A 120,231-nucleotide genomic window follows, 5' to 3' on the forward strand; every position below is an offset into this window, starting at 1 on the left:
TCTCTAATGTTTTAATAACAATAAGAGAGATTATTCTCTCCATATAGTACAGAATAAATATATTTTATTGTGTCTAACTCACCTACATATCCAGATGAGTTTTTGGCTATAGTACTCTATAAAATTTGATCAAAGGGATTTAATAGTATTAAATTAAAATTTGAATATCTTTATAATTTCTCTCAATATGATAAAAGGAGAAATATTTTTTATTGTTCCTAATTCACCTAAATATATTTATATCGGTTTTTTATTAGAATACTTAATAAAATTTAATTAAAGAGACTTTAGATGGTATTAAATTAAAATTTAAATATTTTGATAATATAAATTAAAATTAAGCTTAAGTGATAAAACAATTTCAGCTGAGCCTCCAGTCTCTCATATTAGTTGTGGATGTGTGTGTGGGTTTATAAGCGTTGTCAAGGTTACTTTCATTCAGCAATTACCTAGAAATGAGTGTTGATACAATAAGTATTATGTTTCTATGTGTATCTTGACAAAGAAAAAAAAAAAAAGTTGAGATTAGGGTACTTCTTCTACATCGTTTCCAAGTCAATCACGGCCAGAAATGGGTGTAGCGCCCCAAATGAGCAATTAATTGGCATTTTTTTTAAAAGTTACTCAGATATATATAAATTAATTACTCATAAATTTAATTAATTAATTTTATTTTCTAATAATAAATACATTGCTGCAAATGAACCATCATGGAACAATTTTTTTTTCTTTTCCTTTCAAAAAAAAAAAAAAAATAAAAGTGCAAGTTTGTTTGATTTTCTTATGTGAGGACTGATTATTTTCTGGGAAAATCATGGTCTCGTTTATACATGGTGACAATGACGATTTTGTTTGTTTGATGAAAATTGTAGGATTCTGATCGAATTGAATTGTTCTTGAGAGGAAAGAAGAATCAAAAGAGAGAATCGAAAACATAGAATTGAGAGAGGGAGTTAAGAGACAAACTGGTTATATATTGGAAGAAGTATTTTATTGTGCCATAAATTGTGTAGTAAATTAATATTGAAAAATTTTTATATTACAAATTAAAATTTAAAAACTGCTGATTATTACAAATTTCTAATTCAGGGATAACAAACAAAAATTTACCAAATTTTCAGTATATTAATTTTATTATTCTTTATACAATTGTTATAATTATTTTTTATTATTTCTCATTTTTTTAATATAATTAAATAATTTTTGGACAATAAATATTTCATTTCACTCAGTAATATTTTTTTGAAATAATTTATCATAATTAATTTCAAAATAAATTGTCTTTATTAAACTTATCGTGTAATAAGTTTTTTTATATATATAAATATCTTTATTTATATTTCAGATATAAATAATAATAATTAAAAAACTAGATACAGTATAAAAAGCAATTAATTATTTCTGATTGGAGGAGGAGAGGAAGAAATTCTTGGAAATTATATAAATGTGAAATGATCTGCCAATGCATGGTCTTCGGTAGTGTCATATGCCACATGCGGTATTTGGTTTAGAATTTGAACGGGTAATACGATAAGTTTTTGAGCCGTGTCTCCACGTATTATTATCACTCTATATCTCCTTTTTTTCCCTTTTTTTTTCTTTTTTTTTTTAAACATATGCATATCCTAAAACAAATCCAACTTTCAATAATCTTCTTTACCTGCTATTTTAATCACTACGATATGCACTCCGTTTGCAGTCAGTATTCCAAATCATTCATGGATTATTCTTGTTAAATGCCTTTTCTTTTGATTTGGTAGTGATTCTATTGGCATTGATGGTTTTCTTTTTATCTAGAACACAGCTGTCCATTAGAGTGTTTGATCTGAAAAAAGGGTTCACATCAAGTCTAGATATTGTTTATCATATATAAAATTCTCTTTCAGGGAATAGCAGGATTTTGTAGATTCCTGAAAAGATGAGGGGAGCTGTTCTTGTAGCACTTGTTGCTGCGGTGGGGAATATGTTACAAGGATGGGACAATGCAACCATTGCAGGTATGTGCGATTCATGATTCAAGATTCAAGATTTGAGTCTTTTAGAATACTGTTGTGACCAAGATTCAGGAAAAATAAGAAATCCAATGAGTGCTACGAATCAATTAAGCCTTTTGCCTTTCTTTTTCAGGTTCCCTTCTTTACATCAAGAAGGAATTCGATTTGCAGACTCAACCTACCATGGAAGGGCTAATTGCAGCCATATCACTTATTGGAGCCACTATTATTACAACATTCTCTGGACCTGTATCAGATATATTTGGACGGCGCCCCATGCTGACAATTTCTGCAATTATGTATTTTTTTAGTGGTTTAGTGATGCTGTGGTCTCCCAATGTTTATGTCCTTCTTATAGGAAGGGCATTGAATGGGTTTGGGATCGGTCTTGCTGTTACTCTCGTTCCAGTCTATATTTCTGAAACTGCCCCTTCAGAAATTAGGGGACTATTGAATACCTTCCCACAGTTCCTGGGTTCAGGTGGAATGTTTCTATCTTATTGCATGGTATTTGGAATTTCATTGATGGACTCACCAAAATGGAGGCTCATGCTTGGGGTTCTTTCAATTCCTTCTATCGCTTATCTTGCATTGACAATTTTTTACTTGCCTGAATCTCCAAGGTGGCTTGTGAGTAAAGGAAAGATGCGCGAGGCAGAACACGTTTTGCAGAGACTTCGTGGCAGGGAAGATGTTTCAGGTTTGTCTGTTCATAGGTACAACTGTTAATTGTTATCGTTATCTGCGGGTTGAAATTTTGATGCTAATGCTAAAGTTTCTTGATTTTGAACCGTAGGTGAGTTGGCTTTGCTAGTTGAGGGTCTTGGTGTTGGGCGTGAAGGATCTATAGAAGAGTACATAATTGGCCCTGCCAGTGATGGCGAGACCATTGAGAAAGGGCAAGTTAAATTATATGGGCTTGAGGAGGGTGTCTCATGGGTAGCCAAACCTGTAACTGGACAGAGTAATCTTGGCATTGTGTCTCGCCATGGAAGCATGGCAAACCAAAGCGTGCCTTTTATGGATCCTCTTGTCACTCTTTTTGGAAGTGTGCATGAGAACCTTCCTGCAATGGGAAGCATGCGAAGCATGCTTCTTCCAAGCACAGGAAGCATGTTCAGCATGATAGGAAATCAAGGTAGAACCGAAAATTGGGATGAAGAGAACCCAAGGGATGAGGAGGGCTCTGCTTCAGAAAATTCTGATTCCGATGACAATTTGCAAAGCCCATTGTTGTCTCGGCAAGAGTCTAGTGCAGAAAAGGATGCTGCCCGTCCGGCCAATCTCAGCATGTTAGGCATTAGGCGTAATAGCAGCCTCTTCAATCCTGGGGAAGAAGGTTCTATGGGTATCGGTGGTGGTTGGCAATTGGCATATAAATATTCTGAAAGGACAGGTAAAAATGGCAGGAAGGAAGGAGGGCTACAGAGGATGTATTTGAAACAGGAAGGCACCGTTGGTTCTCAGAAAGGGTCGCTTGTTTCAGTTACAGCTGCTGCTGAATTTCCTGAAGAAGGTGAATATGTACAAGCTTCTGCTTTGGTCAGCCAAACTGCTATTCGCTCTAGGCAAGTACTTGGTCAGATTCCAGATGGACCAGCAAAGATTCAACCACCAGAAACAGCTGATAAAGGGATAAGCACTGGCACTCTTTTCGAACCTGGAGTTAAGCGTGCATTGATTGTTGGTGTAAGCCTTCAGATACTTCAACAGGTAAATAAGAGGATGACATCATCTCTACCAATGTTTGCGTGGGCCTTGAAGCATTGTGCCATAGTCTAAACTTATGCTTGTTATCCCATATTATTAATTGGTTATAGTTTTGAATGGACCTTGTAATATTAAAAGATCTTTCCCCCTTTTCCATGACTCTAATGTGTAAAATTCTCTCGTGTAGGTGTCTGGTATAAATGGGGTTTTGTACTACACTCCTCAGATTCTTGAGCAAGCAGGTGTGGCAGTTCTTTTATCAAATATGGGTTTGAGATCAGACTCTGCATCTCTCTTCGTAAGTCTCCTCACGGCACTCTCAATGCTTCCATGCATCGTGATTGCCATGAGGCTAATGGATGTAGCTGGCAGAAGGTTGGTTTCTCCAAAATTTTCTTTTAAATACAAGTTTTCAATATTTGAAGTTGCATGCTCTAAAGGCTTTATAAATATTTACTTCTTCTTGCAGGTCAATAATGCTGTACACAATCCCAGTGTTAGTAGTGTCGCTCTTTGCATTAGTCCTAAGCAATGTTGTGAATGTTGGGTCAGTTTTGCATGCAATAATTTCTACAGGAGGTGTTATGACCTACATAAGCTTCTTTGTGATGGGGTTTGGGGCAGTTCCCAACATCATCTGTGCTGAGATATTCCCAACCAGCGTCCGCGGACTCTGCATCACAATATGTGCTCTCACCTATTGGATTGGTGACATAGCCATAACTTACTTGCTTCCTGTACTGCTCAACTCCATTGGCCTTTCTGGTGTCTTCGCAATCTTTTCCTTCTGGTGCATTGTATCCTGGATATTTGTTTTCTTGAAGGTTCCTGAGACAAAGGGCATGCCCCTAGAAGTCATTTCCGAGTTCTTTGCTGTGGGTGCAACTGCCATCCCCAAAAATGACTGATTGATTTAGAAATAACAGAAAAACAATGTGATTAATCTAGCACAGAAGGATTGCTTCACATTCTTTTATTTTCATCATCTAATGTTAGGAGTTTTTGGATTATAAGTACATTTTTTTTTATTAAATGTTTAGTAGCAAGATTAACTAAATTATTTAATAAGATTCTAAACTCAAAGAAAATGTCTGATGAATGGAGGAGGAGTATTTTAGTACCTATTTTTAAAAATAAGGGAGATATACAGAGTTGCTCGAACTATAGGGGAATTAAACTCATGAGCCATACTATGAAGTTGTAGGAGAGAGTTGTGGAGTATCGACTACGTCGTGATACTTTTATCTCTCTCAATCAATTTGGCTTCATGCCCGGTCGTTCAACTATGGAAGCGATCTTTGAAGCTTGATGGAGAAATATAGAGATGTGAAGAAAGATCTACACATGGTTTTTATTGATTTGGAGAAGACTTATAATAGTGTTTCAAGAGATGTCCTATGGAGGGTATCCATTAGGTACATACAAGTGTTGAAAGATATATATGAAGGAGCAACTACTATTGTGCGCACAGTGGGAGGGGACACAAGAAATTTTTCGATCTCAATTGGATTAAACCAAGGATCAGCCTTACCTTTTTACATTAGTTTTAGATGAATTGATGAAACATATACAAGAGATTATTCCTTGGTGCATGATGTTTGCGGATGATATTGTTCTGATAGATGAGACACGAGAAGGAGTCAGTAGAAAGCTAGAGCTTTGGAGAAGTACTCTAGAGTCAAAGGGCTTTAAGTTAAGTAGAACGAAGACAGAATTTAAGCATTGCAAGTTCAGTGAAGGCCAAACTGGTGATAGGGAAATAGTTAGTTTGGATAGAGTGGTACTGTCCCAAAGTAATCAATTTAAATATCTCGGCTCAGTCCTTCAAGTAGATGGGGGATGTGAGGAGTATGTTAGTCATAGGATTAAAGCCGGATGGTTGAAGTGGAGACGTGACACGGGAGTTTTATGTGATTGCAAGATTCCCAATAAGTTGAAAGGAAAATTTTACCGTACAGCCATACGACCGACTATGTTATATGGTAGTGAGTGTTGGGAATTGAAGGAGTCGTATGCGTTTAAGATAAGAGTTGCAGATATGAGAATGTTAAGGTGGATGAGTAGCCATACTAGACTAGATAAAGTCCGTAATGAGAGTATTAGAGAAAAGGTAGAACTGGTACCAATTGAAGATAAGTTGAGAGAATGGAGATTGAGGTGGTTTGGTCATGTAAAGCGTAGACATACGGATGCTCCAGTTAGACAAGTAGAGCATATTAGATTAGATGATAGAAAGAAAAAAAGAGGTAGACCTAAATTGACTTGGAGGAGTAGTACAACATGACCTATAAATATTATAAATTTTTGAGGATTTAACTCAAAATCGTTTAAAGTGGAGAAAACGAATCCATATAGTCGACCCCAAATTTTTGGGATAAATATTTAGTTGAGTTGAGTTAAATGTTTAGTAGCAGATATTTTATTTCTGCATATATGGAAATATGTTCAGATAGGAAGAGTGATCAGCTTCTTAGAATTGCTATTGCAGTAAACAAAGGATCCTAGTTTCATATTTATTAAGAAAATAATTTTTGGAGGTTAGTGATTGTTTTACTAAAGTTTCTGTTGTGGGCTATAATTGTTTTTCCTGAAGATGTGTTCTTGGCAATTGCTTCCAAAGTTTATCATAAATCAAGTTGGCTTAATCTATCGTTTATTTACATAAAAAATAATTTATGATTATTTATTTACCTGCTATATTTAAAATAAAAAAATTCAATATCTTTTATCATTGAAAAATAATTTAAAAAAAAATTAAATATGATTATATTAAAATTTAATTAAATTTTTTTAATGTAAATGATTTATTTAAAAAAAAACTATGTAATTATAAGTCAACCACCAAATTATCTTAGCTCAATAATGAAAGTCCTGCCCAAACTAATTTTGTTAAATAAAAAACGTTTCAAAAATATCAATAGTCGTTAGGGCGAGCATTCGGCTCAAACCAAACCGAACCGAATAGAATTAAATCATAAAAATCGAATTATATATTTTAGAAATCGAACCGAATCAAAATGGATGAAAAATTGAATCAAATTGAATTGAATTGCTCTATTTTTGTTTGATTCAGCTCAAATCGATCAGTTTTAATTTTTAATTTATTTTTTAATTTAGACTTGATTTTTAAGTTATTTGATCTAATTTTGACTTTAATTTAAATCTAATAATTATTAATTAATAAAATTAAATAATTAATATATATAATTAAATATAATTCATAAATTCCTCATAAAAATGAATCAATTTAAAAATTAATTTAGTTTAATTTGAATATATAAAATTATTATTCGATTCAATTTAATTAAATTTTTTTTAAATTAAATTAAATAAAAATTAATAATTTTTATAATATAAAATTAAATTAAATCAAATTAATTAAATTTTAAAATTAAATTAATTATATTAAATTAATTCAATCCCATTTAATTTTTCAAATTTAGATTGAAATTTTCCCCCTTCGTTGTTGTATATGAGAAATTGAACAAACTTGACGAATATGGCAAAAAGAAAAAAATGGTTAACTGAAAGAGGCTTTACGGTGATATGGCAAAATACGATTGGTTGAAGAATGAAGTCGTGGGTAGACAGGCCAACATCGATCCCTGCTGCGTCTTAACATTTCTCTTTCACACTCTTCCTCAAGGCTCTAGGTCTAGGGTTTAGAAATTCTCAGAGATCGATATCTTTTACTGATTTTACGACTCAATTTTAGAAAATTTTGGGGAGAAAAAATAAGTAAACAAATAAGCGAAAAAAATGGAATCTTCGGATCGCACAGCTCTGGAGAACCGTCCCGGCATCTTCATGATCGGATCCTCCAACGTGGGCAAACGCACTCTTCTGTCCCGTAACATACTCTCTCCCTTGATTGTTTGATACATCCAAAGCAAGCTCCTTTCATTGGAGCTTTAAGAAATTTTTATCATTTACGCCAAATTACACTTCTTTCTTTTTAATTACAAGCTTTAAGTGATATCATTTGCTGTTGCGGATAGTAATCCCAAAAATTCATTTGGAATTATGTTTAATGTGGGATACAATTTAAACTTATTCTTAGTCGAGTGGCTAAATTGTGATATAATTGCTAAAGAACTTAATCATCTGCAAGAAATCCTGTAACTTTTGCTGTTTAAACTGTGTTCTGGTTGTAGGATTACTATCAGTGGATTTTGAAGATGCTTCTGATTCATCGTCTGAAGTACTTGCCCATGGGTGCGTTGACTATGCCTTGTTTCTCCACAAATGATTGTAGATCATTTGTTTCATTGGAGTTCTTTCGTTCTTGATCATGGTAAATTATTCGTGTTCCTTTTCTTTTTTTAACAGGTGGACTATCAATACAAAGTACTACACAGCTGATGTTTCTGTATGGATGGTTCATCTTCATGACGAATTCTCCGTCAGGACCCTCCCAATTTATAGCCGCCTGGCTGCCTTAGTGATGGTCTTTGACATGAGTGATGTTGGTTTCTTCCTATTGATACTTGCATTGCTTTACTAATTGTGAATGCTTGAATCTCTATTTGGGGCTAGCTCTGAATCTGGAATGGTATCATTTGCTTTCCAGCATGATATTGATGCAATATATCCTTCTTTTAATGGATTTTGTGCAGTTATCATCTCTCGTTGCACTTCAGGATTGGGTATCTCGAACTGATATGCAGAAGTTTGAGATATTATTATGCATTGGAAACAAAGTGGATCTCATTCCAGGTCATCCAGTTCATGCTGAGTACAGAAGACGCCTACTGAAACTTGAAGATTCTTATGCTGATCCTCATTCAGAGTTCTATGAGTTTGGGATTTCTGAAACTGAAGGAAGTAGTCTTTTGGCTGGTGAGGATCCTGCTGTGGAAATCAAGAGATCATGTCTTGAATGGTGCACTGAGCACAACATTGAGTACATTGAAGCCTGTGCCTCCAATGCTGATTTTGACAAATGTAAGATCTTCTTCTTCTTCTTCTTTTTTTTTTTTTTTTTTTTTTTTTTGCATTTAGCTCAATTAACTAGTATGTAATTTGGCAACTTGACTAATATATGCAAAATTGATGAGTGGAAATGAATTAGATTATCATTTCACCTTCTTTTCTATATATGTACCTTTTGGATGAGAAATATTTTGTTGCTTTATACTCCAGACTAGCCAGCTTAACCAGCATGTAAAGTTATCAAATGATTCTTTTTCTTTTCCTTCCACAACTTGACTAGTATATGCAAAATTAACAAATGGAAATAAATTTTATTATCGTTATACCTAACTTTGTATGTATCTGTCTTTAGAATGAGAAATATTTTGATTAGTGGTTTATACTTTCTGAGGCTAGTAATCATGTACAATTTATGAATGACACAAAGGTGATTAGAGGGACATTGTGCAGTGAAGAAACTATTCCAGCTGGTAGATTGAGATTTGAGATTAAGAAATAATAAGATCTTGAATGTTATAAACAGAAGTAGAAAACGATCATGACAAGGTGTTGAGTTAGATTATTGTATGATTAAATCGCATAATGAACAATGAAAATATACAAGGAAAAAAAAAAGGCATTTTTAATCAATATATAATTTAAATAATTAGTCTCTTTTGGTATCCATAAGATAGTGAGGCTGCTTTTACAGGTTTATCAGCTGATGGTGATTTGCAAGGAGTTGAACGTCTCTTTGGTGCTCTTTCTGCGTATATGTGGCCTGGAATGATCCTAAAATCTGGCAATAACATAACTCAGCCAGCGTTACCTAATAAAGAAGGTTTTATATGATATCATTTAGTTTATTTTCTAATTCATCAATTGATATGCTAAACAATTCACATGCCCTGCACAGACTTATCTGAAGAAGAATCTGATTATGAAGTCGAGTATGAAGTGCTGTCTGCTGGTTCAGCCGAACCATGGGATGACACACATGGGGGATGGGTTTCTGCAAATGGTACTAGTTCCGTATCAGATAAAAAGGGATCAGTTGATCTCAATAATCATATTACAGAACATGACCAAGAGAATTGGAAAAAGTTTGACAATGAAGAGCTACAGCCCTCAACATCGATGGTAGCATTGCAGGATGACAAGGAAGTGGTGCCCAAAGTAGCAGATCCTAACAAAGACACAGAAACAAATGAGGTTACACCTTTTGACTTCGAGGATTTAGAGCAGTTGATGTCTGAGATTGGAAATATGCGTGACAACATGAGGTTTATGCCTGATTTCCAAAGGAGAGAAATGGCTGCCGAACTGGCCATGAAAATGGCTGCCATGTTTGGTGGTGGCACTGACGATGAAGAGGAGTTTGATTAAACAAATGGAAATCTTTGGAGTAATTAGTTTGATCTCATAAACTTGACTACCCATTATCAACAGTTTTTTATGGTAATGATCAGTTCAATCTTCGGCCAGGGTAAAAGAGATGACATGCTTTTGGAAATTGTATGATTGCATTGCTCTTTTGTTTAGTTTTAGTACGAGTGGCGGATGAGGAATGAGCGCACGTTTTTTGTATAAAGCTCTGCAGAACTACTTGATTTCTGGTATACTGGGGATTTACATTTGCATATATCATACCTAGAGTAGGCAGGATTATATTAGAGACTGTACTGTAGTCTGACAGTTGCTCTTTTTAATTGAAACGAGCGCTTGGCACACAAACTAGCAAGTTGCATTAAGAGAAAATATCTTCTGGTGGGTTAAATTAAGGTAAAGTTGGGGAAGGTTGGCAAAAAGCACTCAATCGAGTCGTCAATGTTAAAAAGCCCTGCCCTACATGCTGAAGGGGACTGGCACGAACTCTGGCATTCTCTATAGACGCTTATATTCAGTCATATTTTTTCAGGCAGGTGTATGTCGTTTTAGTGCTCTTCTAATCATGCTCGCTTGGAACCAAGAAAGGGGCAAATTATCGGCTGATAAATAAGATATTTAGATTTTTTTAAAATTTTTTTTTCTCAGGATAACCTCGGAGTTGTGGTGGACCCCGTCTTGAGCTTTTGAACAAAAGCTAAAATATTAGCTGCTAAGCTTTCTGGAGGATAAAGAACAATCAGTGTTCCGTGAGGCCATCTGGAAGATCGCTACTTTGTAAACCTGTTGGATTCATTCATTAGATTGGATAAATGTAACAGGCGGCGGCGAAGCATCTACTTTTCCTACAGGTTTTCTTTTTTACTTTAACGCCATGTTTGGATATAAAATGAGGATGAGGAAAATAAAAAAAAGAAAAATATTTTTTTTTTATTTTTTTATTTAATAATAAGAGAAAAATATTAAAGAGGAGGAAAATAAAATTTATTTCTTTATATTTAAAAAAAAAGAGGAGAAAAAATATAATAGCATTTTTTTCTTTAAATTATAATTTTGTTTCAAATTTTATAAATTATTTAAAAAGTTAAAATTAAAAAATAAGAGTATATATGTAATTTTATTAATTAAAGTATAATTTTTCTTTTGATTACTTTATTTTCTCTTTAAATTAAAAAAAATAATAAGAGCAAAATAATTTTTATTTTTATTTTTTTTTATTTTTATTTTTCTTTTATTTCTAAATAAAGAAAGTAACAATATCTATTTATTTTTTCTTGTTTTTTTTTTCTCTCTTTTCTCTGTATCCAAACAGAGTGTGAGTTTCTATTTAGTGTACTCGTGAGGCACCTTGCACATGCGTACAAAAATTCCCATTCATCACTAAAGCCATAAAACATGGAGAAAAATGAATAGCAAGTGAAGAGGACAAAATTTTGTCAAGTTAAATTGCTGAGTTCTTTGCTGAATATGAAAAGTGAATGATAAGTTTCAGCAATTATATTGTGTAAAATGGGGAATCAACCGTAACGTACACTGAAAAACTTGAAAAGTAGGAATTGTGTGAATCATCCTGCAACTGCCTTTTTCCTTCTTTCTCCTTGACTTTGTTCCTCGGGTCACACTAGGACTCAATAACCCTTAATATTTACCCTTTTTTTTTCCTACATATTCATTTTCCAATTATCATATTTAATTCAAATTATGCTGCATAATTTAAAGAAAGCTGAAAAAGCTATTTTCTCTTGTTCAAGAAAAAGAAAAGAAAAATCGTAGCTCATGTTCATACTCTGCAACCTGCAAATTACAATTAGCTGCGGCCTCTAGCTAGGAAAATGCATACCGAATCTCGAATGAACTATACAATAGAGAAATAGGAAAACCTAGCTATAATTGTTTTGTGGTTTTTCGCCTTTGTCAAGGCAAGAACCCACCGGCACCGCCAATATTATGCCTTTGATCGTTGTTATTATTATAGTTAACGTTACAATTATCTACCCTGGATTTGGAATCTGCCTCCGCCGCACCTCCACCGCTCGACGTAGATATAGCAGGAGGAAACTGGCCGCATTTCTGACACCTTGCCAACCCCAGGATCTGACGGCAGGAAGGACACGACGAATGGGACCCTAGCCACGTGTCGATACACCCAATATGGAACCCATGCCCACACTGTGGTAAAATCCTGATCTCATCTTCCTCTCCAAACTCACCTAAGCAGATTGCGCACTCCGTCGATGCAAACTTACAAGAACCAGCAGCCGCGACGGCGCCGTACGTGAATTTGGGGAGTGACTGAATGATCTTCTTCTTCAACCCCTTATTGGCGGCGGCCTGCGACGGAGAACGAGAAGCACTGCCACCACTGCGACGGAGCCAAGCACAACGAGCCACAGCAATGAGTCCCACAACGCATATCAATGCGCATAAAAGAGCTGCGAGTATGACAACGAAGTCTGACTCAACATTGACGGCCTCCGGTGGGTCAGCGGCCAGGGAAGAGTCGAAGCCAGTGAGCATTCTTGCATAGCGAGTCATGGCTAATGGTTGGATAGCATAAATTGGGGGAATTTAGCAAAGAAAGAGAGAAAAGGAGAGGAGAGAGTAGGAGAAAAAGTGGGTAATTGGAGTCTGCGGAGGTTCTTGAAGTGGGTATATATAATAGAGAAATGAAGATTTATGGAAGGTTTGGTAGGCAGTTCCAGGATAGTTGATGGGTTAAAAAGTATCAATAGGAAATGAGAGAGAAGATGGTGACAAGGAAAGAAAGGCAGCAAAGTAGCATGTACTGATAGGAGACAGGTTCCTCTCCTCTTTATCATGGATAAACATAAAGGGACCACTCACTCTCTCTTCTTTGTTTACAAGTTGGGCCATTTTGTCATTTTTCACTTTCACCGTTTCCATTTTCACATTCTATTTCTTACTATTTGATCATTGGGATTGGGTGACCAACTCGCTTCAGTTCAGTCTCTCTCTACTGCCTGTGCATGAGATCAAGTGATACATAATATATTTCTTGCATGCTAAAGAAATTCTTGGAGTTGTTTAGATTTAAAACTTTAATCTTTTATATTATAAGATTGAATTATCCATCCATTAATATTAATATGTACTATTAAAAATTAATTTCTTTTAATTGTCAAAAAAAAATCTTTAAATTAAGGTATGAGACTTGATATATAATTATATAAGGGTTGCAATAATTAGGTTAATCCAAATAGCGCTTTTAAAGGAAGCTCAATCAATCACATCCGCAATGTGCTTGCTTAAAAGAAAAGGAAAAAATATACAAAGGAGGGGATAAATGATTGTGAGATTACTTTCACAATCCTCCAATCATATTCTCATTCCTATTAATCTCCAATCCCATCTACTTTTGCTGGCTTCAAAGCTACAAATATGTTTTCAATTTTATACTACAATTTAATAAAAAGAACTTTAAATTTCAAGAGATTAATCTATTTATAGCTTAAGGATTAAAAATTAAATAAAATTTTTAAATATAATTAATACATAGAGTTAAAATTATCATATCATAAATTTATTCATCTTTAATAATACAAAAGAATTAATATTAAATTTAAATTTGATATTTTATAGTTTTAAAATTAATTTTAATATTATTAATAATTTTTTTTAATGATGTGAAGTCACAATGGTTAACCTAAACAAGTTGTGTATCTTAGGCTTGAACAAGTGGAGTTTAGCAGGTTGTCCCTAGTGAATTCTGATAGGATTTCAAATCCTGACTTTTTCTTTCAACTTGAAAAAAATTAATTTCCCCAAAAACAAGTTGAGTTCAACATTAATGCCATTTGATTCGTTAATTGGATCAATCCTAAAATTGTCAACATTGTTTCCCAATTATATAACAAAAAAAAATTAACTTCTAAATTTCTATAACAACGCTCATAAAAGGATAAATTTTTAAATTATCAAATATATCTCCCATTGTAAAAATATTAACCTTATAATATTATTATTTTTTATAAGACCTTATAAATACTCAAGTATAATTAAAATTACCTAATCTGATTTAATTTAATGATTAAAGGAATATAACTCATTTAGCAGATTTTTATTTGAGTCTCTATAAGAACAGAACTCAGCGGCTTTTATTTCTCAAAAGTTTTTAAAATTAAATTTTTAATCATAAATTTTAATATAAATATATAAATATAGTTTTTTTAGTATTTATTTGTTAACCCTCTAATTATAAACTTTTAATTATGATATCTTTCAATCTCCCTATTCATTAAAAAAAATTAAAAAAAAATCAAATACATATATTAACTCCAATCAAATAGGCTACACACCACCAACTAGGAAATACAAAACAAGTTGGAAACGAAATCGAATTCCTTGAAGTTCATTGTTGTAATCAAGGTAGAAAAAGACATGGGTATATTTTGGTTTCATATGGGTTTTGGATGAAACGAGTGAATCCGACTCTCTCCCCTCAGTATATAAATTCAATTTTGGATACTTAATATTCTATAGGAAGATTAAGACACAGCATACCCTAATCAAAATTAGTAAACGACACCCTGGCTGCTGCAGGCAGGCACTGCCAGGGTACCCTTCTCTCCATGGGTTTCACAATTCGTATTTAATTGTTCTTAAACACGTGCATTGTCTCCCTCGCAGGGTCCCCATCCCACCTTCACTCGCATGACATTATTTTCTTTTTCTGTGTTAACCCTTTATTAGAGTCTTTAACTTATCTATAAATTGAGCTTATCCCACCATTCTATTCATTAGTGGATATAATAATGCAGTATTTAGTTTATAATTAGCTTAGTTTAGTATGGATAAATATGGTATTAAAAGGTTAGCTAGGAAAACAAGTTGATGAAAATTAAGAGTACTGTGGGATGTGCGATTAAGGGCTGGATTTAGTTTTTATATGATATTTAATATTCAATAGTAGAAGGGGACCAATGCCAAGTTCGAGAGTTCAGAAACAAACAAAAAGTTGCGTATGTCAAAGGGAAATACTGAAAGACCCTGTTCATTGCTTGTATTTAATTTAGTAATTTAAGTGTTGAAGCTGACAGAGGGATAATTATAAAAAAATATATATTCCACTTTTTTTTTTCTCTGTATGTTTCTTTAAAAAAAAAAAAATCTGTTTTTAATATAATTTATTTATTTTTAATTATTTCTTTTTTTTATTTTTATTTATTACTTAAAATTTTTTATGATAATTTAAAAAATAATTAAATTATTTAAATTATAATAAAATATTTTTTAATTTTACTAGAAAAGAAAGTCATAAGATGAATTTTAAAAAATTATAAAATTCGTTCTTGTGTTTATACAGGGAGGTAAAGGTAAAATTGATAAAATTTAATTAATATCTTTTAATTTTTTTAAAAATAATAATAGTTTTTAAAAATAATAGATAAAATTGTATTAATATTATATATAAAAATTAATCTTACAACTAATCAAACAAAAGTAATAAATATGGCAAAAAAAAAAAAAGAAAAAAAAAGAGGGCGAATGGCCTTCCGAGCCGGAAAACTTTTATAAAGTCATAGAATAATTACCAAACATTTAAAAGATCGAATTTATTTTATTTCTCCAACTCAAAGGAATAAAATAGACAACCCTTTATGACACTTGCTATTTATAAAGGGCAATGGTAGAGTTATTATAAGTTTGTTTTTATAAAAAAAAATAATGAGATATGAAGTTTGAGTTTGAGTAATGAGCTAAACTTAGTGATTCTCAAGTTTAAAGTCGTTGGTGTAACAATGAGATATGGAGTTTGAATTTCATTATAAGCCAAAAAAAAAAAAAAAAAACCTATATTGATGTGTTATCAGACCCAAATGTACAAAGGGGTGGCATGGCATAAAGCCCAGTGAACTTTGCCTCTATGGTAATTTTGTTACAGCAGCCTTGACAAAAGAGAAGTCATCTTCATGGCTTGTTTCTTCTTCGTCGTGGGGTTCGCTTAATTCGGCTGCTTCATCATCCTGACTGGTTCTTACAATCAAGTTGGTGGTTGAAGACGTGGGTGACAATGTCTCAGCTTCCATATCAGATATTTCCTGGTCCTCATAGGTGTAGGAGCGAGTTGAGTGTCCAGTGGTTTTGAAACGGTGAAGTTTGTTACCAGGAGAGTGTACTGTTGAGGCTGGGCTTGCACTTCCAGTTCCACCAAAGGTCCTAGTTGGAGACTTCCCTTCTTTCTTGTGCCTCTTTTTCACAGCCATATGCCACTTCTTAAGGGCCTTACTTGTTTGTTCATCAAAGATTGATTTCTTCATATGTGAACCCATCTGAAAGTGTTCGTCAATAGTGGTCAGCAACCATCATTCAGTGTGGGAATCATCTAGGTTTGTGGGGGCAAAAATTTTTTAAGCTTGTTAACATATGGGCCATTTGAACTTAACAGTATTTTAATAACATTGGATCTGTTCAATCCACTAGCAGAGAAGAAAAATTTTTAGTAGATTTGAAGTACCTGAGTTACTAGGGCATATAGTGGAAGTGTGATGTAGCTGCAGAGAAATAAGACCCCAGCCCTGCAAGGCCCCGGCAAAAATTCAATCCAGCAATTCAAATTAAAACAAAGATTAAATGCCTAAAACTAATAAACTTTTCCATCGAGGGTTGTAGACATGCTGCGTCCATAGTTGAGTGGAGGGCCAGTTTCGATCCTATGGCAAGTTCTTGGTGGGTTTCAAGTTCATTACTAGAGTGACCATTCTCACTGGAGGTGCAAAACAAGAAATGCAGAGGAAAATGCTTACCCTAAAGCAACCTTTACTATAGCAAGCTTGAAATTGGAATGAAAGCAAGATTTTAACCCAAATGAATACTGCAAATATATGAATTTGTTAGCAAGAACCACAGGAGTGAAACATGGGAGAACAGAGGATTCAACAAGGTTGGTGAGAATAGTCCATTACCCATATCCACAGGAAATATGTTATTTGAAAAGCATTCTGCACATGCCATGAAATAAGTTGCAGAAAATTATTAGATTCTCTTTGCATAAAATAATCAAAAGATTACACAGAGAACAAAGGTGCTAGAATTACACAGCCAAATTCCTAAAGCAATAAAATAAACATATCACACTAAATCAGAATGATTAAGGGTGAGGTGTATTTAGTATCTGCAAAAGAGAAGGGCATCCAATACCTGAAATAAAGCAAAATGGATAAGAAAAAGAACCAAGTGAGGACGACCAAACCAAAAATATTTGTCTGAGCCTTGGACAAGAGGCATCCCTTGCACCACTGCGTGTCTTTCTGCAATTTCAAGAGCCATCTTTGTCAGAATGGCTTGAAGCTCTGTCCCAACAGCAAAGATTATCTGTAACAAATTAACTGGTTAGAAAATTGATTCTTCCCCTTAATCTGTTTAAGAAATATAGCAGCAGGGTACTTACAATCACAGGGGTCATAGAAGCCCAAAATAATGCTTGCCATCCTAAAAAGAACAACAGATTTTTAGACTGTACGTATAATCTCTCAAATTCAACTTAATATTTCTAAAAAATAAGCAGTATTACCTTTAACATTTAGGAGCAGGAAAATTACAAAGGATGCCCACAAAACAGGACTGTCAACAATATGGAATAAGTTAGGTGTAATTTATTCAAGAACTTGATTATGGATTATAAATTGTAAATACTGATGAGTATAACATGATGAGAGATTTTAAATGTCAACTTTTACCTTACTCCCACAACGAGCTTGAAATCATCTTCCAATGATCTTTTTATGTATTTTTGGAAATTAAACTTACTTCCAGGAGCTAAATGAACCTACAAACATTGCAATGTCAAAATGAGAGTGGCCTATCCAAGCATCCAACACCAGAAAATGAAACTTTGCATTTGAAAACTCACTGTGATAAATCCATTGCGCAATGTCAAGTAATCAGCCTTGCTAACAGACCTAAAAAATTGTCGGAAGAAGCATCCCTGCAACGGGTTGAAACATAAATTTATAGAACAAAAATAGCATCAAACTGAAAAACATCAAATGTAACCCTGCTCTAAATTCTAATGAGTACCAAACTGAACTAACCAAATATTAACCTTCCGCACTTGAAATTGTCAGCAGGAGTCCATCCCAGTTAAATTTATATAATTCAAAGCAATGTATTTTAAAATATGATTTGTTATGTGTTCTCCTTTTGCATCATCAATGTTAGCTGCTGTTATCTGATTATTTCAGTCAAAATGTTCTCTAATGTTATTTAGGGGGTGCAATTTCTTTTCAAAATCTAGATGTGCTAAGTTTTTCATTCAACGATCAAGGCTTCTCCGCTTATGTGAACATTTGAGGTAAGAGTTGAAAGTTTAAATCAGATTTAAGTCACTTGCATCTCCACATTATGTTCTATGTTACTTTTCCAAATAAAAATTAGAAAAAAAAAAGGGAAATTAACACATGCTGCTTTAGTGAAATATATCTTACAATATAAAAAAAGAAAGGAATTCTAGTCCAGAAGCTAGTATGTGCTCTCACGAAAGATGTCTCATGAGTCAGCCTGAATCTTGAAGGATCTGCACATAAAAGTATATCTAATTTAGCATCTGAGATGACATCTAGACTCAGTTACAATGAACAAATCATTCAAATCAAGTTCGAGAGAAAAGCTGAAAAATCCGGGCTATAACATGGAGGGTGACAATATACCATTTGAAAACTCATAATCATGGGATGAAGTCTCCTGCTCCCATTCCTTCCAACCACGAATCTACACAAAGAAACTTCATTAAGTAGCTAAATATCAAGAGTTTATGAGTCTTCAAATAAAAAATTAACTCGGTACACAAATCAATTAGCAGGATGCAGCATGCAGGTTTGTCAACAGACCGGTCTACTTGGATTTCAACCAAATGACTGTTTCTAGCTAATTCGCTCTAAGCCTTAATAGAGAGGATTTCTTTTCAAGAAAGGAACATCACAATAGCATAGGCTGTATGATAAAGCAAACATTTCCTTACCTTTAGTCTTCCAAGCATCATGGTAGTTAAACTATATAAGACATGAAAGACTGCTAAGAAGAATATGAGGATGTGTAATTGATGCAGTCCATCAACTGATATAAGTGGTTCATACCCCTGTAAAATAAAACAAAATTAGCTATCACTTAAGCAAGATAGGATTCCAGGTTATTAGCTCATATACTGATGAAGAAAACTGCCAAGACCACACTAAAGTGAGGTGGCTAATACACTTGCCTATAAAATCAATTCCCATAATGTAGGAAGTCATATCTCAAATAGCAGTAAGGTCAATTTCTATGAAACTGAAGAAGTCTACATCTAATGGCAAACTTGCAGACTGAAAAAAAAAATTATAAAGAATTGTTGGTCTATGATTTTTAATTCCATTAGCATGTCACAATATGTGATCTGCAATAGCTAAAGCAGTAAATCCTTATTTTAACATATATGAAACATCAATTCTTTATGAAATTTTCATTACAACTATATATGATAAAACAATTAAAGTTCATTTCATCTCTTGTCATTTAATGAGAAAATTAAGGTTAAAATTGGTGCACCGAAAAGATATACTGATCATAGCATGCCTGTATTGAGTTAGTTTTGGCTTGTCTGGAACGCACTTACCTTCCACTAACCGAAAGAAATATAAAGAAAAATCCTATTTGCTTTGTTTCCAGTAAAACAGTCCTTAGATGCCATCTCTGGTAGTAAGTTTATTGCATACAAATTGCAATACAGGCTAGCAATGTCATTGATATTTACTATAAGAAGACGCTTGAGAACTTCTCAAGTGCCAATCAAAAAGCTTTAACTTAATTAACAATAAACATATACACTCACCGATTTGCATTTACTAGTGGTTTCAGCACCTGCTAGAAATCTACGTTCAAACCACAACAGCCTCCGGCGATGTTGTTCTTCAGTTTGGTCATTTTCACCATCAGCTCGACATGGCAACATAGTGTCTGCAACATTCTGGGGAATACATATTTTTGTAATGTATGTCTGCCCAAAAGTTAGGAGCAGTGAAATGAATCCTAGAATCATTAGCTCTGCAATAATAATTTCAGAGTCAGATTTTCCACTCCCACAAATAAAAATTTAAAAGAGCATATCAACTTTCAAAATTTTTTGTTGTGTTTCAAAATTTATCAGCCTGAGTATCAAAAACATTTCCTTTGAATGATAATCTTTGTCAAATGCTGATTATAATTATTAAACTCCTTGGTCTTGGCTTCATAGTTTTGATAGCCAAGTATCATACACATTGTTCTTACCAGATTTAACCTTCTCCAAGGCTTCAAATAGAGCTCTCTTGTGCCTTTCTGTCAACCACTGAATTGAAAATTCAAAAAATTTAGACCAAAGACAATTAAAATGAGCTAACAGAGCAAGATCACAATTTGAACCAAGTAAAGCCAAAAATATTTGATTTTCCAGCAGCAACAACAACAAGGTCTTACTTGCACAAAGATTGACGAAGAAAAAGAATAAGATTTCCAATTACTTTAGCCCGACATGATAAGTTCAATTGAAAGCGACAGTTAGCAACGAGCGGCAGGAGAAAGTAAGAACACGTTAATCCCATTGCAAGATAGTGAAATATTGATCAATGAAAAAGTGTAATCAAAATTAAAGGCGGGGGAGAGAGAGAGAGAGAGGGGGGGGGGGGGTGGGGTTGGGGGAGGGGGAATTTTCAGTTCTTTAAATCCGCCTTTAAGTGTCGTCTACAGTTCAGAATTGAAGAAGCAGATTGCATTGATGGTTTAGACCACCCAACAACCAAAAAGAACGAAGAATTGTAACACATATTGGAAAGGCGGCTGTTATTTTGCATTTATTTAGGGTATTTATTTACAAATTTTTGTGTGCATATCTATTTTTACTGATAAAATTTTGATAGTTTAGCTTGATTAGAAACGCATTTGTTAGCTGTAATTTTTTATATATATCTTTCATTTCTGGAGCAATAAAGATCAGAATTCTTATTTCAAAATTTCTTAGTTCTTTTACATGGTATCGGAGCCATGACTGATGAAAAGAAAAAATGAGAGTTCTGGATCAGGGAAGAAAACTTCTAGTTCTTACACACTAAATTCAAATGACAACCTAGATAACTTGATTACCCAAGTTCAGTTGAAGGGCGAGAATTACAAAAAATGGGCGCGAACTATGCGAACTGCATTGCGGGCCAAAAAGAAATATAGTTTTATTGATGGATCTGTCAAGCAACCAGCAGATGACTCACCGGAACTCGAAGATTGGTGAACGGTTAACTCTATGCTGGTTTCTTGGGTGTTTAACACCATTGAACCGACGCTTCGCTCGACCATCTCTCACATGGAGAACGTAAAAGATCTGTGGGAGGATATTAAACAGAGGTTCTCAATTGGAAATGGTCCACAAATGCAGCAACTAAGATCGGATCTGGCAAATTGTAGGCAGGAAGGTCAACCGATCATGTCCTATTTCGGAAGAGTCAAAACGTTATGGGATGAAATAAACAACTATGATCAGATACCAGTGTGTATCTATGCAAGCTGTAGATGCAATCTTACCATTAAATTGGAAAGAAAGCGTGAAGAAGAGAGAGTTCATCAGTTTTTGATGGGCTTGGATGAAGAAGGATACGGAACGGTGCGCTCTAATATTTTGAGCACTAAACCCTTACCCAATTTGAATCGTGCCTATGCTATGGTTGTTCAGCAAGAGCGGGTGCGAACTATGACACGAACCAAGGAAGAAAGAGGCAATTCTATGAGTTTTGCAATTCGAGCAAGTAGTCGAAATTCAGGGGGGGATAAAGACAAATCCTCAATTTGTTCTAATTGCAATCGAGAGGGACATGATGCTGAAAGTTGTTTCCAGCTGATAGGTTATCCAGAATGGTGGGGTAATAGACCACGTGGAACTTCTGCTGGACGAGGAGGTGGTCAAAAGCATGGCAATGGAGCAGGACATAGCAAGGGAGGAGTTGCTTGTGCCAACGCCACACAAGCAACTGGAGTTGATGGTGGGCGTGGAATTGTGACAGATTCAGATCGAAATGGTCTTAGTGGATTAAATGAAAAGCAGTGGCTGCTTTGCTGGGCATGTTGAATTCTTGTCAGAATGGTGGCAATGAGAGGCTGACAGGTACGCAGAGGATATTTCCTTGGATTATTGACACAGGAGCTTCCCATCATATGATAGGAACATTGGCATTTTTGAGTGAATTGCGTGACATTATGCCATGCTCAATCGGGTTACCTAATGGAGAAAAGACCTTGGCGGTGAAAGAAGGAACTGTATTGCTTGGAGGAGACTTGAAATTGCAGCGAGTCCTTTATGTGTCAAATTTGAATTGCAATCTGATCTCTGTATCACAACTACTTAATGATTCAAATTTGGTTATTCAACTTACTAACAAAATTTGTGCTATACAGGACCTAAATTCGAGGAACCTGATTGGAGTGGGTGAGCATGGCGAGGGGCTGTACTTTCTCAAGGGAGTGACATCGGTACATGCTTGCAAGGTAGCTAATGTGGGGTCTTTTGAGCTTTGGCATAAGAGAATGGGTCATCCTTCTTATAAGGTGGTAGAGTTAATTCCAGAAGCTGGTAGCATAGTTAGGAAAACTAATAAAACTTGTGAAGTTTGTTTTAGAGCAAAGCAAACGAGAGAGATTTTCTTTTCTAGTGACAATAAAGCTGATGGTTGTTTTGAATTGATACATTATGATTTGTAGGGACCTTATAGAGTCCCAACTTCTTGTGGAGCAATTTACTTCTTAACAATTGTTGATGATTACTCTCATGCTATTTGGATATATTTGCTGAATGGAAAACAAGAAGTAGCTTGTGTTCTTAAGAAATTTGTTCTGATGGTTAAACGCCAATTTGAAAAAAATGTGAAAATTGTCAGAAGTGATAACGGAAGTGAATTTATGTGCTTGAAAGAATATTTTGATGAACAAGGGATGTTGCATCAGACTTCCTATGTAGGAACACCTCAACAAAATGGCCGAGTGGAAAGAAAACATCGCCATATTCTTAATGTGGCAAGAGCCTTGAATTTCCAAGAAAATTTACCCATAGAATTTTGGGGAGAATGTGTACTTGCAGCCGGGTATTTGATTACTAGGACTCCATCTATGTTATTAAATGGTAAAACCCCATATGAGATGCTCTTTGGGAAAGTACCTTCTTACAAACACATTCGGGTTTTCGGTTGTATGTGCTATGCACATAATCTGAATCGGGATAAAGATAAATTTGGTAGTAGAAGTCATAGGTGTGTTTTTGTTGGGTATCCATTTGAAAAGAAGGTATGGAGATTGTATGATTTGGAAACTAAAGAATACTTTGTATCAAGAGATGTGGTATTCGCTGAAACAGAATTTCCATATGCAAATGAGAAAACAATGGGTGATGAACTCATTAAAAATGGAGTTGAGGAGTTGAGTGATGAAGTTGATGGTTTAGAGAACAACTTGTGAAAGGAGCACGATGAAAGTGTGGGTAGAGAAAGTGAGGTGAATCCTGAAATAGAATAATTGATCCATGAAAACAGTGAGAGAGTGGATAGAGGTGAAGTTGTTAAAGAGCAACCAGGTAGGAGATAAAAGGCCAAGCAACCTAGTGTTCATTTGAAGGATTATGTGACAAACGCCATCAAAACAAGCCCCTCGGTATGCTCACCTTCCCAATCTGATTCCTCAGGTACGCCTTACTCTATAACACATTATGTGGGTTATGATAAATTCTCTGCACAACATCGATGTTTTTTGGCAGCCATTACTACAGGACATAAACCAAGCTCTTATGCAGAAGAAGTTAAGGATGAACGGTTGAGAGCGGCTATGAGAAAAGAAATACAGGCTTTAAAGGATAATGGTACATGGACAGTTGAAAATCTACCATTTGGGAAAAAAGCAGTAGGAAGCAAGTGGGTATACAAAATTAAATACAATTCTGATGGAAGTGTTAAACGATACAAGGCGCGGTTAGTGATATTGGGAAATAATCAAGTTGAAGGCATAGATTATCAGGAGACTTTTGCTCCTACAGTAAAAATGGTTATTGTACGCACCTTTCTTGCCGTTGAGGCTGTAAAGAATTGGGAACTCCATCAGATGGATGTCCAAAATGCTTTCTTACACGGTGATTTGGAGGAAGAGGTTTACATGAAGATGCCGCCTGGATTTGCTTCTCAATCACTAGGGAAGGTTTATAAACTCCGGAAATCTCTATATAGTTTGCGGTAAGCACCTAGATGTTGGTTTGTGAAATTGGCTGCATCTCTGAAAGCTTATGGATTTCAGCAATCATATTCAGATTACTCTTTGTTCACTTTTCAAGCTAGGACTGCTCAATTGAATGTGCTTATTTATGTGGATGACCTTATTATCTCCAGCAATGATGTTTCCGCTATACAAAAATTCAAGAACTATTTGAGTCGTTGCTTTCATATGAAAGACTTGGGGAAGCTGAAATTTTTCTTAGGGATTGAAGTAGCCAGAAACTCGAATGGTATTTTCTTGTGTTAACGTAAGTATGCGTTGGATGTAATTTCAGAAGTTGGATTACTGGGTTGCAAGCAGGCTAAAACTCCTCTTGAACGAAATCACAAACTGGTCCTTACCGAGAGTGATGATGTGGATGACCCTGCTCAATATAGGTGTTTGGTGGGTCGGCTTATTTATCTAACAATAACTCGGCCCGAGTTGTCTTATTGTGTGCATATTCTTGCTCAGTTCATGCAACAACCGAAGAAAGCTCATTGGGAGGCAGCTGTTAGAGTTGTGCATTATTTGAAAGAAAATCCAAGTCAGGGTATACTACTGCATGCCAATTGTGATCTCAAATTGTCTGCTTACTGTGATTCTGATTGGGCTAGCTGTCCTTTGACGAGACAGTATTTGACCGGTTATTTTTTTCTTTTGGGTGAATCCCCTATCTCGTGGAAGACTAAAAAGCAATAGACAGTGTCTCGCTCATCGCTGAAGCTGAATATCGATCTATGAGTACTACAACTTGTGAACTTAAATGGTTGAAAGGATTATTGAATTCTCTTGGTGTGGTGCATACTGAACCTATGAATTTGTATTGTGATAGTCAGGCAGCTCTGCATATAGTTGCTAATCCTATCTATCATGAACGTACCAAGCATATTGAAGTGGACTATCATTTTATCCGTGATGAGATATTGAATGGTAACATTCGAACAGATTATGTACGTAGTTCAATACAACCTGCGAATATCTTCACAAAGGCGTTGGGAAAGGATCAATTTGACTTTCTTCTTCGCAAGTTGGGCATTCGAGATCTCCATGCTCCAACTTTAGGGGGGTTATTGAAAAGGCAGCTGTTAGCTGCCACTTATTTTGCATTTATTTAGGGCATTTGTTTAGGAGTTTTTGTGTGCATATCTGTTCTTACCTTTTATTGTATGGTTCTAATATAATTTTGGTAGTTTAGCTTGATTAGGAACTCATTTGTTAGCTGTAATTTTTTATATATATCTTTGATTTCTGGGGCAATAAAGATCAGAATTCTTATTCCAAAATTTCTTAGTTCTTTTACGTTGTATGATTATGATACAATTGTAGTAGTTTAGCTTGATTAGGAACCTATTTGTTAGCTGTAATTTTTTATATATATCTTTGATTTCTAGGGCCATAAACATCAGAATTCTTATTCTAAAATTTCTTAGTTCTTTTGCATGGTATCAGAGCCATGGTTGATGAAAAGAAAAATGAGAGTTCTGGATCCGGGAAGAAAACTTCTAGTTCTTACACACTGAATTCGAATGACAACCCAGGTAATTTGATTACCCAAGTTCAGTTGAACGGCGAGAATTACGAAGAATGGGCGCGAGCTATGCGGACTGTATTGCGGGCCAAAAAGAAATATGGTTTTATTGATGGATCTGTCAAGCAACCAGCAGATGACTCACTGAAACTCGAAGATTAGTGGACGGTTAACTCTATGCTGGTTTCTTGGGTGTTTAACACCATTGAACCGACGCTTCGCTCGACCATCTCTCACATGGAGAACGTAAAGGATCTGTGGGAGGATATTAAACAGAGGTTCTCGATTAGGAATGGTCCACGAATGCAGCAACTGAGATCGGATCTGGCAAATTGTAAGCAAGGAAGGTCAATCGATCGTGTCCTATTTCGGAAAACTCAAAACGTTATGGGATGAAATAAACAACTATGATCAGATACCAGTGTGTATTTGTGCAGGCTGCAGATGCAATCTTACCATTGAATTGGAAAGAAAGCGTGAAGAAGAGAGAGTTCATCAGTTTTTGATGGGCTTAGATGAAGAAGGATACGGAACAGTGCGCTCTAATATTTTGAGCACTGAACCCTTGCCCAATTTGAATTGTGCCTATGCTATGGTTGTTCAGCAAGAGCGGGTGCGAACTATGACACGAACCAAGGAAGAAAGAGGTAATCCTATGTGTTTTGCAATTCGAGCAGGTAGTCAAAATTCAGGGGGGGATAAAGACAAATCCTCAATTTGTTCTAATTGCAACTGAGAGGGACATGATGCTGAAAGTTGTTTCCAGCTGATAGGTTATCCAGAATGGTGGGGTAATAGACAACATGGAGCTTCTGTTGGACGAGGAGGTGGTCAAAAGCATGGCAATGGAGCAGGACGTAGCAAGGGAGGAGTTGCTCGTGCCAACGCCACACAAGCAACTGGAGGTGATGGTGGGCGTGGAATTATGACAGATTCAGATCGAAATGGTCTTAGTGGATTAAATGAAGATCAGTGGGGTGCTTTGCTGGGCATGTTGAATTCTTGGCAATGAGAGGCTGACAGGTATGCAGAGGATATTTCCTTGGATTATTGACACAAGAGCTTCCCATCATATGACAAGAACGTTGGCATTTTTGAGAGAATTGCGTGACATTGTGCCATGCTCAGTCGGGTTACCTAATGGAGAAAAGACCTTGGCGGTGAAAGAAGGAACTATGTTGCTTGGAGGAGACTTGAAATTGCAACGAGTCCTTTATGTGCCAAATTTGAATTGTAATCTGATCTCTGTGTCACAACTACTTAATGATTCAAATTTAGTTATTCAACTCACTAACAAAATTTGTGCTATACAGGACCTAAATTCAAGGAACCTGATTGGAGCGTGTGAGCAACACGAGGGGCTGTACTTTCTCAAGAGAGTGACATCAGTACATGCTTGCAAGGGGCTGTCTTTTGAGCTTTGGCATAAGAGAATGGGTCATCTTTCTTATAAGGTGGTAGAGTTAATTCCAGAAGCTGGTAGCATAGTTAGAAAAACTAATAAAACTTGTGAAGTTTGTTTTAGAGCAAAGGAAACAAGAGAGATTTTCTTTTCTAGTGACAATAAAGCTGATGGTTGTTTTGAATTGATACATTGTGATTTGTGGGGACCTTATAGAGTCCCAACTTCTTGTGGAGCAATTTACTTCTTAACAATTGTTGATGATTACTCTCGTGCTATTTGGATAAATTTGCTAAATGGAAAACAAGAAGTAGCTTGTTTTCTTAAGAAATTTGTTGTGATGGTTAAACGCCAATTTGAAAAAAATGTGAAAATTGTTAGAAGTAATAACGGAAGTGAATTTATATGCTTGAAAGAATATTTAGATGAACAAGGGATGTTGCATCAGACTTCCTGTGTAGGAACACCTTAACAAAATAGCTAAGTGGAAAGAAAACATCGTCATATTCTTAATGTGGCAAGAGCCTTGCATTTCCAAGCAAATTTACCCATAGAATTTTGGGGAGAATGTGTACTTGCAGCCGGGTATTTGATTAATAGGACTCCATCTATGTTATTAAATGGTAAAACCCCATATAAGATACTCTTTGGGAAAGTACCTTCTTACAAACACGTTCGGGTTTTCGGTTATTTGTGCTATGCGCATAATCTGAATCGGGATAAAGATAAATTTGGTAGTAGAAGTCGTAGGTGTGTTTTAGTTGGGTATCCATTTGAAAAGAAGGGATGGAGATTATATGATTTGGAAACTAAAGAATACTTTGTATCAAGAGACGTGGTATTCGCTGAAACAGAATTTCCACAATGCAAATGAGAAAACAATGGGTGATGAACTCATTAAAAATGGAGTTGAGGAGTTGGGTGATGAAGTTGATGGTTTAGAGAACAACTTGGGAAAGGAGCACGATGAAAGTGTAGGTAGAGAAAGTGAGGTGAATCCTAAAACGGAAGAATTGATCGATAAAAACAGTGAGGGAGTGGATAAAGGTGAAGTTGTTGAAGAGCAACTTGGTAGGGAACAAAGGGCCAAGCAACCTAGTGTTCGTTTGAAGGATTATGTGACAAACGCCATCAAAACAAGCCCCTCGGTATGGTCACCTTTCCAATCTGATTCCTCAGGTGTGCCTTACTCTATAGCACATTATGTGGGTTATGATAAATTCTCTACACAACACCGATGTTTTTTGGCAGCCATTACTACAGGACATGAACCAAGCTCTTATGCAAAAGCAGTTAAGGATGAACGGTGGAGAGCGGCTATGAGAAAAGAAATACAAGATTTGGAGGATAATGGTATATGGACAGTTGAAAATCTGTCATTTGGGAAGAAAGCAATAAAAAGCAAGTGGGTATACAAAATTAAATACAATTCTGATGGAAGTGTTGAAAGATACAAGGCGCGGTTAGTGATATTGAGAAATAATCAAGTTGAAGGCATAGATTATCAGGAGACTTTTGCTCCTACAGCAAAAATGGTTACTGTGCGCACCTTTTTTGCTATTGCAGCTGTAAAGAATTGGGAACTCCATCAGATGGATGTCCAAAATGCTTTCTTACACGGTGATTTGGAGGAAGAGGTTTACATGAAGATGCCGCCTGGATTTGCTTCTCAATCACCAGGGAAGGTTTGTAAACTCCAGAAATCTCTATACAGTTTGCGGCAAGCACCTAGATGTTGGTTTGTGAAATTGGCTGCATCTCTGAAAGCTTATGGATTTCAGCAATCATATTCAGATTACTCTTTGTTCACTTTTCGAGCCGGGACTGTTCAATTGAATGTGCTTATTTATGTGGATGACCTTATTATCTCCAGCAATGATGTTTCCGTTGTACAAAAATTCAAGAACTATGTGAGTCGTTGCTTTCATATGAAAGACTTGGGGAAGCTAAAATTTTTCTTAGGGATTGAAGTAGCCAGAAACTCAAATGGTATTTTCTTGTGTCAACGGAAGTATGCGTTGGATGTAATTTCAGAAGTTGGATTACTGGGTTGCAAGCTGGCTAAAACTCCTCTTGAACGAAATCACAAGCTGGCCCTTACCGAGAGTGATGATGTGGATGACCCTGCTCAGTATAGGCGTCTGGTGGGACGGCTTATTTATCTAACAATAACTCGGCCCGAGTTGTCTTATTGTGTGCATATTCTTGCTCAGTTCATGCAACAACCGAATAAAGCTCATTGGGAGGCAGCTATTAGAGTTGTGCATTATTTGAAAGAAAATCCAGGTCAGGGTATACTACTGCATGCCAATTGTGATCTCAAATTGTCTGCTTACTGTGATTCTGATTGGGCTAGCTGTCCTTTGACGAGACGGTCTTTGACCGGTTATTTTGTTCTTTTGGGTGAATCCCCTATCTCGTGGAAGACTAAAAAGCAACAGACAGTGTCTCACTCATCCGCTGAAGCTGAATATCGGTCTATGCGTACTACAACTTGTGAACTTAAATGGTTGAAAGGATTATTGAATTCTCTTGGTGTGACGCATACTGAAACTATGAATTTGTATTGTGATAGTTAGGCAGCTCTGCATATAGTTGCTAATACTGTCTATCATGAATGTACCAAGCATATTGAAGTGGACTGTCATTTTATCCGTGATGAGATATTAAATGGTAACATTCGAACAGATTATGTACGTAGTTCAATGCAACCTGCGGATATCTTCACAAAGGCGTTGGGAAAGGATCAGTTTGACAGGGGGTATTGGAAAGGCAGCTGTTAGCTGCCACTTATTTTGCATTTATTTAGGACATTTGTTTGGAAATTTTTATGTGCATATATGTTCTTACCTTTTGTTGTATGATTCTGATACAATTTTGATAATTTTGCTTGATGATAAACCTATTTGTTAGCTGTAATTTTTTATATATATATTTGATTTCTGAGGTAATAAACATCAGAATTCTTATTCCAAAATTTCTCAATCCTTTTATAGCCAAGGAAAAGGACTGAAGAATTAAAGAGAAGCAAAAACAAAATCCATGTGGGCAAAACATCAAGATTATCAAGAACACGAAAAAAGAAGGCAGAAAATCAAATAAAGACTATTTGAATGGAATATTTTGCACATACCGTTCCAAATTTGTGAAGACCTTTTTCTAAGAGAATAGAGATGATGATCATAACAGCGCAAACACCAGCCACAGCCCATGTGGGTGTTTGATCAAGCTTCCTCTGCGTGCTGCTACTGTCATTACTTGCAGCCATAACCCGCAGTCCTCGGCCACACACCACCCACAAACACAAACAAAAAAGCAACTTCATTTCCACTACAAAGAGAAGATTAGAGAGCAGAGGAACAGGAAAAGAAAGAAGGGAACGTTTTGCAGGAGAAAAGAACGATGAAAGAAGGATTTATTCTTGATAAGCTAACAGTAGCAGGAGTAAGTAAGTGACGAGTCGGCCTCGTAGCCGCAGGTGAACTAGTCTTCAGCAGTAGAAACACGGTTTCAGCTGAAAAATATATATAATAATCGAAGAAAATAGCCCTCTTCATAGAATTCTTTATTCTTGATTTGTTTTCATAAGAGCAATGGGCAACTTCTGATTTGGTGTCAGTACGAGCAATGGTCAATGGGCAACTTCTGATCTGGTGTCAGCTACGCCCAAGTCAATGGTTTTTATTATAACGGTGGAGGATAAACCAATAACTGATATGAAGGCTGCGTGGGATGCTTTAATACAATTGGAGTCAGGCTACGATACGGCCATTAATTGAGGAGGAAAGTGGAACCTGCAAACAGAAGAAGCTTTTGTTTTCGCCTGAAAACTTATTTGTTTTAGACCAATTGAAGGAAAAAGTTAGAAGTTTTTAATAATTGTTTGATCATATGTTCCCACATTTTAGAGTAGAGAATAATTATATCTATATCCTGAATATAATGTTGAGATTAATTTTATTAATCTCAGTAAAATATATGATTATAAATTGTTTTTTTTATTAATAATTATTTTAAGTGAACAAAATTTAAAATTCTTCAAATTAATTAATTATTTTTAATGTTAAAAATTAAAATATACAATTCAAAGAACATTTAAATATAATTACCGATTACAAAAATATTTGACATTATCTATACAATAAACCATTGTTTTATTTTGATTGTTTTGTTTGATTGGAAATTAGAATTCCCAATCAGACCCATCATAACACTACCATTCAATTTATTTATTTTTTTTAATTTTTCAAGAATTCGAATCTAATTAAATTGAATGAATAAAAAAAATTACATATGAGATGTCAATGGAGTTAATTAAAAAATTTTTCAAATTTTATGTTAAAATACACTTTAATTTCTAACAATTTTAGTATATGTTAAATTGTTAATTACTCTATGATCGTTGGTAGGATATTGAAGAAACAACAACAAAATATAATCCATAATAGAGCATACAAATTCATTTCTTATAGTGGACAATAAAAATCAAGATATGGTAAAGTAAAATATAGAGAGAAAAGAGAATATATAAATACAATGATTGGGTAGGGTTGCTGATCTATTTGATGAAGAAAAGTTATTTATTATTTAGTGAGTAGCATAAATTTGTTCAACATTGTTACAATTATAATGAAGAAAAAATATGTTTTTTAAATATAATATATTTTATTTATATAAATTTAAAAATTATTAATTTTTTAAATACTATTTTTTTAACGCGGACAAAGTTGTGGGTTGGGTCTCCAGAAGCTCGTTATATATATATATATATATATATATATTTTTTATTATATGAACTATATATAATAATGACATGGATTTCCTATATCAGTTTTTAGTTTTTTATGGTGATTTCAAGATTTTATCTCCGAATTATTCTAATTGATTTTTTTTTTTCAGATTTTCCAAAATTTAATTGGTACGAACGCGTCTTGAAGTTGAAGAAATCGCAGAAAACTTCAAACCCAATACATACAAGTTTCTTGTCAATCACAACTCAATATAATTTTGTATTCATTTTCACACTTTGTATCTAACCAAAGCCATTTTCAATTCAATAGTTTTGCCTACTCGGGAATAATATATAAAAAGCAAGAACCAACTTGTACGCTCCATCGTGGTGGAAATGACCCTACTTGGCTCCTCAATATTATTTTTTTAATACAAGAGGCATGAACACCCATAATAATTAAATTTTATTTGAAATCGACTTTTCTAAATAATTTTTTTTTTATTTGAAACTAAATGTTGTTTTTCATTTACCATCAAATTTCTTAGTATGATTAGATTCAAATTTATTGATAATATAAATCTCATCATTAATATTAAGAATGATATAACTTGATTGGAATTAATGAACCTTTAATTGCGATTTGAGGCTTACCTATCTTGTGTAATTGAATGATCAGCAAAACAAACAGAAGGGGATTTTCTCTTCCTGGTTCATGGCCAATTGGCCATCCCTGCAGTTGGAGGATGGCGAAGGACCTTCAGTCTGACAATTCTGTTTTAGAATACTAAGCTCTCTAGGAGAACTAAGAACACTTTCTAGGTCTACATAGTTGTTATTTTTGTACTTGTGAAGCAAATGCATAGGTGAAGTTCCTCTGCTTTTGGTACTTGCCTGATCTGGACTCGTGAACCCAGATGAAGCTTCAGCTTCTGCTGTTGCAGGCTTCCTCAGCTTGCTTTTCTCCCTTGCTGCCTTCTTCCATATTTTCAAAGCTTTTGCTGTTTGCACTTCAAAGATTGCCTTTTTCATGTGAGACATGCAATTGTAATATTCTGTATCATTAGTTAGGTTCTTCTCTGCTGTATCTTGTTAGTTTGTCCTGGAAAATGTTGTACATCTTCACCTCAGTGACTAGGGCATACAGAGGGAACGTGATATTGCAACCCAAGAATTGAAGGGCTACACCAAGAGTGACCCTTGTCAAAATTTCTTGCAAGTTTTTATGGCAGCATGATTTCAATCCGGACTCATATTACATCAAGAAATTCTGCTTCATCAGACAAAAAGAATATTCTTCCATATATGATAGACTGTTGTTTGAGAAGTAAAATAAGACATTTAGGGATTATTTTCACAAATTGTTATGAACTTAGATGTCAGATGCTAATCACATAACAAAATTAAACTTGCATTGTTAAATAATCAATCTTTGTTATAGAAGCACAGATTGCCTGAAAAATGCCACCTGCATAACATTTGATTTTTTTTATATATAATTTTCCTAAGAAAGAATTAAAAGGAGAGATGATATGCGAAGGTTGACAAGTCAAATCATATATTTTTAAAAAGTTAATAATCAGGAGTCATATTAGATGAGATGATGATAAAAAATAAATCAAATGACTTGCGATCAAGATGATCAAGTTAAATGAAACATCATTTGAAATTATTAAGTTGAGTGGAGACCAACCAACTTTGCTAGCTCAATGCAACATACCCGATCTAAATAAAAAATTTCATATTATGTTTGATAAGTATAAGGAATCAACCAATCTCCTTCCCTTATGACAGATATATTTATTGAAAGTGTGTTAGACCACGCTTGTTTCAATGATACTAAATAATCGTATTGTAGCACACAAATAGCTTATCATGACAATCTATACAAATAGCACACAAATAGCTTATTGAAAGTAAAATTCATTTTCACTCACTGTATAAAGAAAATTCCTTGAAGATATTTTACATTTTCTTGGCTTCCTCTTTTAATTTTTTTTATTGTCTCTATTGAAATAAGAATTAACTTAAATATCTGAGCGTATCCAGCAAATTTCACTTTGAATTATTCTCTTACCTTTTCATTGTCTTATTCCAAACAACCCATAGCAAAAGTTTTCATCATAACGAATCTAACAATCCATCTAAGACTTTGTGTTGTGGACAAGCCTGTATGCCTCAAAAGAAAAGATGTTTGTCTCATAAACCTCAACCTGGAAAGATCTGCAGAAACCAACCAAATTTGAAAAAATATCTAAACTTCTTTACTCAATTTATCAAATATAGAGGTTGAAATTGTAAATTGCCATTAGTAAATTGATACTCCAAAGAAGTCTCCAATTCCCCTTTTTTCTATTTCTTCCTCTGTTTGTTTCATTCTCTGAACCTTAGAGCCACAAAATTAACATCCTTCCCTTGAAATTGATTTTTACATAACATAATTGTGCATCATGAAGTAATTATAGAATACCTTAGCCTTTGCCAGTGCAATGGGACTACACTATAGAAACAATGCAAGCACAAATATGAAGATGTATAATTGGTGCACCCCAGATCATTAAATCAATGGTACTTCACGCTGCATCCACAAAATATAATTCGTGGTGAATTAATTTGAAGTTGATTCCAACTAGATTGCTATTAAGACAGAGTTGAATTGAATACTACTTGCGTGTTTGTAACAGTAATCACCTCCAGTTGCTGAAGCTAGAACTCGGTGCCACATGGCATCTCCGGCATAACATATAATTTTCTTCTATCATTGGCTTGAGTTAGAATCTTAGATTTGGTTTTTCATTTCCCAGGAAGCATACAGCAATTCCATGATAGCTTGCTGTCCCTCAAGCAGTGTAAGTGTAAACCAATAATTGGTGGCCAAAACTAAGCCCTGAGAGGCCACTCACTATTCAGCAATAAACTTGAAGAGACCGCAACAAATACGTGGGCCTAGCCCAACGTAACACTTAGGTTGGGCTGACTCAATCCACAAGCTCTCAGTATCACCGAAGAAGAAGAAGAAGAAGAAGAAGAAGAGATTACTTGCACACGGTAATCAAGGAATCAACCAAGCATTTGGTGAGCCATTTTTCCTTACTCCGCAGGATGACTGCTCTTTCGAGTCCCTTCCTTTCATTCACACCTCCTCAATCTCACCTCTTATCATCTGGTAGTTTTCTTTCTAAATTTTTGTTTATTCTTGTTTTATTTGTACTGGGTCTTAGCTCTCTTGTTTGATCATCATAAAATTTGTAAGAAATCAAAACTCAGTTTTTCTTATTTGTTCTCATTCAATGTGTGTAATTTTTTTTTGGCATAGTGTTGTTGGTCTTGGGAACTGGGTTCTGAACTAGCGAGCGTCAAGAATCCTCAATTTTGTTGATTCTTTTCTCTTCTTTTTTAATTTATTTATCAACCTGCCTCAATCAGATGATACTGTATAAGACTTGAGATAATTAATTTATAAGAGTTAGGATAATTAACTTCTGAATGTTGCTAATGTTATGCTGGAGTCTGGAGATTGCTAAGAGTACAATTTTATGGTCTTGTTTAGGAATTTACTTTATGATTGATTATGACTTGTATTGTTATAGCCATTCGTATTCTGCTTATAAATGCTTTTACCACCTTAATGTGATTCTGCCTTTCTAATTTTGCTAAAATATTCAATGCTAGGTGGTTCTTTGAAGCCAATTGACCAGAGTCTTTTATCTATTAGCCCCTCTAAATCTTTCAGTAAAGCAAAGCTTACTGCCTATAAAAGGTCCCTTACTGTTCAGGCAAGGTACAATGTCATTGCCTCAGATATATAATTTGCTTTAGTCACTATCATATTGCGGTGAATAGAATTATCAGTAGCAATGAATTTGGGCAATTTTTCTGTCTCACCCCGCCTATGTTGAGTTAAAACATGAAAGCAGTGATGTTTCTTTATGAAAATCTCATAAGCTTTAATCGTCTCTGTTTTCCTTTTCTTTTCTGACTAGAATTTTTTCTCCTATTGCACATTGTAGCTTGAATTGTGTTCCGTTCCAGTATTTTCCTTTCTTACAAATATTTAAAAGACGTTGCCTTGTGCATTCTTTCAATCTGCCACTTTTCTTTTCATATTTTTCCCAATAGACACATATTGCATTTGGATCAGTCGGATTGTCAATAAATTGTTTTTCACTTTCATTATTCTTCTATTTTTGGCATTATAGATTTTACATGCTTCTCATATCATCCTATTAATATCTTTTCTTCTCATGCCTAAGTCATATCAATATTTTTCTGCTATCTCAACCACATTCCTTTCTTGTTTTCTTTTGTTTTTCCTTATGCAAGTACAGTGGCAATCGGGGAAGACCAAATAGTGCAGGTATCTTCATCGGTGGCTTCGTACTGGGAGGAATAGTAGTTGGAACATTGGGATGTGTCTATGCTCCACAGGTACTGCTTGATCATCCACCAGATGAATTTTAGTTGAATTTCTGTTTTAAGGGTTTTCTTTTGCTAAATTATTCATTGATATTGATGGTGTATGTTTTCTTCGAGACAATTGATGATAATCTTTAATATAATGTGACTTATTGCTTGACTACTTCCATACAGCTATTTTTCTTTCTTTCACTCTTTCTGAATTCCACTTCTGCCTTTCACAGTCTTTGCATTTTAGGTGGTCTTGGTCTTAACTTGGATATTAATAACTGATCTTTTTGCCCATATGATTTAACATTTTTGTTGAGGTTTAAGTTTAGGAAAAAGGTTATAATTATGGACTTTTGGCCTATAGCTCTCTTTTGTTCCATAGAAGAGGTTATGCACTAAAGTCAACTTAACCCATCTGATTGATGTGTCATTGATATTGCAGATCAGCAAGGCACTAACTGGAGCAGACAGAAAAGATTTAATGAGGAAGCTGCCAAAGTTTATCTATGATGAGGAAAAGGCATTGGAGGTTAGAACTTGTTTCTGTATTTATCACCCATTTCAATCATGTTCATTATCATTGAAGTTGGGTTTGGGTTTAATCTCAATAATAATCATAATCCAAAGCTACTGGATAATAGAAAATTAGCTCTATTTATAAAATTTACAACTCTAATCAATTTAGGATTAGAAAACCTAATCAATTCTAATTAGAAATACTAAATAAGATAAACTATGAAATAATAGATCTAGTAATAATAGAATTTTTAAATAATAAATACTCTTTAAATTTCTTAATTCTATAATAATTAAAACTTCTAAATAAAACTCTAAGCTTCCTATAGTGCATCACTACTTCTTGCAAAAGGTGAGTTACTTGCTTTTCTTTTTGCTATTTCTTTTCATTACATGTTTTTTTTTTTTTTTGCATATTTGTTGAGAAAATTATTATTGCTATTAAATTTGTGGTTAAATTTATAGTTTAAAGCATTAGTTCGCTCGAAATACAGTGAGTTTTCTATTATATCTACATAATTATTTTAGCTATAAATTATTTAATGTTTATGATATCTAAAAATGATAGATTTAATATCTTTATTTGATATATTTATACTTATTATATAGTTGTCTATCTTAGTTTAACTTGTATTTATCAATATTTATCATTTTATGAACTTTGCAATTTTTTTTTTTTGAAAAAATTGCATAAAGCCGTTATGTTAGGACTGTTATGGGCTTGTTTCCATTACCCGTGACCGCAATTTAAAGCCATGGTTGCACTGGCCATAACCGGCTCAATGCCAGGACTAGCTTTCCCATTTAGATTTTCTCAGGCGTTAAAGATCACATCCTGTACGTGCAGATGTGCACACATTCGTATGGCAGGTTTTCTGGTCATATAAGTGGACATGGCTTTTAAAAGCAGAATTTTTAATTTTGGGTCTTTGATTGATAAAGAAATAAAATGATAACAAATTTAAATTGCTCATGTTATCTATCCTTATGATTCATTGTACAATTTGCACTAAAACTTCTTTGGTTATGATGTTATAACAACAGAAGACTCGCAAAGTACTGTCTGAAAAGATCCAACAATTGAATTCTGCAATAGATGAGGTTTCTGCTCAACTGCACACAGATGACAGCTCAAATGGAACTGCAGTGAATTCAGATGAGATCCAGGCTTCTACGTGAGAAAATACTTGTTGAGATCTCAACACAAGTTAATCAGCACTAGAATACAATGTCCAAAAATTTTTCTTTTTTATTATAATTTGTTGTAAACCACATAAGCGTGAAAATTATAAAAAAAAAATAAAATAAACATATAAAATATTAATATTTACGTGGTTCACTTTCTCTAATAGGTTACATCCACAGGCATGTTATTTTCTATTCAATAAAATAAATCATAATTACAAGTTTTAAACTATATTACTCATTATACCAATTACACCCAAGAGAATTCTTATTACATAACTATTCATAGTAAATAAATTAATTAGTCATCTCAATCTTCTCTAAACATAATTCAAAATAGTTGCTACTTTAATTACAATACTACAAATAGTGTTTTTAACTACATACATTCACATTGAATTCTATATCCTTTCTCCACTTTAAAATCTCTTTTGCTCCATATGGCTGTAACGAGTAAAAACTTTTTATCAATAGGTAAAGTCAAATTTTTAGCAATTAGCAAATTTAAACTATAGGCTGAAAGCTGCTCTCTTTAATAGGTGAAGTCACTAACTTTTTCATAATATTTCTATTTATAGTATTAGTCACCTCAATTTTAATCCAATTAGAAATCCAATTCAATTTATAAATAATACTAAAATAAGAGTTTTACATATATGAAAAATATTCTTTCATATTGAGGAATATTTCTCCTACTCAAATTAAAAAATAATATCTTTACATCTAACTAGGATTTTAATTCATAATTCAAATATAATTGTTCTTTTGTTTTTTTTTTTTTCCTTGATTCTTGCTTTGAGGAAGTGTTAATTTTGGCTATTGTAGTGCTTATTGCTTCTGTTCTGTTCTTCACATGCGGAATGATTAATTTTCATCAACAATTGAAGCGGTAGGCCATTTTTGCATTGCAATTGGTGAGCTGAGGCCACAATGTCTCAATATCATGAACTCCGTTAAATATGCTCGGTCACGGATTTGGGAATCATACAACAAGCTTCCTCCTCTGGCCTCTGACCCCCCCAAAAAAAATATCTCTCGTGAATTTTTTTTAATATATATATTTTTCATTAATATGATTAGGAACTATCGTCACATCAATTGGGTTGGATTCTAATTGTGATAAGATCATGAGTCATTTCCCCATATTTTATAGGTCATAATAATTTTTTTTAATTTTTAAAATCTAGTTATAAAGAATAAAACAAGAAAATAAAAAAGTAACAAAATAAAAAAAATAGAACGAAAGACTTAGGTAATAATTAAATTAGAATGCAGAAAAATATAAATTCAATTATTAATAAAAAATTAAAAAAATTACGTTATCTTTTTTTTTTTTTTAATTTTTCAATTTATTATAATTTAATAAATAAATTTATAATTAATTAAAAATATACAGAAACAATATTTTATTTTTAATTTAAATAATAAATTATAATAATTTTATATTTTTACCCTCATTTTCTCACATTATTATTATTTTTTTTAATAAATAGAACAGGCAGAATTTAAACTTCCAAAATCATAAACTATGAGAAAAACAATTATAACTGAACTAAGAATTCAATGACCTTCAATCTCAGAAGTCATATGGTTGTTTGGAAGATTGTGGGAAAAGCCTCCATTAAAGATGCAGGAAAGTTGGATATGACATTTAATGATGATAATAATAATTGATAATATGAAACGTACGATACTCATGTTTTGACTTGTCTATTAAAAGCAACTGACCCCATCCTTAATATATATATGAAGTTCAAAGTCAAAAAATTAATATAAATAATTTAATTGAATTGATAAATTCGATTGATTATTAATATTGCAACTATATTACATATAATTGTACAACATTGTTGACAGCATGATTTTCTTTCTAAGAGTTTTGTTAATTATGATTTGATTATGATTTGATGTTAAGAGATGCTCAATGCCCTAATTGGGACACGTTTTCCACATCATAAATGGTCATGCATTAATATTTTATCAATTCAAAATGGGGCAGCTGGGGTGGGCCAATCCCTTTTTTTTTCATAATTAGAAAAAAAAAATGCCCATTTAATTATTAGTTTTCTCCACTATTAAATTATTATAATAAAAAATAATATTTTTTATTATTTAAATTTTATTTTTATTATATTTTAATTGAGTATTTACTCAGTTAAAAAAAAAGTATGGAAATAAATATTTTTATTTTAGAATTTTATTTTAATTTAATTTGTTTTATTTTTATAGTGAAAAGTTTACAACCATTTAATTTGGAGGAGAAGATAAGCTGATGTGGGTTGGGAATGGTGAGGTTCAATTCCAATCAAAGGTTGCTTTCATTTCATAAAGCTCTCCATTAATATTTTAAAATTTAATTTCTTATACTATAAAACATAAAGTAGTTTTCTTCTCTATTTATTTTGTGAAAAAATAATTTATATATAAAAAATATTTTTTATAAAAAATATTTTGTAAAATAATATTTTTTATAATAATATTTTTTATTATTTAATTATAATGTTAAACTAATAATAATATTTATATCATATATTTATAAGTATTTTTACATTTCAATAAGATTATCAAAGTCTAAATAATGAAAATAATTTTTATTTTTAAAAAAGAAAATTATTTTTTTAAATAATTTAATTTTTTATTTAATTAAAAAAATATTTTTCGTTAATATATTTTTCTAAGTACTACAAATACTAAAAAATATAAATATGAAACATACAGGTCTAAGTCTAACATGAAAATCCTTTAATATAATTAATTAAAAAAAAATACACACATTATCAAATTCAAATTTCATATTGCAAATTTCTTCATCCAAGCACAAGTTAAATTAATTTTAAATTTTTACTAAAGTATAGGCCCAAAATTTTTATTAATAATTGTGTTAAAAATATTTGTATCACGCTACAAATATATCTTATGTCTGCTTTTATAATTTAGAATAAACTCATTATATGTGAGTGTAATAAAATATACATAAAATTTAGAGAATTAAAATAATTTAATCTTAATTTTCATGATTTAAATTTATAATCAATAATATTCACATGAAAAGTTATATATATTATCTAAAGGTGATAAAATTTAAAAATTTTATATATTAGTTAAAAAATATAATTATTTATAGTGAGTAATAAAAAGGAAAATAGATGTATAATTGGATATTTTGATTATTTAATTGTAATAGAGAGAGGACATATTGACAAAGACTTATAATTTTATGTTATGTAAAATTCAGAAGAGCTGTCCTCCTTAAATTCTGTATTATTTGAACTTGATCAATGAAATTTTATTCAAAAAATAAAATAAAATAAATACTTCAAAATTACTCAAATAGAAAGGAAGAGATACAGACACGGTGTGATAGGCTCCCCGGCCCCATTTGAAGAGTAAATTGCGGATTTGGGTGGGGGTTGGGGACGGTGCGTCTAACAGTCTATTGCCTTCCGGCATTATTAATGCCAAGTTGGACCCACGCTTGTTGTTTTCTAATCGCTTTGTTGTATTCTTGAAGTGATTGATAATTATCTATTATTTTATATTTTTTACGCAAAATCAATTAATTAAAAAAAAATGAAATTCCCATTCAATATGAGATTGCATGGAGCGTACTAATATGATATTATAAATCTCATGGGTTGAAATATAAAATGGAGGGGTATATATGGGAAGGAAAAAGAAAACTGGAAATTGAATGATGTATAAAAAGCCAAAGACGGCTCAATCATCATTGATGATTCAATGGAGACCCGACTCTCTGTCCTTAGTGGGTTGATAGAGGCAAAATTCAATTTGACATTTTTAGTTTCATTATTTGTTTTTAAAATACGATGTTTATTTTTCTATTTTAATACTTTTAACACAATTTTTTCTTTTCTTTCACTTGGATGCTAACGTGCTATTATATATACATGTATAATTTGTTTAATTATTAAAAAAAATTAATAAATATGTTATTAATACCTTTTAATTTAATTATAATATTAAAATATATGATTTTGACAAACAAAAGTTAATAAAAAAATAAGTAGTTAAACAAGTATTAATTTGATTAATTAATTAGGGGATATTGATTGGGGCATATAATTAATTACATGAGAAATGAAGGTTGATTATTGATCAAAGCAAGCAAACCTCTTCGACTTTGGCTGGCTGATCTCTTATTGGATATGTTGGGCCATGCTGCCGCCCTACAGTTGTTTTTTTTTTTTTTAAACACAATTTTCAACTCTAATTCAGCTAGTCAACATTGCAATGCTAAGATGTAATCATCAAATAATATTCTGGAAAAAAAAACACTGCGTTAATTAAAGCTCTGTAAATTAGCTAGTAATTAAGACAAAATTATACTGCCTAATTAAAATTTAGGTATCTAATAATTTTTTACTATATATATATATAGTTACAATAAGATATAATTTTTATTTAATTAAGATCAAATGAATTAAATAATAATTAACGAGTATAATAATAAAAAATTTATTATATAAGTGACAAATCTCGTAACGGTAATCAAGTTAGAAAAATAAATTATTATTTTTAAAGTATTAATTATTTTATTAAATTATTATAAAATTATAATATACTTTTAAAATATAATAAAGTCAGAAATTTATAAATAAAACTTTTAAATATTTTCCTTAAGAACATTTTATAAATTGGATTTAGAGAGACAATAAGAGAAAATGAAGAAATAAAAGAAGCGTATGTGATTTGAATAATTCATTCATATTCATAGATAAATTATGGTATATTTTTTAGACATATATATTTATTTATTTTTAATAGAAATAACGATTTATTTTAAGTTGACACCTCTTCTAATAAATATAACTGTTTATGTATGATAGACATACCTATCTATTAACAAACACCTACATCTCCTAATAATTATATCTATTTATTTGTAATAAATATATTTATTTATTAACACATATAATTATTAATAAACACATATATTAATGATTTATTTATAAAAATTAAATAAAATAATTATTTTATTTTATAAATATATATTAAATATTATCATAAATAATATATATTTATTTAAATATATATAAATTTATATATTTCACTCTCTTTTCAATCTTTTCTTTTCTTATATTTTAATAATACAAAAATTTTTCTTTCTTTTACGGTCTAACATGCAAGCTTATCCGAATGTGCCAAAAGAATTTAACGGCTGAACAGCGAAGATAAAAACACCCATATGCAAGTTTAGTAACCTAGCAATAGAAGAAGACCCCACAACCACAGTAGCTGTTTCTTTCTTGTCTTCACTATCTTCAACGAGTTGTAGCATCCGTTAATTCTGGAATCACCGTTCCCTAACTACCCTATCTATTTATTTTACTACTTTTTTTTAGATAAATAAATAAATTTATTTATTTTGGTGGCTAAACCTAAAGCCAGGTCATGCTGAGTTGATATACGATGGAAAGTTAGGTCCCTTTCCTTCTTCCTTCCTAATTCTTTCTTGCATTGCATAGCTATATAAGGCTTAAAGATAAGCGATTCTGACATGGGATATTGCCATCTCTCTCTCCTCCGAGTTTCTCTCACACCCTTCTTCTCTTTCACCAACTTTTCTCTCATCACCGGCCGACTTCATTCCTGCAGGTTCGATATCTTCTGCTTTCCTTCCTTTTTTTTTTTTTGTTTTAAATTTTGTTAATGATATAAAATTTCACACTTCTTTGTTTGTGGGATATTTAATTAAAAAAATTTTGGTTACTGAGTTTTTTTTTTGTTGGTCGGAAGATAGGGTTACTGAGGTTTATTTCTGTGCTCTGTAATGGGGATATTATGGTTTTCTCTGGGATGTGGCCATGATGTTCAGATGAAAGATGATGTGGTGGCTCATGCTTATCCATGGCCTCTTCTTCTTTATCCATCAACTTGTAATACAAAAATAAAAATCCTAGTCTATATTAAACTTTGTTTCATCATGTAGAATTACGTAATGAATCAAATACAGGGCCTCCTTTTTTCTTGCTTGACCAATCTTGGAGTAGTAGTAATGGTTTTGGCTTTTTCTTAATTATTATTAAACCCTTTTTTATTTTATTTTTTTAAATATTTTTGGTGAGAAAAAAAACAAAACCTCCTTGCTTCATTCCCATATTCATTAAAATTACCATATATTAATATTTTCCTTGTATTTGCCCTTTTCATCTCTCTTTTTTTTTTAATTAATAAAAAAAAAAGAAAGGAACGACAATAATTTATTATCTTAATTAGATACAACATATATTCTCACAATTATTGGATTCCAACATAGTTTTAACAAGCAAGGATATTCAAATTAAATATGATCTGACAACAAAAGAGAAAAAAAAAATTATTAGAATACATTATTATGTAATATTTAAGTCAGCATGTGATGACGGTTTTCTGAACAAACAAGTTTATGTAGAATTAAAGAATTAAAAGAAGAATTTATTGCATATTAAGAGCTTATTTGTTATTCATATTGAAATTTATTTTTTTGTAAAATTATATTTTTAAATATAAAAAATAGTTTAAAAAAATTATTTAATTATTTTAAATATTTTAATTTAGGCTCCACTTGTTTTGTATTTTTATAATTTTTTAACATATGAAGCACTTAAAAAAATAATTCAATGGAAAATCTTTTCATAATTGAAGCACTTAAAAGTATTTTCTTGTATATGCTATTAATAATTAACCTCTAATTAATTATCTTACATATATTAATTTACACTGCTATTTGGGTTTGAACTCTTAAAATTAAATTTACTGAATTATAAAAATTAAGTACTAAATTAATCTGTTTCCCCTTGTTGTTCATGGATTTGATTGATAAAAACAGCTTCTTTCTAATTTCAAGAAATGTTGACTTGCATTACAAGTAAATCTCATCCATTGAGATGTCCATTTTTTTTTTTTCTGTTTTGCAGTTAATGGCAGCTTTTTGAATTTTATTTGGTTGTTCTAACTTTGTTTCTCTTTTGTTTTCCTGTATGTCTGTTCTGTGATGCTCCTTCCCAGGATTTTCCTTCCGTTCTATTGAGGACATTAGTACATATTGTAAGGGTTCAAGAAGAAAGAAAGACAGGCACAGGAAAAAAAAAAAAAAAAAAGGAAATAGCAACAAACAAAGGAATTCAGAGCAGAAAATAATATACATTTCTGAAACAGAAATAAAACGACAAGATGGGTTTCTGGACACTGTTTGAGGTGGCATCTATGCCAATTCTACAAGTCCTACTAATCAGTAGTTTGGGAGCTTTCATGGCAACTAATTACTGCAGTCTTCTTACAACTGATGCTCGAAGATCCTTAAACAAGGTATCATCATCTCCACTGAACCTGCTTCAATTATATTTGTTGCTTTTTTTATTTTTCCTCTTCAAATATGAAATTTCCTTTTGCCAATGCAGATTGTGTTCATGGTGTTTACACCCTCTCTTATGTTCGCTAGTTTGGCCAAAACTGTGACACTCCAGGACATTATCTCATGGTAGGCATGCATCAAGTCTCGTGCATTGAACAGCCTATGAAACAATAAAAACTTAATAGAATGCATCCATTTAGCAATGGCATTCTATTAAGGTAGACAGCATATTTAAATTTAATCATATTGTTTATAATTTTCAGGTGGTTTATGCCTGTTAATATTGGACTTACCTTCTTAATTGGAGGAATTCTTGGGTGGATAGTTGTTAAGATTCTGAAACCCCAGCCTCATCTTGAAGGGCTTGTTATCGCTACGTGTTCGTCAGGTAACTCAATTGGAGAGGCTTTTTTTTTTTTTTTTTTTTTTTTTTTCTGGTATCTATTCCATTTCTAATACATGTAGATTCAAATCCTCATGGCTCTATGTGCTTTGATGCTTTTCTAAATCAGGAAACTTGGGAAATCTTCTCCTGATCGTTGTCCCTGCAATCTGTAGCGAGGATGGAAGTCCATTTGATAGTGCCACTTGCAACTCTGTTGGACTCTCATATGCATCTTTTTCTATGGCGGTAAGGCAATAATTTCACTATCATACAAAATAAATTGATTGATTGGCTAAACAAATCCTTTCTCTGAGATATCCTCTCTGAATGTATTATGATCTCATTATTTCTTATCTGTTTTTGTCGACTGCAGCTTGGTGGTTTCTACGTCTGGACTTATACTTATCATCTGATACGGTCTTCAGCTGCGAAATTGCAAGCAATCAAAGCATTTGATGAGGTCTCAAAAGCACCCAACAATGATTTAGAAGCTAGTCAGGAAACTCACCTTCTCAAGGGAGAAGATCAGGAGCATGTTGCAATAGCTGTGGCATCAACCAAGTCCATTGATGATGATAAAGAGAGCCAAGCTGTAAGTGCCTTGTCCTCTGTAGACTGCAGTTCGCATTCTCCTTGTATATGCACAAGTGTCAATGGCCCTTATAACAGACTTCTATTACAGATTGTTTCGCAAGCGTCACACCATGAACATGGAAAAGAGGCATCCTTCTGGAAAAAATTGGTAGGATTTCTTCATCAGATTTTGGAGGAGATCTTGGCACCTCCCACAATTGCTGCTGTGAGTTTCCTTAACAATTTATTGATTGACAGGACCTGAAATGGTTGCTACAAAAGATAATTAATGAATTTAGCATCTTCCCTCTTATATCAGATTTTCGGATTCATCTTTGGAGCAGTGACATTCCTGAGAAAGCTGATAATTGGTAGTGGTGCTCCCCTGCATGTGATCCAAGACTCCATCACATTACTTGGGTATGCATCATAAATTTATAATCTTTTTAGCGCGTAATTGGTCCATTTAAATTAAATTGTGGCAGGTCATCTGAAAATGTGGAAATATTTCTCTGTAGGGAAGGAACACTGCCTTGTATTACTCTTATCCTTGGAGGCAACCTCATTCAAGGTAAAAGGACCTTTTATATTTCACTGTTCAGTTCTAAAGAAATAGAAGAGAATGAAATCTAACTCTGTGTTTATAAATTGAGAAAAAAAAAGGTTTCAAGTCATCAAAAATCAAGCCATGGATCATCGTTGCTGTGGTTTTTGTTCGATATGTGGTACTTCCTGTAATTGGTCTTTGGCTTGTTAAAGCAGCTGGGAGTCTTGGCTTCCTTCCATCAGACCCTCTCTATCACTATGTGCTGATGATTCAATATACCATGCCACCTGCGATGAATATTGGTAAGGAATTATCAAATGAATCTTTACATAAATAATTAAAGATCAGAACTGACTTTTGGAAATGAAATGCAGGTACAATGACCCAGCTGTTTAATGTGGGCCAAGAAGAGTGTTCAGTCCTCTTCATGTGGACATACTTGGGTGCAGCCTTAGCACTGACAGCCTGGTCAACTGTCTTCATGTGGATTTTGTCCTGAGCAAACCCAATTTGTCCCCAAACAACAACTATCAGCATAGGAGGATCATTATAGAATAGAAATAGCCTAGAAAATGCCCATTAATTGGGATGTGATTGGTTTGAGAAAAGCTCAAGTAAATAGCTATATATGTCACAGGGTTTGCTTTAATTTCTTGCTGTGACAGTTCTTGTACCTATTAGAGAAGAAGAGGAAAAAAAAAAAAATGAACTTCACCTTCTTGATAAATGGGCGTGACATCAAATCTTAGAACCCCATAACTCATCCCCTTTGCACAAAAATGGTGGCTCCTCGTATATCTTGAATTCTAATGGTGGCTCTCATCATGACCCTTCTTCACAAAAATAACAGATGAAACAAAGCCATAGCAAACCATTATCTCAAGATTTGCATTTGGAGGAACAACACTTCTCCTAGTGTGATTAAAGGATGCAATTACCATGGTGATAAGTGACATTAAAGGCATTGTAATTGAATTTATTTTATTAAAAACGTTGATCCTATATTGTTAAAAATATATTAGACACCTCAAGATCATTATTGTACAAAAAACTGCAAGATTGAAGCGAGATTTAAGGAATCAAATCATGATGATGACAAACAGAAAAATGGTGTAATGGAAAGCAAAGCAAAGTTGAAAATGTTCAACTAGGAAAGAACCGATTGAGCAATTTGAGCACGCTTTTCATAAGGGCATGGATGTAGACTTCAGAACGCAACACTCTCGTGGTTTTTTTTTTTTTTTTTTTGTCTCCTCCCATTATACTTTATCAGAGCTACAATCCCTGCAATTTTCTAGAAGCAGAGAGAGAGAGATGAGGCTGATGCAGATGGACTTCTTCACCGGCATGGAGGAGCAAGGAATCACGGTGGCGATGGACATAGACGACGTAGACCCACTAGAGATCTTCAATGAGGGTATTATTAACGTCAACAATAAGATCGCCAACGTTGATTTTTTCAACAATATCAATGATTGTAGTCTGAGAATAGAGAGTACAACTTATTAACAATGATAATACCCAGAAATCTAAGTCTAATTCAATTTTTTTTTTAGCTATTCTAATAAAATGATCAAGGGGATAAATCATATCCTAACCCGTGATTTCATGTATGTTTGTCTATGTGAAATGACAAACTAGTGATAGTGATAAAATATCAAATAATGGATTTTACAAAACTTAATTAGATTGACATTTAAGATTAAAAAAAATAGTTATTATTTTTTTGTAAAAAAATTGTTTTTAATGTATAATAACTATTTTTTTAATCTTAATTGTCATTCTTTAATTGGATTGCTATTCCATATAATCTGCTTGCATGAAAGCAAACCGTTATTCCATGCAATTTTATAGGTTTCTGTCTCTTTTGCTCTGCTCATTCTAATTTCTAGTCAGTGAAACCTAACTGTTCTTTGGTCGTTTTACCGGCTGTAGACATCCATTTGGTGACCGTCTTGAACGTGATATGAATATTGTCAAAAGACAAAAAATGGATCTTTTCTAGTTGAATACATTCCAGAAGCTGAGGATCTTAAATCAGGTGAAGTAGTTACCTTTTTTTTTTCAAATTGTCTCTATCAAGCATGAGAAGCTAGATCCTCTATCTCTCTTTAACATGTTGTTAGGCCAAAGGCATTGCAAGTGCTGCACCACCCAATGTTTTGGAGTTCTCAAATGAGAGTCATTTCTTCGTGACACTAGTGACAGAGTAGAATCGGAACATGGGGAGTCTGATTCTGATCCTTTGAAAGCATTAGAGAGTAATGCACTTGGTGGAAAATGGAATGAAAAGTGAATTGCATCTCAAGAACAAAAAATATAATTAATCCTTCGTCATTTGCAGATGAAAGGGGAAAAGTCATTGAAAACAGAGTTAGTAGTAACTAACATACTCCTTTACTTGAGACAGGAGAAACGAATTTAGTACATATATAGTGTTTTTTCCCCCTCTTTTAGAATGCAAAGCAAAGGTTTCCAAGGACGTGTTTTCCAGCGTCCTGGAAAATATGACTAAAAACCGAAAAGGTCCAGCTATCTATTGCATTGCTGTTATAATTAAGAACCAAAAACTGCTGCCAAATGTTATCTATTTTCACTTGTGTATACCAGAAGGCCTCTTTGGAACTTGCTGAGAACCAACTGAGAAGAGTTATTCTAATCCTATAGGAAACTGTTGGTCCAAGATGAATATCATGCTTCACTACCAGCACCAAGACCTGTGTCTGAAGGTGAGTCAACACGTATTCTCTTGGAACTGGAACTGTACACAGATTTTTCTTGACTTCTGTTAGACACCCCTTCCAGTTGTCGTCTCTTGGAGCGGTGTTTCACTTCCTCTTCCTTTTCATCAACAAATGTAAGGAATGTCTGGAGACGTGCAGACCTTGAGCTTTGACCAGAAGATGCCAACTCCTCAGAGTGGTGCCTGCTGAACTGCCGCATCATTTTCAAGAAATGTAAAAGGAGAGCAAGGAAACAAGCTAATCCGCATATCATAAAGAGACCCCAGAAGCTTCTGAGTTGAAGCCGATCTACTTCAAACTTTGTGCCTGCTGAACTACAAGCACTTCTCATAAGCCATTTGTCGTGAATCCTCTGGAGATCCCCATTTTCTGACAGTTGCAAAATGGCAGTCGATATGTCAACTGCTAAAGGTGAGTCCCTTGGAAAAGCCTGATGAATGAAGAAAAATAACATAAGTTCTGTGGTGGCTCACAGAAGGAACAACATATGAAAGGGAAAACAGTTACTTACAAAGCCCCATCCATTCTTGGTGAACTCTTGACCTACAATACTGAACTCACATCTGGTTGAGAGGAAGAGCTCTACATATGGACGCTCATCAACCACTGCAGCAACTCCACCTTTATGGGGACCATCTTTCAAGGCTTTAGAATATTCTTCTGGGGTGATAAGCGGAACCAGTCTGGACTCATCAATGCCCAATTCATCAATTAGATATTCACGGGCAAATGAACCCTGCTGGTAGCCTATAGGGTCCCTTATTGACCTTAAGTATTCAATGCCTGTAATGGGAGAATAAAGCTGCTGCACTGTAAGGATCGAGGTTAGGCTTGCAGTGTAGCTTGAGTTAATTATAAGCACCACAAACAGCCATATAAGTAGGACAAAGCGACCAAGGGTGCTAACAGTATTTTCTCCTGCATAAAATTAGAAATGCCATCTTAGGAAGCTATATGTGTCTAATACAAAACAAGTATAGACTTTCATTTGAACTTACTATGAGCAAAGAACCATGTTGAAAAGCTAAACCTGCAGAAGGGAAACACGATTGTAAGATTGGGGAACTCAGGCAAAATGATCCAGTGCTTTATGTAATGAGCTCAAGCAATAGACATGCTTTGACAGCAGTAAACAGAAATTCAAAAAGAAACATTCTTGAAATAATCTGCAAGATTTTGCTCTTGGGACTAGAGCATTTGTGTTTTTCTACCAAAAAATTTCTGAGATGTTTCTTAGTCACTCACCATAAAACAGTGATGCATTGTCTTCTGGGAGGGCCTCTAAAATCATCGTTCAACCTATGCTCCAAAATCCAAACAACTATACCCACAATTATGAAAAAGCAAGCAGTGACAACCCACATCTTGCGAGTAAATGGCCTCAAAAAGGCCCAAGCATCAGAATTCACCTTCTTAACTGGAACCACTACTACTAACCCAGACTCAATATAGGGTTGCGTAAAGTCTGCCATCCTAGTTCGGTTAGTAGTGATTGCAATGTCACCTACTGCTGCATCATAGACCTACAAAGAAGATGGAAAAAAAAAAAAAACCTGAATAAATGATAAATGAAGCATTTCATTTTCCAAAACCTTCAAATTCTCTGCTTTGCAACTACTTACACCAGCTGTGATCATGCGAACAAGTTCAGTGCCACTTGGATTTGTTATTCCCTCCCCAAATGGTTCTAATTTATAAGGGACAGCATATGGCAACAAGTTGGCAGCAGCAGTAAAAACATCAATGCAGTACCCAGAAAACACTTCAGTGCCTGGCACTTGGGAAACAAATTCAGGGTAGACAGCACGATTTGGGATTCCAATTCTCAAATGTCTTCCGTTGTTTGGAAACACCCACCCACGAGGCTTCTGTGTTGCTTGTCCTGGCCAAATGACAGGGTATAATTTCTGACTTGAACTGGACTGATTAGGAGGCATTGAGTAAAGTGTTTCAGGAGGCACAACTGATAAACCAGAGTAATTAGACCAATAACCAATCTTCCTATACCCCGTGCCAACAACATTGATTATTTCATATGCAGGTTGAATGAGGTTCCCATCAGCATTGAACTTGATTTGACCTGTTACACCTGTCATATTAACCTGCAAAATGTTTTTAAGCAACATTCTACCTCCATTAAAGATGCTCAAGGCATCAAGATGCAAATCCCCACCATTTAGCTCAATTAGCCTTGAATCATTGGAAAAGGAAATATTTCCCTCCTGATCAAAAAATGCATCAATTGCACGCGCAAGTAGCCATACTGTATCATAGGCATATAGACCATAAGTACTCAGCCCAGTAGGGCCATTAGCTTTTATTCCACTAGTCAAGTTGCTCCACCTAGAAACAAATTTTCTTTTGGGTTCTGAATTTGGTGTGTACATTCTCAATGTAATAACTCCTTGAATATTATGAACTGTGTCTTCAGGGAGAGGAGAACTAGTGTCCAACAGAGTGGAAAGCCAATTAGTAGCTATCCATACATATCCAGTTCCCATCATGCCTAGATATTGAGCCACACTAAACACAAATGGAGCCCAAGTGGCCAAAGTATGAACAACTAGAATCCTGGACTCAGTTAGAGCCACTTCAACTAGTGCATCAGTGATCTCATCCCTGGTTGCTTCTGGGCTCAAAGGCACATTGTATGAGATTTGACACCGTTTCTCTGCAAGCTTATCACCTAGTGCAGCTATCCCATTTCTCCCATAGTCATCATCCCCATAGATGGCTATCACGTCTCTCCATCCATAATAATGAACAAGTTCAGCTACAGCAGTCATTTGAAACAGGTCATTCAGAGATGTCCTAACAAAGAATGGGAACTGAAGTGAAGAAAGAGTTGGGTCCGTAGCAGAATATGATAATAGAGGCACTTGAAGCTCAGCGGCAATAAAGGATACTACATGGGCTGTCACGGAGGACTGAGGGCCAACTATAGCCACAGTATCAGTTTCCATGAACCTTAAAGCTGCAATCAGCAATAAAATGGAAGGATAAAGAATCATAATCCATCTGCAAATCTAAGTCATTGTTCAAAGCAAGCAACAAACAAAAATACTAAGACAAAGCATATACCCTCTATAATGCCCAGAAATCCACTGTCATTTGTGTCCTGCATTTTCATTCTTAGCTTAGTTCCACCAAGAATAGATGGATCAGAATTCACATCATCAATGGCTGCTTGTACTGCAACTCTAGCAACTTTCCCAATTGTAGAATTGAAAGCCAAAATAGCTCCAATGTTGACAAATTCTGGTCTTTTATTAGCCCCACTTACCCCAAGCCCATTACTAAAAATCATCAACACCAGAATCCAAAGTACTCTCATGGTGACTGCCGAATAAACACACCCTTTCTTAAACTTGCTCTGAGAAGAAACACAAAAAAAGTGAACACTTACTTATCATAATAAAAAGGGGAACTAGTTGGTGATAAATTTTATATTTAAACGCTAACAGATTCCAGAGTATGTGCTAGAATTCACTCTTTGGACGGAGTGGGTTAAATTTTACCAACAAAAGAGAGCAATAAACAAATAATCAGTGTAAAATAACCAAAAAGTCATGAGTGATAAATAATATTCCAACAGACGGATAAATTAAACAATAGACTATGAGGTACGAAAAACCGTGAGCATTTAGATCTACACCAATTAAATCCAGGCAAAAAAACAGAAACACCCATGAAAGCCTCGGCTCAAAACGGGAACTTTGTACCCAGAAAATTGAACCTACCGAAACCCATAAAAGATAAAGGAGGAAAAGAACTGTTAAGCACAAAAAAAGGCAATTGCCTTAACACATGTAGTATATCCATTTAAAGCAAGTTGCAGTTGGTTGGGAGAGCTAAAAGTGGCTATATTCGGGTAGCAAACAAAGTTCACATTCACATTCGAAGTGAAAAAGAAACAAAGGAAAGATGTTGGATCTAAATGAAAAAGTAGAAGGAGAAAAAAAATAAGCTCAAGCAGATTATGATTTCACATGTGAGGATAGATAGGACTCACAGATGTAGCTGCAGAGACCAGTAGGTGAGGTAAGCAAGCTCAGCAAGAACCAAACTAAAACGAAACACTGGGTTTTGGCTTCTGGGGCTCAGGGGTGCCTTGGATTGGAGGGAAAAAAAGGAAACTATGAAAATAAATAACTAATGTTAAACAAAAGATAATGAACTTAAAATATATATATATATATATATATATATATATATATATATATATATATAGAAATTTGTCATTCTCACCCGAGATACTAGAATTCATCCATTTATTTCATGAATGGTGCAGAGAATTCCTTTCTTCCTTTTCTTGGGTCCCTGCGGGTTTGTGCTTGTGTTGCGCGTGTGCGCGTGTGTATAGGGACAGTGGCGGACCTCTATTTTATATTTTATTCCCTTTAAGTGCACAATTAGCATGCGCAACAAAAGAAAATAAAAAAAAAAAAGAAAAAGAAAATTGTTATTGTGGAATTCATTCACTTCCCAATCCCATGTTTTCCCATCAAGTGGGACACCCTTCAACTTGCATAGCAAAGGTATGACCTAAGCAATCCTGAGCGAGTACAATTCTGTCCCATAAAATGCCTTTTGAAATGAATCTAAAATCAATTTATTTTATCAATAAATAGAATAAAAATTTTTACAGCAATAAATTTTATTAAAATTAAACACTCATCTGCTCAAATATTTTTGCCTTTTAAAATTATTAATAGAATAATTTATAAAAAATATAATATCTATATTTAGAAAAAGTAGTAAAAGCAAAAAAGCTTAAATGTTAAGAATATATATTATAAATATTTGTAAAAACTCTTATTCACTGTCCCCACATACTTTTTTTACTACAAAATTTTTAAGATTTGATGGAAAAAATATGTGATTGTTATGTTCTTTTATTTTACTTATCATTATTTTATTTATCTTTCTATCATAATCCAGTTTTATATTATGTTATTATTTCATAATTTATTTTTATAATATTTATATAGATATAGATTTATATAAATATTATATTAAGAATTAGGAAATTGCAAAGTCACATCAATAAGTGATTAGTAGTAATAATTATATATAATTATATATATATATATATAATTATATATATATATATAAAAGATGCGTTAAAATTATGGACAATCACTTAATTATTCGATTGTATTTTTAATTATTTATACATATTAGTTAAAAAATTAAGAACTTTTTGCAATTATGATTCACAAATATAGATATTTATTTAAATTTTTATATTAGGCATTAATAAATTAAAAAGTCACATATTGGTATGAACAAGACTAATGAACTTTATTTAATATATACATATTAATTACTATTAATGATAAAAATGTGTATATTTTTTTACAATTGTAATTCATAAATATAGATATATATTAATTTTATTTAAATTTTTATGTTAAGTATTGAGATAAGACTGATAAATTTTATTTAATATACACAAATTAATTATTAATAATAATAAAAATATATATTTTTTGCAATTATACATATATTATATTTTTATTTAAATTTTTATATTAAATATTAAAAAAAATAAAAAATTACATATTAAATAATAAAATAAGGGAATAGGATGAAATTATTTTAAAGATTAGGTTTATTATATTCTATATAAAATTTTCATATATGAAATCAGAGTTTTGTGGGTATCTTGTAAATGGCAAGCCACATGGAAATAAAACATGTCTGGGGGAATCTAGAGCAACCACTAAGAGGAAGGTCCAGTTGGGTAAGCGATGAGCATGAAATGGTCCTTACAGGTAGTGAGAGCCTTTTATTTATATGTCCAAAAAGACAAGCTATTTTTTCCAGATTCTCATCTCCTTTTAGTCTTTTCTGCTTCTTTTTTGTCCAAAAATATTATGTGATTCTTTTGCTTTTCTTCAACTTTCATGAAGTTTCCAATCATGATATATCCATGTTTGACAATTGCTGTAATGAAGACAAAAATTTTGAATTTGAGTTATAATTAAAGTTAAATTACTTTATTACTCCCGTGCAGAATAATTTATCAAACTACTCATATTAAATACTTATCCATATAAAAAGTTATAAGACATTTTATAATATTAAATTTTTTATTAAATAAATTCAATAAAAAAATTAAAAATCAAATATATAACATTTTTTTTTTCATGTTTAAGATTCTCTTTGACATTGTGGCAACTTCAAAGTTGCACAGTTAAAAAAATATTATCCAAAGATGGCTTCTATTATTCTATTTGTATAAGGATATCACTTAATATTTAAGTGTTGATGGGGTTGTTCAGGTCTAATCACAATGGCTGATCTTGTTAGTGGCTTTGAATGGAATTACGGAGAATACCTGCGAAAATTCCTGTCCTTTCCTTTATTAATGGTGGGGTCTCATGTCAAATTACATCCTCCACATGACCACATCGCTAAACCTAGGCGAGCAATTATTTTTTTTTTTCCCTGTTGTGTTGCTGGGGTTAATTGTTCTTAATGAAAAAGAAGTGGATTTCACACAAGTCACAGAACCCCATCTTCCTTCATTGACATTGCTTTTCTCTTCTTCACCTTTTAGAAACTATATATATATATATTTAGACTTCCAAGGCAGCAATTGCACTTTTGGAAGAACCACTATTTCTTGATGCACATCCGGTTCCATCTATGATTCTGTTTGAGGTTCTCCTATCTGTTCGCCTTCTCTTTGGCCTGCTTTTCACATCCTCTTCCATTTTATCAAGAAATGAAAGAAATGCCTGAAAAAGTACAGATGGTGAACTTCTTGATGAAGACCCCTCGAGTTCCTCTGAACGGTGCTTGGCAAATTTTCTGACTGTCTTTATTATATATAAAAGGAGGGCTAGTACGAAGGCTAAACCGCAAATGAGAAAGAGGACCCAAAAGCTTGTAAGATGAAGCCGGTTTGCATCTTCTTTTGTACCTTCTGATCTGCAAGCGCTACCCAGAAGCCATTTGTCGTGCATTCTTTGCAGTTCTCCACCTTCTGATAGTTTCAGGATCGCAGTTGACATTTCTAGTGCCAGTTGAGAATTTCTTGGAAAGGCCTGATGACAATTGAACAACACAAAGATTCGTGTCATAAAATGCTTGGCATATGAATTGAGGTAAGAATGTATAAAGGTTCTTCTCAGATGACAAATAGTAATTCATCTAAAAAGCTATTCTAGAAAACTAGTAAAATCTCTCTTGGAACTTGGAAGAGTTTCAGGTAAAAGGATGTGCTAAAGGCTGGACACACGTACAAATCCCCACCCATTTTTGCTGAATTCTTGACCGACAATACTGAATTCACAATTGGATGAGAGAAGGAGTTCTATGTATGCTTTTTCATCAACCACAGCAGCAACGCCACCTTTCTGGGGACCATCTTGCAAGGCTTTAATACAATCCTCTGCAGAGTTGAGAGGAAAGAGTCTAGACTTGTCTATTTTATATTCATTGATCAAGTAATTTCCAGCAAATGACCCTCGCTGGTAGCCAATAGGTTCATTGCTAGTTACCAAACTTTCAATCCCTTTAATAGACGAAGTAAGCTGCTCTACTGTGAGAATTGAGGTCAAACTTGCAATGTAGCTTGAATTGAGAACTAGAACTACAAATAGCCAGATAATTAGCACCAGGCGACCAAGGGTGCTCATCGTCTTTTCTTCTGTATATACCAGGAAAAGAAATGCTCAATTAGTTATCAAGAATCTGCTTTCGTTCCTATGAAAAGCAGAGAGGACTACTAAACCACAATGTTACTTACTATGGGCAAAAAACAAGGTAGAAAAGCTAAACCTGCAGTACATGTTCACAAATGTTAGCTGCTGGAATATTTGGATATCGAGCATGTTTGAAACTTAATTAAAATCACTTACAAAGGAGTGGAGTCTGGAAACTTCAGATGGTAAAACATGATTGATCTACCTACTAATTGTATGCTAATATGCAAAGATGAGGTATGAACTATTCACAAGTTAAACTGCACTAGTACACCATCAATGAATAGACACTTACCACAGAATAGTTACAATTTGTCTTCTAGGAGGGCCTCGGAAATCACCATTGATCCTGTGCTCCAAAATCCACACCACCAAACCCGTAACAAGGAAGAAAATTGCTGTTACAAGCCACATCATTGGAGTGAATGGCCTCAGGAATGCCCAAGCGCTAGAGTTTAACTTCCTGACTGGGGCCACTACGACTAGGCCAGACTCTATAAATGGCTGTGTGAAATCCACCATCCTTGCTCGATCAGTCGTGATGGAAATGTCACCTATTGCTGCATCATACCTCTATATAAAGCAAGAAAAATCAAACAATTAGGAAAGAAAGCATACAACTTACAACAAAAGTTTGAAGGGAACTCATTGTTTTGATACTCACACCCACTGAGATCAATCGCAGAAGCTCAGTGGTATTTGGGTTACTATGACCGTCCCCAAATGCTTCAAAGTCATATGGCACAACATAAGGCAGTAATTTCATGGCAGCGGTAAACACATCAATGCAGTAGCCACTGAACACATTAGTGCCTTGTACTGAGACAAACTCGTGATAAAAGACTCGATTTGGGACACCAATTCTCAAACGCTTGCCTTGTACTGTTTGTCCAGGCCAGATTACACTGCTTAGCTGTTGACTTGAATTACTAGGTGGTTTTGTATAAAGCTTTTCTGGAGGTTCTACTGATAACCCTGAATAATTAGACCAATACCCAACCCGCTTAAATCCTGTCTCAATCACATTGATCACTTCATATGCAGGATGAACGAGGTTCCCATCAGAAAAGTAGATTGAGCCTGTTAAACCAGTGAAATTAACCTGTGAAATGCTGTGAAGCAACCAATTTCCTTCTCTAAAGATTTTAAAAGCATCTGCATGTAGGTTCTCTCTCTGTAGTTCTGATAACCCCGGATGATATGAAAATGAAAGGTTTCCCTTCTGATTTAAAAATGCATCAATTGCATAAGCAAGCAGCCAGACAGTGTCATAAGCATATAGACCATAAGTATTTAACCCAAAAGCGCCACCAGTTGCATTTCTGCTAGTCAAATTGCTCCACCCAAAAGCAAATTTGGTTTTTTGTTGTGAATCTGGTGCATACATTCTCAAAGTAATAACTCCTTGAATATCATCCATGGCTTCTGTAAGGTGGGGAGAATAAGTGTCTATTTTGGTAGAAAGCCAATCAGTAACTATCCACACATACCCAGCTCCCATCATCCTTAGATGCCTAGCCTCTTTAAGCACCTCCAGACCCGTATCTGGGTAAGCATGAAGAACAATAATCCTAGACTCCATTAAGGCTACCTCGTACAATACATCTGATATCTCATTGGGCTGGTCCATATTGGGACTGAAAGGAGCTTTATATGAGATCTTGCATCGTTTCTGAGCTAGCTTGTCTCCCAATGCTGCAATTCCATTCCTCCCATGATCATCATCCACATATATTGCAATGACTGCCCTCCACCCATAGTAGTCTACAATATCTGCAATTGCAGCCATCTGGAATGCATCACTGTGTGTTGTCCTGACAAAGAATGGATACTGAGGTGAAGATAGCGTGGGGTCTGTTGCTGCAAACGACAACAAGGGCACTTGAAGCTCATTGGCAATAAGGGATAGGAAATGAGCAGTGACAGAAAACTGGGGGCCAATTATGGCCACTACCTCACTCCCCATCAAGCTTAAAGCTGTTGCAAGTAATGAAATTTCCAAATCAGAATTCATTCATGCATACAAGAATCTTAGAAACTTTTGCTAACCGAAAAAAACTAAAAATTTATAAGAAGTGATGCAATTTACCCCCAAGCATGCTCATATACCCACTATAATTTGTGTCCCTCATATTAAGTTGCAGCTTAGTTGCACCAAGAACAGATTGGTCTCTATTCACATCGTCCACTGCAGCTTCTACTGCAACCTTTGCAACTTTGCCAATGGAAGAATCAAAAGACAGAAGAGCCCCAATGTTCACAACTTTTGGTCTTGCTTCAACACTGCTGCTAGCAGCATTTGAAGACAACCCATTGTAGAAAATCATTAAAACCAAAAGAAAAGCCTTGTGCATAGTGTATTGTTTAAACACGAACCTCATAATATTACTGCTCTGCAGAGAAAATTATTAAAAAAAAAAAAAGGCGATAAGAAATTATATAGGAAAGAACTTCAAATTTATGCTCTTCTGAATAGCAAGTGAAATGTTAAGATCAAATTAGCAATAGACAGGGAAAAGAAAATTGAGAACATGAAGCCAAGGTGAGTTCAAAATTAGATGAGCTGTGCTCAAAGAATCAAAAACCTATTTGCAAATATTTAAGGCCTTATACACATCCACCCAAACACAGGATAGAAATGCAACTAACAATCTTGCCATTTGCTCTGGCCCCACCATCACATGTATATAATTCTAAAACAAAGTGTATTGCTAAATGTTTTTTTATTTATTATTAAATGGAGGTGTAATGGCCTGTATAATACACTGTGAGGAAAGGTGAATAATCTTAAAATAGTTGGGATAAAAGATTTCAACTTAAATTCTAGTTTGGTTTAAATGTCTTGCTTCTGGGAAGTTTAATTTTTAGGAAGCACACTTTTAAGGTAATTTCAAAAAATATGAGTTGAATGTGTTTATTTGTTAAATTACGAAATAAAAGTGCATTAATAGAAACTAATAAGTGAGATGATATAAATACCCCTATTCTCAAATATTTAAAACACATAATAATAAATAAAATATAATAAAAATTATTAAATTAAATTTAATTAATTTTTTTTATGTGAATGCATATATCCAAACACATTATAATAAAGCAAGAGAAGGATAAAATGGAAAGAAATAATTTTTATATCTAGTAACTTCAATTTCTTTGGGTTAAACTCAGTAAGCTGCTCTCCCTAGTAAAGAAGTATTTGTACTCTCTGATTCACAAAAACACATAGGATCCACCATCTTAATTAAGGAATTATTAATGCTCCCATATATTTTAAAATTTTTTAAAGGAAATTACTTTAAAAAAATAATTGACTCCTCAAATTCTTGAAAAAGTTAAAAAAAATAATGATAATCAAACAAGTTAGATTTTTCATACATCCTTAAACTTAAATGACTTATCAAGCTATCCTAATTAAAATATTGCTATGTGTTTTGCATTTAAGCTATAACTGATTGCATTGTAAAATTGGAAAATAATTAAACTTAGGGGTGACAAGTAGCAAAAAAAAAAAAATCATTTTATTTAAATTTAAATCTGGTTAATATTTTAAATATTAAAATTTATTTCAAATTTAATTAAAATACATTGTAAATTATTTGTATTCTTCTTAAATTCAATTATTTTACTTAATATTATCCAAATCAATTCAAATTCATTTAGCTTTTACATATTTTAATTTATAATTTACATCAAAACATACTTTTGTTAATGATTTATATTCCAAAAGTCAATAAAAATTTAAATTTTATTTTAAAAATATAACATTTAAATAAATATAAATGAAATTATAAAAGTGAATTTTTAATAAATAATACTTAAAATTAATTAAAATACAAATAATTAAACCTAAATTCAGTTTAAATCTCAATAATATACTACCTAAAAAACTCATTACATTAGAGTTGGATGATATAAAATATCTAACAGTATTTGGACCATTAATGCACCTTATTACATTTGTGAATACATATTCAGATTTTCATATGGAGGTGGGACTTACCATGAGTCCCACTTGGGTGTACACTAGGAGAGTAATTATTGGTTATAATTGAAAAATTAAATTAATTTATTTAATTAAGATTTGACTAGTTATTTTTAGAAAGTTTAGTTTTTAATTTAATTCAGTTATCTTTTCAAATTAATTAAAAAACTAAACTGAACAGACTTTTCTATTATGTAACTCACTAGTCAAACTGAGAGTTTAATATTTGAAGGCCCAAGCTCTCTAACAGGTCTATGTTCAACCTAAACCAATAAACTTACACTTAGAATTAAATTAAAAAATCAAAATTAATAATTTTGATTTAGTTCAATTTGATTCTATGTCACAAGTAGATTCAGTTCAATTATAATCATAATGAACCGATTAAAATCAAATCAAAATCAAATCGACCAAATGCTCTTCTTTGCTTTGAACTATAATTCCACATTAAATTATCAAAAGATGGCTTTATTTTTAAGGTTTCAAACAAAGGAAGGCAAGATAGATATAAAATTAATTAATATAAATGAAAAGAACCTTTTGATTTCACACATATAATTTGAGCAAAGAAAGAACTCACACTCACAGGAGCAGAAGAAGCAGTAGGAGCTAGCTGTGTATGGGGGCTCTAAGCTGTGGAGCTCAGCTGGTTACAAATAAACAATTCACTGTTTAATATAATAACTAAGATGTTCAAGTGTCTCTCACCCAACAGAGATTACCAGAATTCTGCAACCTTATTTCATTTCATGTGTTGTGAAGATAGATGAATTCCATGGGATAATTTTCTCTTTATAGGGAGAGACAGACAGGGATGAAACGGTGATGCGCGTTGGCAGTGGTAGACCCTCGAGGTCTTCAAGTGCCGCACTAAAAGCAATGAATCCTCGTGTTTTCCCAAACAACTCACTGGATCAGTTAAAAAAATGTGTACAAGTGAGTGAATTGCGTGGGTTGTTACAGGACACCCATTTTTCGTGGGAGCCATTACCATTTGCCTTATAATAAAGTTCTTTGTAGTCATCCATCATCCATATGTATAATTGTTAAATAAATAATGCCATTACCATTTACCTTATTAAAAAAAAAGGGTCTTTGTAGTCTTCCATCATCAAAGTATTTAATTGTTTATGAAGTATTTATTCTTAATACGTAATCTATGAGGATTTAACACACTCTTTTCAATTTAAAATTAAACATGTATAGTGTAAAATTATTCAGAATTAGACATTTAAAGTATGAAATTTATAGAATTAATCATTTATATAAGAGTGGGATTGACTTTAATCGTATCTATATAAATATTATAAAGCTGAGTTTTAAAACAGGTTAATACAATATTACCTACTGTTTATCCTATTTTTTGCTAAATGACATGACTTATATTTTTTATCTTCCACCCTATTTAAATATTATATTATAAATATTGTCAAATGCTTAGAGGGAAGAGCTTTAATTTTTACAGGCCACCGATACGTTATCAGTGCATAATTAAAAACACACAGACACTTAGTATAAAGGTAAAGCAAAATGAAACTATCATTATTAATGATGGCCGATACTTCATTGATTACGGTGAAGTAGACATGTTGTAATTTCTGTAATCATCATTAAAGACATGTCGTAATTTTAAACTTATAAAAAGATATTTTAGTAATTAAGATATTAGAAGAAAATGAAAAATAATTTATATAAATATCATTAAAGTAATTTTCATCTTATAAAAATTCATTTATATACAGATATTTTATTTTTTTATTCATTTCCAATGTATTATTTATTCTTTGTGGGTATATATTTTCATGGTTCTTTTTATAAAAAATTTTAAAATATTTTAAATAAATTAAATATAAATAAAAAATATGGTATAATTTTTTTTATTTAATTAAATAATATATTAATAATGATTATATCATATAACGAGCAAACAAAAATTGAGTATTAATAGATTGAACCAATTTTAACTTAACAGAAAAAGAATTAACCAAATTATATGCAAAATATTTTTTCCCCATGCCAAAGATGTGTAGGACTTGACAGTAACAATGGGTCCAAACTTTAGAAAAGCATATGATTCTTGATTTTTTTTTATGTAACTATGACGATTTTATTCATCATGGGCTGATCATGTAATTAATATGGCAATTTTTAATAATTATAATTTATACAATATAAAAAATTCATAATTTATAAATCAATGAAAAAATAGCTGTTTTGGTTATAATTTCTCAGAAATATTTTTAATTATATATATATATATATATATATATATATATATATTAATTGAAAATTTTCATCAATGTTCAAAAATATTTTTAATTGATCGTACTTAATTTTTTTATTTAAACATAATTTTTTAAAATATTTTAAGTATTTTATATATAATTTATATATTTACTGTTGAATTTTAATGTGACCTTGATGGCAGCCTAAGAAAAAGATTTTCTTGTTATTATATTTTAATTATCCTTTACTTTAATTAACTATATTAGAAAATTTTATTCCCAAAAATAAATGTAAGAATTTAGAAAAAAAAAAGGGTAATTACTTGAATGATTAAAATCAAAATAAGTGATTAAACATATATATGAATTTGGATTACACATTCGTGGAGAAGCCTGAACTGCTAATAAACCTGCGCAGAACACAAGGCCACCTCTGCCTCTGAAAAACCACATACGTGTCAGTACCTCATCTCCTGTTCGATCGCTACAATGGCGACCGGAAAACCTGCAACCCGCACTCACCCAACCACATGCAATAAACGTTCTCTTTCCTCTCAACGGTCCTCCGTTCCCTACTTCTGTGCTATGGTTTTAACCTTTAATCCTCTTCTCTATCCTTCTGATTCTTTCACATGGATTGAACAACACTTCTCTAATCTTTCATTTCTTTTCCTTTTGGTATGTTTTTTATGTGGGTTCTCTTCTGAATTTTGATTTGAGAGGGAATTTTCAAGAATGTGTTTGGTTTCTTTCAGAATACAAGAAATGGGGAGCTGCAATTTTCCTGGTTGGAAAAGAGCTGGTTATGTCTTCCAAATTCTTGATTAGGGTTCATCTGAATCTTCGATCGTGTGCTTGGCTTGCAACAGTTGGTGACAGCTATCTTTTGCTGTCTGGGACCTTGGGATTCATGTCTTTAAGCTATGGGTGTGTCCAGCTTAGTGTAGTTTTTTTTAATCATTTTAGTTTATTTTTGTGCTTTTGGGATTGAAAATGGATTAAGGTTGGACAATGGCTTCAGCGACTGATGTTTCACATCAGATATCAACATGGGATGTTGGATGTACTAACAGTAATAGCAGTTTGCCTGCCATGGACAATGAAAACGATGATGCTTCTGAGAATTTGAGCCAATCGAAAGCTGGCAAACCTCCAAGAAACCTCTCTTGCATGAGGCATTGCAGCAACACAGCATTTTTGACAGATCCTGTGAGTTCATCCCTTTTTGGTGTTAGCCACCCATCCTTTGTTTTCCTCTCATCTTTTTGAATGAGGTTTTCTTTTTGTACCTTGTTCTTCACTAATAAAGATCTGAAACTTACTCAAGTAAATATCCAATGAGTTAATGTGAGTGAGGTGAAAGAGGAAAGAAGAAAAATATTGTCTTCATCCATATAAATTTGAATATAATTTCTGCAGTTTTATTGTAATTCCATCCCCCCTTATAATGTATATCTGTTTTCATACTTCTAGGATGCCAATTTCCAAAAAAGGCATCATAGTTCTGCCCATGAACCTAACTTTTATTGTATTCCTTAAGGCCCAATTGTGTTTGGTATTTCATTTTCCATTGAAGCAATTGTTGGAAGCATTTCCTGAGAATAAGGAATTAAAACAGAACAAATCTCTTAATACATACAGAAGAACAGCGTGCTGTAATTAATTTTGAGGAGCTTTTGCATTTATCTTAAGCCTCTCATTGACCTGTTTTGCATGTTTGCATGTTTGTCTGTGTTAAAGCTTGCACATGGGTATGTTTTAGCGTGGGTAGAATGTATAATGCCCAGTGCCTGATAGGCACAAATTTTTGATCTGTTGATTGATTGTTGTTGTGTAATCCATAACAGAAAAGAGTCAGATTTCATCTAATTATCCACTAATGTCATTTGTATAGGAATTAGATATTGGAGTTATCTGCTTGAAGTCGCCATCAACTGAGAATTCTGGATTTCTACCTATATTTCGCTCAGGAAGCTCTTCTGAGAAAGGACCAAAGCAATACATGGAGGACGAGTACATATGCGTGGACAATCTACATCAATATTTTTCTAGGGCTATAAACTGCCCTTCTCCTGTAGCATTTTATGGGGTGTGTAAGTTGCAGAGGGTTTAGTATACTTAATTGTTCAGAAATTATTTTTATTTAAAAGTTTCATAATCGAAGTTCATCGCATGAATGAAGTGCATACATCCTTGGGATAGTCTAATGAATTTTCCCATGTATGACATTAGCCATTTTCTTGTTTAAGTACTTTGTTTGCTTCACTCTGCTTTACCCAGATTTAAGTTCCTACCAGCAATCTGAAGACAAAAACCATCAATATATAATTCCTCATGGCTTTGTCTTGTGAATCATTCATTCATCGAGGTGGTGTGGTGAATTTCAGTTTACTTGTCCAGGTGTTTGATGGGCATGGTGGCGTTGATGCAGCGTCATTTACCAGAAAGAACATTCTTAATTTTATCGTTGAAGATTCACAATTTCCATCTGGTATGAAAAAAGCAATTAAGAGTGCCTTTGTGAAGGCTGATCATGCACTTGCTGATACTAAAGCTGTTGATAGTTCCTGTGGCACTACTGCTTTGACTGCTCTTATCTTGGGAAGGTGAGAAATTTTGGTTGTAGAGCTATTCTTGGATTTTGGTGTTGGTGATTATTGAATCTCAACTAGTATCGTTCTTTATTTAGTTTAGTGGTACTTTGTTGCAATTATTTGTTTGATCTGCACTCTTGTAGGACCATGCTCATCGCCAATGCTGGTGATTCTAGAGCTGTGTTGGGCAAACGAGGAAGAGCAATTGAACTGTCGAAAGACCACAAACCTAACTGCACCTCTGAGAGAATAAGAATTGAGAGACTAGGAGGTGTAATTTATGATGGCTACCTTAATGGTCAATTATCCGTGGCACGTGCTCTTGGTGATTGGCATATTAAGGGTGCTAAAGGTTCAAAAAGCCCCTTGAGTGCTGAGCCAGAGTTGGAAGAGATTAACCTGACTGAAGAAGATGAGTTTTTGATAATTGGTTGTGATGGTCTGTGGGATGTGATGAGCAGCCAGTGTGCAGTCACAATTGTGAGGAAGGAACTCATGATCCATAATGATCCTGAGAGGTGCTCAAAAGCACTTGTCAAGGAGGCACTCCAGCGCAACACATGCGACAATCTGACTGTCGTCGTGGTCTGTTTCTCTCCTGATCCACCTCCTAAGATTGAAATGCCTAGATCTCATAAAAGGAGGAGTATATCAGCCGAGGGGCTGGATCGTCTCAAAGGCGTGTTGAATGCCGATTGAACAAAAACTGGTTGCATCTTGTATAAAAGAGTTCCACAGTTGGTGAGGGATTTTTACAAGTAAATTCTGCTAGTTCAACCTGCTGCCGCTGGAAAATGCTGATTTCTTGAACCTAAACATCCTGTATATTTGAGATTCTTATTTTGAAGAGTTAATTAGTATCCTTTTTTTTTTAAAAAAGAAAAAAATTTGTAGTGCTGATTAAGTTGTTGCAGTCATGTTGGTGCCATTTGAGCTGAGCTCCTGATTTGGCCCTGCAGTCTGCACACGAGAATAAGAAAAATGTGTTCTATTGCAAATAATGCATTAGAATAGCAATGACACATCAATTTTGAATGTAGAATAAGTTTATAGAAAAGCTTTAATGAGCAAATGTACTTTTTCTTTTTTGTATTTTGAAAATGTTTAAAGGGCAAATGGTTTTTAGAATTTAAATCCCTCAACTCTTGTATTATGAAATAGACACTCGGTCATTGAGTTACGAGTTCAATGGCAAGTGTATTTACGATATTCCGTAGGCATCTAAGCAATGTTCTTGTGATTCCATGGGGGTTAAAAGCTCCGTTTGGCTTGATTCAATAATTAATATATGATAGACTCCTACTTAAAAAAAAAAAATTAAAAATTCCTTTATTTAATTACACCATCCATATGATGATGTGTGGGAATCTGGGATGATGAGGCTAGAGTAATAAATGGTAATAACTCGCTCGGCAAACTCTCCCTTCCATTGAAACGACAGCTCCTTCTATTGGACTATGTTTAGAATGATAGAGTTGGGCTCAAATCAGAGTCCAGAAGTCGGTCCAAACTCCACACGCATAAACCCTTCTCGAGTTGGGCTCAAATCAGAGTCCAGAAGTCGGTCCAAACTCCACACGCATAAACCCTTCTCACTTCTCTCCTAGAAACCCTCAGCTCTCAACGAAACCCTTTCCGACTTCACTAGACCCACCAATGGCAACTCTTAAGGAAATATTAACCCGGCGACCGGTGGCGGCGACAATTCGCCTCACCGTCCCAGCCGGCGCCGCCCGCCCGGCGCCGCCTGTGGGTCCTGCACTTGGGCAGTACCGTCTCAACTTAATGGCATTCTGCAAGGACTTCAACGCACGGACCCAGAAATACAAGCCGGACACTCCCATGGCCGTCACCATAACGGCGTTCAAGGACAACACCTTCGAGTTCACTGTGAAGTCACCATCGGTTACCTGGTACTTGAAGAAAGCAGCCGGGATCGAGTCCGGTAGCAGCCGGCCGGGACACGTGGTGGCGTCGACGTTAACTTTGAAGCATATATACGAGATTGCGAAGGTGAAGCAGTCTGATCCTTATTGTCAATACATGTCTCTTGAGTCTATTTCTAAGTCTATTATTGGGACTGCAACTAGCATGGGAATTAAGGTTGTGAAGGACTTGGATTAGTGGGAAAATGCAAATTTTTATGATATGGATTTGATGATATTGTGTTCTTGTCTGGTTGCAATGTTAAAATAAGCTAAAACAGTTGCATTGTTGATGGAGAATTTCTTGAAATTTGTTATTTAATGCTAAATTGTGTATCCAGTTGCTGTCACTCTACCGAGCTTATGATTTTAAGAAGCCTTCCATGAACTTGCCTTGCTGTTAAGATTGTGCATATTGGACTCAAAGTAATCAAATTAAATAAAAATTTATGAAAAAACAGAAATTTCTTTTGATTACAGTATTATAGTTGTGTTATGGTTTGCCAAGCATGCACTTCTAATGCTTGGGAGTTTAAAGTTTTGGTTTCATTACCATTTTGTTCAAGATCTTTGGCATAGTGACTTGGAAGGTTCAGTCTTTTGGCACTCAGTATTTTCAAAACAAATTCATTGGCAATTAAATCATCTGTGTCTTTAGCCTATCCATTGCAGGCATTCTCCTTCAAGGTAAATCAAATACATTTGTTGAGTTTGCTTGTGCCTCTAACAGACCATAGCTACAATGATTTTCATGTTATTATATCTATTCAATGTAGTGTAAATAAGCAAGGTATTGGCAGTGATGCTATCACGGGAATCTACAAGTGTATGGATCTGCAAAACAGGAAAATACTTGATATGAACCTGCCTAACTCCACCTCAAGGGGAGGTTTGCAAACCCATATATATAACACCCAAGACCTCCCTGCAGAACCGATGTGGGACGCATCATTCCCGACCCCTTTAGACTGAACGTCATCGTGAATTAACCGGAGTCATGATTCGTTCACCCCGACCTCTCCCGAATAATGTCAGGGAACCTTTGTACATGGCCCACCGACCCATGCAGAGTGAGGCTCTGATACCAAATGATCTGAAACTGCTTAACTCCACATCGGTTCTGCAGGAAGGCCTTGGGTGTTATATATATGGGTTTGCAAATCTCCCCTTGTGAGCTAGCTTTTGAGGTGGAGTTAAGCAGGTTCATATCATTTGGTATCAGAGCCTCACTCTGCATGGGTCGGTGAGTCATTTACAAAGGTTCCCCGACGTTCTTCGGGAGAAGTCGGGGTGAATAAGTCATGACCCCTGTTGCTTCACGAGGATGTTCAGTCTAAAGGGGTCGGGAATGATGCGTCCCACATCGGTTCTGCAGGGAGGTCTTGAGGTGGAGTTAGGCAGGTTCATATCATTTGGTATCAGAGCCTCACTCTGTATGGGTCGGTGGGCCATGTACAAAGGTTCACTGACGTTATTCGGGAGAGGTCGGGGTGAACGAGTCATGACTCCGGTTATTTCACGAGGACGTTCAGTCTAAAGGGGTCGGGAATGATGCGTCCCACATCGGTTCTGCAGGGAGGTCTTGGGTGTTATATATATGAGTTTGCAAACCTCCCCTTGTGAGCTAGCTTTTGAGGTGGAGTTAGGCAGGTTCATATCAATACTGGGTGGTTTAGATGGCCACCGCTCTGATCCGTAAGTCCGTATTGAGAATTTGGAGAATGAGAGTAGAGTTGAGAGTAAAGGTTAGAACTTGTGTACCTGTCAATTCACACACACACACACACACACACACACACACACACACATATATATATATATATATATATATATATAGTTAGACTCCCATTGGGATTAATAGTGTTAAGTCATGGTAGGAGTTAATCTCCGAATATCTCAGATCATCATGGTGATAGAGTTCTTATTGGTGTAGGAGTTATTCTCCTATCGGGATTCTAACTCGTGATGCAAGTATCTCGAAATCCTGTCTTGGGAGAGGAAAATGGAGATCTCCTATGTCCGAGTGTCCCTAATGCATGATGGGCAAACATGGTTCACGAGTGAGTGTTCTTATACCAACTAGATGGGCGAGCGTACCATGGGCATGACCTCATGGGCGAACGTCCTTTACCCTGGCCCGAGGGGCGAACACCCTGTGGTATTCGGGCGAGTAGCATCAGGTAGACATGGTAAAGGAGACAGATGTGAAATGATCAAGTGAGGTCGAAAATTTTGGTCTTTAGTCGGATTGGATTTAAGCTTTACCCTCTTTCAAAACTCAACAACTTATCCCATAGTACTTCTCATCTTCCAATCCAGAGTTCCCGACACATATCCTCCACCTCATCAATTCCATCCCTTTTAGTCCCATCTCACCAATGCATATCCTATCTAATTTTAGACCATATGTCTGCATCGTAAGCTCTCCAAATCTTCAAATGGGCCTCAAACCTCCTCAACTTCACCCATTCCAACTCTACCTACGGAGCTCTGATTCACAAGCTCTGTACTTTCCATCGTTTTGACGTCTTTAAGCAACTACTCAACGAAATGCCCCTGTCATTTGGCTCTGCCGCAGGTGAAGACATTTTCATCGCTATTGAAGGCCTTGGCCAGGCTCGTATGATTGGTGACACTATCTAAGTACTTGATTTGGTTTCTAAGTTTGGCAAGAACTCATCTTTTAAAATCTTTAATTCCATACTTGATGTCCTTGTGAAGGAAGACATTGATTTGGCTAAAGGTTTCATAGGAAGAAAATGATGGGAGTAGCGTTCAAGGAAACGATTATACTGTTGGGATTTTAATGAAGGGTCTTTGCTTGACTAATAGAATTGCTGATGGCTTTAAGCTATTGCAGATTATGAAGTCCAGCAGCATGAAGCCGAATGATGTTGTTTATAATACTCTGCTTCATGCGCTCTGCAAGAATGGGGAAATTGGGAGAGCAAGGAGCTTGATGAATGAGATAAAGGAGCCTAATGATGTGATTTTCAATGTTTTGGTATCTGGGTAGTGGGTACTGTAAAGAAGACAATCTAGTTCAATCTCTGATGTTGCTAGAAAAGAGTTTCAGTTTGGGTTTTGTGCCTGATGTTGTTACACTGATGAAGGTGGTGGAAATTCTTTGCAGAGCAGCTGTACGATGGAAGCAGTTGAGATATTAGAGAGAGTCGAGAGCAAGAGAGGTGTGGTTGATGTTGTGGCTTATAATACCCTGATAAAGGGCTTCTGTAGATTAGGGAACGTGAAAGTGTGGCATCGATTCTTGAAGGAGATGGAGAGAAAAGGATGCCTTCCTAATGTAGACACATACAATATATTGATCTCTGGTTTCTGCGAGTCTGGGATCTGGATGTGGTTCTTGACATTTTGAATGATATGAAAACAGACGAGATCAGTTTGAATTTTGATACATGTGATACATTAATCGAGGGTTTAAGATCCTATAACGGATGGAAGAGTCTAAAGGTGGTTCTGGAGGTCGTTTTAGTTATGATAGTGTGTTATGTGGTCTGTACTAGAAAAATATGTGAGATGAGGCACTTGAGTGACCTGGAAAAATTATTTCCAAGAGCTGTTGATGGGAGCTGGAGGAATGCGAATATGATTCTTTTCAGATGAGTAATGAAAGTGGAATCGCAAATGTTCTTGTTTATGACTGCTTAATTCATGGATTCTGTCATGAAGGTTTCTGCAGGAAGCATTTGAGCTCATGAATAAGATGGTTGGTCATAGTTATTTTCCTGTTGTATCAAACATTTAATGCTCTCACTATTGGATTTTTCTGGGCAAGGAAAAGAAGGGAGTGCTTTGAAGCTCCTTGGTGACATGGTTGGAAGAGGCTGCCTGCCTGATGTAGGAAACTATAGTCCTCTAATTGATACTTTTTTAGGAAGGCTGCTTTCACAAGGCTTTAAGTCCGTTCTTGCAAATGGTAGAAAACAAGTTTTCAGCTCTGGTTATTTGACATGGAACTCGTGGCTTCTTTTTTCTAGTTCCGTTTGTTTCGTAGAAAATATATATAAAAAATATTTTTTTATGAAAAATTTTTTCTAAAAAAATATTTTGTATAGAAATATTTTCAGTTATTTAGTTGCAGTATTAAACTGACTCGAGTGCTCCAATCATTGAAAGATACAAAAATTGTTTTCTAGGAAAATATTTTTCGTGAAATAAATAGAGCCATAGTCAAAGAAACTATCTGGTTAGAAAGCAAGAATATATTCCATGTCATTGACCAATAGAAGACATGATTTATTAACTAATAGTAATAAAAAGATGTTTGAATTTCCCTAATTGACAATCGCATCATAATTCACTTTGATGGCTTTAAGTTTCTTGTAAGGCTCTAAAAGCCTGAATTTTTATGCTTGATATTTAATTCAAGCAGGTAATAGGAAAATTTGCTGCATTGATTAAGCTAATGGATACTCAGTTCACTAGGTAAAATCATAGGTTTGGCGGTTGAAATCACAAAATTAGATGGCGGTGTCCACTTATTGACCCTGATTCGCATAAATTGTTGAACTTTACAAGAGCAAATACTGAAAAGCACTTCTATGAGATCTGTAGATAAGGAGCTAAAAGTGCAGATAGATGGGACCAGGTATTGTTTGTTATCAATACTTATCATCTTTGTTTGTTGCTGATAACAAAGAATTTCGATGTAAATAGGGTATGCAGTTGATTTTTTTTTTTTTTTCCGTTTCTTTATTTGTTTCTTGTCTGTGATAAGGAGAATTCTTGAGACAAACAGTGCATTTTAATGGACAAAAAAAAAAAAATCTCTAGTTTCTTTTCTTGGTGGTATTCTTTGTTGGTTGATTGTTGATTGGACACGCACCAGAGTCGTAAATGATAAGGAGAATGAAAAATCAAAATCCTTGGCCAAAACCAGAGAAGGAAGGTCAGCGATGATGGGCAAACTTCAATTATGGGCATACCGACATTTTCATGAATGTATCTTTACTGGAATTGCCCCTTTTCTTTAAGATAGGTGGGGTTGGATGATCTCATCCTCTGCTTAGAGATATTGACATGTGAATGCATTTTTTTAATGTTCGGAGCAGACCCGAGTCTCCTATCCCAGGCTGTTCTTTCTATAAGGTTTTCTGTAAAATTATGTCTTATACAATGGGAAGATTACACAATCCAAAGTTAATCTTATCTTTGCACTTTTAGAATTAACATTAATCTTTCTCAAGTTTTCTTTGAAGGCAAGAACGCACAGTTGTTATGCCTGGAATTTGATTAAAGCAGGGAACTGGTAGCGGATATACAGAGATTGATTTAAATTAAGAATTGATTCAGGTAGACAGTTTTAAGGGTTTGAATCGGAATCAAATAGCTATAAGTGGTTGGTTTCAATTTGTCTTTTCAAACATTGAATCGAGATCGAATTGAAATTGATAATTTAGCTTGCCATTTTTATTACACGTGGCTGTTTTAGAGGATGTGAACCAACCATTTTCAAAATCAACAAAAATCAAACTTAAAATTGAGAATGAATCATATAAAATTGATTAAAAACTAAAATCAATTAGAACAATGATCAGTCAATTCGATTTAAATTCATTTCTTGGCTACGCCTAAATAAACTATCATTTTAATTCGAAATTAACTCAAATCAAATCAATGACTAGGCCTAGGTTGATTGCTAACAAAACATGTCTTTCTTTTATATATATATATATATATATATATATACTTTTTTCTTACTTGAAATATAATATTTAATTAATTTTAAAAGAGAAAATACAAGAGGTGGATTGTTAAAACGCCCAAGCCCATCTCAAACAAGAAACGAAACAAACTCAAAGCTCGGATATGAACCCCACCACTAGATGGCTTCTAGTAAGAAACTCTAGAAGCTTCCCTAAGGAGTGTAAGGATCTTCACCGCAATTCCTTACAGAGCACCATCGGCGAACGAGATGAAAACACCCTATAGGCGTAAATCCACAACCACCAACACCACCTCTTAGTAGAACAAGAGTCAAAACAACCAACTCCAGTGAACGCCAAAAACATAAAAGGAATAGTACAGTAAAACTCAAGAGACGCCAGAGAAGTACTCTAATAGCTTCATCGTCGCCTCCTTTACCACATGAGAAAGTAATAAGTCCAACCCTAGTCGGAGCAAGCAACACTGAGCCAAATACAGAGACATCACCAAACGAATACAATAAAGCCAAACTCTGAGCGAGGGGCTCTAATAGCATTTTTAACCCCCAACTGAAGGCCATCTTTGGATACTGCATAAACATCCATTCTTTGCTTCGGCTATGACCAAACTCAATACCAAAGCACAGCATAGATCTACAAAAGCCCTCACCAAAAGCACAAGGTCTAGAGGCTAAATCCAAATGATATATACACCCCACTCAGAGGTGAAGAGGAGCGACCCCACACTCTCTAGGTCTAGAAAGGGCCTTTCTTTCCTTGGAGGGAGAGAAGAAGGTCTAACAAGGGTTTTATCTTGCCCCATCTCTCCCAAAAAAACTCAAACAGCTCGGAGGAACCTTGAAAATTCATGAAAAATAAAAAGAGGCGTGAAGAGTAGGGACTAGAAAGTGGGTATGAAGAAAAAATTAAAAATCCTGATCACATGATGAATGTGTGATTTTGGATTTTGGTAGACGTCAAAGATAGATTTTAATGGGCATACCGACAATTTTCCTATACACGTGAACCCATTTTTTGATGCTTGTGAGCAGCCCTCTAAACCCCATAAAATAGTGACCAAGTTAGAAAATTCTTTGACGGGGTCCAGATATTTTGAATGAGTCAAATGTATATTAAAAAAATTTCAAACAGAGTGTAGCTAAGCTTTTTAAGCGTCAATTCTATAAAAATTAATTGAATATACAAAAAAAAAAAAAAAAACTTGTGGTATTTTATGTCACCTGTGCCATGGCCCCAGTGCCCTCTTCCCCAGCCCCTGCCATAAAATCCCTTTTTATTTATTTATTTATTTATTTTTAAAAATGATAATTTTTTAGACTTATTATCTTCATTAATTATTTTTACATATTATTTGTTTAAAAATAAAATATAATATTTCTTTAAATAATAAAAGGGCTAAACATGTTACGAAATGAAGAAGACTCAATACAATGTGCCTACTCTTTCATAATAATTAAGGAAAAGTGGTCATAGTCACCCTCCAATTCTGATTTGATTATCATTTGTTATTTAATCTAACTTGAACTAAATTGAGGAGATTCATTATTTTATGATTTTAATTTCTTATAATTTTTATTTTAATTTAAATTAAAATAATTTAATAATTGAAATAATTAAAAAAAAAATGGATCAACTGAAAGGATAATAAAGACTTGATTTATTAACCAATAGTAATCGCGTTGATGACAAGTTGTTTGAATTTCTTAATTGAAACCTCTGAAAGACTGAATTTTTATGCTTGATATTTAATAGGCAAATTTGCTGCATTGATTAAGCTAATGGATACTCAGTTCAGTAGGTAAAATCATAGCTTTGGAGGATGAAATCACAGGATTAGATGGCGCTGTCCACTTGCTGATCACTCTTTGATTCATGTTAATCGTTCAACTTTACCAGAGCAAATATTGAAAAGCACTTCTATATAAGATCGATTGATAAGGAACTAAAAGCACAGATAGATAGGACTAGGCACTGGATGTCTTATCATCTTTGTTTGTTGCTGATAACAAAGAATTTCGATGTAGATACCGTGTGGAATCGATGGTTTTCTTTGTTTATTTGTTTCTTGTCTGGAATAAGGAGAATTCTTGAACAGTAATAAAAGAAAATCTCTAGTTCCTTTTCTTGGTGGGATTGTTTGTTGTTTGGACATGCAGCAGAGTCGTAAATGATAAGTAAGGAGAAAGAAAATTCAAAGTCTTTCGCCAAATGGACAGAGATGATCGATGGGCAAACTACCGTCATGGGCATACCAACATTTTCATGAATGTATGTTTTCTTTTAAAGACAGGTGGGGTTGAGCGATCTCATCCACTACCAGAGATATTGACACGTGAATGTATTCTTCTATCCCAGGCTGTTCTTTCTATAAGGTTATCAGTAAAATCATTTTTTAAATAATGGTAAGATTTGGCAATCCAACGTGAATCTAATCTTTGCAGTTTACGCCAGCAAATATATAGTCAGATATTTGGGCTTATATCTGGCAGCCACTACGTCAGCCAGTTATCATTATTATTTTGGTATTGATAGATTTTATTTATTTAATTATAGGGCTTTATCTGCTCCGTCTCTCCCAAAGAAAATTAAGGGCTTAGAGGAACCCTGAAAATTCTTTGAAAGAAATAATACAGAGAGACGTGAAGAGCAGGGAATAGGGATTTAAAACCATAAATAAAACTACCCGTTTTTTTTTTTAATTATAATTTTTTAAATTTAAAAAATATTTACCTCAACTTATAAATTAATTAAGTTATAAAAATATATTGATATGTTTATTTATAATAATTTTTAAATTTATAAATTTAGTTTATAAATTAAAAAAAAATTAAGAAATTTAATTTTTATTTTAATATTTATAATTTTTTTTATAAATTAATTTGATTAAATATTTTATAATATTATTTTTATTTAATTTTTAAAATTTTATTATAAATCTCTTTTAATATTTTTTTAATTATTTTAATAATAAATATGTATATAAATTAATTTTTACCAAATACGTTAACTTTATATCAATTACTTATAAGCATTTTAATTAAATATATAACTGCTTAAAATTTTAAATATTTATAAATTTAAATTAGCTTATAAATTTTAAATGTTTATAATTTGATTTTGTTTAAACACATTCTTATATTAGAACATGACCTATAAATATTATGTATTTATGAGAATTTAACCCAAAATCATTTAGAGTGGAGAAAGCGAATTCATATAGCCGATCTCAAATTTTTTGGATAAAAACTTAGTTGAGTTGAGTTAAACACATTCTTAATATTTTTATTTTTTTATTATTATTAATTTAAAATGAAATATTATATTCCTTTAAATATTAAAGGGACTGTCTTAAATATAATCATATTTTATAATTAAAGTAAAGTAGAAGAACATATTTAATTTGTCTTTTTATAAGTAAATTACATTTATTTATAAATAAAATATTACAAATAAAATTTTAGTAAAAAATTTATTAATAAAATAATATTTAATTTAATTTAAAAATTAAAATATTATTTAAAAAATAATTATTTATAACATTTAAATTATTTTAAAATTAATTCTTTTTTTGCAAGTAAAATATTGTATAATTTGCCTAACTTGACTTAATCAAGTGACTAAAACATATGAATAATTTGATAGATTTAGATTTGAATCTCCACTCTCTCAATTTATATACTAAAAAAAAAAATTATTATCATAATAATTTTAAAATGCCGCATTGCTTTTTTTAACTAACTATCACCTACTTAAAAATAACATATATTATTTTTTTATCATTTTAATATACTAATTGATTTTAAACACATATTAATCAAACTTTTAAATTACTCAAAAGTAACTTTTAAATAGTTTTAGTAATATTTAACTTCTTATTTTTAAATTAACTAATAAATTTAAAAAAAATATTTAAGTTAAATATTAAAAGTAAGTAGTCAAATTAAATATACTCATAGTTATCCTCCTATTATAGTTTGGTTTTAATTTATAATTTATTAAACATAAATTAGATTGAGGGACAATTTTGATTTGATTAAAAATAATTTTAAAATCTATTTAAAAATAATCCTGTTTAATTTAATATTAAAAAAATTATAAATTTAAAATATAATATATATAATAAATTTCATTTATTATATATATAAATCTTACGTATTTATATCTTAATTTTTCTTAAATTGTTAACTTTAATCAAGTTTATATATATATATATATATATATATATATATATATATATATATATATATATATATATATATATATATATATATTTATTTATTTAAAGTGAAGGACATTTACATCTTTAATTAAAACACATTTTGTTTTTTTAAGAGGAAATTGAAAAAAAAAATTACATTTTAAAAATTTTTATAATTACACTCATGCTAAAAAAATTATCAATTGAATTTTATACTTTTTAATTTTTTTTAATTTTACTCTACCATCAAACTATGTCGTTAATTCACTAATGGAGACGCTATATTAGCTGTTATATCATATGCTATGCCACATTAACAATAAGGTGTAATTGGTAAAGTTGAAAAGTATAAGGATTAATTTGTAATTAATTAATATAGATATAATTGAAAAAAAAAAAGAAAGTTCAAGATTTTTTGTTTCTAGCAAATTTCCAATCCATTTTAATTTATATAAAATTTTAAATTACTTTTAAAAGTTTTAAAATTGTGAGTTAATTAACCTTTCAATTTGAATTAATTTGAATAACTTGAAAGTGTTTCAACACAAATTAGTAGTGAAAAAAAAAAAATTGTAACACCCCGAAATTTTAATTTTTATGAGCATTTTGGTATTTTAATTTTATTTAAATTTTAGGAATTTTTTTGAGATTTTTCGGATTTTAAAAATCGGGTTCGATTTTCCGAAAATATAAACTTTGATGATTTTTAAAAATTAATTTAAAGACCACGTGGCAAAACTAAAAATATATTGGGAGTCCACGTATTTTTCTGAGTTTTCTGGAATTTTTTCGGAATTTTTGGACCTCGTTTTCGGTCCCGAGGCAGAGTAAAAATTCAAAATTTTGTATTTTAAATCGAACCGGCCGAATCGAACCGGACCGGATCGGACCGATCGAATCGGACCGGCCCTTTTCCTTCTTCCTTTTTCTTTCCCCGCGCGCGCGTCCCTCTCCTCTTCTCTCTCTCTTTTCTCTCTCCTCCTCCTGCCGGCCACCGCCTCCTCGCCTCCTCGCCGGGCCGCCTAGCCTGCCCCAGGCCCGGCACGCCTGCACACCAAAACGCGCGCGATTCTCTGGCGCGCGCCGCGCCGCTTCGACTTCCCCGGCCAAATCCGGCCGATCCGGCCACCAATTGGACCGGGTCTTGTGTCCAAAATCATCTACTCGGCGAGAGCTTTCCATAGACACCAAGAACGCCGAAATCCATCGAGCGGATTGTCCGATTTTTGCTCGGGAAGATTTTAGCCCATTTCGACTTTTGGGCTAGATTTCTCGAAAACCGTGAATCCCACGAGAAAACCGAGGCCACCAGCACGCTCCATTCGTCGAGAGCTTCGCAACGACATAAATTTCGAATTTTTCCGACACCGTTTTTCGGTGGGTCCCACGGAACTTCGCAGTGTTTTTCCGAGCATTTAATGAGCTTAGAAAATTCTGAAAAATTTATGTACTAACCCCCGTGTTATGGGCTTCATGTAGGTATCCTCGATTCGCGGAAATTCGACAGTTGACCGGGTCTGCAAATTTCAGGCCAGACAGACCCGTTACCGGAAAAGTCCCCGAATTGGACCGAGGTTTTGGCTAGCCCCCCATTGTCAGACGTCCCGAGCGCGTTCCCGAAGTCGGAATCGGCAAAGGTAAACCCGAACCTTGCTTTTTCGTAATTTTCTAGTGCTTAAATAGGATTAAAAATCCATAAAATATTCGTGGTAGCTTAGAAAATTACGATTCTTTTTGCAATAGCTTAGTAATATTGCTAAGGACCGCGGGGCTAAGTTTTATAATTTTTAGAACTTGTTTGGGCAGTTTTTGCAAAAATGATCAATAATAAGGACTAAATTGAAATTTTGCGTATTGTGATGGATGACTGATTTGATGGGCCCAGGAGGGGCTGTGTGATATGATTGAACTGTTGATATATGGATTGTGAGTATAGAAGTGTGTTTTGAACCCTTTGCGGGTTGGGTAGGTCTAGGTATAGGGGAGACTCTGCCGGATTTTCGGCACGACTTAGGACGTAATTGGTCTTTTTCTTTGTTTGTATTGAGTCAGATTGTATTAAATAATTGTAATATAATTGTCAGGTGAGCCGGGACAGCCTTCTTCCTCCGCCCAGCCGCCACAGTAATTTGTCGTCCAGTTTGTGAGTAAAATATTAATTTTAATTGTAATTTCGATATTATTATATGTTCAGCATGCCCATGCATCACTTATATGCATATATTTATTTAGTTAAACTCTAGGCACGAATTATGTTGCATTCATAATCATTAATGTGCCATGAATGTTGTTGTGGTAATTTGGAGCGGTGTCGTGCGTTGGCGTGCGTGTGATGTGGTGTGGACTATGGATAGGGCCAGGCGATCACGCTTGAGTAATTGGGACCCGATCCTTCGAGGGGTAGTCACGGCTTGAGTAATTCTGGGACCTCGATTTGGTTATTAAGTGGAAGTCCGAGCTTGAGTAATTACCGGCACCAGTTGGATTTAAGAGAGTCAGATAGGGATCACCCCATATGTTATGATTGATACTACAGATGTGTGAGTGCTCCAAATTACCTTTTGATGTTATGATGTGAAAATGTTGTTGATGTTGCATTTCACTCTACAGGTGCATTAGTTCTAGATAGTTATAGAGATTATGGTTAAAATTGATATTTTACTCTGAGTCGAACGCCACTCCTGTTCAAAAATTTTTACAGCCACAGGAGGATATTTATTCGGTTAACTCGCTTATACTTCGCAGTTGTTTATCGATAATTGTGTAATTTTATTTACTCTAGAATTTCCGCATGTGTTAGCGAGAATTATTTGAATTTGGTCCGTAATATTATATTCATGTTGGACCAGAAACTTAATATTTTAAGTCTGCTTTGATGGATTGCATGAGTGAGCAGAGCTCCAAATTATTATTATGTTGATGAGTATGTGGAGGGTGAGCTGAGCTCCCCAATGGATGGTTTATTGTGTTTACAGGTCGGGTGAGTCGAAAACTCCCCGTTGGAAAGTCCATTTTATGGCCGGACTCTGTCCGTTTGTTTTCTTGAATTTGGGCCCAATGGGCCTTAGAGTTGGGTTAATGAACAGTTAGGCTTACTACGGGCCTCGGGGGCTTTAGGCTGGCCTAGGTCCTAGTGCCGGTCCGGCCCATGGGTTGAGTCGTGACAAAAATGAAAAGAGGCAGGCATAGAATGACCTGAAATGAAGTAATATAAAAAAAATTTATAATTTTTAAATATTAATAAAAAATTAATTTTGAACATAACTAAAATGGTAAAAAATAATATATGTAGTTAACTTTAATTAGTTTAAGAGACTTAATTATTATTATTATATATATTTTAATTAATTATATATAACTTTTATAATAAATATTTAAGAAAATTTATTTTTTAATTTTTAAATTATATTAAGAATAATTGCATATAAAGTACCGGTAAAAAATTATTCAATTTAAATATAATTAGTATTTTAAATATATAAATCTATTTCAAATCTTATTATACATAAATAATGCATAAATTCATTTAATTTATATATTTTAATTAATATTTTATATAAAATATATTTATAATTAATAATTTATATTTAAAATTTGGATAAATTTTAAAAAAATTATTAAAAAAATCTGCACTTCCAATTTTTTTGCCATTATATTTTACATTGATCAAATTATCAATTAAATTTTATATTTTTTAATTTTTATTAATTATATCCGATTATCGGTGTGCTGTGATAATTGAGGTAATATCGAATTCAAATCACATTGAACTTAGGCAAAATATCACAAAATTTTTAAAAATTCATATTTCAACCGCAATTTTTTTTTTTTTATATATAAAAAAAACCACCGTCCTTGGTCAATTTGCATTTAGATCGTTGCTGGGAGTGGAACTCTTCGCCTCAACTTGTCCCATTTCTTCCCCCCTTTCTATTTCATCCATCTATAAAAACTGGAAGACACATATATCTTCTTTTGATCTCTTCATTTCCAGTTGTCTTTCCTGCAAAATATCTCTCTCTGAAAGGCTGAAACTTTCCACACCGATCTCTAAATCCTCTCTGCTCAACACAACTTTCCAATCAGAAGCATGGGATTTGATAAAGAGGCAAGCTCGTCCTCTCGTGTGCTTCATGTACCATCCTTTCCTAGAGAAGACACGCCACTTCTAGGCAAGAAAACCCCACTTTCCTCTACGTTCAAGACCTTTGCCAATGTCTTCATAGCCATAGTTGGAGCAGGTGTTCTTGGCCTCCCTTACACCTTCAAGAAAACAGGATGGCTAATGGGTTCTCTCATGCTCTTCTCTATTGCTTTCCTTACCTACTATTGTATGATGCTCCTCGTCCACACTCGCCGCAAGCTCGAATCTATTCAAGGCTTCTCAAAGATAGCTTCTTTTGGTGATCTGGGCTATACTGTTTGTGGTCCCGTTGGTCGTTTTGCTGTGGATGCCATGATCGTCCTTGCACAAGCTGGGTTTTGTGTTAGCTACCTCATTTTCATCGCAAACACTTTAGCCTATGTTTTTAATCGTCAATCAAATGAAAAAATTCTGGGTTTTTTAAGTCCCAAGTCTTTGTATATATGGGGTTGTTTTCCTTTCCAGTTGGGCTTGAATTCGATTCCAACACTGACCCATTTGGCTCCTCTGAGTATTTTTGCTGATGTGGTTGATCTTGGAGCTATGGGTGTGGTGATGGTGGAGGATGTGATTGCCTTCTTAAAAAATAAGCCTGTTTTGGAGGCTTTTGGTGGGTTTTCTGTTTTCTTTTATGGTTTGGGTGTGGCTGTCTATGCCTTTGAAGGGATTGGCATGGTATTGCCATTAGAATCTGAGGCAAAGGACAAGGACAAGTTTGGAAAAGTGTTGGGATTATGTATGGCATTCATTTCTCTGTTGTATGGAGGATTTGGGGTTCTGGGTTACTTTGCCTTTGGTGAAGCAACCAAAGATATAATCACCACTAACTTGGGGCCGGGGTTGGTGAGCAATCTTGTTCAGTTTGGTCTGTGTGTGAACCTGTTCTTCACATTTCCATTGATGATGAACCCCGTTTATGAGGTGGTGGAGAGGCGGTTTTGCGATTCTAGGTACTGCTTGTGGCTGAGATGGGTGGTGGTTTTTGCAGTAAGCATGGTGGCTCTGTTAGTACCCAATTTTGCAGATTTCTTGTCTCTTGTGGGGAGCAGTGTGTGCTGCGCTCTTGGATTTGTGCTGCCTGCTCTGTTTCACTTGATGGTATTCAAGGAAGAGTTTGGTTGGAGTGGTTTGGTTATTGATTCGACCATTCTAGTTTTTGGGGTCGTCGTTGCAGTTACCGGAACCTGGTCTTCTTTATTGGAGATATTCGGGTCTAGTTCTTCCTAAGTGACAAGATTTTAATCTTCCTTGTCCTTTCTTGTTTTGCCATCTTGAGAGCCTTATTCGTCGTTGAAAAACATGGAAAATTCTTAGCTGAGTATAGGATGAAGTCCTTAGCTGTTAACTGGACTTCATTTCTCCCAATCCAGTTATCCTTTCTGTTATCTGAGAATAAGATGTACTTTTCTCAGTCTTGAATAAAATTTTTTCTTCCGATATAAAAAAAAAAAAAGAAGAAAATTCTTACTTACCTCGGGGTAGCAAAAAATATGAATTTGCATTTATCTGCTAGATCTATCATAAGTTTAGCGAATGTATCAGACTATCTTGAAAAATATTAGTAGACCATGTAATATAGAAACAGGTGTAAGCATTGGGCAAATATTATGTTGTATCCTTGATAAACAAAAAAATTTGGTATCTTTTCTATGCGTAACTTAAAGCATGTTTTTCCTCCTTTTTTTTTTTTTTTTTTTTTTTTTGAACCCTTGAAACACGTTTAACTCGCACAGCCTATGGTTTACACCCTCTCCTGTATAGTAGGACTGTGCAGAGATGAGCGAATATTAACGGTGATACATTTGTGCCATCTGATCATGCGCAAGGCCAAGTATTTGATTGTTTGAAGCGTACTTTCTTAGAAATTGCTTTCTTTTCTTAAACTCAAGGTCTCCGATCTTGGGTTTGCTCTCCCCACCGACATTATAGATAACTTTTGTCCTCATCTTTTGGCATTCGTCTTTTAGCAGGTCTGAATTCCAAATAAAGCACCTTTGATCTGTGTTTTTCTGATTTATTGTGTTTATGAGGCCTGCGTGTTTGCTTTCATCTTGTTTTTCTTGGTTCTTTTGATCTGAATCCCATAGTCGCATTTTCTCAGGGCGAGAAACAGAATAATTTCAATTCTTCTTATCATCAAATGATATTTTACAGCATTTCTTTTACAAATTACACAATCTAATTTGTCCCCACCAAGTGACCATTAAGAATTTAGTTTCAGATAATCTTTTTAAATGAAAAAAAAAAAAGAAAATAATTCAATTTGACTTTCATATCACAAGTAGTGTTTAAGAGTATCTGTTTGAAAAAATTACATATAATTCATGTGTCCTGATCAAAAATTACAACAACAAAAAACTAAAAAGTAAATTCAATTTAACAAAAGAAAAGACCTGCAAAATCCAACAAGGCTAACATCACAAGGTACAGCCAATAATTCACCACCACACGCTATGTACTCATGGAAGAACCAGGCCGCCACACCTACACAGGACCAAATCTCATCGACCATAAAAAATAAACAAGAAAAAGCTTCATATGGAGGAAAGCACGAGTAGTATCATATCCACTTCCTGATTAAAAAGCTTTCCAGTCATCAGAACTTTTTTTTGGAGTTTCCCTCTCTACTGATGTCTTAAATAGCCCAGTAGAGCCAAATGGATCAGAGTCGTCAAATGATGAGAATTGACTATTATCAGTCTCTCTAGAGCCACGTACAGAATCAAATCTGGCAAAGGAATTGCCATAGGACTGGAAGAATCCACTGTCATTGGCATTAAATGAATCAAATCTTGAGAACCCATGACCCTGATCCGAGTCTCTAGTGTCTCTAAATGAATCAAAACTTGATGGGAACCCATGACTGTTATCAGTCTCTCGAAACGAATCAAACCTTGATGGGAGACTCTGACTGTTATCAGTGTCCCTAAACGAATCAAACCGTGAGAAACCATGACTCTGATCAGAATCTCTGAAAGAATCAAACCTTCCATGACCTTGATCAGAATCTCTGGATTCTCTAAATGAATCAAACCTTGATGGGAAGCCATAACTTTGATCAGAGTCCCTAGCGCTGTTCATGGAATCAAATCTTCCAAGAGAGTGGCGTGGGGATTGAAATAGTCCACTGTCATGCATACTGAACGAATCAAACCTAGATAAGCTGTCAAAGGAGTGGTCCTCCGACCCTTCACTAAACTTCCGTGGAGAGCTCCCAAACTTATAGGCAGGGGTGCCAGGAACAGAATCTGAAAATCCAAATGACCCCTGGTTATGGGCTGAGGTGCTGGGAACAGAATCCACAATCCCAAAGGAGCTCTTCCCCTTGTTATAGGCTGGGGTGCTGGGAACAGAATCCGCAAAACCAAAGGAGCTCTTTCCCTGGTTGTAGGCCGGGGTGCTGGGGACAGAATCTGCAAACATAAATGTGTTCTTCCCCTGGTTATATGCAGGGGTACTTGGAACAGAATCTGCAAACAAGCTTCTCCCCTGATCATATGCAGGGGTGCCTGGAACAGAATCTGCAAAAACAGATGTGCTCTTCCCCGGGTACATATTATCTGCACGTGAGGATCCTGTCTTTATTGGATTTAGAGCAAATTCACCCATACCAAATAGACTTTCACTGTGAGAATCATGATCCAAGTCCTGCAAGAGAAAATTTAGACTAATTCAGCCTATAAATGCAAAGGCAAGGCCAAATAGAAGAAATGTTGAAAACCGCTCCAAAAATAAATAATAAATAAATTCCAAATTTTTGGCAATGGTGACAACCATAAAAATAAAGGATCATAACATGACACGTGCTTGAATGTGCATTAAGACAGATTCCGATCTCTAACTTTGACGTAAAACAGCATTTTGGAAATTCATTCTTGATGTCAATGTCAAATTAAAGGGAGAAGACTTCTTGTGTTCACATACCTTGCCATTAACAGAATCAAAGCCCCAAACAGATTCTGTATCATAATGAGTGTCAAATGTACCCCAGTCATGTTCATCACCATTTTTATCCCCAGAAATTTCAGTGCTACCCATGTCACTGCATAATTATGATGCCGGTAAGGTCAGACATCCCAATGAAGCACTCAAAGTAGAAAGATGAAAATAGGAAATAGATACTTTAGCTTAACTGCTAAGCAATGCCATAAAATTGTTTGGAAATTGACACTTGAAATCAAATAGCAGTGAAGTAAAAGAAAATCAAGTAAGAATCCACAAATGCAAACAAACCTTTGGATTTCTTTAGTGTGGGGTGAACTATCAGCACCAGTACTCTCTTTGAATGGAGAATCTCGGAATTCATGCAATTGGCTCTCTGTTGGACTTCTTCCAGCACCAGCAGGACTGTCTGGCAGACTCCTTGCCGTGCCATTCTCACTATGGTAGTGAGTTGATTCTTTCTCTTGAGCTGCTTCACCTAGTCTTGCATCGTTCTCTGACATTGCTGCAGCCTTTGAGGGTGAAGCACTTAAATCCTCATTTGTGGGAGTGGTTACTTTTTGAACTAAATATTTCTGTTTTGGAGGGGCTACAACATTTTGCACATCCAGAGTGAGCTCTTTGACAAACATGAAACCTGCATTAGAAGACGAATTCTTAATGAAGGGATAAAGGGTCCATCTCTGGATAAAATTTACCAAGATAATTGAAAATGAACAAAAACATTCAGCAGGCTAATTGTTCAAGGTACCTTCATCTTCAAATTTATCCCAATCTTCATCCCAGTCAGCTGCCCCTTCTTGAATTCCAGGTTGCCAGCCTTAAGAAAGATAACACAAAATAAAATAAGAAATAAACTGAGAACCAAAAAAAATGTAAGGATGAGTTCTTGTATTCCAAAATATCAAATTAAAACACAATTATAAAATGAATCTAATAGAACGTAAGTACAAATGAGAAAAAAGAAACATAATTATATAGAGTAGTTTACAGAAAATAAAAACTGAAACATAATTATATAAAGCGTTATACAGATAATAAAAAAATGAACTGTGTACAGCTTTTCAAGTGCTCAGAGGAAAGCTATACGATAGGCATTACAATCAAATTCTTCAATTAGCATGAAAGGAAAATTAGCACCAAATAAACAGCCAGATAAAATCTATCAACAGATTCTGACCAGTATTCTAGATTCATCAACTACAAAAATAATCTAATAACACACATGACTTCCTAATTTTGTTTCTTTATTTAAAAACAATTGATTTTCATTCTCAAGGCCACAATCACATGCATAGAATCATTCCTTGAAGCAGCAGCAAAATATTACAACAACAGGCAACAAAAAAGAATCAGACATGTTTCCTTCTTAAATTGCATCGGAATGTACTATTTTGATTCTACATTAAAACCATAGACCTTTTTGACCTTCCATCTAAAGAGAAAACGGTCCCCTTCACCTAGGCTAGGTACTCATTTTGCATAGGTTTTTAGCTTAATATACTGAATCCATTATTTGGACTCATTATAAGTTGAAAATTTGCTCCTTTTACTTTTACTTTTTTATTTTTTATTGAAAGCTCCTTTTACTATTTTTTTAATAATTTGTTCCTTTTACTTGGCTTGAAGCCTTGAGTGCAATACCAGGAACAGCATATTATCTTCTTGGTGGAATTGCCAAATTTCAGGCATCTTCTTACGGGGAATTATTCCATTAAGATAATGGCTTGGATGATTTGCAAGACATTTATGAATCATACACCAGATAAATCAATAGCTTACCAGAATTTCCCTATTAAATTTGAGATCAAGTCATTGCAATATTCCAATTTCTTATGTCTTTCCAAACATGATCAAATACATTATGAAATTGTGCAGAGAAATGAAAGCAAATTTAGAGAAATAGTTTAATGGCAGTTTCATCATATGTTGTCTGTTTGAAGAGTGCCAAAGTGATACAAAGATGGCAAAATCGTGTTTCACTAGAGATACCAAATGGCATATTTTGCCAAGTGAGACACAAAATGATAAATGGCCAAACTCAATATACACTATGATTTTCTAGATGAGATGTGTGACAGCTAAGCCAGAGGATTAATAAGTTCATGGACATACCAAAGGGAAGCTCAACCAGTAAGATTGGCTTAGCACGCAATCCATATTGTTTACAGCGTTCATTGACACTTTTTACAAGTTCTTCAAGACGGGACAGTATATTCTCAGATCTCTCCTGCAAAGGCGAGAAAAATTGGTCTTACAGCCAAGTTACATATTTTCTCTAAAAATCAAATATATTATAATGTACCTTGAAAGTATCATCAGTAGTGCTTTCTTGTTCCATTTTAACAATTGCCCGATATAATTCCATTTTCTTCTCCTGCAAGTGGTCCATTTCTATTTAGTTCAACTGAAATTTGTGAGAAAAAAAATCTTATGCAAAAGGTTAACAGAAACTTTGAATTTGATAGAAAGCCCAAAGAAACCAGAGATGACATTCAAAACAGTGCACCAAAAAAGGAAAAAGGGTTTGACAATGGGCAGCCAAAGTTGATAAATACCTGAATATCACGAAACGTGGCCTCTTCAATTGTTAATTTAGACGCTACATCCCCAGTCTGCTTGTATTTCTCCTCATATTTCTTGGCTAATGCCTCAACCTGATATTCAAGTTGCTCAAGTTAATCTCCCAAACAGCAAACTCTGAAATGGAAAATATAAGCAAATCTGCATAAGAGATGGAGATACCTCGCGTTTATCAGCAGCCACTCTCTCTGTTACCTCATTTAGTCGACTGTCACATCGGCTTTTATATAAAATCTAACACCAATTAACAAAACATAACACAATATTATCAACACATCACATCTAACACTGCAAAAATTAATTAAAATATTTTCCTCCTCTCCCACTCATTCAATCTAATGTCAAACAAGACATCAAATATGGCACGAATAAAGATCCAGCATAAACATTTTGACTAAAAGATGCATTTTTATACACACTAAATAATAGAAACACTGAGAAAGGATTGTTAAATGCCAAATCATAGTACAGAAAGAGGGAGCATGCTTACAAGTTCCTGCATCTTAACACGGTAGAACTCAATTTTCTGTCTAGAATCTGCTATTTCCTTTTCCAATTCTTCAACCTTCAGTTGAAAAGAGGGGAAAAGTCAGCACATAAGTATCTACTAAAGTTGTTCAAATTATTTCAAGTCAAAATGGAACCTTTAAAGGACATAATTTGATCCAATTCAATATTACTCCCTCTATCCCACATATATAAGCTTACTTCTATTTTTACATGGACTAAGAAAATATAGTTAATATAGTTAAAGCAATAAATTTTATGCATTCTTTTCCTAATAAACCCCCTACTCATACTGCTCCATTAAAAATTAAATAACTGGTGTTACTAAATTATTCTTGAAACTAATAAATTTTACTTTTTCAATTCATATTAAATAAGGGCATATTAGTAAGTTATAAATAAACTACTATTTTGAAAAGGAAAGTGCGCTATAATTTGGAACAGAAAAAAAAAAAGGAAAGTAAGCCTATTTTTGTGAGATGGGAGTAGTAACAATCAAAATCCCTCAATTGGAAATATATATAGATATGTGTGTGTGTGTGTGTGGAAAACAGGACCAAGAGAACGATGCAAAATTGAGTGCACAAAAAGTTTAAGAAGTGCCTTTTTATCAGCCTGTGCTGCCTCTTGGAACTTTGACTTCAGAGAATCCTGCTCCTCCTGGCTAAGTTGATCAACAAGATGCTTTTCCAGAACAGGAACTTTGGACTTTAGCTGAGGGGGTGGTTTTTCATCAGCGTATTGAACAGGAGGCCTTGGTGGCCTTGCTGCAGCAGCAGGTGCTGGCCTTGGACCCATCACAACTTGTGGTGGTTGAGAACCTGTGAAATTTTATTTCCCTTTTAAAAGGCGTAACCACAATAAAAGAAAGAGGAAAGAAACTAAGATGACATTAGGTAAACAATACCAGAAGCAGGTCTCCAAGTTCCACTGCTAGTGCCATATGAAGCGGTAGGGTAGCTTGTGGCAGATAACAGAACCTCATCAGACGTTACAGATCTTGGAAGTGTTGTAGGAAGAGAACAGCCTTCTCTATAACGTTCCATCAAATAGAGCGCTGTACAAAACTCCCTCCAAGAAAGCATACTGTCCTTGTCTTGATCAGATAAATCCCAAACGTGTTTTAAGATCTCTGATACACCAAGAACAATATTATACGTCTGTCATGTAATATGAGAATGCAATGGTTTCCACTAAAGAAATTCTTAAGTTAAAAAGCTGTCATATATATGGAAACTATAGGTAAAGCTTCAACCTGAATTACTGAAGAATTATTATATGATTAAGAGAAAGATTGATAAGAAAAGGAAAAATCCTCGATGACTACCACATACTATGCAGCTAATTAATTTTGGATGCTTTGGCATCACCACCAATGATCAAAATTAGTCCCAAGAAATAGTAAAACTGAAGTTCAGTTTCCTAGCAAGCTGTTCTTTTGCCAATCTATCTGATGCAAAAGTATGTTCAGCCTTGCTATATTCTTCATATGAAGTTCTTAATTTAGCCCAAATAATGTAAATTTTCAAAATGGTAATAGGATACCAAACTAGAAGCATTACACATTTCTGAGGATTTAGCCCAAATTTGTTTGGAGTGGAGAAAACGAATCCATATAGCCGACCCCAAATTTTTGGGATAAAGGCTTAGTTGAGTTGAGTTGAGTTTAATAGGATACCCAAGCCGACCCCAAATTTTTGGGATAAAGGCTTAGTTGAGTTGAGTTGAGTTTAATAGGATACCCAAGTTCCATCAAGGGAAACAGTAACTGTTACAACAAGCTGCAACAAGCAAAATTACCCATGACTATTCTCATTAAGTTTGCCATATTCTGATTCCATTATCTACCTTCAACAGTATTTTACCATCAACGAACTCATCTTGAAGCTACACAGTTGAACTTGCATAAAAAGAAACAAAAAAATATGTTGTAGTCTACCTCTTGGCAGCCTCCAACTTAAGAAAAGGTTGCGTGCCTGTTCACCAGTAATTTTTCCATCTCTATCTGTGTCGACCTGCACAAATACTTTCATATACTTCTGAATACCAGAGTGAGTCATCTTTGGCCATGAGGGCTGGGATTGACTGGAATCTGAATTCCCAGCTCCAACAGTAAACCCAGATGAAGGAGTAACAACAGAACCTTGAGCTGTAACAGGCTGGTTCTGTCTTCCTGTTGATTGCCCACCAACAGGTTGCTGAGAAAATGTACTCTGCAAGGTGTCAAGAGAGCTTGGCTTGACTGAAGGTTGGGACCCAAGAGAAGATGGATTAATTCCCAATGAGACAGGTAAGGTACTCGTAGATGACACAGCTGATGAGGAACTTTGTGCTTGTTGAGCAGGAGTTGCAGAAAATACATCTCCAAAAACTGATTCCGAGGCAAAGCCATTCCTTGAAACTTTAGAATCCTTAGATGCAGATTGTTTGGAGGCCACAGCTGCATCTTGAGGTTTTGGTATACTAGAAGGTGTCTGTTCAGTGGCCAACTGCGGTCTATGTTGGACAGAGGGCATCAACCATGATGCTGTTGGCCCAAATCCATCCTGAATTGCAGGAGGACTAAACCCCCTACTTTGACTTTGGGTAGTTGGGACACCTATACCTCCACCAGCCCGATCAGTTAAGATATTTGAATTTGGAGGGCGAGAAACAGCCATGGTAGTACCCCTAGGCACACCATGGCTTGCAGGCACTTGTGGTGGATGAAACACGAAATTGGGATGCATAGATTGGGGTGGCCTCATAAACTGATTTTGCTGAGATGGGAAGTAGTGCTGGTTTGTGTTTGCATTTCCAGGCATCTGTGGTGGTCTGATACCAGTGATTTGAGATAACACTGATGTGGCGCCAGCCATCTGAGGGGCAGGTGTCACTGCATTAGGAGCAGGCCTCGGTGCAAGGTTTATCTGAGGAGCCGGAATTTTAGCCGAAGCAGGACCATACAACGCTGCCTTCACCATATCTGGAGTCAGCTCACGCTTACTTTGTGCCACAGTAACAAGCTTAAGAAAATTATAGAACTCTTGCCAACCAAGGAAACCAACTTTTCTCTGGTCAGTAAGCATCCACACCTGAATAGGACAGAAATGGAGCAATTCTGTGAGTTTAGTGCAGCAAGACTCAGTCAGCATGAATTTTTCTGGGGGAAAAAGAGAAAAGTTGCTCTCTTTCTTTTAACAGAAGTAAAAAGTTTCCCTTCAGAGCCTTTTTGCAATACATCTACCAATAATCAAACATATAAATGAAGGTTAGAACCTTAGTGAGCTTAATTACCTGTAAATTATAAAGATATCAGGGTGACACAGCAACATGGAGTAGAAAGTAAGTAAAGTGATAAATCTACAAAGTCCAAAATAGAACTACCAATTTCATATGCCACCCTGGAAAGATGCCTGCATCTTAAACTCAAACTGCAAGACGCATTATGAACTGAAGGACATGAAAATTAAATCTACTATACCAGCAGCACTCCATTCAACTCCAATTCTGGCAGAATGCGAGTCAGACTCCAAGTTACTCTTAGAAGCTACTTCCAACTAGTGCAAATTCAAGGTAATATCCTCTATTGCATTCTAACCTATCGGGTTTAGACTGAAACACCAAAAGCCTAGAAGGATCGTCTAAACGTATGCACGGTTTTTCAACTATTTGCAGAAGATTAGTTACATTGATATCTTATCTCAAAACAAAGTGCCATAAATTGTGCACCAAACTGATGAGAAAGAAGAAGAAGTCTCATCAACTGACGCAACATCCAAAACGGTTAAAAATAACACATTACTCCAATCTAAAAGTCAGAATTATCCTTGAAGTAGTATTGTCTAGGGATTGATCACCCCAATTAACGCTATATACTGAATCTGACTGAAAATTCCAAACAATCTAATATACACCTCGTAACCTTCAAGCATATAGCTCCAGAGTTTTGGCAGAGGAAACAGGAGAATTGAGAAATGAAAGAAGAAGAAGAAGAAGAAGAAGAGATGACAAATACCTGAGCAAGGACTTGTTTGGGTAAACCAGAACCTTGAAAGAAAGCAACGGCTTCAGCTTCACTGATCTGACCATCGCCATTCAAATCTGCTCTCTTGAAATATGCATCGAACAGATCTGTATTCGCCATTTTCAATCAAATTGAATCCAGCCTCAAATGCTGGATGAATTTGGAGGATCAATTGCCCAGCTTTTTATTAAGGGATATCATTAAATTAAAAAAACCGATTGCCCAAACCCCTGGCGAGAAAGAGAAGCGAGAGAGAGAGCATCCAGAAAAGGAAGAAAACCTCGAGCCCACCCGCATGCCAGCTGTTACATGCGTGGCTAAAAAACACTGGTTGGTGATTACAACGGTGCCGTTTTATCTCTAAAAAAAGTAATAATTTGAAAAACAACTGCCAGCTGACAAGGTTACCGCCCGATCATCCATCATAGGAAACGACGCCGTGTTTTGCAGCCAAACCACAGTCAAATCCAACGCCCGCCCTGCAAATGACTAGTGCATCTTTTGCTTCACCATTTCTTCCATTTGCAAATACTGTCATCTCATTTTTGTAAGTTTTATACATAATCAACTGTAATGTCATGACAATTAGTATACCGACTATGCCTTTATTTCAAATAGCTGCAAGGCTATTGCACATTTGACTGCTTGCTGAGTTGCACTGTTATGGGAAAAATCGGGTTTGCAAATTCCTTATGACTACATCAAATAGCAGGCTTTGTGGTGGATTGCCGATCAAGACATTGGAAATTCTGTGAACATATATAAATCACATTAAAAAAAAAAAAAAAAAAACTGAAAAGCCTCAGACACAGTGAATGTTTCCTTTAGGTCTGGCTGTGCTCAACTTTTTGAACCAAATTCAATATGATTGTATTGTAGATATCTCTCATTTACAAATTACAGAATGAAACTCACTTCTGTTTAATTTATTGTAAAGATTCTTTGCTTATTGCATATAAGTTGGTGGGCAGGCCAGGGTTTTTACTCGTGTTTGGGTCTTTGGACCGAAGCAAAGACTTTGAAAGGCTTTTTTCAAGTCTCTCCAGCCATTGATGATTTGATGTTTGGTTGGCAACAAGCGATTAGACGATTAGCACATATAAAGTTAAGCATAGTGCGTACTAAATCGTATTTTACCACGTGTCACGTTTCTTTTACAATTGACTTCTCAGTAAATTATTATTTTACCACTTAAAATTAACTTTTCATAAACTTGTATCGTTTTTAAAAATTAAATTAAAATTTAAAAGTTTAAAATTTCCGACGGGATTTAATTACTTTTAGAAAGCTTTTTCTCTAGAAAAGCCTATCAGAAGGACAATTATAATATATGGGCAGTAATGGATTATTGGCCACTGCAGATGTATATGGAGGACCAGGATTGAATACAACTTTACAAGAACATCCAGAAAGGCAGAGGAAGGTGGAGCTACCAACGAGGAAGGTGGGTAAGGCGCACTGCGCAGAGGGACAATTTGATAAGGCCGGTCCACCTAAAAATCCAGATCGGAGGACACAATCGTAAATTCATGCCCCATCTTTAAATTGCAACAAACTACAAAGTAACGAAAGTGGCGAAGGAAAAAGAGAAAAAAGTGGAGAGAGCCTTCCCCTTCTTCCGTCCTTTGTATTGAAGCCCCAAAGGCCTCACAATTTCACAGTCTTCTCCTTCTCTTTCTCCTCCTCCTCCTATTCTTCACCTTCATTTCCTTAAACTAACACGCTCTAATTCCAATCCAATCTAAACCAACCCATTGTCTTCCGTCGGTTGATACAGTTTTCAGATCTAATCAATTTAATCGGAGACGAGATTCTGACCCGATCGCACCTTACTTTGTTTCATTGGTACACGCTAAGAGAGATAGAACGATGTCGTGTTCTTCTTCGTCAGGTTCTGAATCCGAGGACGATGAGGGAATCGATTCTTATAGGAAAGGCGGTTATCATGCCGTTAGAGTCGGCGATCAGTTCGCTGGTGGCCGTTATATCGCGCAGAGGAAGCTTGGCTGGGGCCAGTTCTCTACTGTCTGGCTCGCTTATGATACTCAATCCTCTGTATGTCTCCGTTTTTATTGTTGCTTTTAATTTTCTCTTTCCTTTTAAATTGGATCATGATCAATAACTGCTACACTTTCTAAATCTCTTGTTTTCGTTTTTGATGAAGAGATGTTGACTTTCTGTGTTAAATTTTTGTTATTTTAATATAAAAATGTCCTGCCGTTATACATTTCTATTTTTGGGTAGGTTTTTTTTTTTTAGGTTCGATGAGATCAATGTGAGTGCTAATGCTATTTTGACCAGTAGTGTGTATATGGACAAAGATCCATCTTGGTTTTCTCATGTTTCCCAAGTAACTCACATCTGTCCTGCTAGTGCGGAACTATGTTTTTGCTTTTAGAGGTGTCAGACGATGGTATGTAATTGATTTATAAACCATATATATATGGGATAGAAGAATTTGTTTCGTGTCTGTTTTGCCTTACCATTGAATGCATATGTCTTTGTCGTCCTTTTGGTTTAATTGAAATGAAATTTTGACAGTTACATTCTGTTGCTTCAATTTCTTCAATTGGGGTTGCGAAATTTTAACTTAGCATTAGCGATACAATTTTTTTTTCCTCTGTAATACCTGATCATGTTAACTTGGCTAAAATCCCATGTTTGCAAATAAATAAAATAAAGACTAGTGATTAAATATGTGGTGTGTTTGAGCTAGAAAGAATTTTTGGAGGGCCAACCTGTGCCTATATAAATCATTGACTTTGGCTTCTTATCTAATCAAATGTTGACATCCAATACACTAGGCTTTTGCTGCTGTCAAGTGTCAATGCGAATATTTTGCAAGCTACTGATTGTTACTATTGCCCTGTTTCAGCACTGCCCCCCTTTCAAGCTAGAATTGAAATGCCTGGAGCTTTTCTTTTCTTGAATTCTGAATTTATTTCTTTTCACTTTCCAGAATTATGTTGCACTTAAAATCCAGAAAAGTGCTGCACAATTTGCTCAGGCTGCCCTTCACGAAATTGAAATCCTCTCAGCTATAGCTGATGGCGATCCATCTAATTCCAAATGTGTTGTGCGACTGATTGACCACTTCAAGCATGGAGGACCAAATGGGCACCATCACTGCATGGTCCTTGAATTTCTTGGTGACAGCTTGCTCCGGCTAATCAGGCATACTCGTTACAAAGGTCTACAATTGAATAAAGTTAGAGAGATATGCAAATGCATTTTGATAGGCCTGGATTACTTGCATAGGGAACTTGGTTTGATCCACACTGACCTAAAACCTGAAAATATTCTTCTCTATTCCACTATTGATCCTGCCAAGGATCCAATTAGATCTGGGCTCACACCAATTCTTCAAAGGCCTGAAGGTAGCCTTAATGGTGGGGCTACAATGAATATCATTGAGAAGAAGCTGAAAAGGAGAGCAAAGAGGGCAATTGCTAAGATTTCAGAAAGAAGAGCTTCAATGGGAGGAGCTGGAGCTGTGAAAAAACCAGAGAAATGCTTGGATGGAGTTGATGTGAGGTGCAAGGTTGTTGATTTTGGAAATGCGTGTTGGGCTGACAAACAGTTTGCAGAAGAGATTCAAACGAGGCAGTATAGAGCTCCTGAAGTCATTCTGCTGTCGGGATATTCCTTCTCTGTTGATATGTGGTCATTTGCTTGCACAGCTTTCGAGCTAGCTACAGGTGACATGCTGTTTGCTCCTAACGGTGGACAGGGATATAGTGAGGATGAGGTAGGATATATGCTTTAACATTGTCAGAAATCATTATTATTTTAATAATCTATGTTTATTTTCTTACGACTGAATGTGATAAGGTATTAGAAGTAGAAAATAAAAAATTTGGAAGACTGTTGAAGGAAGGTGGAAGAGAGAGGGGGGGGGGGGGGGTGTGGTTGGAAAGAATTGAACTGGTGTTTACTTGATTTATGCTTTCTTTTCTCTTTTTATCCATCTTGGCAGCAAAATGGACAAATCCTGTGTTTCCTTTCATTTTTAACTGTTTTTGTGATGGAAAAAAAACCTAGGAAAACAAATGAGTGATCGGAAGATAACTTATGCCTGGTTTAGGTTTGCTTTTTTGTCTAGGACCCAATTAAATGAATGAGATATTTCTGGACTAGATTTTGGCTTCTCTAGGGAGGGCATATTGTTTGGATAAACCTGTTGTTGTGTTAATATATCATGATAGACTGAGTTTGAATCTTTATCACCGGTTGATAATCACCTTCACCTTTAATTACATTTGAATGATCTGCAAAAAGAAGCATGTGGAATTATAGGTTGTATTACGGACTGATCTTGATTCTTGACATGACTGGTTAATTTGCCATTGCTCTTAGTATGCCAATTTATCGTCACTTAACAATATTTATGTGGTAATACCAAATTGCTGAGCTTGTACTTACATGGTAATAATGCGAGGTGTCGGTTGGTCTCAGGATCACCTTGCTCTAATGATGGAACTCCTTGGAAAGATGCCGCGAAAGGTATGCTTATAGATTTTAATGGCTTCTGATATATATTCTATTATTTGTTGCCCATTTATCTCATAGTTCTTGCATAAGCAGATAGCTGTTGGAGGAGCTCAATCCAAGAATTATTTCGATAAGTATGGGGACTTAAAAAGGATTCGAAGGCTGAAATTTTGGCCGCTTGATCGCTTGCTGGTTGATAAATACAAATATTCTGAGAATGAAGCTCGGGAGTTTGCAGACTTTCTTTGTCCCCTTCTCGATTTTACACCAGAGAAGCGGCCCACTGCTCAGCAATGCCTGCAACATCCTTGGCTCAATCTCAGAAGTTCTGGTCAGATTGAGATGAAAAGTGAAGGTGATATGGAAAAGTTGCATATAGGGATGAGCAACCTTCAACTAAAGGTGGGCAAGTGAAGAAGGGATCCAGGGTGTTTGCACCATTTTCAAGTCCCTCCCTCCACCTATAAGGATATTGATTTTTTTTTTTTGCTTCCTTACATTTTTAATAAGATTTTTTTTTATTATTATTGATTAACTAAAATGTAAATTAGTAATTGATTATTGTGAGGGAATGACATGAGGGAGAGAAATTAACTGCAATGACTGGAAGTAGTGGCTGATGCCCTAACCAGAACAATACACATTCTTTGCCACATGTAATTGATTTTGACAGTTCATATTAGTAGAGATTGTGTCACATCATAAAGTGAATTTCCCCTGTTTGAATAGAATCAGTGATTTGATTGCATTGCATTAAAAACTCCTTTGGTTGGATTGCTTCTTTTGGATTACTATTCTTTATGAGATTGAGGAATTATAGCTGGCGAGAATGAACTTGCATTAGTTGATTTTCATTTCATTATGAGATCGCAGAAAACAAGGTGGAACCATTACAGAGTTGTTTTGTAACATCCCAAAATTTTAAATCTTATGAGCATTTTTGGTATTTTAATTTTATTTAAATTTTAGGAATTTTTTTGAGATTTTTCAGATTTTAAAAATCGGGTTCGGTTTTCCGAAAATATAAATTTTGAATTTAAAGATCACGTGGCAAAACTAAAAATATATTTGGATTCTACGTATTTTTCTGAGTTTTCTGGAATTTTTTCGGAATTTTTGGACCTCATTTTCGGTCTCAAGGCAGAGTAAAAATTTAAAATTTTGTATTCTGAATCGAACCGGTGGAATCGAACCGGACCGGATCGGACAGGTCGAATCGGACCGGTCTTCTTCTCTTTTTCTTCTCCCTCCCGCGAGCGCCGACCTTCTCCTCTTCTCTCTCTCTTTTCTCTCTCCTCCCTCCTCCCCTTGCCTCGCCGCCGCCTCCCCTGCGTCCCCACCTCGCCGGCGCCCCACCTCGGCCCTTCCCCACGGCCGGCCGCCGCCTAGAAAGCCGGAAAACGGCCTTAGAACGGACGCGCAGCGTGCGCGCGACTGTTGGACTTCCCGGCCAAAATCCGGCCGATCCGGCCACCAATTGGATCGGGTCTTGTGTCTAAAATCATCTACTCGGCGAGAGCTTTCCATAGACACCAAGAACGCCGAAATCCATCAAGCGGTTTGTCCAATTTTTGCTCGAGAAGTTTTTAGCCCATTTCGACTTTTGGGCTAGATTTCTCGAAAACCGTGAATCACACGAGAAAACCGAGGGTACCAGCACGCTCCACTCGTCGAGAGCTTCGCGGCGACATAAATTTCAAATTTTTTCGACACCGTTTTTCGGTGGGTCCCACGAAACTTCGCAGTGTTTTTCCGAGCATTTAATGAGCTTAGAAAATTCTGAAAAAATTTATGTACTAACCCCCGTGTTATGGGCTTCGTGTAGGTATCCTCGATTCACGGAAATTTGATGATTGGCCGGTTCAGTGAAATTAGGCGAACGGACCGTTCTGGAAAAGTCTCCGAATTGGACCGAGGTTTTGGCTAGCCCCCCATTGTCAGACGTCCCGAGCGCGTTCCCGAAGTCGGAATCGGCAAAGGTGAGCCGGGATAGCCTTCTTCCTCCGCCCAGCCGCCATAGTGACCGTTGTTAAGTCTGTGAGTAAAATATTAATTTTAATTGTAATTTCGATATTATTATATGTTCAGCATGCCCATGCATCACTTATATGCATATATTTATGTAGTTAAACTCTAGGCACGATTTATGATGCATTGATAACTGTTAAAGTGCCATGATGTTGTTGTGGTAATTTGGAGCAGTGTGCGTGCGTTGGCGTGCGTGTGATGTGGTGTGGACTATGGATAGGACGGGTAGTCACGGCTTGAGTTCTTCGCTGGGACCCGATCCTTCGAGGGGTAGTCACGGCTTGAGTTCTTCGCTGGGACCCTCGATTTGGTTTATTAAGCGAAAGTCCGGCTTGAGTTCTTCGCTGGCACCAGGTTGGATTTAAGAGAGCTGTATAGGGGATTAACTCCCATATGTTATGATTGATGCTACAGGGTGCGTGAGTGCTCCAAATTACCTTTTTGATGTTATGATGTGAAAATGATGTGGATGTTGCATTAGTTTTAGATAGTTATAGAGATTATGGTTAAAATTGATATTTTACTCTCTGAGTCGAACGCTCACTCCTGTTCAATATTTTTTCAGGCTACAGGAGGCTTTTATTTTGGTTAACCTGCTTTTCTCCTTCGCAAATTGTTTATCAATATTTGTGTAATTTTATTTACTCCTAGAATTTCCGCATGTGTTAGAATTATTTATTTGGTTATGGTCTGTAATATTATTATAATGTTGGACCTGTAAACGTATAATGATATGCATGTTTGATGGATTGGATGAGGGAGCTGAGCTCCCATTTATTTTTATGAGGATATGAGTATGTGGAGGGTGAGCTGAGCTCCCCAATTGAGTATTTATTGTGTTTACAGGTCGGGTGAGTCGAAAACTCCCCGTTGGAAAGTCCATTTTATGGTCGGACTCTGTCCGTTTGTTTTCTTGAATTTGGGCCCAAATGGGCCTTAGAGTTGGGTTAATGAACAGTTAGGCTTACTACGGGCCTCGGGGGCTTTAGGCTGGCCCAGGTCCTAGTCTTGGTCCGCCCATAGGTTGGGTCGTGACAGATGTGGTATCGAGCTTAGGCTCCAGTTACGAGGAATGTTTGTCTAAAGTGTTGGGAAGAGTCTACTAGGAGTCACATGCGGAAAAATAGGGTCCACATTCGTCTTGCATTGTCGACTTTGCTTCTAGTTTCTGCTCCATATATTGTGTATAAATATTAGTCTATAGAGCTGTGTAATGTGCAGTTTTGAATTTTGTGGGCTAATGCTGCTGAATTTCAGGAAAATGCGTAGAAGCAGGAGAGCTGCCTCGCACTGTAACAGATGTGCCTGACGAGGTGTCAGCACAGGATGAGGCGCCTGCCCCGAGAAGGCGGGTTAGGAGGCCTAGAGCTGCTCAAGTAGAGGAGCAGCCACCCCCAGTACAGGATCAGTCCTTTATGGCACAGGGTCCCATGGACCCAATGGCAGTTACTCTAGCTGGTTTGCAGAGGACCATTTATATGATGGCGCAGTATATGGTCCACCCTCCACAGCAGCAGCAGTCCACCACACCAAGAGAGGAATCTTACAAACAGATCATAAATTTCAAGAAGTTGGTGCCTGGTACTTATGATGTGTCAGACGATGCATATCGGTTTTTGGATTTCAGACGGCGAGAGCAGAATTGTAATTGCTGATAGAATACTGATAGAGTGTATGCAGCATGTCATGGGACCTATGCCTAGACAATGGATGAATGACTACGTGTTACCCCGGATGGAGGGTTTGACATGGGCTCAGTTTGTGGAACTTTTTATCAATCGGTTTGTGCTAGAAAGCTTCAGAGATCAGAAGCAGTGGGCCTTTGAGGCCTTAAGACAGAATGGCAGGTTTGTAGATGAATATGCTACAGAATTTCTGGAATTGAGCAGATATGCCCCTGCAGCAGTAGCTACAGAAACTATGAAGGTGAAGAGATTCCTAAAGGGGCTTGACAGGAGGTATGCGAACCTGGCCATGATGTCAAATCAGTCTTTTGACGTGGTAGTTGATCGAGCCAGACAGATAGAGATTAGCTATGCTGTGGATGACAGCGGAAGAGCAAAGAAAAACAGAGCAGAGGGTTCTACCGGTGTCCCTTCCATGGGTACTCCGGACAGTGGTGGCCAGAGTAATTACAGAGGAAGAAGTAGGAACAAGAAGAGTGGTTTTAGACACAGACCACGAGGATCTGCACTGTGGTACAGATTGGCCGGTGGTCACGATTCGAGTACGATTAGCCTGGTCCAGTTCAGATCCTCCTTAGCACCTTGTGCACAGTGTGGAAGAGGACATTCAGGACCTTGTTTTATGGGTTCAGAGTATGCTTGGTGTGGCCAACCAGTCACTTTGCTAGGGAATGCCGTGTTCAATGAGCCACGATGGGGTCACGTGGTTACATTGCAAATGTTCCTCGCCATTGTATCCGGTACTTCCAACATGGCGGCGATCGATTCGATGCCAGGCGAAGACAAGGGGCGTGGATTTGGAGGCGGTCAGAGGTAGAAGTCGATGTCGTGTTACGCCACTCAGGGTAGGGGTCAAGCTCGGGTTTTCACCCTGACCCACCAGGATGCTCAAGCTTCAAATGCAGTTGTGGCAGGTATTCTTCTGGTCTGTTCCTATGAAGCTCGTGTTTTGATAGATCCAGGTGCTACGCACTCATTTGTCTCCCCTGTGTTTGCCATGAGGTTGGGTAGAAACCCTACAACTTTAGAGTGCCCTTTGTCGGTAGCTACCCCACTTAGTGACAACATAGATGTAGATATGGTTTTTTCGGGTAGTCCAGTGGTAGTGGATGGAAAGATCCTCCCAGCAGATTTGGTTCCTCTACCGGTAATGGATTTTGATGTAATTTTGGGGATGGATTGGTTGGCAACTCATTATGCCACCTTAGACTGCAGGAACAAAAAGGTGTATTTCCACATACCTGGTGTGGAAGAGTTTAGCTTTGATGGTGATAGGAGCGTGGCTCCATATAATTAGGTGTCAGCATGGAAAATGTTCCTGTTGTCAGAGAATTTATGGATGTCTTCCCAGAGGAGCTTCCAGGGTTGCCACCAGGAAGGGAAATAGAGTTTTGCATTGATGTTGTGCCGGGTACAAACCCCATATCAATGCCGCCATACAGGATGGCACCAGCAGAATTGAAAGAGTTAAAGGAGCAACTACAGGAGCTGTTGGACAAAGGTTTCATACGTCCGAGCACTTCACCCTGGGGTGCTCCTGTTCTATTTGTGAGAAAGAAGGATGGGTCATTGAGGTTGTGTATCGACTACAGACAGCTGAACAAGGTGACTGTGAAGAACAAGTATCCACTTCCTCGGATCGATGATTTGTTTGATAAGCTCCAAGGAGCTAGATTCTTTTCCAAGATAGACCTGCGATCAGGCTACCATCAGTTGAGAATCAGGAATGAGGACGTGTCCAAAACGGCTTTCAGGACAAGATATGGTCATTATGAGTTCTTGGTGATGTCTTTTGGACTCACTAATGCACCAGCAGCCTTCATGGACTTGATGAACAGGGTGTTCAAGTCATTTTTGGACCGTTTTGTCATCGTATTTATAGATGACATTTTGGTATACTCTCAGATCGAGGAAGAACACGTGTGGCACTTGAGAATGGTGTTGTAGACGTTGAGGGAGCACAAGCTATATGCCAAATTTTCAAAATGTGAATTTTGGCTAGAAAGCATCTCATTCTTGGGACACGTGGTTTCTAGTGACGGCATTCAAGTGGATCCCAAGAAAATTGAAGCTGTAACTGATTGGCTTAGGCCTACAACAGTCACTGAGGTGTGAAGTTTTCTGGGTTTAGCTGGCTACTATAGGCGTTTTGTACAAGATTTCTCCAGGATAGCGGCTCCCCTAACTAAGTTGACCAGGAAGAATATTCCATTCATTTGGACAGATGACTGTGAGGTGAGTTTCCAGAAGCTTAAGGAGTGTCTAACCACTGCCCCTGTGTTGACACTACCTGTGAGTGGTGAAGGATACACCGTGTATTGTGACGCCTCCAGAGTTGGCCTAGGGTGTGTTTTGATGCAGAATGGAAAGGTAGTGGCTTATGCTTCAAGGCAGCTGAAGAGGCATGAGCAGAACTACCCCACCCATGATTTGGAAATGGCGGCTGTAGTCTTTGCACTTAAAGTCTGGAGACACTACCTGTATGGTGAAGTGTGCGAGATATACACCGACCACAAGAGTTTGAAGTATATCTTCCAACAGAAGGATTTAAACTTGAGACAGAGGAGATGGATGGAGCTTCTGAAGGACTATGATTGCACCATCCAGTACCACCCTGGGAAGGCCAATGTAGTAGCAGATGCTTTGAGCAGAAAATCTTCTGGTAGCTTGGCGCACATTTCAGCAGAGAAGAGACCATTGATTCAGGAAGTACATGAGTTGATGGATCAAGGTTTAATCCTAGATCTTTTAGATGAGGGGGTATTGTTGGCTCATTTTTCAGTGAGGCCAGACTTGCGGGACAGAGTTAGAGTTTTCCAACACAGAGACCAACAATTGATGAAGATCATAGAAAGAGTACAGCAAGGTGAAGGTGGTGAGTTTGGATTTGCCAATGATGGCGCCCTAGTGCAGGGTTCTAGGATACGTGTGCCCGATGTGGACAACCTCAGGAATGAAATCATGCGAGAGGCACACTATACACTGTACAATGTCCACCCAGGCTCCACCAAGATGTACCATGATGTGAAAGATAGTTATTGGTGGAATGGCATGAAGAGAGACATAGCAGACTTTGTGTCCAAGTGCTTGACTTGTCAGAAGGTGAAGTTTGAACACCAGAGACCGTCGGGGAAGCTGCAAGAGCTCCCTATCCCAGAATGGAAGTGGGAAATGATTACTATGGATTTTGTGACTGGGTTGCCTCGTACCACGCGAGGATATGATTCGATATGGGTAATTGTAGACCGCTTGACCAAATCAGCTCACTTCTTACCTGTAAAGACTACATACTCTGTGGCACAGTATGCCCGGCTCTACATTCGAGAAATAGTCAGATTGCATGGAGTTTCAGCTTCCATAATATCTGACAGAGGGCCCCAGTTCACTTCGCGGTTTTGGAGAAAGTTGCAGGAGGCACTTGGCACACAGTTGAACTTCAGTACGGCTTTCCACCCTTAGACAGACGGACAGTATGAAAGGACAATCCAAACACTGGAAGACATGCTTCGCATGAGTGTTTTGGATTTTGGAGGTCAATGGGATGAGCAGCTAGCTTTGGTGGAGTTTGCCTACAACAACAGTTATCACTCCAGTATAGGGATGGCACCCTATGAGGCACTATATGGAAGAAAGTGTAGGTCTCCTCTGTGTTGGACAGAAATGGGGGAAGCGAAGGTGCATGATGTAGACCTAGTGCAGTACACTTCAGAGGTAGTTCCTTTAATCAGGGAATGGCGAGGACAACTTTGATGAAGCAGAAGAGTTATGCAGACCCCAGACGGAGGGATGTGGAGTTTGCAGTGGGCGACTATGTATTCCTGAAGGTTTCTCCAATGAAGGGAGTCATGATTTGGAAGGAAGGGCAAGTTGACACCTCGGTATATCGGACCTTTTGAGGTTACTGATAGAGTTGGAGCAGTTGCTTACCGGTTGGATCTACCACCCAACCTCTCTCACGTTCATCCCGTGTTTCACATCTCCATGCTCAGGAAATACATTCCAGATCCTTCTCATGTACTACAGCCGGATGTGATAGAGCTAAAAGAGAACTTGACATTTGAGGAGCAGCCTGTAGCCATAGTGGACTACCAAGTGAGACAGCTAAGATCCAAACAGATCCCTATGGTTAAAGTTTTGTGGAGGAGTCAGTCAGTGGAAGAGTGCACCTGGGAGTCAGAATGGGACATGCGTAGCAAGTACCCTTATTTGTTCAATGTATGATCATGTGCTTTATTCTGCCTTGTGTAAAAATTCGAGGACGAATTTTCTGTAAGGGGGGAAGAATGTAACACCCCAAAATTTTAAATCTTATGAGCATTTTTGGTATTTTAATTTTATTTAAATTTTAGGAATTCTTTTGAGATTTTTCTAATTTTAAAAATCGAGTTCGATTTTTCGAAAATATAAACTTTGATGATTTTTAAAAATTAATTTAAAGACCACGTGGCAAAACTAAAAATATATTTAGAGTCTACGTATTTTTCTGAGTTTTCTGAAATTTTTTCGAAATTTTTGGACCTCGTTTTCGGTCCCGAGGTAGAGTAAAAATTCAAAATTTTGTATTCTGAATCGAACTGGCCGAATCGAACAGGACCGGATCGGACCGGTCGAATCGGACCGGTCTTCTTCTCTTTTTCTTCTCCCTCCCGCGCGCGCCGACCTTCTCCTCTTCTCTCTCTCTTTTCTCTCTCCTCCCTCCTCCCCTTGCCGCGCCGCCGCCTCCCCTGCGTCCCCACCTCGCCGGCGCCCCACCTCGACCCTTCCCCACAGCCGGCCGCAGCCTGGAACCCCGGAAAACGGCCTTAGAACGGACGCGCAGCGCGCGCGCGACTATTGGACTTCCCGGCCAAAATCCGGCCGATCCGGCCACCAATTGGACCGAGTCTTGTGTCTAAAATCATATACTCGGCGAGAGCTTTCCATAGACACCAAGAACGCCGAAATCCATCGAGCGGTTTGTCCAATTTTTGCTCGGGAAGTTTTTAGCCCATTTCGACTTTTGGGCTAGATTTCTCGAAAACCGTGAATCCCACGAGAAAACCGAGGGTACCCGCACACTCTACTCGTCGAGAGCTTCGCGGCGACATAAATTTCAAATTTTTCCGACACCGTTTTTCGGTGGGTCCCACGGAACTTCGCAGTGTTTTTCCGAGCATTTAATGAGCTTAGAAAATTCTGAAAAAATTTATGTACTAACCCCCGTGTTATGGGCTTCGTGTAGGTATCCTCGATTCGCGGAAATTCGACAGTTGACCGGGTCTGCGAAATTTCGGCCAGACAAACCCGTTACCGGAAAAGTCTCCGAATTGGACCGAGGTTTTGGCTAGCCCCCCATTGTCAGACGTCCCGAGCGCGTTCCCGAAGTCGGAATCGGCAAAGGTGAGCCGGGATAGCCTTCTTCCTCCGCCCAGCCGCCACAGTGACCGTTGTTAAGTCTGTGAGTAAAATATTAATTTTAATTGTAATTTCGATATTATTATATGTTCAGCATGCCCATGCATCACTTATATGCATATATTTATGTAGTTAAACTCTAGGCACGATTTATGATGCATTGATAACTGTTAAAGTGCCATGATGTTGTTGTGGTAATTTGGAGCAGTGTGCGTGTGTTGGCGTGCGTGTGATGTGGTGTGGACTATGGATAGGACGGGTAGTCACGGCTTGAGTTCTTCGCTAGGACCCGATCCTTCGAGGGGTAGTCACGGCTTGAGTTCTTCTCTGGGACCCTCGATTTGGTTTATTAAGCGAAAGTCCGGCTTGAGTTCTTCATGGCACCGTGTTGGATTTAAGAGAGTCAGATAGGGATCAGCTCCCATATGTTATGATTGATGCTACAGGGTGCGTGAGTGCTCCAAATTACCTTTTTGATGTTATGATGTGAAAATGATGTGGATGTTGCATTTCACTCTACAGGGTGCATTAGTTTTAGATAGTTATAGAGATTATGGTTAAAATTGATATTTTACTCTCTGAGTCGAACGCTCACTCCTGTTCAATATTTTTTCAGGCTACAAGAGGCTTTTATTTTGGTTAACCTGCTTTTCTCCTTCGCAGGTTGTTTATCAATATTTGTGTAATTTTATTTACTCATAGAATTTCCGCATGTGTTAGAATTATTTATTTGGTTATGGTCTGTAATATTATTATAATGTTGGACCTGTAAACGTATAATGATATGCATGTTTGATGGATTGGATGAGGGAGCTGAGCTCCCATTTATTTTTATGAGGATATGAGTATGTGGAGGGTGAGCTGAGCTCCCCAATTGAGTATTTATTGTGTTTACAGGTCGGGTGAGTTGAAAACTCCCCGTTGGAAAGTCCATTTTATGGCCGGACTCTGTCCGTTTGTTTTCTTGAATTTGAGCCCAAATGGGCCTTAGAGTTGGGTTAATGAACAGTTAGGCTTACTACGGGTCTCGGGGGCTTTAGGCTGGCCCAAGTCCTAGTGCCTGTCCGGCCCATAGGTTAGGTCGTGACATGTTTGTTATTTTGTTCTATAAAACCTCATGATTTTGTGAATGTGTGCTATTTCTTTGATTTTGTGCTTTTTACAATCTTATTAACATATAGCCGCAGTGAGAATTGGTGTTTGGTGATCTATTTTTGTGTACATTATCTGCATCCCATATTCATTTTGTAGATATGAATATTTTTGTGACGCCTATATACCTGAATTGTATATTTTGTAATGATAATACTGATATTAATTGAGATCCTTATTAATTAGTATAGTAACTAAAGGTAATAATTGGCTAAGTAGAAGAATATATATTACTCCTTCATCTCACAAACATATATTTACTTTTATTTCCACATGAATTAAAAGATATAATTAATATACTTAAAGCAATAAATTTTAGTTAATATTTTCTTAATATATCCTTCACTCATATTACTTCATTACAAATTAAATAACTCAAATTGTTAAATTATTTTTGAAAATAATAAATTTTGCTTTTTTAATATATATTAAATTTGGATATATTAATAAATAATTTATAATTTAAAATAAATTAAAAAAAAAACTTATTTTTATAGAATAGATGTCTTAATATCAAAATATTCTCAATTACTAGGATAAAAGTTATTAATAACAATGATGAACACAAGGTAACCAAGATTAGAGTAAGAAATTATAAATTGGTACATGTGCACTCCATAATGTCAAAAATAGAGACCAAAATAAAATAGGAATTTGAGAAAATCTATCAACCAGAAGTGTGATTTAGTAACAATAGAATTCCATGAAGGCATGAAACTCTTGATAACCTCTACATCCCACGAAGGAGAAACAAAAGCATTCACCAAACTATGAGAAATGACAATAAAAAAGCCCACCAAAGACACTAATCAAGATCACAGAATCAGATCTACATATGGTAAGTTAACTCAGGAGGCAGCAGCAGCAGCCCAGCCAGCCGAAGATGAGCTAACGCATGGCCCACCCTAACCCTATCCCCTGTTTATTTGGGGACATTTTAATATAATTTTATTTTCAATAAACGAATACTTGCTTTTATCTTTAAATAGTAAACCTATTGCGCAGTCATTACGACAACATATAAACTTTAATAATATTTTTTTAATATTATTTTTTACATAAATAACATCAAAATAATATATTCAAACATCGAATAATCAAGCTCAGGCAGTGAAGTACGGGATTGAACTAGCCATCCCCGCTGGCTTTCGCAAGCTCCAAGTGCAAAGTGACAGCCTCAACACAATTAGAGCGTTCTTCTTTGTTGGTGTCTTTTCTTCTGTGGCATGATTTTGAGCAATTTTTGGAATTTGGATTGAGGGCATGCGTGGGATCATTTGTTTTGGTTAGTTATTTGCTTTGTTTCAGTGTGCAATTTGCTTTTCTTGTCCTTGTTCTTTGATGATTTTGTGAAATCATATTATTTTGTTAGTTAATTAGCATGCCAATTTTTCTAAAATTGATTTAAAAACTATTATATTTTAGAATATATTTTTTATGAATATTTATAGTTATATATTATTTATAAAATGATGCTGAAAATTTTATTAATTTTTAGTAAAATGAAAATAATAGTAATAGTCATGAATGTAGTAGCTAATAATATAAGAAATTATGTTGGAAGATTTTTTGCAATAAAATATTAATTTATAAATTAATTTGCTTCATAAATAAAAAATAATATTAATATTTAATTAAATTTTAAATTTATTTCAAATGAGTGCAGAAAATATTTCAATTTGAATAAATTTAAGGCTTTTATAAAAATATTAATCACTTTTATTATAGAACAAACAAAATTTATTGGGATTTCTTTATTCTTCTCAAAATTTTATCGTAAAAATTAGCATATCAAGAAACTGTAATTATATATAAGATTAATAATCTTGTAATATTATAATTATAATTGTATTTGAATTATATAAATGTTAATGAGAGAGATTTTTTTATATAAGTAGGATTACTTTTATATATAATTCCTCTTAATTTTATTTTTATAATTGTATTTGAAATATATAAATGTTAATGAGAGAGAAATTTTTTTATATAAGTAGGATTACTTTTATATATAATTGCCCTTAATTTTATTTTACTTAATTTAGAGGAAAAAAATCATATATAATAATAAACCATTTTCTGAAAAAGAAAATACAATAATTAATATATATATATATATATATATATATATATATATATATATATATATATATATATATATAAAGAAAGATACCTAGTAGAAAAAAAAATAATTTTATAAAATAATAAATTCTCACTATAATCTTAAATTTACAATTGTCTTTCATGAATTTTATTTTTTTTTAAATTACTTAATTATTTTATTATTAATATCATCAAAAATATCTTTCAATATATATAATCAAATAATTATTTAATAACTAATCTTGCACCGGTGTCTTCATAATTTTTATTATAAAAAATACTTTTTTACACTTGCAATTACAATATATAATTCAATGCCAATTTTACTAACCAACAAATTTGTAACATCCAGAAAGAGAAAAAAAAAAAAAAAAGAATGATGAAACTTTGGCGTGTGACAGTGGATTTCCATTGTCACTACCAAAGTTTAAAAAAATAAATAAATAAATAAAATATTTCAGAAACGGGACCCCCCCCCCCAATTTTTTCCCTTCTCTTCTCTACTTCCCTCTCTTCTTCTTCTTCTTTCTTTCTCCGGCGACCAGCCGGCGACCTCCCAAGCGGCTCCCCACCCTGCCGGTGACCCTCCGGCGACGGCCAGACACCAGAAACGACGGCAAGAGAGGGAGAGGAGAGAGAAAACGTGCGCACAGTGGGCAGCGGCTTTTCGGCGCGATTCCGGCTTCATCCGACGTCCGATCGAGGCGATTCAGGTGGCGTTGGAAAGCTTGTTCCGAGAGCTTTCTTTTGATACCCATTTTGCAGCAAATAGAGGTCGGATGAGTGAGATATGGAGGAGCGAAGTTTCGGGTTTTTCAAGCTTTTTCGTCAGATCTACGACAATCCGACCGTTGGATCGACGATCCAAGACCACCTATGGACTGAGGAAGAGGAGAGGAACATGGTGGTATGATCAGATCCGGCAAATATCGCCGGCGACCGACGACCGTGCGCGGTGGTTCCGGTGGTGGCTCCGGTGGGCTATGGAGATTATTCAACTTCCAGAGGCTTCCTCATAAATTTTTGAGACACAGATAAACTTCGGATAAGATAATTTCTATTATTTCTTTGTCTGTGGAGTATAAATACAGTGTTTCTTAAACAGGAAAAATTGGAGAAAAATTCTAAGAAATATATATGATGAAAGTAAAATTATTTGGAGATATTTTATGGTGTTTGTTGAATTTTTGAGTGATTGTAGAATATGTTAGATGTTGGAAACTTATGGAATCGAGTAAAATTCTTGAATAAAATATTCATGGGTGATTAGAAAATTACAATTCATTTTGCGATAGTCTTATAATATTATTAGGGATCGCGGGGCAAAATCTTAGAATTTTTAGAGCTTGTTTGAGTGGATTTTTGCAAAATGTCAATTATAGGGACTAAAACATAATTTTTAAGATTTTGAGTATTATCTGATTTGGAGGGCCCAGGAGGGGCCATGTGATATTGATGAGATGTGATTGTGGAAATTGAGAATCTAGAAGTGTTATTTGAGCCTTTTTGCAGGTTGGGTAGGTCCCAGGTATAGGGAAAATTCTGCCGGATTTCCGGCATAAATTAAGCTGTCTGTTGCCTCTTTAGAGCTTTATTCTAACTTAGTACTAATAAATTTATAATTTAATTATTAGGTGATCGAGATCAGCTATTTTTCTGCATCCAGCAGCCACAATAATCATCGGTGTACTGTGAGTAAAATATTAATTTTAATTGTAATTTCGATATTATTATATGTTTAAACATGCCCATGTATCACTTATATGTATGTATCTATGTAGTTAAACTCTAGGCACGTTTTATGTTGCATTCACAACTGTTAAAGTGCCATGGATGTTGTTGTGGTAATTTGGAGCAGTGTGCATGCGTTAGCGTGCGTGTGATGTGGTGTGGACTATGAATAGGATGGGTAGACACGGCTTGAGATCTTCGCTGGGACCCGATCCTTCGGGGGTAGTCACGGCTTGAGTTCTTCGCTGGGACCCCCATTTGGTTTATTAAGAGAAAGTCCGGCTTGAGTTCTTCGCTGGCACCAGGTTGGATTTAAGAGAGCTGTATAGGGGATCAGCTCCCATATATTATGATTGATATTACTGGGTGTGTGAGTGCTCCAAATTACCTTTTTGCTGTTATGATGTGAAATTTTTGTTGATGTTGCATTTCACTCCATAGGGTGCATTAGTTTTAGATAGTTATAGAGATTATGGTTAAAATTGATATTTTACTCTCTGAGTCGAACGCTCACTCCTGTTCAATATTTTTTCAGGCCACAGGAGGAGTTATTTTACAGAGCAACCTGTTTTCTTCTTCGCAGGTTTAACGTCGATTATTTAATTGTTTTACTATCTTTTCTAAATTTAAAATCTAGAACTCTGCATGTGTTAGTAATAGTGTGGACCTTGTTAAAAAAATTGTATTAATTTAAATTTTTGAAATTTATAAATGAAGAATTGTATGGTATTTAAACAGTTTGTAAATGAGGTAACAGGGTTGAGCTGGGCTCCCCTGATTTTAGTTTCTGAAAATTTCTGGGTTAAGTTGGCTCAAAATATAATTATAACAGTTTAATTTAAATTATTTTATATGCATATTGGGCCTGGTTATGGATTTGAGGAATAGTTAGGCTTACTACAGGCCTCGGGGGCTTTAAGCTGGCCTAGGTCCTAGTGCCGGTCCGGCCCATAGGTTGGGTCGTGACAAAGTTGATATCAGAGCCTAGGCTCTAGATTCATGAGAAATAATATAATAGGGAGGAGTCTTGTTAGGATGTTACATGCGGAGTATAGGATTCTGTTTCGTCTTTTTCTGTAATTCTTTGTTTCTAGATTCTGCGTTATACCTCGGGAAATATAAAAGTTTCTCAATTAGTGTCTTGATTTTCGTGGAGTACATAGAAATGTGAAATAGAGTTAGTAGACATGTGAGGTCCATCATGAGGATACGTACTCCAAGAAATGCTATGTTTCTGTCTGTATGGGTTTAAATGGTGTACCCATTTCGTGTAAGGCACGAGTACATAAAGGTGAGTCTTGAAAGTACAGTTGCCCTAGATAAGGATGAGGATACCACTGCTGGCAGTCATCAGTGGATGACCCAGTCAGAATAAGTTTATGATAATAGAAGATTCAAGAGAGATAAGAGATTAAGAGACCTAGTGCATCGGGACGTATCGTAGTAACTATACAATGTTCTCAATGTCCGCTCTGTAGCTGCAGACTGATGCAGGACATGAGATTATTGTGTAGAGCTGCGTGCATCCTCTTGGTGCTCCATAATGAGGGTGTTTGCGGATGGCTTCTGTTTTGGTACAGTTATGCCAGAACAGAGTTTTATATCTGCAGAGGAGTTGGGAACTCCTGGTTAGGAGTCTAGAGTTAGAATATTGAAAGGTCACAGTTGGGTGGTAACTAGAGTCAGTGACTCAGTTACCCTAGCATGAGCTAGAGTTACATCAAGAGTTGCCATCAGACCAGAGGTTTCGGATTAGTTGCAAAGTAAACGTGACACTTATAGAGTGAGATCATCTAGTCTTCAGTATGGAGTTTTGGATCATTTTTGTAGTACGACAGATGTTTTGCTTAGAGTTTAGTGAGAATAGTATACCTTGTGTGTGTCAGTAAGGTGTAAAGTACAACTCTACTACTTAGAGAAGGTTGAAACTATGAATTAATGATTTATAGAGCTATGATATGATAAGAGAGACATTAATTTGACATGGTTTTGGGCAAGGTGGTAAATGTAGTACATTTGTTACAGCAAGTTAGGGTATAGACCTATCTTTTCAGAAGGGATCGAAGGTTATTATTGATAATGATGACTTATAGAATAGTGTCCCAGATGGGACTGTAGAGTGTGGTAGAGAGTAATTGGCTCGGGTATCCTGCGGAGGATGCAAGTTCTATTATAGGAATCATATATAATCAGATCACGATGGATGTAAATCCTTTGTAGTAGATGACGGATTTGGGTGCCCGGAATCTTAAGTTTTGGCTAATTGAGTAAACATGGAAAATAATAATAATAATAATAATAATAATAATAATAATAATAATAATAATAATAATAATAATAATAATAATAATAATAATAATAATAATTACTGCATAATCAGTTCTCGAGGTAGTAAGGGTATTATGTAAGCTAAAGGATAAGAATAGAAATCATACGATAAAGGTATGACTGCAATTTCCTGAGTTCCTTTCCAACTTCATATAGTTCAAAACAATAGTATAATCTAATTATAATAGTGTTGAGAGTAATATATTGGCAAAGATAAATCATAGAAGGCCAATGGATAAAGAAAGTGTAGAATGAAGGTTTGGACAATTGATTGCAGATGCAATATAATCTAAATGCTAGTAGAAGTACTAGCTAGAGTGGTCAAATGACCAAATCTGAGTAGCACAGACATATGATAACGTGGTAGAGACTCTGAAAGATATAGTTAGCAAGTACAACTGTCATGTTAGGAAGAAGAATGGAACCAGGGATAGAATAGCCAAGTTCTATTTTGGGTAAGACAAAGGAAATAAATAAAAGGACAACCTAAAGGGCGCGTAACAAAAGGAACAAAGTTAAGATATAGGGTAGGCTAAGTGTTGTTATTGGCAAGGTGAATGACAAGGATGAAGAAACCGAAATGGGACCATATTAGTGAGAATAGTGATGGAGGTATAGAATCTAGTAATGTGATACTCATAGCATGATATAGTTGAGATTGTGACAGGGGCTAAAATATAGAGCTTGGAGTTACATGATTAGATCATACTTTATTTATTCTCTATTTCTAAAGTGAAGTGGATAGTAATGGGGCAAGATTCTTTTAACTTGTTAACAGTATCAAGAAGATTAGGCGAGGAATACAATAATAATGAGCAAAAAGTAGAAGGTGTGCGATGATATTGCGGACTATCTAATTAGGTAGAGAAAAAGAAGTTAGTAAGTAGTAAGTTGAATAAAAGTTAATCTAAGGGATTGAATAGGTATGATGAGTGGAAAGAATTATAGATAATGACACATAGGCTTTAGGTTAGACTTTTGAGATAGTGAGAAGGTAGTTAGAGGTTCGTTATGAATGTCAGGCAAACGTCTTTAGTGTGATCAACAGAATCACTTTGTAGTGAAGCAGTAACGACAGAACAACAGTAGGGGTAGAATGAAAAGTGACAAGTCTGGGTGGTTATAAATCACTAGAAAGTTCAAGCATCAAATTAATGACCATAGAGATCTTTCAGGAATTAACAAAAGTTAAGGGCACAATATAAACGATGATAGATATGAATCATAGGTCGAGTATAAGTAAAGTTAATAAATTATAAAATATTATATCAGGAAGGACAATGGTACGGTAAAGGGTTCATGCAGATGATGCATTATGGGTAGAGCACAATTGTGCTAGGAGATGATGAAATTTGGAGAGAAAAACCGAGAAACATAGGTTAAACGTTGTTATATGGACAATCGGGCGTAATTAAATATAAGATGATATTTTTCTTTCTTTTTAAGTTTAGCTTGTGCTTTTGGTTCTAGAGGGTTATATAAGGAACATAGACTGAATCAAGGAGACCTAGTTATTTGAGAGTTTGGTAGGCACCAATTCATACACAATTTCCTGATATGAGAATGACAGTAAGTGCATACTTAGTGTTAAGTATGAAAGGACGATCAGAGTAATAACAGGAGTTAAATCGAGCTAGTTACTAGGGCTTACAACCCTTTTGAACTATAAGCTGGAGGAAGTGCTAATTGCTAATGAGTTACAGTGAATAGAATTGTTGCTAATGGGAAAAGTTGAGACTAAAGTTTAGAAAGCTATGGGCAGTGTATGTATTTATATTAAGGAGAATGAACATGTGAAGTATCTTGTTTAGAATTAAAGCATGGCACACATTTTCCATAGCCGTGTTAGTTCAGATGGAACTTATAGTTTCTGGGGCTCATATTCATCCAGGATAAACAATTTCCTACTAAGGCTGGTGGGGAATGATAATGTTCTGATAGTTAAGTTGGAAAAAAAGGGGATACAAGAAAATTTTTCTATGGGTAATTATAAGTGTTACATAAGGTGAAGAATGTGCTGGTAGGAGTAAATCATAGGGTTAGAATTCTCGAAGTAATGAAACTAGTAATCAAGATAAGACTAAGAAATAAAAAGAAAGTTAAAGTTGATAATGGGATAGACAACTTTGAAGGAAAAGGTGTAAGGATGAGATAGGACTAAAATTAAGGAATAAGTACAGCAGGTTGAAAAGATATCAACAATACCAAAAAATAGGAAAAGGGAAGTGGATAAGATGCAAAGGACAGGAAGAGAGCTCGATAGAGCCAGTTATAATGATGAGGATAAGGAGGAATAGGTATGCTAGGAACACACTAAGGGATGTTTAAAATAAGTTATTATGAGATGATAGATTAAAGGAGTAGTGGAGCCTCGATCTGAGTGCTAATGTATCAGAAGTAGGCCACATACTAAGAAGCTATAGGAAGAAGTCTAGATATTTCCATTCCAGAGAAGGAGTAAGAATTGATAAAGTCGCATTGGATTGAGTTGTCAGGGAATATAAACACTTTTGTTACCTAGAAGGAGAGACCCAGTTTACTTTCCAATGTTGATAAATGATACACTTGGCCCTTGGAGGAGACTCTACCTGACTAGTTACATAAGATGGATAGAGGTTGGTCTAAGAACCTTAGTAATGACACAAAAAAGATTAAAAATTTGAAGTATCATGGGAGTGAGAAGATTTATAGGTATTGACCACTGAGATCATAAGAAGAGTGAAGATCTCGAACAAGATGCCTGGTTTAGGTGCTACAGGAAAGCTACTCATAGGATACCATAGAATAAGGAACATAAGTTATGTCATTGGGGAAACAGAGATTATTAAAACAAAGGAATGATAACTGAAGTCACCAAGAGACATGTTAGGGCGTAATAAAAGTGAGGTAAGCACCAAAGTTGATTGAAGTTATGAGACATCAAGTCAAGAACAGTGAGGTATGGCGAATACTTGAAATATCAGAAAAATGGTCAATGAATAGTTACAAGATAAAAGCCCTCTAGAAAGAGATGATGACAAATAGGACACTATAGTAGAATCAGAGAGCGGTAGAATGTCATATATAATATACGAAGAGTTTGAAGAATAAATGTTTTACCAATCTCTGCATAGCTGGAGGAGTAATGATTGCACTTGTTCTAATAATCTTCTTTTCCTTATTTCTTTGTTTATTCAAAAATTCGAGGACGAATTTTTATTAAGGGAGGAAGAATGTAACATCAAAAAAAAAAAAATTGAATGATGAGACTTTGGCGTGTGACAGTGGATTTCCACTGTCACTGCCAAAGTTAAAAATAATAATAATAAATAAATAAATAAAATATTTCAAAAATGGGAGGAGGACCCCCCCCCCCCAATTTTTTCCCTTCTCTTCTCTCCTTCCCTCTCTTCTTCTTCTTCTTTCTTTCTCCGGCGACCTCCCAAGCGGCTCCCCACCCGGCCAGCGACCCTCCGGCGATGGCCAGACACCAGAAACGGCGGCAAGAAGGGGAGAGGAGAGAGAAAACGCGCCCACAGTGGGCAACGGCTTTCCGGCGCGATTCCGGCTTCATCCGACGTCCGATCGAGGCGATTCAGGTGGCGTTGGAAAGCTTGTTCCGAGAGCTTTCTTTTGATACTCATTTTGCAGCAAATGGAAGTCGGATGAGTGAGATATGGAGGAGAGAAGTTTCGAGTTTTTCAAGCTTTTTCATCAGATCTACGACGATCCGACCGTTGGATCAACGATCCGAGATCACCTATGGACTGAGGAAGAGGAGAGGAACATGGTGGTATGATCAGATCCGGCAAATGTCGCCAGGGATCGGCGGCCGGCCACCATGCGCGGTGGCTCCGGTGGGCTATGGAGATGATTCAACTTCCAGAGGCTTCCTCATAAATTTTTGAAATTTTTGAGACAGATAAACTTCGGGTAAGACAATTTCTATTATTTCTCTGTCTGTGGAGTATAAATACAGTGTTTCTTAAACAGAAAAAATTGGAGAAAAATTCTAAGAAATATATATGATGAAAGTAAAATTATTTGGAGATATTCTATGGTGTTTGTTGAATTTTTGAGTGATTGTAGAATATGTTAGATGTTGGAAACTTATAGAATCGAGTAAAATTCTTGAATAAAATATTAATGGGTGATTAGAAAATTACAATTCATTTTGCGATAGTTTTATAATATTATTAGGGATCGCGGGGCGAAATCTTAGAATTTTTAGAGCTTGTTTGAGTGGATTTTTGCAAAATGTCAATTATAGGGACTAAAACGTAATTTTTAAGATTTTGAGTATTATCTGATTTGGAGGACCCAAGAGGGGCCATGTGATATTGATGAGATGTGATTGTGGAAATTGAGAATCTAGAAGTGTTATTTGAGCCTTTTTGCAGGTTGGGTAGGTCCCAGGTATAGGGAAAACTCTGCCGGATTTTCGGCATAAATTAGGCTGTCTGTTACCTCTTTAGAGCTTTATTCTAACTTAGTACTAATAAATTTATAATTTAATTATTAGGTGATCGAGATTAGCCATTTTTCTGCATCCAGCAGCCACAATAATCATCGGTTTACTGTGAGTAAAATATTAATTTTAATTGTAATTTCGATATTATTATATGTTTAAGCATGCCTATGCATCACTTATATGTATGTATCTATGTAGTTAAACTCTAGGCACGTTTTATGTTGTATTCACAACTGTTCAAGTGCCATGGATGTTGTTGTGGTAATTTGGAGCAATGTGCGTGCGTTAGCGTACGTGTGATGTGGTGTGGACTATGGATAGGACGGGTAGACACGGCTTGAGATCTTCGCTGGGACCCGATCCTTCGGGGGTAGTCACGGCTTGAGTTCTTCGCTGGGACCCCGATTTGGTTTATTAAGCGAAAGTCTGGCTTGAGTTCTTCGCTGGCACAGGTTGGATTTAAGAGAGCTGTATAGGGGATCAGCTCCCATATATTATGATTGATATTACTGGGTGTGTGAGTGCTCCAAATTACCTTTTTGCTATTATGATGTGAAATTTTTGTTCATGTTGCATTTCACTCCACAGGGTGCATTAGTTTTAGATAGTTATAGAGATTATGGTTAAAATTGATATTTTACTCTCTGAGTCGAACGTTCACTCCTGTTCAATATTTTTCCAGGCCACAGGAGGAGTTATTTTATAGAGCAACCTGTTTTCTTCTTTGCAGGTTTAACGTCGATTATTTAATTGTTTTACTATCTTTTCTAAATTTAAAATCTAAAACTCCGCATGTGTTAGTAATAGTGTGAACCTTGTTAAAAAAAAAAATTGTATTAATTTAAAATTTTGAAATTTATAAATGAAAAATTGTATGGTATTTTAACAGTTTGTAAATGAGGTAATAGGGTTGAGCTGGGCTCCCCTGATTTTAGTTTCTGAAAATTTCTGTGTTAAGTTGGCTCAAAATATAATTATAACAGTTTAATTTAAATTATTTTATATGCATATTGGGCCTGGTTATGGATTTGAGGAATAATTAGGCTTACTACGGGCCTCGAGGGCTTTAAGCTGGCCCAGGTCCTAGTGCCGGTCCGACCCATAGGTTGGGTCGTGACAAAATCAATCAATACACTAAAATTTTCATACATTATATATTAATTATTAAAATAATTATTAATTATTAAAATAATAAATAAATAATTATTAATCTAAATGCTAATAATTATTATTATATAATAAGTATAATAATTGTCAAAACAATAAGCGATTTATTAAATATAATAATATTTTAAATATTTTAATGGGATAAAAATTATTCTAATGAGATTATTCATTACATAGTAAATCCGTCCTGATTGCCCTGTACTTTGATTAACTAAAAATTAATATAGAAATTTATTATTATTTCAAAATTTTTAATTGAATTAGTTAAATTGAGTTCTTATTTAAATTTAGTTTCTATTATATCAAGGATTTGAATACTCTTTTATAGTTCAAAATTAAAATTCTAATTAATAAAACAAACAAAAAAAAATAGCATAAATTATGTTGTTTACTTTACAACTTAAAAAGTAACTTCTATGACATTATTTAATATATTAATTAAATTTACTTAATTAATTACTAATTTCATATCACGAACATCTGTAACATTTTCTTCCACATGTTAACTCTATAACATTATTTATAACTTCAATCAAATTCACTATAATGAAACAACAATTCTTATTGAGAGATTTTTAT

At 35.2% G+C, this 120,231-nt stretch overlaps 13 protein-coding genes, 2 long non-coding RNA genes and 1 pseudogene across 18 annotated transcripts; 10 read left to right on the top strand and 6 right to left on the bottom strand.

Moving 5' to 3' along the window:
- Positions 1–1,588: 1,588 nt before the first annotated feature.
- LOC110669835 (monosaccharide-sensing protein 2-like) lies at positions 1,589–4,694 on the top strand. Of its 2 annotated transcripts, XM_058138723.1 has the most exons (6): positions 1,610–1,698; positions 1,887–1,997; positions 2,128–2,694; positions 2,791–3,707; positions 3,892–4,079; positions 4,174–4,694. In XM_058138723.1, exons 2-6 carry the CDS (start codon positions 1,919–1,921, stop codon positions 4,610–4,612), a joined length of 2,190 nt encoding a protein of 729 aa, XP_057994706.1. In that variant the 5' UTR covers positions 1,610–1,698; positions 1,887–1,918; the 3' UTR covers positions 4,613–4,694. The 2 variants fall into 2 exon arrangements, with proteins under 2 accessions (XP_057994705.1, XP_057994706.1); XM_058138722.1 differs by having other exon boundaries at positions 1,589–1,997.
- A 2,540-nt stretch (positions 4,695–7,234) lies between these two features.
- On the top strand, positions 7,235–10,349 carry LOC110669836 (uncharacterized). Its single transcript, XM_021831664.2, has 6 exons — positions 7,235–7,554; positions 7,859–7,919; positions 8,034–8,169; positions 8,321–8,648; positions 9,328–9,456; positions 9,532–10,349. The coding sequence occupies exons 1-6, from the start codon at positions 7,464–7,466 to the stop codon at positions 9,999–10,001; spliced, it is 1,215 nt and encodes a 404-aa protein (XP_021687356.2). The 5' UTR covers positions 7,235–7,463; the 3' UTR covers positions 10,002–10,349.
- Positions 10,350–11,757: 1,408 nt separating this feature from the next.
- Positions 11,758–12,988, bottom strand: LOC110669763 (RING-H2 finger protein ATL80-like). The gene has a single exon (XM_021831532.2). The coding sequence runs from the start codon at positions 12,534–12,536 to the stop codon at positions 11,916–11,918; it is 621 nt and encodes a 206-aa protein (XP_021687224.1). The 5' UTR covers positions 12,537–12,988; the 3' UTR covers positions 11,758–11,915.
- Positions 12,989–15,676: 2,688 nt separating this feature from the next.
- On the bottom strand, positions 15,677–30,850 carry LOC110669767 (MLO-like protein 10). 2 transcript variants are annotated; one of them, XM_021831536.2, is made up of 15 exons: positions 30,312–30,850; positions 20,262–20,319; positions 19,825–20,036; positions 18,979–19,095; positions 18,668–18,728; positions 18,446–18,534; positions 17,872–17,946; positions 17,699–17,787; positions 17,533–17,582; positions 17,410–17,450; positions 17,160–17,333; positions 16,925–16,960; positions 16,766–16,833; positions 16,477–16,537; positions 15,677–16,291 (listed from the first exon to the last, which is right to left on the bottom strand). In XM_021831536.2, exons 1-15 carry the CDS (start codon positions 30,501–30,503, stop codon positions 15,884–15,886), a joined length of 1,731 nt encoding a protein of 576 aa, XP_021687228.2. In that variant the 5' UTR covers positions 30,504–30,850; the 3' UTR covers positions 15,677–15,883. The 2 variants fall into 2 exon arrangements, with proteins under 2 accessions (XP_021687228.2, XP_057994317.1); XM_058138334.1 differs by lacking the exon at positions 30,312–30,850 and adding an exon at positions 20,448–20,623.
- Positions 30,851–33,894: 3,044 nt separating this feature from the next.
- LOC131174751 (uncharacterized) lies at positions 33,895–34,771 on the bottom strand. The gene is made up of 3 exons (XR_009144987.1): positions 34,599–34,771; positions 34,378–34,485; positions 33,895–34,130 (listed from the first exon to the last, which is right to left on the bottom strand). It is a non-coding gene; the product is annotated as an uncharacterized LOC131174751 (long non-coding RNA).
- A 126-nt stretch (positions 34,772–34,897) lies between these two features.
- Positions 34,898–38,160, top strand: LOC110669772 (uncharacterized). The gene is made up of 5 exons (XM_021831540.2): positions 34,898–35,073; positions 35,580–35,688; positions 36,236–36,335; positions 36,757–36,843; positions 37,875–38,160. Exons 1-5 carry the CDS (start codon positions 35,010–35,012, stop codon positions 38,007–38,009), a joined length of 495 nt encoding a protein of 164 aa, XP_021687232.2. The 5' UTR covers positions 34,898–35,009; the 3' UTR covers positions 38,010–38,160.
- Positions 38,161–43,407: 5,247 nt separating this feature from the next.
- LOC110669803 (protein PIN-LIKES 7) lies at positions 43,408–47,601 on the top strand. Its single transcript, XM_021831586.2, has 11 exons — positions 43,408–43,631; positions 45,024–45,323; positions 45,416–45,495; positions 45,633–45,757; positions 45,882–46,000; positions 46,128–46,346; positions 46,437–46,553; positions 46,647–46,747; positions 46,846–46,898; positions 46,991–47,176; positions 47,249–47,601. Exons 2-11 carry the CDS (start codon positions 45,189–45,191, stop codon positions 47,371–47,373), a joined length of 1,260 nt encoding a protein of 419 aa, XP_021687278.1. The 5' UTR covers positions 43,408–43,631; positions 45,024–45,188; the 3' UTR covers positions 47,374–47,601.
- A 1,570-nt stretch (positions 47,602–49,171) lies between these two features.
- LOC110669802 (glutamate receptor 3.6) lies at positions 49,172–53,798 on the bottom strand. 2 transcript variants are annotated; one of them, XM_021831583.2, is made up of 7 exons: positions 53,631–53,798; positions 52,700–52,991; positions 51,241–52,592; positions 50,864–51,141; positions 50,617–50,648; positions 50,130–50,536; positions 49,172–50,048 (listed from the first exon to the last, which is right to left on the bottom strand). In XM_021831583.2, the coding sequence occupies exons 2-7, from the start codon at positions 52,950–52,952 to the stop codon at positions 49,566–49,568; spliced, it is 2,805 nt and encodes a 934-aa protein (XP_021687275.2). In that variant the 5' UTR covers positions 52,953–52,991; positions 53,631–53,798; the 3' UTR covers positions 49,172–49,565. The 2 variants fall into 2 exon arrangements, with proteins under 2 accessions (XP_021687275.2, XP_057993610.1); XM_058137627.1 differs by lacking the exon at positions 53,631–53,798 and having other exon boundaries at positions 52,700–53,013.
- A 1,947-nt stretch (positions 53,799–55,745) lies between these two features.
- LOC110669818 (glutamate receptor 3.6) lies at positions 55,746–62,185 on the bottom strand. Its single transcript, XM_058138571.1, has 7 exons — positions 61,896–62,185; positions 59,423–59,721; positions 57,998–59,310; positions 57,629–57,906; positions 57,378–57,409; positions 56,872–57,278; positions 55,746–56,673 (listed from the first exon to the last, which is right to left on the bottom strand). The coding sequence occupies exons 2-7, from the start codon at positions 59,712–59,714 to the stop codon at positions 56,203–56,205; spliced, it is 2,793 nt and encodes a 930-aa protein (XP_057994554.1). The 5' UTR covers positions 59,715–59,721; positions 61,896–62,185; the 3' UTR covers positions 55,746–56,202.
- Positions 62,186–63,939: 1,754 nt separating this feature from the next.
- Positions 63,940–66,996, top strand: LOC110669819 (probable protein phosphatase 2C 47). The gene is made up of 5 exons (XM_021831633.2): positions 63,940–64,218; positions 64,296–64,749; positions 65,435–65,629; positions 65,941–66,146; positions 66,278–66,996. The coding sequence occupies exons 2-5, from the start codon at positions 64,552–64,554 to the stop codon at positions 66,831–66,833; spliced, it is 1,155 nt and encodes a 384-aa protein (XP_021687325.2). The 5' UTR covers positions 63,940–64,218; positions 64,296–64,551; the 3' UTR covers positions 66,834–66,996.
- Positions 66,997–67,701: 705 nt separating this feature from the next.
- Positions 67,702–68,447, top strand: LOC110669771 (54S ribosomal protein L19, mitochondrial). The gene has a single exon (XM_021831539.2). The coding sequence runs from the start codon at positions 67,791–67,793 to the stop codon at positions 68,256–68,258; it is 468 nt and encodes a 155-aa protein (XP_021687231.2). The 5' UTR covers positions 67,702–67,790; the 3' UTR covers positions 68,259–68,447.
- A 1,820-nt stretch (positions 68,448–70,267) lies between these two features.
- Positions 70,268–73,089, top strand: LOC110669786 (pentatricopeptide repeat-containing protein At2g17525, mitochondrial-like; annotated as a pseudogene).
- Positions 73,090–79,034: 5,945 nt separating this feature from the next.
- LOC131174520 (uncharacterized) lies at positions 79,035–80,156 on the top strand. Its single transcript, XR_009144855.1, has 3 exons — positions 79,035–79,321; positions 79,424–79,581; positions 80,029–80,156. It is a non-coding gene; the product is annotated as an uncharacterized LOC131174520 (long non-coding RNA).
- Positions 80,157–81,809: 1,653 nt separating this feature from the next.
- On the top strand, positions 81,810–83,559 carry LOC110669844 (amino acid transporter AVT3B). The gene has a single exon (XM_021831675.2). The coding sequence runs from the start codon at positions 82,035–82,037 to the stop codon at positions 83,313–83,315; it is 1,281 nt and encodes a 426-aa protein (XP_021687367.2). The 5' UTR covers positions 81,810–82,034; the 3' UTR covers positions 83,316–83,559.
- A 783-nt stretch (positions 83,560–84,342) lies between these two features.
- On the bottom strand, positions 84,343–93,418 carry LOC110669793 (actin cytoskeleton-regulatory complex protein PAN1). The gene is made up of 13 exons (XM_021831564.2): positions 93,118–93,418; positions 91,060–92,194; positions 90,028–90,252; positions 89,724–89,941; positions 89,104–89,178; positions 88,776–88,847; positions 88,589–88,687; positions 88,336–88,407; positions 88,146–88,260; positions 86,782–86,850; positions 86,322–86,667; positions 86,013–86,130; positions 84,343–85,736 (listed from the first exon to the last, which is right to left on the bottom strand). Exons 1-13 carry the CDS (start codon positions 93,244–93,246, stop codon positions 84,666–84,668), a joined length of 3,744 nt encoding a protein of 1,247 aa, XP_021687256.2. The 5' UTR covers positions 93,247–93,418; the 3' UTR covers positions 84,343–84,665.
- Positions 93,419–94,475: 1,057 nt separating this feature from the next.
- Positions 94,476–98,328, top strand: LOC110669794 (uncharacterized). The gene is made up of 4 exons (XM_021831566.2): positions 94,476–95,181; positions 96,086–96,874; positions 97,582–97,629; positions 97,711–98,328. Exons 1-4 carry the CDS (start codon positions 94,996–94,998, stop codon positions 98,029–98,031), a joined length of 1,344 nt encoding a protein of 447 aa, XP_021687258.2. The 5' UTR covers positions 94,476–94,995; the 3' UTR covers positions 98,032–98,328.
- The last annotated feature ends 21,903 nt before the right edge of the window (positions 98,329–120,231 follow it).

The sequence above is a fragment of the Hevea brasiliensis genome, chromosome 16, assembly GCF_030052815.1.
Source record: "Hevea brasiliensis isolate MT/VB/25A 57/8 chromosome 16, ASM3005281v1, whole genome shotgun sequence".
Lineage (NCBI taxonomy): Eukaryota > Viridiplantae > Streptophyta > Magnoliopsida > Malpighiales > Euphorbiaceae > Hevea > Hevea brasiliensis.

Bases quoted from the DNA above. Each gene is read 5' to 3' on its own strand.
- LOC110669836 (XM_021831664.2), top strand. From the start codon at position 7,464: ATGGAATCTTCGGATCGCACAGCTCTGGAGAACCGTCCCGGCATCTTC. The intron at 8,649-9,327 runs GTAAGATCTTCT...CTGCTTTTACAG, and splicing joins CAATGCTGATTTTGACAAAT to GTTTATCAGCTGATGGTGAT. The intron at 9,457-9,531 runs GTTTTATATGAT...TGCCCTGCACAG, and splicing joins AGCGTTACCTAATAAAGAAG to ACTTATCTGAAGAAGAATCT.
- LOC110669772 (XM_021831540.2), top strand. From the start codon at position 35,010: ATGACTGCTCTTTCGAGTCCCTTCCTTTCATTCACACCTCCTCAATCT. The intron at 36,336-36,756 runs GTACTGCTTGAT...TTGATATTGCAG, and splicing joins GATGTGTCTATGCTCCACAG to ATCAGCAAGGCACTAACTGG. The intron at 36,844-37,874 runs GTTAGAACTTGT...TTATAACAACAG, and splicing joins ATGAGGAAAAGGCATTGGAG to AAGACTCGCAAAGTACTGTC.
- LOC110669767 (XM_021831536.2), bottom strand. From the start codon at position 30,503: ATGAAGTTGCTTTTTTGTTTGTGTTTGTGGGTGGTGTGTGGCCGAGGA. The intron at 20,320-30,311 runs GTATGTGCAAAA...TTTTCAATTCAG, and splicing joins GTCTTCACAAATTTGGAACG to TGGTTGACAGAAAGGCACAA. The intron at 18,729-18,978 runs GTAAGGAAATGT...TTCTTTGTGTAG, and splicing joins TGATGCTTGGAAGACTAAAG to ATTCGTGGTTGGAAGGAATG.
- LOC110669763 (XM_021831532.2), bottom strand. From the start codon at position 12,536: ATGACTCGCTATGCAAGAATGCTCACTGGCTTCGACTCTTCCCTGGCC.
- LOC110669819 (XM_021831633.2), top strand. From the start codon at position 64,552: ATGGCTTCAGCGACTGATGTTTCACATCAGATATCAACATGGGATGTT. The intron at 65,630-65,940 runs GTGTGTAAGTTG...TTACTTGTCCAG, and splicing joins CTCCTGTAGCATTTTATGGG to GTGTTTGATGGGCATGGTGG. The intron at 66,147-66,277 runs GTGAGAAATTTT...GCACTCTTGTAG, and splicing joins ACTGCTCTTATCTTGGGAAG to GACCATGCTCATCGCCAATG.
- LOC110669771 (XM_021831539.2), top strand. From the start codon at position 67,791: ATGGCAACTCTTAAGGAAATATTAACCCGGCGACCGGTGGCGGCGACA.
- LOC110669793 (XM_021831564.2), bottom strand. From the start codon at position 93,246: ATGGCGAATACAGATCTGTTCGATGCATATTTCAAGAGAGCAGATTTG. The intron at 88,408-88,588 runs GTATTTATCAAC...GACCACTTGCAG, and splicing joins CCACGTTTCGTGATATTCAG to GAGAAGAAAATGGAATTATA. The intron at 86,131-86,321 runs GTTTGTTTGCAT...ATAATTATGCAG, and splicing joins CACACTAAAGAAATCCAAAG to TGACATGGGTAGCACTGAAA.
- LOC110669802 (XM_021831583.2), bottom strand. From the start codon at position 52,952: ATGAGAGTACTTTGGATTCTGGTGTTGATGATTTTTAGTAATGGGCTT. The intron at 52,593-52,699 runs GTATATGCTTTG...TGCTGATTGCAG, and splicing joins ATTTCTGGGCATTATAGAGG to CTTTAAGGTTCATGGAAACT. The intron at 51,142-51,240 runs GTAAGTAGTTGC...TCTTCTTTGTAG, and splicing joins TTCGCATGATCACAGCTGGT to GTCTATGATGCAGCAGTAGG.
- LOC110669835 (XM_058138722.1), top strand. From the start codon at position 1,919: ATGAGGGGAGCTGTTCTTGTAGCACTTGTTGCTGCGGTGGGGAATATG. The intron at 1,998-2,127 runs GTATGTGCGATT...TTTCTTTTTCAG, and splicing joins GGACAATGCAACCATTGCAG to GTTCCCTTCTTTACATCAAG. The intron at 4,080-4,173 runs GTTGGTTTCTCC...TTCTTCTTGCAG, and splicing joins ATGGATGTAGCTGGCAGAAG to GTCAATAATGCTGTACACAA.
- LOC110669803 (XM_021831586.2), top strand. From the start codon at position 45,189: ATGGGTTTCTGGACACTGTTTGAGGTGGCATCTATGCCAATTCTACAA. The intron at 45,758-45,881 runs GTAACTCAATTG...TTTCTAAATCAG, and splicing joins TATCGCTACGTGTTCGTCAG to GAAACTTGGGAAATCTTCTC. The intron at 46,554-46,646 runs GTGAGTTTCCTT...CTCTTATATCAG, and splicing joins CACCTCCCACAATTGCTGCT to ATTTTCGGATTCATCTTTGG.
- LOC110669818 (XM_058138571.1), bottom strand. From the start codon at position 59,714: ATGAGGTTCGTGTTTAAACAATACACTATGCACAAGGCTTTTCTTTTG. The intron at 57,410-57,628 runs GTAAGTGTCTAT...CATGTACTGCAG, and splicing joins CAAATTGTAACTATTCTGTG to GTTTAGCTTTTCTACCTTGT. The intron at 57,279-57,377 runs GTAAGTAACATT...TGGTATATACAG, and splicing joins TACCTTGTTTTTTGCCCATA to AAGAAAAGACGATGAGCACC.
- LOC110669794 (XM_021831566.2), top strand. From the start codon at position 94,996: ATGTCGTGTTCTTCTTCGTCAGGTTCTGAATCCGAGGACGATGAGGGA. The intron at 96,875-97,581 runs GTAGGATATATG...GGTTGGTCTCAG, and splicing joins AGGGATATAGTGAGGATGAG to GATCACCTTGCTCTAATGAT. The intron at 97,630-97,710 runs GTATGCTTATAG...TTGCATAAGCAG, and splicing joins TTGGAAAGATGCCGCGAAAG to ATAGCTGTTGGAGGAGCTCA.
- LOC110669844 (XM_021831675.2), top strand. From the start codon at position 82,035: ATGGGATTTGATAAAGAGGCAAGCTCGTCCTCTCGTGTGCTTCATGTA.